This window comes from Urocampus carinirostris, chromosome 2 (assembly GCF_059441175.1).
Source record: "Urocampus carinirostris isolate Australia breed hairy pipefish chromosome 2, RoL_Ucar_1.0, whole genome shotgun sequence".
NCBI classification, from domain to species: Eukaryota; Metazoa; Chordata; class Actinopteri; order Syngnathiformes; family Syngnathidae; genus Urocampus; species Urocampus carinirostris.
In genome coordinates this window covers 41,229,756-41,373,934 of record NC_142350.1, presented here as the reverse complement: position 1 = coordinate 41,373,934, position 144,179 = coordinate 41,229,756, and the positions used below count along the sequence as shown (strand labels likewise).

Sequence of the window (144,179 nt, the reverse complement as noted above, 5' to 3'; positions counted from 1 at the left end):
CACAAGCGAGGGTAGGATATCAAGAGAGATCATCAGACAGATCGGTGCAGTATCTGCAGTCATGGGGACGGATTGATAGATAGATAGATAGATACTTTATTCATCCCCGAAGGGAAATTCACTTTTCCAGCAGCATCCCTAAGCTGAGAACAATCGAAAATAACTGAGAACAATCGAAAAATAACACGGGAGCTGCTGGAGTGGCTGCCATTCGTGACGGCGCCGGAGGGTGCAGCATCTGCAGTCATGTGGACCCTTACTGCTCTGAAAAAGGAACTGAGCGAGAGGAAAAGCTTTTGATTTACCAGTCGATCTACATCCCTACCCTCACCTACGGTCACAAACTGTGGGTTGTGACCAAAGGGACAGGATCCTGGAAAAAGCGGTTGCAGTGTATTTCCTTTGCAGAGTGGGTGGGCTCTCCCTTAGAGATAGTGTGAGAAACTCTGTCATCCCGGAAAAAACTCAGTGTAGAGCCTCTGCACTCCCGTGTTGAAACGAGCCAGCTGAGATGGCTGGGGCATTTATAAAGGATGCCTCCTGGACGCCTCCCCTGAGAGTTTTTTACGGGCATGTCTCACATTCAGGAGGTCTGGGCTTCCCTGCTGAGTCTGCTACCCCTGCGACTCAACCTTGGATAAGAAGTAGATAATAGATGAATTCATATATTACTTATTCAAATAATGAATTGACCTCAATATTCGCTCTATGATTGTGTGGTCAGCAGCCGGCTACTTCCTCAATATTTTAAGATGCCATGCAGGACAACTCTGTGCCACCACAACCCATCTATCCCTATCCCTCCTGCCCCCCTAAAAAATAATAATAATGAAAAAATATGCACGGAGATGGAATTGCTTCATCCGAGCCTCATCACAGTGGTGACAGATGACAAGTCATGGCGGATCTTTGATGGAGAATTTGAACAGATCTTATCAAGCCTTCTGTGTGTGTGTGTGTGTGTGTTTGCGATTTGTGACAGCGCTTTGAAGTGTCGTAAGGAGGCTCACGGGCGCTCGCGCAGACGCACACACCCGCATCATGTTTGCTAGCGTTCTCAAACGTGTCACAATGAAAATGCCCCCCTAGGCATTCTTCATTTACTGTCATAGCCATTAGACATGGAAGGGGAGAAAATAAGAGATTGTATCAGTAACGCATGAGCTCCAGTAATTAGCCTCCCGATGCAAGAATGCATACTTGCAGTTGTGTGTGGGGGTGCTTTTGCAAAAAAACACATCGAAGACATCTCAATATATGCATGCAATCTCATCACCTGGGCTATTTAAACAGGAATCGTCATTTCCAGGGATTAGTAGTTGATTCTTTAATGTACATTTAATTGTCAATATATTTGTGATTTGGTTAAAGAAAATGAGGCTTACTTCATTTAAACAGGCTGACTCGAGCTGAAATTGTCCCATTTCTGATTCTACTCAAAGACAAAGAGATTCACCCACTTTTCAAAATGTGTTTCACTAGCCGCAGATATTGCTGAGTTTGCTTTACACATTTACTGTCAATAAAGGATGGGACTCAAAAATCATGGCCTGGAAAGTACAAACCAAAGCAGCACATGCCAGACTTAAACCCATGCAATTGAATGAAAAATCCAACTCATGCAACCACTGGTTACTCCCTTCTCCCTCTAACCATGGGCTTTCACTGCAAAACTAGAAAGCAAAATCCAGGCAATGGAGATGCGAGGCTACAGGAAACTTCTAGGCATCCGCTACGAAGACCATGTAGAGAAAGAAACAGTGCACAACACCATAATAGAGTGCATTGGACCCTACGAACAGTGTACAGACTAAACCTGCAGTGGTATGGTCACGTCACAAGATCGTCAGGTCTGGCAAAGATCATTCTTTGGGAAACAGTCCGAGGGGGCAGAAAGAGAAGAAGAAAGAAAAATAACTGGGCTGACAACATGAGGGAATGGACGGGTGACAACTTTGCCATGACGCAAATTCAGGCCAGGATCTGTCATTATTTAAGAGAGATGCCCAGAGTTGGACACCATGGAAAAGCCATTAGCTGCTAAATCTCAAACAACACATCCAAGTACACCCCAGAGTACATTTCCCTAACACTATCAGAGTTCCAGATTTGTTCAATGTATGTATCGAATAATTGACCTGTTCCTCCAAGTGCCAGAGCTCATCTATCATATTTGTTCTCAAATGGGGATCATTTACCCATGGGGGAACGTAAAGCCATATATGTAAGGCCAATAACGGAATTGTTCTTGATTCCCACACCCTTTAGCAAATCTGCTTTTTGTAACCTAGATTCAGGAAATAGGGCTCAGGGGAGAACTTTTAGAACAGATTGGAATTTCCTTATCTGAGGCGTGTTTGTACAGTCCTTTCTTGTTTTCCTTGCAAGTTCAAAATTTATTGAAGCATTCGCTCTTCATTTTGAGCGTCTACTTCTACTACATTATAAACTTGGCAGAGGTTTTCGTCACTGCTGACGTTATCACCTATAGAAGTGTAAAAAAAACAAAAAACAAAAAAAAAAAAAACTAGATATGATGCTGAGCACATCCTTTGACTATATCCTGAATGGAAGTTGTCTTTTTGAGACATTGTATTATGTAAACATTTAGTGATATTTCAAAAGTCAATTTAGTGAAACACGAACACTTATGCAGTGTTCATTTTACCTCTGAAAAGGGTCCCGGGGACTCGCATGCTCAAAAATCTATGGGTCCCAACAAAGATTTATGGGTCCCCAAAATTTTGTGTTATCAGGGTTGAAATTGTAAATCGGCGACAAATATATAAATAAATATATAAACCTATATATTCATTCAGTTTTAATCATCACAGTTATTTGGTAATACAAAGCAGTTATCACTACAGATTTTTTAGTTCACAAAAATATTGTACATTATACAAAATAATATTGCTTAAATATTAGTCTGTATATTCATGCAGTTTTAATCACTTCAGATTTTTCAGTTCATATATTCTTCGTGGTTTGCAGTCCCGCCACAGTTGTAATGCCTTCTCAAGGTCCAAGTGCAGCAACGGAATTTCCATAGCTAATTGTCGTTGTGCCGATCCAATATGCTTTTCTGAAAGTTTGTATGATTTATGCAAACCGTTTTTTTTGTCACGCTGGGTGCACGCATCACAAAACATGTAGCCTCCATTATCATCCTCCTCATAGCGTAACCAGGAATATAATTGAGTCCATTTTGGCAGAAAAGTCTTTTTTTTTGCTAGGAGTATTCTTTTGTTTATTATCGTTCGTCGAATCGTTCGCTTCAAAACATGGGTTTCCCTTGCCTCCGCGGTCTTCTGAAGAATTTCTCCGCCGTTTTTTCGTGCCGGAATTATTGTCGTTGTTACCACTTTCTGTATTATGTTTCGACTTACTCCTGACACTGGAGAAATTAACAATTTTTTGTTGATTTGCACCTAATACCAACTGTTTTCACTCGACCACCAAAACAATGACGTCATCTCGAAGCAACGAGATCTCGTTTGCCGAGATCGGTGCGAGACCAAAACAACAATGGCGGATCTGCCTGATGAAAAGTTTGGAGTGCGGTAAATCTTTGTTAAAAAAAAAGTAATCAGGTAATAATGACAATTTTGTGTCAAAAAAGTTGATTTGACATAAAGCAAAAATGATGTGTCTCGGACACTGCTTATGTAAAAATATAGATTCTACAAGCATATCAGTCTTGATTTTAGCACCAGGCACTGAAATCAATTACATTTAAAACCAAAATACCTAGTTTTCTAATAGAAATGCGGTATTAAAAAGTCAACAGAGTCCCAAATTAGATAACAACATGTAAATTCAATGTGGTCTATGAATTGAAAAAACGTTTGTTATATTTACTTAGACTGAAATGAAATATCTTGTCAAATGTGATTTGCAGCAAAGAAAAGCATGCCCTTTTAAATGTCAACTCACTTTTCAAAAAAAAAAAAAAATCTCTGGAGCAAGTGAATGTCTTCATTAAAAATAGCTTAGCAGAGTGAAAACACGTGAAGGGCTGTAGTAAATTAGTGAATGGGGACAGTTTGATATTTGCATTAAAAAGAAGCCTTTTGAGTCCTGTTGAGGTGTACGAACTAGAGGGATTAGTGTTCCAATCTCATGATCAAAAAACATCATGCATCTCTGTGTTTCACTTAAAACTGAATCTTAAAATAAAATAAAAGTTCTCATCTGTCAAATGACGTTACTGTGGAGGGCTGTAACAAAAAACAGCATTTGAAGAAGATAAACAGTTTTCTTAACTTCAAATCAAGCACGTACGGTAGGTTGTAAGGGTGGTCGGCTCGATCCAAATATTATCGATATTATCGATTCCAAGCAAGTGCTTCGATTGGATTGATACTATTGTGCTTGTATCTATACTTCGCTACCCTACCGATTCCCTCAAACCGCCGATTTTCTGCGCAGAATTGTATTGTTTACATTCATTGCTCTTTCAAAATATTGTTCAATGGAAGATATAATTTTCATGTTGACATTGTTATATTTGAATTTCGTTACATTGCTCCTTTTTTTAGGGTTCAACTCTCATCGCTTTTGTTCTGAAACCGTTGTGCATTTTGATACTATTTTTCATTTGACATGTTATAAAAATGTTAATCCCTATTCTACTTAAAATATATATGTTTTTTATACTGTTAAATGGGCAATGGGTATAAGTTAGTCCTATTAGTGGTAAAAAAAGACAATAAGTTCAAGAAATCTTATTTAATATATAACCACATATATCCACAACAAATAACCCAATTTTTCGAATTGTGCTAAACAAATTTGTTTTTTGGTTTAGATATTTATATGCGATAAACAATCCCAATGTACATGTGATGTAAAATACACATGAATGGACATTGTGTATCATTTAGCGCCTCAGATGGTAAAAGAACAATGTGGATTTGGTTTATAAAGAAAAAAATGCATGAACTATAATAGAAAGGCGCATTTTTCAAAATTCTCGTATGTTGAGAAATAATAATTTATTTTACATAACATGAGCCTTACCTTAAAGGGAGCTGACATCATTGTCTGCCATCTTGCAAGGACACGTACCCCCAAAATTAGATGTATACATGTGCAATTTGGTCACTTTGGGTCTCCGTAGTTTGTATTCTTTCTTGCCCTTTTCGATACTTGTTTTTAACGGCACTGCACAGGACGGCAACATCTTGTGGTCAAATATTACACACTGTGCCTTTTGAAGTTCGCTTTGTATATGTAGCGAATATGGGTGTTGAATAAATGATTCTAACAATTTATTGACCAATTCAATTAAAGAGCCCAGTTTATTCTTTTCAAAACTCGTCTTGCCCTTTTGGAGCACATGGAGCATATGTTTTTAGATCATTATGTCAGGAAAACGGATGAAAAACCTTGTTTAGTTAATCTAAAGGGTGGCTACACACACTTTAGGAGAATTCTTTTTACAGTTTTTGATAGTTTAATATACTTAAATAAAGACACACACACACACTCTTAGATTTATGGACTTTTCTTTTTACTAATCAGCTACTGAAGAAGCTTGAATTAATCACAAAACAATAATAAGAAAATAAAACAAAACAAAACTAGAAGTTGAGAACTTAATCTGGCACCATTTGGAAATGACAACAACATTGGCTAGATTATTACGTAATTGTATTTTAATAGAGTTCCCCATTTTTCGTCACGCAAAAACCAATACCTAGCAACAAAGAGATGTTCTGCCAAATTCTGCTGTGATGAAGATGACGGCCCAGTCTTTATGTCCTTGGCTGTAGAGTGATGAAGAATCCTGGTAGGCTTGAGGACCACAGAATGTAGGGTGTTGAAGCAGAGGTTGACTGCTGGTGGCTTGAGGCTTCCCTGAGGTTGCTGGCGTTGTCCCACCGGTTTGGCCGCTAGCTTGACCAAGCTTGGCTGCTGACTTGGCAAGTTTCTCTGGCTGCTTGTTGAGCTTAGACTTGGTCGGGACCGGCCAGGGTTTTGGTCAAGTTCTTCCTGTTAGGATGCGCCTCTTTCCTTCTTGCTGGCCAAATTCAGACTGCCCTAGCGAGGTGAAACAAGTACCAACTCTCGGTTCCGTTCTCCTGGGAGGGGCGGAACCCTTGTGGTATAGTTGACACGGCTACCTTTTGATGGGCAAATGCAAGCTAACAGGTAAATCTCATATTCCACCAGTATCAGTCAGATAACATATTTATGTAATTGACGGAGAACACAGCGTTCACTTCACATGTTTTGACATTGTTTGATCATTTATTGACATTGCAAAATAGAATTCTGACTAAACTTTGTATACTCTACATAGGTATTCATTAAAAATAATCTCTGTGCTGTTTTGATTATAATTAAAATAAACTAACTCAAGGGAGGAGCTAAATTCTTTAATCATTACCACATTTCCAAGCAAAAAGTATCAGGATCGATCGTTTCCCCCTTGTATTTACCTGGATCGGATTAATATTGAAATTTCAAGTGTCGCCCATCCCAAGTAGATTGCCATGATCTCACTGAGTTTCTTTACCTAAAATTTTTCTTTTTTTTTTGCCTTATGCTTTTCGGTTTGTGTAGGCCCACATCTGAGTTCTGCTCAGTATCAAGCTTCACGAGATACCAACTACACAAACATAAAGCGGTCACACTGAGACCAAGTGAGCGACGGTTGTAAGGCTTTTCGCTCCTTGCTAAACGCTGCTGACACGGCAGAGAGTTTAGCCAGTCCTCGACCATGTTACCACAGAGGAGACCCTCCCCATTCATCAGCAGCAGGGACTACCCTCATCTTAGACCCACACTAAAGAGGCAAACGCCATCCTAAAATGGAGCCTTATTTCGAAGAAATTCCTCCAAAATAATGATGCCAAAAAATAACATTAGCAATGAGGAAAAAGTCATATTATTCATTTTTTATACAAAAACCGAGGCAGTATACTTTAAGTCAGTGATATTAATTTAAATATAAATAATTCCAAATTGTCTGTCAGTTTCCCTTCATTGCTCTTTGCCACTGCTCCCAGATGTGTGCTTTCATATTTTAGCATTTAAACAATCACATTTTAGCCATTGAGTTTTTCACAATCATTTCTGCAAGCCCTAAGGCATAAATAGGTGGCGAAAAAGCTGCTGGTTTAGCCAATCAGATTCCGAATTGGCGACACTATGGCCTTCTAGCACGCCTAGGGAAACGTCAGCAGTTTCATAAACTATGGTTGTCCAGGGGGCGGTATCGAAAACATCACAACGAAAATGTGACAAAAAATATCCCCCTGTCATGTGCTTCTGTCGGTGGGATGATTCCAGCCCTGAATCGAATGAAAACGTATGCAAGAAATACTACAGTACAGGCTCTTTCAGCATTAGCTTCGATAAAGATAGGAAAGAACTACACAGGTATAATCAGTACGAGAATGAAAAAGGATTTTTGGTGATTAGAAAGTGGCTTTATTCCTAATTAATATTGCAAATTGATGAGGTTATCATTGATGCTTTTTGATATGTGTCGATCTTTAACAGCAGTAAATGATTTATCGCCATAAAATAGTTATTGCGAGTTGCTTTGATTCAGACGTAGCACCACTGAAAGCTTAAGTGGGAAATGCACGGCCCGCCTTTCCTTTAAGTATACACGTAGCGTCACATACAATTTAGTATTGAAGCCGCTATCGCCGATGACATTTTTAGTCAGGCACATAATGTATGTCCCTTTCTGTCATTTTGTAAACTTCCAATATATAAGAATATATTAGCTAGAAAAAAACCCAGTCGTAATAGATTCAATTAGGTTCAAATCCCTACTTGAAATTTAATGAAAATAGTTTATCAGTCTTTATTTCAATGAGATTATCCTAGTAATTCTTTAACATGAGAAAAATGCTGTTTTAAAAGAAAAATGATCTAAATTATATATTTGATTGCAGATTGGGGTCTGATACCCGGGTTACAGCAATTAGGCCAGCAGTAAACCATCATCAAACCTGTCAATGAGAGTAAAAACAAAAACAAATCTCGCAATAAGATCTTTTGAAAAAAAAATAAAAATAAAAAAAAGGTCTGTAATGTAAAGCATCCCTAATTATTGATAGTCTTTAATATTATTAATAACAATGCAGAGAACATGTTTTCAACAAGATTAAACATGGCACTCCAGTATAAACGAAATAAACGTATAACAAAGACTGGAAAGAAAACAAATTAGATGTTTAATACAACTGGCGAGATATACATTGTTCACCTTCTTGCATGCTTTTTTAAGGTTGCTGATCACCCTGGGGATTAAATCGTCTCTGTGCATGTTCGTTCTTGTTTTAAGGGAGCCGTGTCGCCTGCAAAGTAAAGGTGGTGGCCGGGGTGAGAAGCGTTCCAAGATAGGCAACAATATTCAGGGTTTGTACACTTTTTTATGGTAAAATTCAAGCACTGTTTAAGGACATTCAAAGCCAATTTTTCATTTTTTTCAGTACCATTAAAAGAAGAATTCCGGTGTAAATTGGGTATTTTGCAGTTCTTCATTTTCACTGTACGTTTATCAAGACATATTATTTTTAGATCTCGAGTAAATCGGAAATATATGGATATATATGGATCTGAACAAAACTCTCTGTTGGGTAAAATGACGATAATATGCTATTATTATTATTATTATAATTATAATATATAGCTTACATTTTCAATTGCAGGAAGTTCTTCCCATTAAAATTCAGCTATGAGAGATATACCGTAATTTTTGTATGGCCCAAAATAAATGCCCATAATTGATATGTAATCTTTGCACTAATACACATTTTATAGAGAGACATTTATGTGTAGCTTGCACAAGTCCTATTAGGCACAACCTGTAGCTTCATAGGAAATGCCATACAAACCAATGCCAGTTAATCAGAAGGTAAGAATTGCAATGGAATATCGTAGCCACCAGACAGCAGTGTTGGCATCATTTTTAAGCTGACTTGTAATGAAACATAGCCATAATTTTAAGCATTTACAAGCCCTTTACCAAAAAGGTAGTGCTTGAAATTTGGCTTACGTTTTATTTGCAATTTCCTTTTATAACAATAATGCAATTAAAAACGTTTGAAGGCCTAACCAACTGCAATGGCTGGATGTTACAAATGCAACCAAAGATTGAACTCCATAAAAACTTTTTCCAGAAGAATGAATAAGGATTCTGCACCACCGTTGTCCACACGCTTGTATTACGACCAGTGCAAATGACTCTTCCCAAACGATCAGCACTCATATAGAATGCATTTTTTTACAGCACCTGTGCTGGCTCGCACCCATGTTGCGGATGCACACACTCTATCTTTGCAGGCTTTAATACGGACATTTTCAGCGGAGCCTCATCCTTTTGAAGAGGCATGGTGGGGACCGCATACATCAGCTCCGAGCTGAGAGGTTTACCCTAGAGAAAACCTCGCAGGCCGACAAGCAAGGCGAGCGGCTTCAGCTCAACTTTAGTGCGACGGCTTTGCATGCGCGGTCGTGTACACGGCAACGGGGGACGGGGCTAACTGCCTCGGGTTCGACTTTAGGGCCCGCATTTGCATCAGACCACATTTCTTTTCCAGTAGTGAGGTCTCGGGTGGCCTCGGCAACTGACCCGTGTTTGGGGAGACGACAATGTTTGCTCGAGAGCGTCAATCCCCGCTGCTAATATCGCTGTTTTATCCTTCTGCTGCACGGGGCACACGCATACGTTCCGCTTGCCGACACTCCTGAGAAAGAACATTTCCGTGACAAGTAGGTGAGAACATAAATACTAAGGGGACACTTTCATTACTCGTCGTAACGTTGCAGTTCTCCCTTTTCATGATTCCAAATCCGCCATATTTTAGGGGAGAAAAAGACAGCTGCATAAGTTTATGGAAAGTATTCATATTTGTGTTTACATTCAAATAGGTCGTGTAACACTTGGTCGTGTGTCATTTTTACAGCTATTCTAATCTGTTGATCTATTCCCAGGATGTATGTTTTCTTGCAATGATTCCTCCGGAATTCATTTCAAATGGTGATTTTCTGTTTTGCCAAATGATTGAAGAGGCTCAGCGGAGTATTTTGACTGCATTGCACTGAGGAAAGTGTTTACATTTTGCACCAGATTCCGTTTGAGGTGTTTTCCTGGCTCAAAAATAAATTAATTGGTATCAAACTTGGGATACCAGGTATCGGTACCAACAATGGCCTGTTGGTCATGCTCTAGCAACTTAGTTATGGTTGGGAATTAAGCAATTAAAAAAATATGAATTTGAATCAACAATCCGTTTCACAAAATTTAATTCATGATAACAATTATTTGGGGATGTGTAGGACTTTAAAGCCCTAACCTGTACTATTAAGTGACACCTATTGTTAAAATACTCATTGTAAAGTATACTCTATTTTGTCTTTGATATTGGATACCTGCAGAAAAGATTGCACATGATTCCAGTTCATTATCTTTGCTATTATTGTGCACTTGTTTTCATTGTTTTCACTATTATTAACTGTTTACATCAGCCAATCATGTTTTACACCTTCTGCTTTTTGTAACCTAGGAGATTTAATAAAAAGAAAGGGTTCAGGGGAGGACCTTTAGGACAGGTTGGTGTCTCTTATTCAAGGGTTGGTCTCTCCCTTTTCTCCTTGCATGTTTAAATTCCATTGACGTCTGCTCTTGTTATGACTGACTACTAACCTTTAAATTCATCAATAGTCATTGAAAAAGCACAGTTACATAATAAGCAAAAACACGCGTACCATCACTTGTACCATCCGCACAGCTTATCCATTGCAGTGTAGCGGAGGTGCCATCTTCAGACAGTGGGCAGAAGACATCCTGAACTGGTTGCCAGCCAGTCGCAGGGCACTCAGAGACAGACAACTCACTCGCTACCTCATATACACTTAGGGACAATTTGGACTCACTTATCAAGCTGGCATGCGTGTCTTTGGAATGTGAGAGGAAACCGGAGTGCCCGGAGGAAATCCACGCAGGCACGGGGAGAACATGCAAACTCTACATCGGGAGGCTGCAGTAGCTGGACTTGAGCCCTGAATATCTGCACTGTGGGGCTGCGCGCTAACCACCCACCCGCCGTGCCGCCTCATTTAAACAGGATTTAGTTTTCACGATTGGTTTAAGTGTAATTATATTTCTTTATTTGAGACACTCTCTGACGATGTTGGAATCTTCCTTCAACAGATTCTAAGGAAAACAAAATCAACGTCATAATACACACTGTCACTTTAAACTTTCCTTTAAAGGCAGGGGCCTCAAATTATTATACTTGACCGTGACTTTGGTGAAAATCTAGAGAACGGGGGTTTCAAACTCCTAAGGTTAATTTGAAAAAAAGTATGTACATTGTCTGTCTTACCTTTCGTGAACTCCTTTTGGTGCTATTTTTGTCCAAGATTTTTTTTAAATTACAAAACACTCTACTGGCATAAAAGTAGCTTATGAATGCACAAAAAAAACATGTTTTTCCCCAAAAGGTGGTAATGGGCTACAGGACACAAGAGTGCCGCTTCAGCTCATTAGTTTTGCACATATTTTTCAACAATCTAACTCGGAGTTGTTAGCGTCAGTGGGTAGGTGCAAGGAACATGTTTTAGGATTCTATTGAGTAGAATTCGCAGCTGGTCCTACACATGAGGAGTGACAGTGGGCGTTATTGCAGACCAACGTAGCTAATTATGTTTGTTGCGCGGCTTAGGTGACGCTCCGACAATGCTTCCAAACAAAGCAGTGTTTTTATTTCTACTGCAGGACGGTGCTTTGCGCACACCTTTATAACACCGACTGCTTAACAACTCCAACTTCTGTCGAGCGGCTCACTCCAACAGGTTCGCGCGGCACAATTAACGAACGTAATAACACGGCAATCAAAAACAAAAACAAGCATGTTTGAAGCGCCGTGTCCTGGTGAGAGCTGTAATCATGCTCGAGGCAATTAGAAAGATTTGTTGTTCTCTACAGCCATGTTAGGTACCTGTGGGATGCTGATTGACTCAACAATCTAATTAGGTTTCGTGATGTGGGCTCCACAACATGTTACAATCGGCTTGGAGGTGTGGCTGCTGTGCCGGGCAACAAGGTCACGGTCACAAGTGGTTACTCTTTACAGTAGGACGTTTTGTTGGTCTTCAGACGTCCAACATGGGGTTTTCAGAATCGCTTACTGCTTCAAGGTAGCATGCTAATTGTTTGGGTGATTTTAATGATTACTGGAGTGGCACGGGCAATTTCATGCACGTCTACCTCACAAACAAAATTCAAATCGATTTTTCAGCTTTTCTCTTTGTGCGTCTTATTTTTGATTTTTCTTTATTTGTTTCAAAAACACATTATTTTAAGGGGACATGAGTACAATCTAGGATAGGGGTAGGGGCGGTATGGCTCATGAATGAGATATAGCTCATTTCATGAGTACCTTTGACAAAAAGGGCCTAGTAATCTACTTTGTAACAATCCAATTATAATGTATGGGAACCTGAAGAAAAACAATAAGTATTTTGTTCCGTCAAAAATGTATGGGGTAGAGTTTTACCTAATGTTTGCAATGAGTGTATACGCCTCAAAGGTATCATTTATATGGAAGCTCAGTAAAAATGTATGTTCACAGAAAGTTAGTGCTGAAAGTATACACCCGAAAACCCCAGCCTAGCGCTAAGAGCAATTTGATTGGGTGAGTGATAGGGGTCGGTGGATCTCTGCACATGTGGCATACTCCACTTTATGCATCCATAGCGTTCTCTTTTGCAGTAGTTTGTGACTTTTGAACAAAAGAGCTCTGCTCACGCCTTGTTTTGAAACCATTATTAAAGACAAAACTGAGGGTCGAAATTAGTCACAATTATCTTACTTAAGATTGGCTGGCAACCAGTTCAGGGTGTCCCCTGCCCACTGCCCGGAGATGGCTGGGATGGGCTCCAGCCCCCCCTGCGACCCTAATTAGGATAAGCGGTACGGCTGATGAGATATATATATATATATATCTTACTTAACTATAACTGTGGGAGAGAGACACTTTTTAAGTGGTATATTTCTTGATATGAGACAACTGCTTTGGCATTATTATGTGAAATAAAATTTATTAAATAAAATGTGGACATTTTTATCAGCGGTTTTCTCATGGAAAACCCGGTTTGACCCAACCTCACCCAGACTCTAGCTCTGGCGGCCCGAAGCAAATTAAGTTTAAGGGTCCCTGCACTGCACAATGCAACTAGTTAGTGGCTCATTGGTAGCTAATTGCTGGGGCCTTGTGGATGTTGGCTTGGTGACTAGCTGCTGCTGCTGCTGCCTCTGTGGATGGCTTTATAACGGGTGAGCGACCCAGTCCTCGAGAGCTGCATGTCCTGCATCTTATTGGACCATCTGTTCTCCTAAAGTGTTGATTCCAATCACCAGGATCGTTATTAAGATCCCACACAGATTGCTAACGAGTTGATAATATGCATCAACTGAACTGCAGAAGCGAAACCTCCCAAACATGCAAGACATACGGCTATCGAGAGCCTTTTTGGCCACTCTGCTTTATAACATTGTTGGCTCTGCTGTAGGATCGCAAGCCAATAACGTCCTCAAAAGTCAATGATTTTCTGGGCAGTGTTGATTGCACTCTGTATGTTTTTTCTGTCCTCTGCCGTACTCCCAGCTTACCACAACGCGATGAAGTAAGAAAGAATACTCACCAATATGGTTTTGGAGAAGAACACTAGCAGTTTCATATTCCAGATTGTTCTTCCTAGGCTCACTGCGGGGCCTTCCCTACCACTTGTCAGTGTACAGTCTGGTGTTTGCAATGTGAAGAGCAGAGGGCTCAGCACACATCTTTGGTGGAAGTCAATGCTTAGCTTTACGGTGGAAGCAATATATTCTCAAAATGTGAGTAATTTTATGAAACACACAGTACTTTTCTTTCACTTGGAAATATCTTGTAAAACATTTTTTTTTAAATCCTTTCCAATAGAACACTAGCCAATTCATTCAAATTTGACACACCGCAGAATGAAACTTTATTTGATCTCAGAGTTTGGACATGAGTGATAATAGTTCGCTCGCCACATGACTGATCTGGCTCACTGTGGTTTTAACAAAGCTCACAGTCTGTTTGAATGCTCTCCCCCATTGAAAATTTGAGTGAATGTAGCCTGCATTTGTGATCTAAGAAATCAATATTCTGCAGGCAGTCTCTCAGAAATGCACCCAAAATAAATACAATAAAACTAGTGTTTGTCCTTGACGATATCATTTTTGCGAGATTATGAACTCAATGATCACTTGAAAAAGACAAAAAATGATAGTGACCTACCATGCACTTTAGGGTGGTCCTTATAACATGAATATTTCAACAATCAACGGCCTGCATACGATGTGAAGGAAAGAGAAAACACATGTTGTGAAGTTTCAGATGGATCAGGCATACTTAAGGTATCCCAAGGCCAATTCGGCCCGGTTATATAAGCAATCAGAGCTGTACTTATAAAATGATGTTTTTTTTGGAAAAATGAATTTGAAATTTGGGTTCAAAAGATTCACATGTTGTGTAAAACGTTGAAAAAAACAGGCATGCCACATTTTTGTAGAAAACCAGTTTAGTACCATATTTTATGTATTGCTAAATTTGGTCCAACTCACTTTCAGATATTATTTGAGCCAAACCAAGTATTTGGGTGAAAAATATGACGGAAACAATGAGGATCCCCCTGCCGATGATGGCAAAGCAGCTGTCTTCCTTGAGCGGAGTGCTGAGTCTGTTCTTTATCTTCCACAATAAAAAGAAAAGACAATTAAAGAAGCAGAAGGCCAAGCCGCGAAGAAGGTGTTCTGGCCGATGAGCCAGACCTCTGTCGCTTTCCCCGTTGCATTCACAGTCACCATATTTTCAACTTGAATCCTTGGCTCAGCCCAAAAACATCTAAAACTGAGTTGGACCAAAACTAGTGATAAATGAAATATGATACAAAAATACAGAGGTGGCATGGCGACTGGATGGTTAGCATGCAGCCCCACCGAGCAGACGTTCAGGGTTCTAGTCCAGCTACCGCAGCCTACCCGTGTGGAGTTTGCATGTTCTCCCTGTGTCTACGTGGGTTTCCTCCCACATTCCAAAAACATGCGTATCAGGTTTATTAGCCGGTCCAAATTGTCCCTAGGTATGAATGAGCGAGTGAGTTGTCTGTCTTTCTGTGCCCTGGTCTTCAGACGTCCAACATGGGGTTTTCAGAATCGCTTACTGCTTCAAGGTAGCATGCTAATTGTTTGGGTGATTTTAATGATTACTGGAGTGGCACGGGCAATTTCATGCACGTCTACCTCACAAACAAAATTCAAATCGATTTTTCAGCTTTTCTCTTTGTGCGTCTTATTTTTGATTTTTCTTTATTTGTTTCAAAAACACATTATTTTAAGGGGACATGAGTACAATCTAGGATAGGGGTAGGGGCGGTATGGCTCATGAATGAGATATAGCTCATTTCATGTCTGGCAACCAGTTCAGGGTGTTCCTTGCCCACTGCCCAAGGATAGCTGAGATGGGCTCCAGCACCCCTGTGACCCCACTGAGAATAAGTGGCGCGAATAATGGATGGATGGACTAAAATACAGTTTACCACCCAAATGTGACATGCATGTTTTTTTTTAATGTTTTACACCCTGTGTGAATCTTTTAAACCCAAATTTCAAATGCACTCTGCTCTGAATTCTGATTTTACTGTACCAAATTGGTCTTGGTACACCTCTTAACTATGTCCTATCATTATGAAACTCCACAACATGTATTTTCTCTTGTTTTCACACCATAATCAGGCCTTCACTTTTTTCCACTAATAAGTTCCACCCTACTGGACTACTGCACCAAAATGGGACCTTTTAGATATTTGTGATCGATGTGAGACTTCACAGGAACTATTTTCTCATAGTTTCAAACCATTTTATGGCCTTTGTTAATGAAAAATCACAAGCTTGAAAATAAGGACCACCCTAATGCACTTGATAAAACAAAAGCACTGCCCATGATGGAGAGTCACAGATGTTTCTGGGGGCAGGGAGGTAGACAATGACGGTGTCACACGTTATCCATGAAAATGAATAAAGCGAGAAGAAGTGAGGATCAACGCAGTCAGGGCAAAGTCTCCGTAGACTAATTATTACTGTGACAAAGTGGCGAGTGTGCCACTGCTGTCCCACCCAATCACACATGCCGTGTTCATCTGAGAAATACTGTGAAAGCCATATTTTTTTGGCTTTAACTAAGGTGAAAAGAGAGGGGAAGCTCTGATTAAAGTTCTGCACAGTGAGGAGAATCCACTGTGTCGCCCACCTTTGGGACCGTCCTTAAGTGGCTTTAAATAAGATAATAAGGGTGATGTACAGAGAAAAAGAGAACTGTGTCTTGTGGCTTTAGTGCAACGGCTATGTTAGTGGGGATATATTTTTTGGGGGGGTCTGCCAGTAATGAGACAGGGCTGGCTTCCCTCGCCGGCCTAATTAATCCTATATTTTCCTAACATAAGCCAGAGAAGTGAGATGTCAGCCGAGTCGCTCGCTGCTAGTTCGTCGCCGGCCGGGCGCCCCTTTCCTTCTTTCCTTCCGCAATTTATTACACTGGTACCCGGAGTGAAGTGAAACCTCCCAGTACGGAGCTATCTGTCATCTCTACATTATCAGGAAAACACACTGCCTTCCATATTGTGCTACAAGGGGCTCCAGCAAATTACTATTTTTTATGGGGCATGATAAAGGAAATGCTGCCTTATGTTCAAATGTTTTATTGTCTTCGAGCAAAAGGGAAGGACTGAGTGGTGTAGATTGCGAGGTGTGTTTTGATGTGCAAGCACACAAAGTGTGTGTGTGTGTGTGTGTTTGTGTGTGTGTGTGTGTGAGTTTGTATATCGTCTACTCTGTTGCTTTTGACAGATAGTGTGATGATTGGTTTGAGCCACATAAAAGTGTGTTTCTAAGGGGTTAAAATGCAATAAACAAGTAATAGACTGCCACATGATATAATAACTCTGAGCAAGATGGGGAGACAAAGAGCAAGCCTACTTAATTGCAACCCCGCGGCGAAATCCAACTTCCCTTCCAACTTCCTTTCTCTTTGTTTATTGCAGTCACGGATATGCACATGTACGGACAACCGAATGAAATGACAAAATTGATGATTTATACTGTATAATCTAAGGAAAACTTGAGCTACATACAGTGTGCCCCAAAAATGTATACACACTTGAACATTTCATTGGTACACCCTGTATATATGGGCAGGTTTATATTCCAGCTAATCAGTCACAATGTTTGAGCTGTTTTACAAGATTGTGTCAGGATGCAGAATTCAGAAATCAGAAAACCCTGATACTGTATATGGGAGGTCAAGACCAGCGTGGTAGTGGGGCACTCGAGGCAGTATCCCCCTGACTCAAAGAGTGGCTGTATTTTATTTACTATATATTCTCACACAATTGTTCTGTTTGGTCATCCCCAACTTAATCAAAATTGTAAATTGAGACTACTTGGCAATAACGGTTAGGTATTAATTCAATGTTAGATATGAAATGCAGTTTTCTATGTCAATCCATTCACATAGGAAATTCGATTTGCAAATAAAATGTTTCGTTCTAGAGGGGGATGGGCGTCGCTAGGCTGTGATCATTCACAAGATATTCAAATAAGTGTTGACAAACCAGAAAGTAAAAATACATTCTGACCTTTCATCATAGAATGATTACCAGGAAACATTCCTGTACACAATAAATTCAAAACATTGTGTTAGTTATTTTGTATTAGCATTATTACATGGTTTATATTACAACTAATCAACTTGACTCTGTACAGGTATATTGCCGGCACCCAGAGGTAAGACAGTGAATGGCTTCGAAGCAAAGGAAGGATCTATGTGCCCAACCGGGCTTCTCTCTCGTTGCCTTTTGAAAAAAAATAATGATACACCAGTCATCGTTCTTCTTTGTCTCTCTGCCTCTCTCTCTTATAGGCAAGTTGCACTTTGAGGCGTACTGCTGCTATGATTTATGGCCCAATTATCAACCTGTTAAAATGACAGATGGCCCTAAAATGTTTCCGTCAACTCCTAAAATAATCTGTCAATAATGGAAAATTGTTGGCTAATGTAACCTCTGCAGACACAGAAATATAAAAAATGTTTATGTCTATAGAGTCTGTTTTAAGTTAGATTTTGTTATAAAAGACAGGCCTTAGTTTGTTAGCAATTATCACCTCCCCTCGCCCGAATCTTAACAAATAACGTATAGAATTCCATGTTTGCTCCGGGCTCGGTCCTGCAAAACAAGTTAATTGGTGAGGCCCGGGCTTGAATACCCATGCGTCTGGGTCGTGCTAGAAATGCTAGGCCTGACTTACCTTTGCCCCAAAGTCCATTGGGCGGCAGTAGCTCAGGAGGTAGAGTGCTCGTCTTGGGAGCAAGAGATCGCAGTTCAAATCCTGGCTCCTCTGTGTTACATGTCGAAGTGTCCTTGGATTAGACACTGAACCCCTAATGCCCCCAATAAGCAGGTTTGCGCCTTACATGGCTGCACGGCCGCTATTGGGAAATGTGAAGCGCATTGTAAAGCGCTTTGGGAAGTCTTCATTGACTTGAAAAGCGCTTTATAAATGCAGATCATTTCATTTCATCCCTTGCACCCAGACGCCAATTGTTCTTGTGAAGACGCCAGCTCGGACAAAGCGACCGCAGAAGCATCCCTGACGAGTGAAAAGTCACATTATGACACGTCTTGTGATCTGCGGGCTTAAAAGTGAGGCCTGCGGGGCCTTGAGGGTGACATCCCCCATATACCAAAACGCCACTACGTGCATCAGAGGATGAAGGCGGTGGAGAGATGCACAGAGCTCCCATGCAATAGAAAGATGAAGCAGGTAAATAAGAACACGTTACGTCAACTAAAGGCGTCCTTTCCCGTCTCTGCGAAAAAGCTCCACTTCTCTTTTCCTATCTCCCCCACTCGATTGCTGTCACTGCGAGACAGATAGCCCACCTCAAAGTGACAAGCCCTCAAACGACTCGGCGAGGAAACCAAGCATTAATTAAGTCATTGCCGGACTGTAATTTCCTTGAGAAGTGAAAAAAATGCACGAGAAAAGGTTACTGAGACCTTTTCTGTGTCAAAATTACCATTTGTCATGAATATTAATGCACCTAATGAAGACAACCTTTGCTTCATCAAGAATGTTCTGGAGCAGGGTGCCACACTGATAGACTCTCTGGCTGTTTTTCTCCTTCAGTCAGAAGGAGAAAGTGGCACACACACACACACATACTACAGATACACAAATATATACACGTTCAGGCACATTTGAGTAACGCACGCACTTTGTTTTTCTACAGTATTCAGCGTAGCCTTCAAATGTAAAGCTGCATTTGATCAAAAAGGCCAGGGAAACTGAAATCCTGTGCACTAGCAAAACGTTAACAGACATTTGAATACATTATATAAGCAATACACTCACCGAATTATTTATCTGTAATGGGCAAAACAGGAATCTCTCGCTGTATTGCGATTTGCTTTTTGTGGTTTATCTGCTTCACTGATTTTCATCGGACATCGTATTCTGCATTCTGATTGGCTAAAAAGTCACATCGCCCCTTTTGTGCCTGTGTCTGCCTGTGTTTTAATAACATTATCTTCTAAATTAATATATGACAATATATTCAAGACGTTTGTACACAAAATAAATGTGTTCAGAAGGTTTCACTATACAAACTGTTGAGTCGGAATAAATTTGAGTTGACTTGACTGTGTATGTAACTTGAGTAAGTAAACGACCCTTTTTGAATCAGCAGTGGTACTTCCGCTTACAAATTGAATTCATTCCGAGAGTAGCTTCGTAAACTGAAAACTTTGGGAGTAGAGACTGATTTGTTTGTAAATGCGCTAATCCGGTCCAGGCCCTGAAAAGTATAATACAGTATGATTTTTTTAAAGAAACCATAAGAGAGCATCAAAACGTGAAACAAATCCAAGTTAACATTGCCGCCCAATCAACATAAAACAAGAAGCACATGATGTAAAAAACAAAGAATAAAATAAAAAATAAAACATATTAATTTATCCTTTTTGCCTCGTGTTTCTTTGAAAAACGGATCCAGTGACGTCTGCCTTTGACAGCTTTTGACAATTCGTCAGAAATGCGATGCAATAGCCTGACTTGTCCACACTTTTTACAGGTGACTCCTTCCATGAATCCTGAGACTTCATGGAATATGTCTTTTATTTGGGCTGCGTCCTCCTCCCCGCCATCTTGGCAGAACCCCTCCTCCTCGTTGTGGCTGAACTCTGAACAGCGACGGTGACACGGAGAGCATGCTGGGTTTCAAGGCAGATTTTAAGTGATATCCAGATTGGTTACGTTCAGGAAACTGCTGGAGTAGCTTTAAGCTACGTGTACTGTATTTTTGAGTTCGTATCCTGAAACACCTTTGTAACTAAAGGCAATATTTTCTCATTCAGATACTAATAACCTAAAACTTTCGTAAATAGAGGTACCACCATACTTGTTTTAATTTGTCAAATATTTAAGTCATTTTAAACAAAATAGCAATAAAAAGATGTGTCGCTGTGTTTATTATAACAAAATGTGCCAAATTTTGTTTAAACTGAAAACGTTGGGGTTTTGTTTATATGGGTCAACCACATGGAGCTGGCGCGCATTAAGTAAACTCACCAGAGATGGGTTATTGTGATTTTCCATGAACAATGAAATGGTTAATATAGTGTTCAGTGTAATTGTTATATGTTTTCTAACTGCCATAACATGATCTGTGTCTTTATACATATTATTAATTATAAATGTTACCTCTGAATACATCATACGTTGAACTACTCAAATTTGTTCTATTTGTGATCGCTCAATGCAATTTTCAATGCAGATTTTAGTCCAACTCCCAATAATTACAATCTTGTAGTAACCTCATAATAACATAGAGGCAATATACAATATAGGAACTGTGATAGTGTGAAAATTAAATCATTCATAGATGCATTTAAACTTCTACTTTTCATTCTTTTTACAGGAACTGATTCTCAATTTTCAGCATTGTTTGGTCAATTCTTTGTTTTTTTGCACGCTTGTGACTAAACCCTGCATTTGAAACACACGTTTCAAACTCATGGCCTGCTGACCAAATGTGGCCAGCCACATCATTTCATGTGGCCCGCTAAAGCTTAAACTGGTCAAAAGAGTGCAATGACCTCATACTATATTATCTACGATGCCTGTCAACTACGATTTCAGAGCGACTGCTCAACGCCACTAGAAGCCAGTATTTCATATTGATGCCAAGGAGTGGGATTGAGAAATAAATTACTCTAAAAATTTCGAATTGTTTAAACTACTTTTTCATAAAGTGATGCCTCTACATACAAGATTAATTTATTCCCGGATCACGCTCGTATCTGGAATTGCTCTTATCTCGAGTTAATGCTCCCAATCCGAAATAACTGGAAACCAATTAATTGGGTTTCGGCCATCTGGAAGCATTCAGGTTTAACCTAAATAGCTATAAAACATATCTTCTTGTTCACTAAAACACAATTACATAGCAATTGAACATAAAAATACAATAATAAGATGATAATCAGATGACTTCAATGCCCCAATCTCAAGTGGTAATGTTTGGAAATTCTCGTAACTTGGATTTTCTCTTGTGCATTACGCAAAATCTTTGCCCAAAAGGCCTCTTGAATCTAAAATTTCTTAGAGCTCGAGATTCTCCTATGGAAATGTAGCACTGTATTTAATGTTTAACATATTATGTATGTGTAGTGACATGTTTTCAATGCAACTGTAATGTATGTGACCTAGATGAAAAAATAGAATGACTTTATATAATAATAATAATAATAATAATTTCCTTGTATTGTCATTCTGTGTAACAATGTACACAGAACGAAATGTCGATTGCATCTGACCCGATGCAGCCGCAGCCAAGAGAGGGCGCCGCCGACCACTTTTTAAGTCTTAGGAATGACTCGGCCGGGGCGCGAACCCGAACCTCCCAGTCTCAAAGCGGGCGCCTTACCATCTAGGCTACTGAGCTGGTATGAAGGACCAGTTACATTTATTTTACATACAGATTACATTTAGTTACACGTATAGGTAACATAAGGCCCTTTGAGGACAGCCATTATGTGAATGTGGCCCTCTGGGAAAATAAGTTTGACACCCCCTGATCTAGAAGCTTGTTTCCAGTGTATATAATAAAAAAAAAAACTTCACTAGGACAAACTATTTTGTGTTGATTACTGACACAAAACTGATATTTCAACTGTATTATACAGTCAATTTGTACTATATATCTGATTGTGCCGGAGCAAGTTTTTCTTTTTCTGTTAACACTTTGTGACTGATTTATGTACCACAGATCTGCTATAACATGGAAAAGAATGTAGTACCTTGTTACCCTGATGAATCGACGGTGGTAAAACTCCTCTTTAATAGCAATGATGTTTTTTTCACGCCTTTTTTTGCCATATTAATATTCATATAGGCCGGTTTCTTCTTAATCTTACACAGTTTCATTAATTTATTATCGTAAGGAAGATTTTAAGTATTTTAAGGTGAGATACCAGAACTGGCTAAAATCCAAAATAATTCGTACGCACTGAAGAATGTCTTCATTTATTATCAAGACGGGACAGTTGTTTCCCCGGAGCATCGTTTCTCAAATGGTATCGTAATTCTATTTGTGATTGATCATGTACTCCTTTCTGATAGGTTGAGAATGGTAGGATTTTTCATGCTCAGAATAATAGTCCTCAAAACAATTGCCCCACCCCTTCCATCATACATTTGAATTAAATCCCTTTCTTGTTCAAATTTCGTTCAAAGTTTGATTCAATGCCTTCAATTTTTATAAAGACAAGTTTGAGTCTACCTACTGTTTGACTAAAGAATTTCATTTAATATTTGCATCCTAGCAAGTTCTCAAATTTGAACGCAGATGGAAAAACAGATTTAAGCCGCTATCACCCACTTACCAGCATCACCACAAGGCCGTAAGTGCAATTATCAACTCAATTTATAACTTGAAGGTACATTATAACACTCCGAAAGTGTGAAAGTGGGAGTTTTAGCAACACACAACAAAATACCAAACATTATGTGTGATATTTCTTTCGAAGTGTTGTCAATGCTCTGGTCATTATGCATCTTATTGCCTTAAATCTTTTTAAGCCACAAACTTAAGTCTTCAAGCACTTTGTTGATTACTCTTGCACAAACCTGCATCAGTAAACCTTTAAATAAAACTTCCAGTAAATGTCACACTTGTCCAATCAGATGAAATTAATCGGCCACAAGACCCTTAAAAAAATCCAAATGACATCTCTGCTAGCCAGATATTTGGTATTTCTCCTAAATGGGTTAAATCAGCAGATGTAATGATCAAAAATACCATACCTGTTGGTAAGCCATATGTTCAAAACAATGAAAGCTAAGGCAAATTCATTGAGACGCCTTTAGTTGTGGACCTTTTGTGTTATTTTGTGGGATTTTAAAAGTTAGAATCCAGCTCCAATAGGATTATTTGGTTTCCCTTGAGTAAAGAAAATTAGATTTTCCCCAAAAAAATGTTGCAGCAAGAAATCCCTTTACTAGTGTGATCCTGCTAAGACCAACAAAAAAGTGAAGTCAAATATCAAACTCTGGCTTTATACTTACCATTCTGTCCATTCTGATGTGCTGTAAGAAAAAAAAAATAATTGGTCATTTCGAGGTGCCAAAAAAAGAAAAATTCTTTGTTGTGAATCTGCATATGAGTCCCTGCCATACATTATCATGAATAATGCATCCATATCTCATTCATAGCCACGGGTGGTGGGGATTAGATCAAGGTCCATAAATAAGCTTCAAAGCTCTCTGTATGCCGTTTTGTTACACCTCACCGTGGCGGCTTTGCTTAAATCAGAAACTTTAACTGCTGCGGCCTTTTTGTTGTGATTGCTGGTGTCGCCATTAGTGCCGGGTGCCACCGACTGTACACACCGTCATTTACCCAATTAACACGGGACTCACACTGGGAGTCCATAGAGAACAAAGCTCGAGGAAGAAAAGCTAGATTCCTTCTAATGCATGCCCTCAGAATGACTGAACAAACGTAAAGACAGTAGCTTTGGGCTTTGCTAGTTATTATATGCATGTATTTTTAAACAGATTTTACTTTGTATATTATCACTCCCGTTAAAAAAACCTGTAAGAAATACATTATTAAAACGATGTTTTGACATTTATCTTATTCAATGCCATTACGTATGTATATTTCGTCAAAAGCCCTACGTTTCAAAAAGTTAAACTTTTTTTGTTTATTTTATATTTTAAAAGATTTGGGGCAGTGCCTCGATTATATTTCAGTCTCTGCGAAGAACGAAATACATGTGACAACTTTACGTAATCCCCAAAAAATGTAATTGTATTTCGTTACAGTTACAAAAAAAGGCTTAATCAAATTACAGGTTTGTGAAGAATAAAGATGACATTTTTATGTTGCACATTACAGATGCTACCCTACTTACGACCATTCGACTTACATAAAACGGTAGATATGAACATTGTTTTAAGTTAGATTTTGTATTGTGTGCACCTTTTTTCGAGTAAAGGACAGTGCTGCAGTGCTTCTTTCTTCCGCTACCGGTGTGTGCCGCTGTGAGAGGTCAGCCAGCATCCACTCCGAAGAAGAAATCCGCTTCCTCTTCCTAGTTCGTGTGTAAACTTTTTATTCTGTATCTCCAGCACGCTAAAACTTTGACATTTTTATTGTTTATTATCTTGTGCATCCATTCAATATGGCCGGTGTAAAGAAGACACAACCCGATTCTTTTGAAACGAAAGTGGAATAAGAAAGCTTGATGCGGTTGAGAAAATGGTCGAAACGCTTTTTTTCTGCCACTTTTTACCACGTAGGAGGAACTCTTATAGCGCATCTTCCAAAAGTAAGTTAGACTTAACTTTATTTGTCTTTATAGAACATATTATTTTATGTAATGTTTATTTTTTAGTACAAAACAATACAGGTTACTCACACAAGCCTTAAACATACTTAAATAAACCTTAAACACACAGAATATAGCACCGGATCAACTGACGAACAATTTCAACTCACGAACGATCGTCCGGAACCTATCCCGTTCGTAAGTTGGGCAGCGCCTGTTTGAACTCTTTTCATCCTTTTCCTCATTCGCATTAGCTTTATTTATATTCACCATGTCCGGTCACAACGCTCTCCCTCTGCCGTCTCATTCGTTACACGCACACTCAGTTTGTATATGACAGAGGAGTCATGGGAGAAAGTTTTGAGTCAGATGACACCAAAATAAAACTTTTTGGTCATAATTCCACTCAGCATGTCTGGAGGAAGAAGAATGAAGAGTACAATCCGAAGAACACCATCCCTACAGTAATGTGTGGGGGTGGTAGCACCATGCTTTGGGGTTGTTTTTCTGCACAAAGTACAGGACAAGTGCACTACATGAAAGAGAGGATGACTGGGGCCGTGTATTGTGAGATTTGGGGGAACAACCTCCTTCCCTCACGCATTTAAGATGGGTCATGGCTGGGTCTTCCAACACAACAACGAGCCGAAGCACACAGCCAGGAAAACCAAGGAGTGGCTCCGTAAGAAGCATATCATGGTTCTCGCATGGCCCAGCCAGTCCCCAGACCTGAACCCAATCGAAAATCTTCAGAGGGAGCTCAAACTCTGTGTTTCTCAGCGACAGCCGAGAAACCTGACTGATCTAGAAAAGATCGGTGTGGAGGAGTGGGCCAAGATCCCTCCTGCAGTGTGTGCAAACCTGGTGAAAGACTACAAGAAACGTTTGATCTCTGTTTTAGCAAACAAATGCTATTGTACCAAATTTTAACATCATTATTTGCCGTTATATCACACAAATAAATCGTTATAAAAATCATGCATTGTGATTTCTGGATTTTTCTTTTTAGTTTATCTCTCCCACAGCAAACATGCACCCACGATGAAAATTTCAGACCCCTCCGTGATTTCTAAGTGGGAGAAATAGCAGAAGAGCAGGGTGTTCAAATACTATTTTTGGTTACTGTATGTTTATAACATTTATGATGGACTAAAATCTACTGATATTGGCTACATTATTTCTTTTTAAAAGTCACGTTGATCATTTATCTTAAACATAACTTTTTTTGATTTAGGCTTTTTTTTCTTCTTTTATTGGCATATTTGGTATTGGAGTAATCGAAACGTATTCGCATTACACTACTACATCTGACAGTGAGCGCTCTACCATTTGAGCTAATACCCCTGACCAAGTTAGCAAAAATCATTTTAGATAACTTACACATATAACATCCTCGCGTAAAGAATGGAGAATGTGGTCATCAACCATACTATCTTTCACTTATTCACCAAAAAGAAAAAAGAAACCGAAACACATCCACTCATGAAAACACTAAGTAAAAATGAAATGGAAAATAGAGGCTTTGATCACTTTACATCTCTTAAGCGAAGCAAGTGCTCTACCATTTGAGCTAATTCCCCTGACCAATTTAGCAAAAATCATGTGAAATAACCAGGGTTGGGTAGGGTTACTTTAACTGGATTACTTTCAATTACTTTTGGATTACTCCAATACCAAATATGCTAAGAAAAGACAAGAGAAACTAGGAGATCAATTGTATGCCAACAAAGCGCTGTGCCACGTTGACTAATTCCTCTACCATGTGAACAAAATGAACACCAAAAAAGAAAAAACTTACACACTTACATTAATGAAAAACAAAAAACACTACAACGGAATGGTTTAATGCTTATCGACCCCACTGCCTGTCACATGTTAAGCAAGTGTTTTACCACTTGAGCTAAGTGAACACTCTACCAAATATGTTCAACCACATATTTGAATAAAGTTTTTACTTTCTGTATCCTTTTGTTTGTCTGTATCCTTTCATATGAGAACTTTCCCCACAACGGTTTTCTGATGAGTCGTCCCTTATCATACATCCTTCAAAATACAGCTGCGACCAGTTCTAACAAAGGGCATTTGAATAAGATGTGAGTTCCTTTCTTTGCATGTTCCATTTTGCAAAACCACACCCCCTTTTCTAATTAAACTGCGGCAGACAAATTTTGTGGCCTTTCTTGGAAGACTCGCCTCCATCGATTGGGTGCAATCTGATTTTGTCTTTATTTGAAACTTTGTGATACTAGTCCTCAACTACAACGCCTTTCTCCATCTTTTTTTTTCTGGTCCACAAAAAGAACCCGCGGCGAGACATGGGAACGTCCCTTTGCCTTCAACCTATAACATTGCCACTGAAGTTTCACTATTACTTTCTGTATCTCATCACTGTATCTTTATATTAAATACACGTTAAAAAAACCCGTTTACGAACACTGTTGATATATGATCCAAAAAAAATAGCTCTAGTTGATGTTTGTATTTACTTGGTATCTGATTAAATGTATCTGGCTCCATGGATTAACAGGGCACCTACATTATTTTCTTCAACCCTGGACTGGTTTAGTTAAGAGGCAATTTGTCAGTCCATATGTGTCCACGTACAGATCCTTTCATGCGAACGTTAACACATTTGTTGTGTGTTGATACCTTCACGATTTGTCCCGGGAGGAAGAAAAAGATGTATTTGAACCCCTCCATTAAAACAATCTTTGTTTTTGATACACAGAAGGAGAAAAAAAATGAGCTATGCTGACAGAGCGCGGGCTGGATGTCAATCTAAGAGAGTTGTTTTGTTGTTTGATTTTGAGTTTCTTGAATTTGGTTTCTCATTACTGAGCTAGGCATCACAGGGAGTGAGTAAATGGAAGCGGAGCAACTGTGTCTTAGCCCAGGGACCCCTGGGAACCACAGGGGTCTCTACTTTGATGGAGGCCTGAACATCATTAGAAAACATAGTGTGAAGGGGTCCAAAAATATGTCAACCCCAAGCAACTAAAGTTTCATGCAGCTTTTATTTTTACTGATGTAGAAAATATTCCTAACTTTTTTTTAAAGTCGTGTGTGCATTGTCTGAAAAGGCAAAATTATGGATTAACAAGAATCGTGGTCCACCATTAGAGCATTAACCGCGTTGAGACGCCAAATGATTTTTGGGAGGCTTATTCACCTCTGGAGTGACCTACCTAATTGCTTGTAAAAGATTAACCTCAAGCCAAATTTGTTTTGGCCTGAGAGAGTAGAATGTCTTTCTGGGAAAGCTGCAGAGTCAGCAAAACAAAGGTCAGCTTTTTCATCGGCAGTTTTCACATTTGGTGTTACCTATTCGACTGCCTGTAAAATACGGGGTTTACATTAAATGTCGTTCTGGCCTGGGAGAGCGGAATATTGTTTTAACAGTCAGCAAAACAAATAGTTCTGAGTCAACTTGTTTTTCACATATAGCTCAACCCTGCAACCTGTCTGCAAGACATTGTGTTGAAATTGAATGTTGTTTTGGCCTGGAGAAGGGGAATGTCTTTCTAGGATAAACTGGTGAGTCAGCATAACCAAAAGTTTTTGGGGCTTTTTAACCTTATAGAGTGACTTTACCAATTCATTTTGAAATATTGTGATCCGGGCAAATTTGTTCTGGTCTGTGAGAGTAGAATATCTTTCTGGGAAATGCTGATGAGTCAGAAAAACTAGAAATGATGAGTCAGTGTTTTGGGGCATTTTTCATATCTCAGGTAACCTACCTGATGGTATGTAAAATATGGTGTTGGTATTCATTGTCGTTTTTTTCCTGGGAGAGTGGCATGACTTTCTGGGAAAAAATGCTGGGTCAACAAAACTAAAAGTGAAGAGCCAGCATTTTTGCATTTTTTGCATAGAGGCTAACCTACCAGACTGCCTGTAAAATATGGTGTTGATATTCAACGTTGTTTTTCTCCTGGGAGAGTGGCATGACTTTCTGGGAAAGAAATGCTTGGTCAATAAAACCAAAAGTGAAGAGTTAGCTTTTTTTTTTTTCATTTTTTGCATCTAGGGTAACTTACCTGACTGTCTGTAAAATATGGTGTTGATTTTCAACGTTGTTGTCTAGAGGGAGAGTGGATAGTCTTTCTGGGAAAAAATATCCTTGGTAAACAAAACCAAAAATATTAAGTCAATTTTTTTAGGCTCATTTTTTGACATCTAGGGTGACTTAGCTGACTGCCTGTTAAAGATGGTGCTGGTATCCAAACACCTTCCCCCTTTCATTGGGTGGACAGAACACTTTCAAACGAACAGATATACAGTGAAGAAAATACGTTTTTGAACACCCTGCTATTTTGCTATTTTTCCCACAGCTGTATCACACAAATAAATTGTTAAACAATAAGGCATTGGGTTTTCTGGATTTTTCTTTTTAGTTTATCTCTCTCACAGTGAACATGGACTTGCGATGAAAATTTCAGACCCCTCCATAATTTCTAAGTGGGAAAATAGCAACTCAGCAGGGTGTTTAAATACTTATTTTCTTCACTGGATATCAATTTTTTATATACTTTTAAAGTTTGCAATACATTTACCAAACAGTTTGGTGTGCCGTTTGAAGTGTCCTTAAAAATTTGAAAGTATATTTTTCTCCATTACATCCCAAAAGAAAACCATTATCACCACTCTTGCTTTGCTCCCTTGTGATCATTAGAAAAATGACGAATATGTAAAATAATGTTAAAAAGGAAGGGAATAATAATGTCAAACTGTTTATCTTTTTGTGCCGATTGAACTTGAGTTAGTATTGACTTACAGCACCTCTTTTAACCTCAATCAATAAATGAATAGCATTTCAATTTTGCCTGGAAAATTTTAAGGAGACTGGCATATGTTAATGATTCGAAAAGAAGCAGCTGTCCAAACAGCAAAGACAATGAACAATTGCATTAAAACTATCCCTTAAAGGTCAGCTATATATTTTTCGAGTATTAGTGTGCCGGCTAACACTAAAACTGTCCTCAAAAAATAGAGCCTTCCAATAAGAACGTGCAGGTGATAAAAATGTAATCATTGCCTTATTTTATGTAAGTGGGTTGATCATAAATTATTTCGATTTTTATTTAATGTATGTTTCATAGTATAGGTTAATCTATTGTCAAAATAGCCCTATAGCTGTGTAAAATAATAACGGATTTTTACCTTCCAGGTATAGTTTGTATCAAATGCAGTGTAGAGTCTTTGACGACTTCTACCTACAAATATTAAATGCCTAAATGAAGATTTAAGTTTTACGTTGATCAGTTTTAATTTTACATGTGGCCAATTATTTATTTATTTTCCTTTGCTGCAACTTAAAATATGGGATATGATCACTTTCGGGCAGCTCAGCGGCACCGTGGTTAGCGCATGTGCGGCAACAGTTCTGAGGTTATGAGATCGAACCTCCTGTGTGGAGTTTGCATGTTCTCCCCGTGCTTGCGTGGGTTTCCTCCCACATTCCAGAAAACATGCATGTTAGGTGAATCGGCCAGTGCAAATTGTCCTTAGGTGTGAATGAGTGTATTGTCTGTCTCTTTTTGCACTGTGATTGGCTGGCAACCACTGCCCGGAGATAGCTGGGATAGGCTCCAGCACCCCTGCGACCCTACTGAGGATAAGCGGTGCAGATAATGGATGGATGGATGATTACTTTCAACAAACAGCCGGAATTATAGCCTTTACCAGACAAAGAGTCTTTATATGTCACAAAAACAATGGACGTAACAGCATTGGCAATACGTTTGTTTTTAAACAAAAATTACCAACACCACAAGTGTTGCAATGCGTATTTTACTCTGTGAATATGAACAAAACAGGCTTACTCAAAATTTTGGAAACAGAATGTAGCGTTGCATCTCTGAAAAGCGAGAGGACGCTTTACACCAACAACAACAGCTACCAAATGATGAAGGTGCCGTACCTGAGCCGGATCAGTGGATGGGGTGGAGCAAACCCCTAACACAAAAAACGACCTGGAGAGGGATGGGCGCCGCCGGGCAGTACTTGCCCAGGACAAACCCGCAAAGTGGTGCCCCGACCACCCAGGTGAAAAAGGGATCTGTGACTGTGAACTGCTTATAAAGTTAGAAGATGGCACAGGGGGTTAATTTGTCAGGTTGCACCGTAACTAAACGGGGCTTGGCAAAACTTGGTCAGATATAGTCATATCATCGCAGGTTTTTTAACATTTTGACCGCTAACAGACGTGATCATGATTAAGATCAATATCTGACTTCTGAAAAGCGTGCTGATCGAATGAACCAGGTACATTGGTAAAAGGAAACGTCAAAAAGCTGCACGACTATTCCCCTCTGAGGACCAAAACTGACAAACTTGCTCTAGGTGGAATACAGAAAAAAAATCTATGTATTTGCATGTATGATTATGATTATATTACATTCACAACAATATAAAACATAGTACTTATTATTCCAACTGAGGTGAGTGACACCAACACATAATGGCCAGGATGACTCATCTCCACAAACAAATGCAGAAACCTCTGGTATGAACAGGAAATGGTTACATCCAATTACTGTAAAATTGAGACTTAGCTGCAGCTTTTTTTCTAAGCTTTCAAACCTGCGGCTTATACTATGATGTGTCTATCTTATGCATTTTCTCTAACAGCCGCCAGGGGCGCCTCAGCAGTAAAGGTAAACGTAAGACAGGTGGAATGTACAGTGGCTTGTGAAACTATTTGGCCCCCTTGAACTTTGTGACCTTTTGCCACATTTCAAACATAAAGACATAAACTGTGATTTCTCGTGAAGCATCAACAATAAGTGGGACACAATCATGAAGTGGATCACACTTTATTGTATATATTAAATATTTTTTACAAATAAAAAACGAAAAAGTGGGTGTGCAAAATTATTCAGCCCCATTAAGCTAATACGTTGTAGCGCCACCTTATACTGCGATTACAACTGCAATTCGGAGACTTTATCAGTTTTGCACATCGATAAACTGATATTTTTGCCCATTCTTCTTTGTTCCTGTATATTCTGTAAATTATAACCGTATCTTTTTTGTTCCTTTATCATCTTTGTTTTCTTTTATCCTCACTGTTAAATGTGAAACTGGAGTGACACGTCCAATTTAGATGTCACGATATGTTCAACCCATTTTGTAACAATGACAATAAAGGTATATTTTATTCTATTCTATTCTATTCTATTCTATTCTATTCTATTCTATTCTATTCTATTCTATTCCTCCTTGCAAACCAGCTCGAGCTTAGTAGGTTGGATGGAAAGCGTTTGTGAACAGCAGTTTTCAGTTCTTTCCACAGATTCGCAATTGGATTGAGGTCTGGACTTTGACCTGGCCATTCTAACACCTTGATATGTTAAACATTTTGCAGTGAAACAAATCATACAATTTGTTTCAGACTGATGGTGATTTTTCATTGATGAGTTTATTTTGATCATCATGTCTTGAATCCCAAGAGTTTAAGCTTTCCAATGATATGTTGCATGACGTATTTCGATGATTGGTGACATCGGGAAGACACAACTTTGTTTATAAATAAGGGCTTAAACACTCTGTCCCCTTGGCTATGTGCTGGTTCAATGTCATCTATGTCACGTCCTAAGTACTCTTGTGTCAGCCTCTTGTTATACCAGTGTGCCGAACCCTTTCCTACCCATCCGCCTTTGTGGGCTCCCTACCTGACTTACCAAGTACTGAACCCTGTCTGAATAAAAAAACAAACAAACACAGTTTGCTGTACTAATCAGTGTTCTACATTTTGCTACCGCGCTTCCCCGAGTTCCTGTTACAGTATATCCAAGTCCTCATACCAGAAAGCTTTCCTAAACTTTTTACTTAATCTTAAGGGCTATTTTGAGGATAACAGGCTCTAAAGATGAATCCTATTCCTGATTTCAACTGCTTGAAACTTTTTAAGTAAACCTTTGGTTGTAATCTCTTTGCTGTGTGTGTCGTTTTCCTTTTCAATGGTTGTTCTTGTCAGGGATGAGTCTCTGTCTCTGACACGATCCTGCTCTGTTAAGGTCAAGCTCTACAGAATGTCAAGGATGATGACACGCGCTGAAAGGCTTCATCTAATCCTCACAATCATCCGTATCCTCCCGAACAGACTCGCCCTCATACCTTCTCCTTTGCGCTCACTCACAATACACACACATTGAAGTTTTCATCTTCGCATCAAGACTCGTTTATGGTTGTTTGTATCCTGTGTGTAAAGACTGTCAAGGCGGGACATCCCACCGGCGAGGCTAAATGGGTCAGTTTTCTATCATCAGATTGTAGCCCAATACATTTGGGCTAGTGCAGTGGTTAGCACATACGCCTAATATGCGGAAGGTCTCCAGTTAAAGACTGGCTGGAAATACATATCGGGAATGGGCGCCACCCGGCTGTACCTGCCCAAGACACATTACAGGAAATGGTGCCCCTACGACCCTAGTGGTTATGGGATCGAACCAACCAAAGAAAATTTTAAGGCAGGAATGGGCAGACCGCATTTGGTTGAAAAATTGGCAATGTGTTGGAGTCATTCCTAAGACTTAAAAAGTGGTCGGCGGCGCCCTCTGTTGGCTGCGGCAATCGACATTTCGTTCTGTGTACATTGTTACACAGAATGACAATACAAGGAAATTATTATTATTATTATTATTATCTACCAATACTGTCTCGAATCCTATGCAATATCTGGTGGTCAAATATTACACACTGTCCCTTGAAATACATTCAGTAATGTCACACGCCGCTGCCCGTCACTGCCTAGGTCTGTCTAATACCTGAAGACCAGGATGGCGCTTTACACAAAAAAACAACACCCACCAGATGATAAAAGTTCTGAATCTGAGTCAAATCAGGAGGCTACTGGTAACAATGGAAACAAGTATCATCTGTTTTAAATTGGGGAGAAAAGCCTATTCCAAAGAAACGGCCTGGAAAGAGATGAGTGCCGTCAGGCTGTACTTGCCCAAAACACACCACAGGAAGTGGTGGCCGGACAAACTAGCAGTTAGGAGATCTGTGAACTCAAATATGTGTATATGTATATGTATACATATATATATATATATATATATATATATTAATATATATATATATATATATATATATATATATATATATATATATATATATATATATATATATATATATATATATATATATATATATATATATATATATATATATATATATATATATATATATATATATATATATATATATATATATTTGGCCACTAGATGTCACTGTTTAGTGTTTGTGCAACAGAAAACAAATAATACAAAGCAGAAGCAGGGACTATAAACTATGGAGACTCAATGTGACCAAATAGCAAAATTCATCTTTTCATTTTTAGCTGGCCTTACCCAATCTTATGGGGGGTTTTGAGGTTACCGGTAGCAGCAAGATGGCAAACAATCATATCAGCTCCCTCGAGCTGAACCTCAAGTTAAATAAATACACATTTCTCGACCTAGCAGTAGAAAAATGTCCCGTTTGTACAATAGTTAATGTTTTTTTTCGTATTATGAAGTCAATATTGATTTCTTTAACCAATTATAATTATTTTACCACTAACCTTTAAAGGTGACACTGTGTAATATCTGGCCACTAGATGTCACTGTGTTGTGTTTGTGCAACTGAAAACAAGTAATACAAAGCAAAAGCGAGGACTACAAACTATGGAGACTCAAAGTGACCAAATCGCAAAATTCCTCTTTCCATTTTTTGCCTGCCTTTCCCAAGGTTTTGAGGTTTTTTGGGGGTACCGGTAGCAGCAAGATAGCAGACGAGCAACCTTTAGGTGAGCCTCATGGTATATTAAATAAATACGTATGTCTAGATCTTCGATATTTAAAAAAAATGCTCATATGTATTGTAGTTTATATATTTTTGCCTTTTTTCTCAAATCAATATTGTTTTTTTAAAGAGTCGGTGTGTAATATTTACTGCCCCTTAGTGGTACAAAACTTTAATTCAGTAAAAAAAAAAATATTGATTTGAACACTAGGCAAAAAACTATTAACTATTATACCAATGTTAATTCTTATTTAAAATCATAAATTGAGAAATTCTCAATTCTTTTACATGGTAGAACCCCTTTCTCAAAGTCGCTGCAGTGTTTGTCTGGCTTCTTTCTGCGACCCTCTGCTCTTGGCACTGGTTTTAGGTGTTAAATAATACACACTGTCCCTTTAAGCTCCTAAACACCTACCTCAAACATCTCCACTGTCTACAGTCTGCTATTTTAAAAAAGGAGAAAAAGCATGTTTCTTTTGTTGATTCCTTGCATCGCCATATCTAAGTGTAATGTTGACATCGGAGCTGACGGGTGTCTGTGGTTTGGTGGAGGAGGAGGAGATGCTGAGAAAACAATCTTTGACTGCCTGTGGGTGAAGGCAGACTCCTCCAGGCAAGGCGGCCTTCAGCGTTTAGCTGGGGGCGCAGTATCAAAATCACAGCCACCGCTGTACCCCTAAGGCACTAATCTCAACCAGTTACCGTCAAGTGCTGCTGCTTCTTCATATAATCCTTCATTCCCCCCTCCTTCCCTCCGCTCTTCCCATCTCCAGCAGCCTTCCACTGTTCAAGACCCAATCCACAGAGGTGAGAAGATAGATGACAACTTCCACAAGTGCAAAGGATGCCTGACATCTTGAAGCCGCTAGCGGTGTTTCCTTACTTTGACCAGAGTACAAAACAACAGCAAGCTGCTGAAGCAAAGCACGGTTGGACTCAAGTAGAGCACTGATATTTGAGACTGTAGTGTCGACATCTTTCAGTTGACAAGGTAAATTTCGGTAGATTTTTTTTTTTTGGGCCGTGGCTAATTAGCAACTGTCACCAAAGCGAGGGTGGTGAACAATGTTCCCTCTAAGCTGCGCGCGTGCGCAATCGCGCACTGCCCGCACATTCTCAGCGCACAAGAAAATCTAAATTGCGCACTGCCCAGAGCTTTTCCACGCACAAGAAAATCTAGCCAGCTCACAAAAATCAGGGCTCAAAATTGCTAATTAAGAAGCGAATTAAGTCAAAGTTATGGTGCATGAAGGTAAAAATACAAGGGTTCCCCTGACGTTGTGTTCTAAATGCGGTATTTGGAAGTCAAGTTCGAAGTAGAACGAAGTTGTGTAAAGTCAGTAGAGTTTTCCGAGAACCGGCTTCTTCGGCTCGGCTCACTAAAAGGAACCGGCTTTTTCGGGACCTAAACGGCTCTTCAGGTTGTTTTTGCTTCTTTCATCCCTATATGACCAAATATTATGTAAAATTATGCACAAAATGACTTAAAGGAAGGAGGAATACAATAAAAAGAAAAAAATACCAAAATGAAAAAGTAGTGAAAAGCTGAGAAAAAAAGAAAGACAAAAAGGAAGGAAAAATTCAGAAAAAGCCAGAAAAAAATAAAAGAAAGAAACAAAGAAAAAAAGGAAATAGAGAACAAAAAAAAGTAACAACTAGGAAAAAATAAATACAATGAGATTTTTTTAAAGAAATTTTAAAAAACTAGAAAAAAAAAGGGAAAAAGAAGAAAAAGTTTGTGTTGCATTCAAATAATTTCAAATTATATCAAGTCAATCTTGTTGCCAACATTGTACTTTCACTAAAAAATGTGATTAAATACAGTTTTTTATCGTACTACTAATGACTTGGTTACCACACTTGGGATTGCTGTTGCTCACTGTTGTTTCAAGCATTGCTCACCGACTTTGAGAGAACGCTCAGACCCGAGGAAAATTAGAGGGAATATTGGTGGTGAATATGTTTTTGTCTTTGATGCTTTTTTGATATGTGTCATAGCTGTAGCTGCAGGAGAGGTTTTATAGCCATGAAACAGTTATTAAGGGTTGGATTGATGGAGCCTACTGAAGGCCTAGGTGTGAAACACAGGGCCCATCACTGATATTGACACATTTTGATATTGAGTGTACTATTTTTAAATGTTTTTTGCTATTTGATTGAAATAATGAATATATTCTTCATCATCATTTGAAAATATATATGAAATGTTTTTTTGTTTTAGTATTTTACAAGTGATGATGGGGCGGCATTAGCTCAGGAGGTAGAGCGCTCGTCTTGGGAGGTTCGATTTCCGGCTCTCCGTGTTATTTATATATATATATATATATATATATATATATATATATATATATATATATATATACATATATATATATATATATATATATATATATATATATATATATATATATATATATATATATATATATATATATATATATACACATTGCTGGTTTGCTAGTTTAAGATCAGGTAATTGTGTAATTTTGTAACTGTAATCCTGTGCAGTCCTTTGAGACATTTTTGTGATTAAGGGCTATATAAATAAATTTGACTTGACTTGACTTGACTATATAAGTGTCCTTGGGCAAGACACTGAATCCCTAATGCGCCTTGCATGGCTTCATGACTGCTATTGGTGTTTGAATGTGTGTGAATGGGTAAGCGTAAAGCACATTGTAAAGCGCTTTGGGAGGTCTTCATTGACTTGAAAAAGCACTGTATAAATGCAGACCATTTACCATTTGAAGTCCCAGTATTTTTTATTACTGAATGCAGTACGGACAGTATGGCCCCAGTAAAGTACGGTAGTAATGAATATGTCTGTCGTTTGGTTGGCAGATAACTACATACATTACACATACACTGTAGTATAAGCATAATTCAAGAACTTCTGTCCGAAATGTGAAACTCTATTACTCTCTGCCGCCATCTCCTGGCTTAAAGTCATGATTACAGCCTCAGTCAGCTTATTCATCAAGTACGTGCATTTCTCAGACTCTTCTATTTTCATATTTTATAGGGTTTGGATTAGCGTTTGGACTGTATTTAAAACAGGCTTTTTTTACCATTTTCATTCTACTCAATCAAAAAATGTGATGACACACCTTCCTCCCCCTCTTTCCGTCTATCTAATTTGTTGCGCGTACTGGAAAAACATTGCCAAAAGGAAGATAAAAGCTGAAAGGCCCTGTTAAAAAAATATGAGGGCTATTCGAACCCACTTGGACATTGTTAACACATCTATATTACTATAAATCCTCATTTTTGTCTGTGTGTGTTTGTATGTGACTAATGGGCTCTGAAACGAAAGAAATAATATTCGTGTAAATTTACACAGTTGTTCTTTGGGCCTCTGCGATTGTATAAGTCTTGGTTTTCTGCCAAGGCACCCCCAATAAATACCAACAAAATCGATAAACAATTGCTTATGTGTGGTCTGCTTTGGGTCTCTCATGCCCTCTGGTGGCTCCCAACCACTGACCACTCCAAGCAGCCAAATCCAATCTTTTACTAGCCCGGCAATGTTGGGCCACATTTTCTTGTAAGCACAATTTTAAGAATACGTTTTCTCATCATACATAATGTTTTCTATTTAAGTTATGTTATACATTAAAATGTTATACACCTTCCCTAGCAGAAATAAACTGACTTTTGTGGAGTGAGGTGAAGACCCTTTAAAGTCACAGTATATCACAGTTTAAAAGCCGAGGCCACCTTGAGCAAAGACAACAAGGCTAACTGAAAGAAACAATTAAACGATCCCGCTGGTCAAATCCTCCTCACGGATTCGCGTCTCGACGTGACATCGGCAACCTCGCCAGGCGGTGTTGTAGCAGCCAATGGGGGGCAGAGGACACATGTGAGAGGAATGGTCGTTATGTGTCATCGTCCTCTCTTTTTCTCCCTTTTAATTCCTTTTGTTTGTTTGTTGGTTTGTTTGTTTGTCGACCTTGCGGTGTCAGCTCACCTTCCTCCATCCAAGGCCATAAAAGAGGAGGGGGCACATTGACATTCCTACACAAAGAAAAAAAAAGGCATATAGAGTCCACCAGCCCCCTCCCCTTTTGATAGCTTTCCTCTAAAATATGTGTTGTATGTGGGGAGCGGTCCCGATGCCAAAGAAGTGTCACAGTACTGTGAAAACTTCGGCGTCTACAGCGGCAATGGGTGACCCACGGCCGACAGAGCGGGTGGGAGGGGTTGCGCTGAATCCCCCGCCCTAGCCAGATCCTGACAGATGTCATCTACCTCCTCCGTGGGCACCTTCTGTTTCCTGTTCACCTTTCTCCATCCTGCAGCGTTAGGGCTCCTGTCGCTTCCTTGTCAAAGCACGCACGAAAACACACAAAGACAAAAGAGGGACGTTATTTTTAAGCCACCGTACGCTTTGAGTCTGCAGTGTGTCATACCTGTCAACATCAGCCAATTATTTCCTTTATTAATGATTGCAATTACCCTTATTAACTCATTAATTGCCACAATGTATAAATGCATTTCCAGAAGTGTTGCACCAACAGTAAGTGCAAAAACATAAAATTATTATTTTTTTAAAACTATTCTAGGGCTTTACCACTGCAGATCGGAAAGTATCAAGCCTCATGGAATGATTTCAAAATGTTAAATCACCACTTAATGGCAGGAATGGATTTGATCAGATCGTTTTTCACACATTGAGGACCCCACACTTCCTCATGTTGCTTTTTCTATTTAGCAATTGAGAGTGTGTGAGCGGCCCTCGATTGAACAAAATCATGTTATCGCGTTACCGGGCACTGAAAAGGTTTTGTAAAGTTCATGCATGGTTCACTCATAAGTTTAGTGTTGCAATAAAATGTCATTTTGCAAGCAAAATGCCTTTGTGTTTAGAAAGTATTGTTTAGATATTCTAGAAATTACAAAAGAAGGAGAAAAAAATAGCACCGAAGTGTATATATATATATATATATATATCTCATCTCATCTCATTATCTGCACCGCTTATCCTCAGTTGGGTCGCGGGGGTGCTGGAGCCCATCCCAGCAATCATCGGGCAGTGGGCAGGGGACACCCTGAACTGATTGCCAGCCAATCACAGGGCACACAGGGACAGACAACTCGCTCGCTCATTCACACCTAGGGACAATTTGGACCGGCCAATCCACCTGAAATGCATGTCTTTGGAATGTGGGAGGAAACCGGAGTGCCCGGAAGAAACCCACGCAAACACGGGGAGAACATACAAACTCCGCACAGTAAGTCCGGTAGCTGGATTTGAACCCACACAGGAGGCTCCCCAGACCTTAGAACTGTGCTGCACATGCGCTAACCACTGCACCGCCGTGCTGCCCTATATATATACAGTATATATATATATATATATATATATATATATATATATATATATATATATATATATATATATATATATATATATATATATATATATATATATATATATATATATATATAATATATAAGGTGAGCATTTTGTTTTAAAAATGTCACAAATTACTGCAAACGGGAATACCTACATATATTTACCTTCAGTGCAGACGGCACTGAGTGCAGAGGAGAAAGAGTGTGCTCACCCATTCAAATTGTGTGATTTGACTAGGTGATTTTCCAGGGCTTCTGGGAGTTTAACATTTGTTCTTCTTGTTTTCATAATAACATCATAATATCATGTCTCAACATGGATTTCCATTCGAAGGATTATTTGGCGATTTCCAGCCAAAATGGGGTCTGTTGGCTTGACACCTTGAGTATTGTTCGAATGCTATTTTCACTCACGCATGCAATGTAAAATGCTTTTTTATGCTTTGATTTTAGCTATTAACGCTTATGTTTGCAAGGAAGAATGCTTAATCTTGCAGTATCATATTTCGATTTTTGGTTATTGAACCGGGCTTGGGAACGGTCACAATAAAGATATTTCCATACCATGCGTTGATTAGTTGATGTATTTGTTTCTGTGACATAAAAGAGATAGCTTATTTATTGTTTTTCCTTATCACTTCTTTACTTCTGTTACATAAAAAGGGGAATGATAGGTGAATCATTCATTCTGTTTTATTATATGAAGTATCCCAAAAGGTTTGCTAAGGATGCCAAGGTTGTTTGTAATTTTTGTATATTACAGGCATGTCAAACATGAGGCCCACAGGCCAGATCCATCCTGTTGGATGATTTAATTTGGCTTGCCTTAAATTTCTGAGTTAGTGAAAAAAGAAACAATTCTCTATGTAATTGGTTTTTTTTGTGATTTTTTTTTTTCCAATGATTGCTCTCTCTGGCCGTTAAAAGGCAGTGTTGAGTTTGTAGAGCGTGGTGAGTTGGTTTAGCTCTAAAACCTCTTTCACTCAACTGTTAAAATTAACTAGGTAAAACTTTCAATGCCAAACATGAAAATATACAACCTTTAGGGGCGGCATTAGCTCAGGAGGCAGAGCGATTATCTTGGGATCAAGAGGTCGCAGGTTTGATTCCCAGCTCCTTCGTGTTATATGTCGAAGTGTCCTTGGGCAAGACACTGAATCCCTAATGCCCCCGATAGCAGGTAGTTGCCTTGCATGGCCGACGCTGCTATTGGTTGGTTAGTGTGTAAAAGGGAAAAGTGTGAAGCACATTGTAAAGTGCTTTGGGAGGGCTTCATTGACTTGAAAAGCACTATATAAATGCAGACCATTTACATTGTAACCTACGACAGTTTTTTTCAACTACTGTCCTGCTGCACAGCAATTAATTGTACTCTGCTATGGGAAATCATCCATTTTGTGTGCCTGTGCGGTCTAGTGAAAGCTCTCTTTCATTTCGATTTACTTTTACCGAAGATGCAATGGCACCAACTGGTGGTGTACCGCGGGATATTTTCAAAGAAAGAAATGTGCCTTGGCTCAAAAAAGGTTGAAAAACACTGTCCTGGGGAATTTGATAAAAATAAGGTCTTAGGAGGAACCTTTAGAAAAGGTTGACATTTCTTGTCTGATGTCTGAACTTTCCTGTTCACCTTGCATGTTCAAAATCAATTGATGTCTCCTCTTCTTATCTTGAGTGTCTTATTTATAAACCTACCAATAACATGGTTTAATTATTTTATTTAGCTCATCGGTTTGCACCGAATGGTATTTATTTATGTCTTTAAATTTTGGTTTTAATAGATACGTCTGTGCTCTCTGGCATTCATAGCTCCTTTTCAAGGGTCATTTACTGTTATTTACAGAAGGATTTTTTACGGAGTCTTCGCACACCCCACTCAAAACCTGTTTGAACAGATTTCGCTATCATCTTTTAGACCACTTAGACAGAAACACATCACAAATATGAGATTGCACCCGGTTTTATTGTCTTATATCAAACACGTCGTCTGCCCACTCTTTGAATACCAAAATTGCAAAAAACAAGAAGCTCATATTAAATTTCCATTAGGCTTCTTCGAAGACATTGTGCATCATCCTCTCCAAACGATCTCATGGATGGAAATGTGCAGACTAAATCAGATCATGGCGCTAGATAATGTTCACTTTGCACTTGAAAACAGTGACACAAGTACGAGGTAAAGGGGATCTTTTGACTAAGCCATCAGTCATGCTGACGTTTGGCACGAGTGATGGATATTGTAATTTTCATTTTCTATGCAGGTACGATGGATGGATGACAATTGCTGGTCGGCAAGGTTATTTTTACTAAACAAAGGAAGTGGCCTCCACCGTAATTTAGGGGCGGGCGGTACTGGGAGTTTTGGTATAGATCCAATCCAAGTGTATACTGGGTGGTATTGATCAAACATATCCGATACTTTTACTCTTCGAAATGCCATGATCATTGAATAATTTAACCGATTTTCTATTGAAGGTGGAGTTCGTAAATTAAAATTTTGTTACTCTATGCCGCTACTCTATTTCCTGGCTTAAAGTCATGATTGCACTTCAGTCCATATTAGAAACAGGCCTTTCTTACTTTTACCATTTTCAGGCTACACTAACAAAAAAACAGGAGCATGAAATCACGCTCCAATTTTTACTGCTTCCTAAGTGTTTCAAGCGGTGCTGAAAGTAAGATAAAAGCAAATGGGCACGGTGAGAAAAAACATAAAAATCTTCTTAGAACTCAGTGGGGCAGTGTTCACACAGACGGAGAAAAATATTATACTTTCAACTTTTTAAGGACACCTCAGACGACGCACACAACCTTTTGGTAACTACAAACTTTAAAAGTACATAAAAATACATGTATTTCTATTACAACTGTGTCAGAACAAAAGCTAATAGTCACACACACAAAGCAATGTAACAAAAATTCCAATACTGTTTAATAGAAGTCAGGAACCTTTTTGAACCAAATAGCCAAAGAAACAAAAATATTTGGATTTGTCTTTTTGAGAGAGCTACGCCATATATTGTAAGACAAAATGCAACAAAACCACCAAACCTGCTCTCCAGACAAAAGCTAATTCCTTATCACCTATATATAAAAACATTTCTATCTATCTATCTATCTATCTATCTATCTATCTATCTATCTATCTATCTATCTATCTATCTATCTATCTATCTATCTATCTATCTATCTATCTATCTATCTATCTATCTATCTATCTATCTATCTATCTATCTATCTATCTATCTATCTATCTATCTATCTATCTATCTATCTATCTATCTATCTATCTATCTATCTATCTATCTATCTATCTATCTATCTATCTATCTATCTATCTATCTATCTATCTATCCTGGTCATATCCCTTGAGAGGGGTGACCGACAGCAAGACAAACACATACACAAAAACAAAGAAAAGAAAAAAAAAAAGGAAATAAGTGGAAAAAAACAAAAAAAAAATTGCCATGGCCAAACAAGTTAAGCACCTTGGCACCCATGTTGGTCATGCTTTCGTCCCTCCGGATGAAACGGGACACAAGAAAGCGGCCATGTCACTCGGTTCAGGAATAAATGGCAGTTTGGTGTTGCTTCCCTTTGCCTGTATGAAAATCGAACGACATATACTTGACTACAATTATGCAGTTGTCATGTTTTACCTAAAAGTTATATCTACTCATGAAAAGAGCCACATATGGCTCGCGAGCCATAGGTTCCCGACCCCTGCTGCATACGAATGTCAACGAGAGGACTAAAATACCTTCCTTTGCACAGTATTATGAAGTCAATCATGTTCAGAGTGTCTATTGTCCCTCATTGTCTCTGTGCCGTATTCACTCGAGACAACGGATTTGCAGGTTTTATTTCAGGAACAGTAACATGTTTATATTTTTGATTGAGGTTCATTGCTCTCTGCTGGGTAACCCTTTTTCAGGTGTTTTATGTCAATTTGAGGTGTTGCCACAATAGCAGACCACTTTACCAAACAAATGACACCTGGCGTTCTCCTTTTCTGTTGTGAAAAACAAGTCCACACTGGGTAGTGGTTCATATCTGTATCTGTCATTTTGACCTGGTAGGGGTATTTGCATAGATTTCGCCATCTCTTAAGCCTGGAAGGCAGGGTGCGGCAACAGGCCAGGGAGGAAGGATTGCTCAAAGTTTGCCTGTCGGTCACTACTCAGGAATAAAAAGAGAGTGGCTGAGGGCACTGGGTAAAGGAGAGAAAAAAAACAGCCTATATACGTACAAAAGCGGTGCTTTGGGGAAATTGGCGGAGGAACGAAGTATCGATTACGGTACAACAGTATAGATCGATCCATGCACTAACTTAGTATGGATGATATCGATATGCCCATTCCTTGACAATGATGCCTCATATTGTGGATTTGAATCAAGATAAATAAGCAGCTGTGAAGTAAACATCAGCAGTCTGCCTAGGTGTTGCTAACACAACAACTGCTTTGGTTCCTGGGGGACTTGTGACAGGTCCTACAATCACATCTATGACGGGTCCTGACACTTTCACCTCATTTTCACACAACCTGTTTCACACAGTTTGTCATTGTCGGCACCTCCGTAATTATTTTTTTTTACTTTGTCTGCGCTTCAACCTGCACGGAGCACAATTTATTTACGACGGCATCCTTCTTGGGCCAACTTCTAACGGTTATCAGTCAAACTCTTTCAAAGACCGAGTTGTGCCGTTGATGTGTTTGATGAAATCTTCTGACATATCAGTGCTTTAGGCTTGTTTCGCTCTCCACAAGTTTGAACTTTTTCTTTTTCGCTGGTTGGTGATCTTACCTCATACAAGCAGTCTCGAAACGTAAGCCTTTTGAGGAGGAAGCAAAAAGAAAGGTTTTCTATCACAGTGAATGGTTGAATGTATCACAGTAAAAAATATCTATCATGGGTGTGGACCAGAACACTTATTTACCCAGAAACAGTGCTAGGCAAATGAAAAAGTATTTCAGCTACCCACCCCAGATCACTGACACAAAAAAATAGTAAAAAGTATTATTATTATTTATTCTGAAAGTAACTATCTAGTTACAAATTACCGTATATATTCGCACAGAAACTGCTTTAAAATTGCCGCATCTTCTTTCTCCTTGTCTTATCCCTTAATCAGGGGTCGGCTCCCGTGCACTCATGTACGACTGTTCACGGTAAATGATGCAAGGATGGTTCTCCCCGACCAATGTGTTGTAACACCTGTCTTTAGAAGTCACTTTGAGACCAACCTTACCCATTTCCAACCCCTAATTCCAAGCAGGGAGGCAATGGGTACCCATATTGTAAATCTTAGGTATGACTCAACTGAGGCTCAAACCACCAACCTCCCAATCTTGGGGCAGGCGCCCTACCCTAAGGCTATCGTGCTGGTTCTTGAAATAACCACATAATAAAATAAACTGAAAAAAACCTGTGCACCAACCCGTAAAGGCGATAACACCTTCCTGTTTCTTGGCCTGGGCAATCTTGAGAGGTTGAAAATAATTACACTCCATATCCATTTAGTCTCTTTGCTTCAAATACTCAAAGATCTCCTTCTCCGTATCTGGGTACCGAGAGCTCAAACGACATGAAGCTTAAATGTAATTTGCCATGTTTCTGCCTTTGAAACCTTGATGCTTCTCAACCTCACTCTGATACTAGTTCCTGCACCGCCGCGAGCCCCCTAAGTAAATCCATTTTGAGACCCCGGCACTATTGCACTCTATTAACATATGTTGATCTCAACTTTTCATGGTAGTTTGAATCCAGCTACAATATTGGATAGGGGTTCTTTGTTGTGACCTAATAAAGTGTGTCACCAGTTCATTTTTAACAGCAAAACGGGTTTGTTATGTTTTATGGTATATTGACTACTTTAAATTCAGGACTATGAGCTGTTTTTTTTTTTGCTTTTTTGCTATATTCATAACTCTGTGGCTTGAAATGCAGTGTGGCCAATTCATTTTCTTGTTTTCTCGTGGCGGTATGGGGAACAATAGCGAGCTGCTCTTTTCCACAAGGCATGTTCTCTAAATACAAAACACCAGTGATGTCTGGAATTGTTTATGACACCTTTTGAGAAAATTGAGTCCATGTTTTTAACAACATTATTCATATGATACATAACAGGAGCAAAACGGGAGTCTTGAGAGTAGAGTACTTTATTCAATATTTTCAACTATACGATATTTCAACTTTTTCACCCACAAATCAAATACTCGATTTATATATCCGAATTGAACAGCAGTGAAGGTTCTATTAAATACACTACACTTCTCATTTCGTATCATCAGCTTCAATGTTAGGTTGCTGAAGTTTCTTCGAAAAACAGACAAATGCAATTTGGTCCGTCATCGCTGAAACCACCAATGACAACAGCACAAAAACACATCTAGAATTCAATCTGGCACTATTCTCCATAGTATAATTTCCCTGTCCCTGTCATCCTCATTTGAGTTTTCTTTTGGCGCAGTGTTCTCATCTTTGTAACCGCCAACACGAGACACAAACAACTCAGAATAGAATCAAAAACCACCCGGCTAAAAATGACGTCCGGTAATCAGGGAACGCCGCTTTTGGTGTTCAGTAGCCAAAGGTGCCAGGTGTGTGCCGAGCTTAGAATGTAAGAAATGGACCTGAATTAGTTCATTTTTATGGCTCGTACCAAGACAAAATTGAGTTTTGTTTTTTTATTTTTGTATGCTTTTTTAATCAGATGTACTCTATTGTCCGGAATATACAGTAATGCCTTCTATCAGCAATTGTCTATTTTACTGTTCAACCAAAGCAATTCTTTTGTGGTTTTCAGTCCATCCTCTTACAGATAACACCCGACAAGAGGATTTATAAGGCACCATGCACTTGAGACTTTTTATAAGACTGAGATCTCTCTTCCACCACTGTCCTTCTGCTTTGCTCTCACTATCACATTTTATCTCTCATTCTCCATCCATGGCCCCCCTCCTGTGTCCAGAGCTGTCCACCCAGCCATCTGTCATGTAATGTTTATGAGGCCTTTTGCTTTTGTGTCTTGATGACCACTGTCACAGAAAGCTAGCCATTACGGATGCAGCCTGATGAACGATGTTACCCAAACGCGTAGCTGACACCTTCGTGTCCTTGGCCACAGAGAACGCTGTCTGGCTCGCCTTCTCGGCCAGTAAAGAATGAGGACGACGGGACCTAAGGGAACAACGGAGAACCGGTCCGTTATCCTGTCGACTGGATGCTCATATTTCTCTCTTCCAAGCACTGTCTCTCATTTCCTCTTTATCCGGCCAGTGGGCTGGTCAGCAAGGCAACTGGGATGATGCGGCCATTAATAGTTAAAGTGTGAAGATTATTAAACAGAAAAATGACATTGAAAATGCAATGAATTATATTCCATGTACAGCAAAAAAAACTATCAAAAATGGGAATCAATTTTTCGGAAATTTGACAGCAAATGTATTTTCTGGGTTGAATCTTCAAATTTGATAAACACTCCCAATTTCCCAAAGATATATACTAAGGAATCTACCCCTTGTATTGAATTAAACAAGTCACAATTATTATTTTTCTTCTAACTTATTCATCTTATTTATTTACTCTCTTTTTCTCTGTGTTTTACATAATTCTATGTCGCCTTGAACTTGACGGCTTGTATTGTTTGGCTGTTTCATGCCGATTTTTTGGAGAATGATGCAATATTCAATAATGGAAGAAAACAACTGTGAAAAGTGCCCCTAACTTTCACCTTATTACATATCTGCATCTCCACAGATGCACTTGTGAAACTAGAGTCTTTCCAGAGGCTTCCCAAAGGGTTAAAAAAGGGCTAATATAGGTGTGAAAATGATGAATGGTGGTCTGTGATTCCATTTGTCCAATGAAATTGTTTATTTGCTTGTATCTTTTTAGAGGCTACACAGATCCTCAAGGTTTTTATCACAGTGTCATATGATACATCTACCGTGTAGAAGTACATTATTAACACCTTGTTGCAAAAATGATATTGCACCTGACCATGAGGACCGTTAAATTATTTCTTATAAGATTAGAATGTTCGGATGAAAATTTGTATAGTTAGCTATCATAATTAAATTGGTAAAAACAAATTAAACTCAATACGGAAATGGTGTATTTTTCTTAGAAAAAAATGGTTAAATATTTGCCCGATAAATATGTATTTTTTTATAAATAAACCATAGTTCTATGTCTGCCGAATTTAATACCTTCTATTGCATTATAGTTGCAAATTATTTTGACGGATAACTGATATGTGTATAGGTCAGGGTTAGGGCATACTGCAGCCCTATAGGCCTTTTAATTTGGTCCGGCAAACGATAATGGTGAAAAAAAATAACGGCAACACATAAAATGGTAAATAAAGTTGTATTATTTATATATGTACATGTACGGGAGCCATATCCTCTAGTGGGAGGTGGCTAGAGTCAAGAACACATACACGTTTTTGACTCATTCTGGGCGAGATTTGATAGAGAGGATGGGATTCCCAGCCCCCTCGCTCAACCCAACTAATGTGTTGCAACATCTCGTTGGGAGTCATTAGGTGACCAGACCCCCCAAATCCAACCCCTAATGCCGAGCGCCAAGCAGGGAGGCATTGGCTACTAATGTTGTAAGTCTTAGGCTCGAACCAGCATCCTCCCAATCTCGGGATGGGCGCCCTACCCCCAGGGCCATGATGAGGAAGTAGTACTAATATTTGTTTTTGTTGTTTTATTGCCACTCTTGTCCCCGGTGTCCCTTACATAGGTATCGGATTGGCCAATTCGTTTTTGAAAGAAATCAATCATTCTGCTATTTTCTTAACCCAATGCGGCCTGCCACTCAAAAAATGTCCTCATCCTTGGTATAGTTATATCCATAAACTATGGAAATCTGGTCTCAGAGAACAAGTGTATTAATTGTCTTACCTGTATACTGTAGCTGATTTCCTTGTTTTTGTGTTGTTTTTCCCCCCACTTTGCCCTTTATTGAAGTCAGACTGTAATTATCAAAAGTTTTGTTCTCAATGTATTTTAACTGACAAAAAAAATGCTCATTTTTTTAATTAAAAATATAAATTTTTAGCAGTTGAATGTTTTTGAGCTGTTGTGCATATGCTGCAAGGTATTGCCTAAGCAATATTTTATTTATTTGCAGCATATCCCTTCGAACTGAGAGGTAACCTTCAAAATAATTAATGTTTGTTCTGTTGTTGGCTAATTATGCTTCTTTAATAGTTTTCATTTTATGGAAAATTATTTTACCCATTTTATATTGTTTTTCCTTCGCATGACAGCAACTGGGCCCACACGCCTTGCAACAACAATCTAACATAGCTTCTTTCAATCTGACAACCCAATTATAGACAAACTCTACAGCACTTGAGGGGACACTGTAATATTTGACCATTAATGTCACTGTGCTGTGTTGTGCAACTGAAATTGAGTGCTAGAAAGGAAAAGGAAGATTACAAATTACAGAAACTCAAAGCGACCAAACCATACTGTTTTCGTCTCATTATCCTGCACAGATGTGGACACGTTCTTGTTTTATTTGTTTTTGGGCATTCTTTAGTCCTGTGCACACCTGGCACAATACCACTGGCGAATGACATTTTGCATATGGTGTCAGGTGTGCGGGGCCACTTTTCGGTGGAAAATGACACGTCGTCAATGGTCTCAAATATCAAACATATTTAATAATATTTTTGCTCGTTCGACAAATTCTGAGTAAAACGGCAGGCTGCCTTTTTCACGCAACGCATGCGCTCTAAATACAAAATACCGCGGTGACTTCTGAAAATATTCGTGACGCCCATCTAGAAGATAAATTAATGGATTTTTTTGCAGCGTCCTCGTTCGCCAGCTTCCCTGCGTCCTAGACGCATCATTTTTGCTGGGGACGCAGTGTCAAGTCAACGTGCGTCCCCGGGACGCAACTTATTTGACACAAAATTGTCATTATTACCCGATTAGTTTTTTTTTTTTAACAAAGATTTACCGCACTCCAAACTTTTCGTCAGGCAGATTGTTGTTTTGGTCTCGCGGTTGGAGTTTTTGTCTGCGTGCTGATTTCGGCAAACGAGATCTCGTTGCTTCGAGATTACGTCATTGTTGTGGTGCTTGTCATGAGTGAAGGTGAAAATCAACACTAAATTGGAATTTTCTTCGGTGTCAGTAATAAGACGAAAGTGATAACAACGGCGATAATTCCGGCACGAAAAAATGGCGGACAAATTCTTCGGAAGACCGCGAAGGCAAGGAAAACACGTGTGTTGAAGTGAACAATTCGACAAAAGAAAATAAACGAATACTCCGAGCAAGAAAAGGACTTTTCTGCCAAAATGGACTACCGTATTTTTCGCACTATAAGGCGCACCTAAAAGTCTTAATTTTTTTCAAAAGCTGACCATGCGCCTTATAACACAGTGCGCCTTATATATGGCTCAATATTAAATTCGCAAGGTCTCGCAACTTACTCAACAGCCGCCGACTCGATTTTACCCCGAACGTGGAGTAGTCCGCGGTGTATGCTGGGATTTATATACCGGCGTTTCATTGGCTAACCAATGTGTCAATCATCATTTGAATCGATCACTATTGGCTGAAGTTATTCGGAGCCTTGGATTGGCAAGATGGCCAAAACAAACCCTGCAATCGGCCGAGTTTAGCAATGGCGTAGCAAGTCCGCGGTGTATGCTGGGATTTATATACCGGCGTTTCATTGGCTAACCAATGTGTCAATCATCCATTAAATCGATCACTATTGGCTGAAGTTATTCGGAGCCTCGGATTGGCTAGATGGCCAAAACAAACCCTGCAATCGGCCGAGTTTAGCAATGGCGTGGCAAGTCCGCGGTGTATGCTGGGATTTATTTACCGGCGTTTCATTGGCTAACCAATGTGTCAATCATCCATTAAATCGATCGCTATTGGCTGAAGTTATTCGGAGCCTCGGATTGGCTAGAGGGCCAAAACAAACCCTGCAATTGGCCGAAAAAGATGTGTCAATCATCCGTTAAATCGATCGCTATTGGCTGAAGTTATTCGGAGCCTCGGATTGGCGAGATGGCCAAAACAAACCCTGCAATCGGCCGAGTTTAGCAATGGCGTAGCAAGCTTGCTAAAGTATGCCATAAAGAAACATGTTTCATTAGTTTGTATTTGTAAATATTCTACTCTCCTGGATTTACTTCACTCACGGTTTTAAGAAGACCATGATTGCGTATCATTATTGAACGTGAGAACTTAGGGGAGTTATGCGGCTTAATATTTTATATACTTTATATATCTTATATATCTTGATGTTGCTGTGATGAGTTGAGTGAATAAAACTCAATTCCAAGTGTTTATTGTCTTATACACTGTAAAGTTGTGAGCGAAAATAGAAACACAGAAATGTTTGGCATTTCTTGAATCCCAAGACTTCAACCTTCCGAATGATATTTGAAATGACGCATTTAAGTGACATCGTACGGACACCGCATCCGCACGTGTCTACGACACGTATTTGCTTCTTTGCAAGCTTTGGGAATGTTAAGGGGGTAATCAGTTGGACTGAATCATCTGACTGTTTTGTCGACGTTCCCATTGTAGCGCCTTATAATCCGGTGCGCCTTATCTATGGAAGATACAGGACCAAAAACTATTTTTTTGGGGGTGCGCCCTATAACCCGGTGCGCCCTATAGTGCGGAAAATACGGTAAATTATATTCCTGGTTACGCTATGAGGAGGATGATAATGGATTGGACTTTGAGAAGGCATTACAACTGTGGCGGGACAGCAAACCACGAAGAATATATGAACTGAAAAATCTGAAGTGATAACTTGCTTCGTATTACCAATTAACTGTGATGAGTAAAACTGCATGGAAATATAGACTAATGTAATTATTTCAGCAATATTGGGGACCCCTAGATCTCTGTTGGGACCCATAGATTTTTGAGCATGGGAGTCCCCTGGACCCATCACTTTTGAGAGGTAAAATGAACAGTTTTTGCCAACATTATTTATATAACATAAAAGACTCAGCAGTACTTTATTCAATATCGAGTACGTACTCACGTCATTTCAACTTCTTCACCCAGAAATCAAGTCCTCATTTGAATTAATTAAACATCAGTGGAAGTTATCAAAAGCGCCACAGTTCTCTTCCAGTATAATCAGAGTCACTGTCAAGTTAGTGGAGTTTCCTTTGATCCTCCAGGAACGATGACAAGCAAATGCAATGTGGTCCGCTACCACGAAAACCACCAATGATGACAACACAAAATGACACCTTATAACGTGTTGCAATCTGGCATTATTTTCTACATTATAGTTGCCTTAGCACTCTCTAGAAATATTGGGCTTGTATTTGACTCAGCCCTGATTTGAGTTTTTGTAACAACCATCTTGAATGGTCAAATGATCCGAAATCAAGTGACAAAACCACTCAAAGCAAAACTGAAAACAACAGAGCTAAACACGACGTCAACTGTACATGTGTTTCAATGGTAGACAGAGGAACAGACGTAACTCCATTTGTTCCCTGACATCCAGACGTGTGTGTGTAAGAGTGTGTACATATCGAGTATATACACTAGGCCTGTCAAACATACTACCCTCGAGATGGATCAGCCCCACAATAACTATCTGAGTATGTCAGAAAAAAGAGTCTCTCTGTCAATTCTATCAAAAGATGGGATTTTTCTAAAAATTAAATGCAAACCTAATAATCTTCTGGTAGTGTTGAGTTTGTATAGCTCGGTGAATTGGTTCAGGTGTAAAACTGCATTCACTCAACTGTTGAAATAACATGAAAATCTTTTTTTCACGATTTTTGTGAATAAATCGGTTGTGTTTCGAAAAAGATCCCTTTTCATCCGTGATTATAAATTGTAGAGTAGGTTACTAATTTAGGGCTGAATGATAAAGCATACTACTGAATAACAAAGTTTAACATTTGGAGTTGACATTCAGCCCAAGAACATTAAATCTGGATCCCGCCCAAGAGCCAGACTGACTTTGACATTCCCGATATACACTGTACATTCCCAATCATTCCATCATGCACGACTCAAAACCTTTTGCAGGGTTTGATAAATGCTTTTAATTGTCTGCATAGATGCGTACGTGGAAATAGTCTGGGATAAATTCATTACATCTCATTTTGTCTCTGACACACATGCTCACAGATACAGGCACACTTTTGAATGAAGCCATCTCTTTACCTTTACTCACAGTTCTTGGGTCTGCTGTGGCTAATTAGTTGAGTGGGGTTTTAGGTTTGGTAATTAGACTGAGGCAGGAGCGATGGAGGCTGTGGGATTTGGGGAGTTCAGGGTGTCTGACTGTCTTGAGAGGAAAGAAACTGGACTGTCTGGCAGCACCAACAGCCAGCCGGCCTCCCTTAGGCATCTTGCGGGCTTCAGAACGGTGATGATGTCTTTGTTTCGTGCCACATGTTACAGTCGGGAGAAACCTGTGTGGGAAAAAAAGAACAGACAGAAAAAGTAATGAGAACGTCCTGTTTTTAGACTGGGCAATATCATCTGGAATAGTAAAATACAATTACAATTAGTTATAGCTTTTGTTTAAGACGATGAATACTTATCAAATATTTTCAAATTGTCTGTCACGTTCCTTTTATTGCTTTCGCCCTGGTTGTGATGCTTCCAGATGTGTGCTTTTATATTGAGGCATTTAACTATTACTTGGTTTCAGGGTTAGATACGGAGGTCTTCACATTAAGTTCTGCAGGCACTGAATACAATTATTGTTGATAAAGCTGTTGGTTTAGCCAATCAGATTTTGAGTTGGTGGACCCATGGCCTTCTACCTAGCTTAAGGAAAATGCAGTAGTTTCACAAATTATAATTGGCAAGGAGGCGATAACAGAAGTATCACACCAAAAATGTGAAGAAGAATATCTCTGTCCACTGCTTCTGTCAAACTGACTTTTACAGCCCTAAATCAAATAAAAATGTATTAAAAAATTGACGACAGGACAGGTTCGACTTTCAGAATTAGCTTCGACTGCGATCGCAAACTGAACTGAAAAGAACAGATAATCTGTGCGACACAGTAACTGAAATCTTATTGAAGAAAAAAAAGAGGATGGATTTTGCTCACTAATAAAATCTTTTTGGGTGAGTAAAATGGGGGTATATCCTTATATATTAATATTATTTATTTTCTGAAATTATTCTTGATGTCTTTTTTTTTACATGTGTCGCAGCTATGGCTGCAGTCAATGTATTATAGCCATAGAATAGTTATTGAGGGTTGGATTGTTAGAGGTGTAATCAGGGTAGGGTTACTTTAACTGGATTACTTTCAATTACTTTTGGATTACTCCAATACCAAATATGCTGATAAAAGACAAAAGAAACTAAATATGAATAAAATGACTAAATTTTGTGCAGGCTTGGGGAGTAACGGAATACATGGAACGGCAAAAATGATGTTGGCAAGCTGTTTGGATTTATTTTTATTTTGTTTCTGTCGCATTTTATGTTAGTTTTGCCGGAGATCAAAGAGATCAAAGCCAGGAGAGGAAGCTTACCACGTGTTGTGAGTCATCATTTTATTCATATTTAGTTTCTTTTGTCTTTTATTAGCATATTTGGCATTGGAGTAATCCAAAAGTAATTGAAAGTAATCCAGTTAAAGTAACCCTACCCAACCCTGGATGTAATACTACTAAAAGGCCTCGGTGTAAAAGAACAGCTCGCCACTGAGTTTTAGTCATGTCATTACTTCTTTTTACATAATAAAGCTGGCATGAACTGTCCCTTTAAATATGATGGACTACAAAATACAAAATGTATACAATTCTGTGAACCGATATCAATAAACACACTACGAGTCTTTCACAAAAAAACCCTCTGAAAGACTTTTGCAGTCTTTAAGTCTTGTTTGCTCCCGACTGTTCCGGCTTGCTTCCCGACATAGCAGGTAAAGAGCCTCTGTCTGCAACACAATCCAATTAAATAAAGAGTGTTCTCTCTCCAGGTTGTTGTGTTCTTTAATTGGGGCTGTGACTGCTCACTAATCAGCTAAGGTACAGGTGGGCCCTGGAGGACACACAGACAAGACTTCGCCTGTTAATTGAAGAGATGCTAAACCTGGCCTACTCATTGCCATGCAACATAGATGCAAACAGTAGTCAAGTATGCTAAATTTATCTAAACATCCATGTGCATCAGCTCCTCTCTCACCTTATGCGGCACATTTTTTTTTTGTTTTTACAAGGCAGACACAACAGGTGTGTTGGAGAGGTGACTGTGATAATTGAAAATACACCTTTTTTTTGTTTTTCGTCAACTTATACAGTTGCATTTCTGCCTTATGAATAGCTTTTGTTTGATGAATTGATAGTGATGTGAAAATTTTGTGATGGGAATTCAGTCTCTTTCCCTAGAAAGAGCATTTTTCGGCTCCCAAGTGGCTCTACGGATTGTTTTTGTTGTTTTAATCCATATATTACCAGTTATTATGTAACATTAAGCACAAACTGACTCAAAGAGGGGGTGGCACGGCAGCCCCACGGAGCGGATGTCCAGGGTTCAATTCCAGCTGCCGCAGCCTCCTCTTGTGGAGTTTGCATAATCTCCCTGTGCCTGTGTGGGTTACCTCCGGGCACTCCGGTTTCCACCCACATTCCAAAAACATGCATGTCAAATTAATTGGCCAATTCAAATTGTACCTAGGTGTGACTAATCAAGTGACTTGTCTGTTTCTGTGTGCCCTGCGACTGGCTGGTAACCAGTTCAGGGTGTCCCCTACCCACTGCCTGAAGATGCCTGGGATGGGCTCCAGCACCCCTGCCACTCTACTGAGGATAAGCAGTGCAGATAATGGATGGATGATTCAAAGAGGGGGTAACATAAAGAAATAAAGACAAAGAAAAAAAGGGTAAAAGAAAAAAAATTCAAAGAAAGACCAAAGTAAAAAGCTAGGAAAAAATGAACAAAAGAAGAAAATAAATCAATGGAAAATGAATAAAAAATAGTTTAAAGTATAGCAAAAGTAGTAAAAAAAAGTGAAAAGCATAGAAAGGATACTAAAATGAAGTGCCACAACTTGTTAAAATACAGAAAATCTCATGAAAAGTAGTAAAAAGTGATAGCTCATAGAGCCATTTCCTTTGCAAACTAGTAACAATATCCAAAACTTATGCTATAATAACCATCACAAACTACCTCACAATACGTTGACTTTTGTGGGTAGAGTTGGAAAACCTAAACAGGTCACTGCATATCTAGTGATAATCATATTTTGTTTTCTGGGGACCTACTGTTTGATTATTTTAATCATCACATTATTTTTTTTAATTGTAATATTAATTCTTGGTGAGTTCGAAGTGAGATCTAATGTGCTATAAAGGACTTGTCTTGTATCTTGTCAATGAACCGATTTGGGCGGTTTCCACTAACAAAGTTTTAGATAGATAGATAGATAGATAGATAGATACTTTATTCATCCCCGAAGGGAAATTCACATTTCCAGCAGCATCCCTGAGCTGAGAACAGTACAATAATAAAGCCAAAAGAATACAATATACAAATACCCAGTGTGATGTGCAAATGCCCACTGTAGCGTGTTATATAGAGTAACTAAATAGTGCTACACAGAATACATATTGCAGTAAGATTCGGTAATATCCAATGTAGGTGGTGTGGTTTAATGTGGGCCATTGCTCTGCCGGGTGGAGTTAAAGAGCCTCAGTGCTCGTCTCTCAGCTACTGTTGTTAGGCTGTCCAGCTCTTTGCCTACAACAGAGCTCGCTTTCCTAGCCAGTTTATTGAGACGAGAGGCATCCTTCTTCTTGACGCTGCCTCCCCAACACGCTGCCGCATAGAAGAGGGCGCTTGCCACTACTGTCTCATAGAATATTTTCAGGAGTGCCCGTCTCTCAGCTACTGTTGTTAGGCTGTCCAGCTCTTTGCCTACAACAGAGCTCGCTTTCCTAGCCAGTTTATTGAGACGAGAGGTATCCTTCTTCTTGACGCTGCCTCCCCAACACGCTGCCGCATAGAAGAGGGCGCTTGCCACTACTGTCTCATAGAATATTTTCAGGAGCTTTTTGCAGATGTTGAAGGAGGCCAGCCTTCTGAGGAAGTAAAGTCGGCTTTGCCCTTTCCTACATAGAGCTTCTGTGTTTGCAGTCCAGTCCAGTTTGTTGTCCAGCTGCACACCCAGGTATTTGTAGGTCTGGACAAATTCTACACATTCTCCCTTGATGGTTACAGGAACCGGGTGAGTTCTGGTTCTCCTGAAGTCCACCACCATCTCTCTGGTCTTGGTGGTGTTTAGGTGCAGGTGGTTTGCGTCGCTCCATCGGACAAAGTCCTGAATCAATGTCCTGTACTCCTCCTCCTGCCCGTTTCTGATACATCCCACGATCGCAGTGTCGTCGGCAAACTTTTGCACATGGCAGGACCCAGAGTTGTACTTAAAGTCCGATGTATATAGAGTGAATAGGAACGGAGAGAGAACTGTCCCCTGCGGAGATCCTGTGCTGCTAACCACAGTGTCCGATGTACAGCCCCCCTGTTTCACATACTGGGGTCTGCCTGTCAGGTAGTCAGTAATCCATTCTACAAGGTGTGAGCTAACTCCCATCTCTGTCAGTTTCCTACTCAGTAGCAGAGGCTGTATGGTATTGAAGGCACTGGAGAAGTCCAAAAATGTAATCCTCACAGCCCCCTTCGCCCTATCCAGGTGAGAGAGGGATCGGTGTAACATGTATACTACAGCATCCTCCACTCCCACCTTCTCCTGGTAAGCAAAATGCAGTGGGTCGATGGCGTGACGGACCTTGTCATGTGCGCCCCTTTCTTAGGTTTCGTTATTCTCATAGCTAGCCTCTCTTTCTGGTATATAAATTATGGTCAGCCATGTAATTGCGCACACATAGCTAGTTTGGCATTTTACAAGGCGTAGTATATTGTGTGAGATAAAGAAGAAAAAAACCTCTACAAAGCCTTTCTGCTCTAGCTTAGCTCAAAGTTTTGCAAACCCAGATGTTTATTTGAGGATGTGAAGGAGAGAAACCTAACACCCTTTAGTAGCTTTATATTTATTCTATCTATCTATCTATCTATCTATCTATCTATCTATCTATCTATCTATCTATCTATCTATCTATCTATCTATCTATCTACCCTGGTCATATCCCTCGAGAGGGGTGACTGACAGCAAGACAAACACAAAAACAAAATAAAAAAGGGGAAAAGTAGCAAAAAAAAAAAACACGTACATTTTTTATTTATTTATTTATTTATTTATTTGGACCAAGGCCAACCCAAATGCCCAAACAACCAACCTAAGTTAAGCACCTCGGCACTTAAGTTGGTTATCCTTTTGTCCCTCCAGATGAAACGGGACACAAGAAAGCGGCCATGTCACTCGGGTCAACAGCAGGGCCCAACAGCTTTCCTTGGTTTACCCCTGCCGTATCATACGAGTGCCCTTCCCATCCCTTAGAACGCGCCAAAACATCCCACTATCCTTCCACAACACCTCTCCACTCATTCCTATCACCAACAAGAGCTCTAGCTTCCCCTACATTTAGACCTCTTTCCTCCAGTGCACTCATGACACCATCCATCCACGTCAATCGCGGCCTTCCTCGTGGTCTCCTTCCATTTACTTCTCTGTAGATTGTAAAGTAAGCTACCGTATTTTCCGCACTATAAGGCGCACCTAAAAGTCTTATTTTTTTTCAAAAGCTGACCATGCGCCTTATAACACAGTGCGCCTTATATATGGCTCAATATTAAATTCGCAAGGTCTCGCAACTACGAGAAACAGCCGCCGACTCCATTTTTCGCGCTGTGCATACTGGGAAATATTAAACGATTGGTAGTTGCCGGGGCTCGTGTTGTATTTGTTTACTAAGTGGCAAAATGGCTACCCCATTAAACTGCTTAATTCATATTCAACAAATACAGTATTTGTCTGAATCCAGGGTTATGACTGGTGAAGATGTAAAGCACAATTTACCTTAAACAAACGCAGAATTATTCAGAATGTCACGTTTGAGAGAGAGAGAGAGCGAGAGAGAGAGAGAGAGCGAGATTCTCTTTCATACGTGCATTTGTATAAGAAAATGGCTCCTGTTAAGAGACACGCGTACAACGCCGAGTTTAAACTCAAAGCGATCAGTCACGCAGCACAACACGGCAATAGAGCGGCAGCGAGAGAGTTAAACTTAAATGAATCGATGGTACGGAAGTGGAGAAAGGATGAAGATAAGCTCTGCCAAGTAAGGAAAACTCAACAAAGTTTCCGTGGCAATAAAGCAAGATGGCCAGAGTTAGAGGAGACACTTGAACAGTGGGTTGTTCAACAAAGAGCGACAAGCAGAAGTGTCAGTACGATAACTATACGTATGAAGGCAACAGCGCTGGCACAAAAACACCGGACGTGTTGGATGGCCCATTCACTGAGATATGGTCAATTCGAACACAGCAGAAGAAGAATTCGAGGGATTCGTCGATGAGGAGCTTATAGAGTGATCTTTGTTTTTCTTTTGTGTGTTTACGTTTTACATTTTACAGTTATTATGTTATTGCTTTGCACTCGTTGTTTTTGCACATTACGAGTGTCACTTTATTGCGATTGCACTAACGTTTCATTTAAAATAACAGTATCAGACGTTTTTTTCTTTGCGTGTTGACTAAATGGACAAAAAATAAAATGTTATGCCGATGTTGTTCAAAGATGTTAAAGATGTGTCACGAAAATGCTTTACCTCAGAGAAAATAATAAAACGGCTGTTTATTTATTTTGGGAGTGAATGGAGTTGTGGAAAGCTTGTTTGTTAATAAAGTTTGACCTTTTTGAATGCTTTGTTGACATTCCCTTGAGCGTGGCAACATCTAGAGGTTGCATAAAGTAACTACATTCTCTACTGTAGTCAAGTCGTCACATTTATTTACCGTAAATAGCCCTTAATCCCAAAAATGTCTCGAAGGACTGCACAGGATTACAATTACAAAATTGCACAATTACCTGATCTTAAACCAGCATGCACTTATAGCGCCTTATAATGGGGTGCGTCTTATGTATGGCATAAGTTTTAAAATATATCATTCATTGAAGGTGCGCCTTATAACATGGTGCGCCATATAGTGCGGAAAATACGGTATTTTTAGTTATTGTGTATTTCTCAGACTCCTATGTTACAAATTAACTTGCTATGAAATTAAATTGTTTAACCTATTTTTCTATCTTAATACACAAGTAATCATTCGCACACACACACATATATATAGCATCACTGAAAGATCCATGCATTTCAGTATTTTTCCATTGTATGTAATGCAAATGCGTGACTCCACAATAAATGCGCTACTGACCCGGAAGATCCGGACAGCCAAAAGTACCACGTTGCATCTCGCTGACGAATCCTTCTACTGCAGTAGTCTTTTCAAACTTTATTTCCTGCGTTTGCCTGTTTTCTTTGGTCAGCCGAATTTTATTTTGGACCCGACAAGATCCTCGTCAACATCCGCTCCTCATGCATCCTCTCCATGTGTTCAAACCAACCGAGTTTTATCCACACGCTTACTCAGTTCCGCTACTACTCCAGTTCTGTCTCTCACAATTTAATTTCTCAATCTTTCCAATCTTGTCACTCCTAACATACTCCTCAAACACTTCATCTCAAAAACATTTAACTTCCTTCTCAAATCTGCGTTCAGGCTCCAAGTCTCTGCACCATAAGACACAGTCGGCACAATCAAACTCTAATACACACATTACAATTATAATTGTGTTAAAAAAAATGCATGGTTAAAACATTGGGTTTGACCACAAATGCTGTGAAAAAAATAGACTTGTTCATGAGGTACTGCCAAGGTTTATACTCTTTGTACTGTAGTTCACAATGTTTAGCTTAACCAAGCTAAAAATCCATTTTTTGATTCAAAATGTATTTAAACTATGCTAATAAACTAGCCACCTCTGCCTGGTAGTACTCCACATATGGAATAAAAACACGACTAGTTCACAGGTTTGCGGCTTCTAATTTTGAACGATATATTGTAGGAATTTTAATATTGAAATATCACAATAATGCCATTACTTTAACATCCCTAATAATTGTCCATATACAGTAGAACCTTGGTTTTCGAACACCTCTCAGTTCGAATAAATCGGAGTTCGACCAAAAATTTTGAGAAATTCTTGCTTTGCTGTTTGGTCAAAAATTCAGAGTTCGAACGCCAGTAATGCGTGAGTGCGTACGCTAGAGTGCGAGGCTGAGCGGCGTACGGGTGTAGATCGCTCCCACCCCTCGTGACCTACTGTTATCACGTGCGCACTTGACTCTTTTTGCTTTCGCTTTTAATATCGTGAACGGAGTGTTTTAGCCCTAACTATGCCTCCGAAGAAGTTCGGTGCAAGCAGGACAGGTGAAAAAAGAAAAGTTGTTCGTACAACTATTGCCTTTAAGAAAGACATAGTAGCTAAATATGAAAGAGGTGTGCGAGTGTCCGATCTTGCTAGGGAATACAGCATGCGCCTTCTGCTCACCACCACAAAGGTAAGAAATCCTATTCATAATTATTTTCTTTATCTTTTTTTTTTTTTAAACGTTCGTGTTAGCGTAATCTTTCGTATGGAAGATTACGATAACGCAAACGTACGATTAGCCTGGGTTAGCTTTATGATTCGAGGTAAACATTCAGGGTGTTGGAACTGAGCCCAAAATTCATGGTGTTGGAACGGAGCCCCCCTTCCAATGAAGCGCTAGCCACTTGTGGTGCTAAATGACTTGTAAACGACCTGATTTTTTTATTTTTACACGTTCATGTTAGCGTAACCTCTCGTACGGAAGATTACGATGCGAACGTACAATTTGCCTGGGTTGGCTTCATGTTTACGTTAAAGATTCATGGTAAACATTCAGGGTGTTGGAACGGATTAAAACGATTTACATTCTTTTTAATGGGAAAAATGATTTCGGTGATTGAACAAATCGGTTCTCGAACAGGGTTCTGGAAGGGATTATGGTCGAGAACCGAGGTTCCACTGTACTTTAAATGCATTTAAAAGGAAGAGCATTAGCAAAGTCACGTTTAATTTGAATTAGAGGTAAGGTCTTGGGCCCGGACCTGAAATTTCAGACAAGTGTCAATCAAGTTGGGCAGGGCTATTCCCTTGATTTTTATTTTCTTTCTTCGTGAAGGATCAGTACAGAACGTCGGGTTTACCTCAGCCTTGATCCCTCAAATCAAGTTAATCGTTCGGGCTTCGGCTGGTTTGGGTTTTTATACCAGCGGGTCGGGTCAGGTTGTATTTTTTTAGCCTCGATCTTACCTTTAATTTGAATTGACCTGTTGCTCGACAACGCTGAAGCACATTTGGCTGCATTTGTGTGCGATTTGATGACCCATCAGGTGCAGATAGCCACATTGCTTGCTGCTCCTTGCCTGTAAAGTACATCACACTAACCTTTTGTGAGCCACCCTCTTGATAAGGAAACACCCTGGCAGTGATGTTTTAAGACCGCAGCATCTATGTCAGTAAAAGTGGAAATTGAAGGATTTCAAATACATTCCAGGTGCAACTTATTGAAAAATGAAGCCTTCTTGCTGAATATCGATAGCGGAAAAGACAAGGACAATTAAAACACAATTTTTATTGCTCACCACAAACAACAATGTTCAGTCTGACATAGAATTGACTAGACCCACATTTAGTATGTGGAGCTTAGGGCCATGAGAAGGCAAAGATTGATTGTTTGGATAGTGTTTCTGCCAGCAGTAAACTATCAGGCACACCTGGAGCAGTATTCACTTCAGACATATCCACGTAAGCCCCTAAAAGACAAACAATGGAGTCTGTAAAACATTTACGGTAGATGAAGTGCCGGTGAGAGCTGAAAGCTAGCGTAGTGAAGCATCTGGTCCCGAAATTGTTGAATTGTCTATTGTCATTGACAACAACAGAGTGAATATTGTAAATCAAACACGTTACTCCAGGATGAGCATGTAATAAAATACTTAAAAGAGAAAAACAAGATGAAAAAGAATGACTTTTAGGTAAATATTAGTTAGTGCTTTGAGACTTGCTTACGTTGGAGATGCATCAGGACAATGGTGCCATGAAAAATATTGAAATAACATAAAGTAGCAACATATTTCCCAAAGAAGAGTCGAGAAATAACTGTACATATTTTCATATACATAGGTAAGATATATACATGTATATATTTTCAGTCTTGTGTGCTTGTTCAGAGTAAATGGCATTGAGGACGAAACTGTCTCTAAGCCTGCTAGTCCTCGTTTTAAGGGGCCTGTACCACCCAATCAATTTCTGTGTCGTGTTGATAACTAAGGTTTTTCTGTCTGCAGTCATGCTACTAACATACCACACTATGATGCCGTATACCAAATGCTCTCCTCAATAGGACACCAGCTGCTTCTGTTGCAGGTTGTTTTTTTCTGAGAACGCTCAGGAAGTGGAGTCGCTGCTAGACCTTCCCTGCCACAAATGGTGTTGGCAGACCAGGAGAGGTCATTGGAGATGTCCACGGCCAGGAGTTTGATTGAATGAACTCTTCCTGCAGTTTCCTTTGATGATGAGCAGAGCTGGGTCTTCTGGAGTATGAATTCCTTAGATATGATGGTGTTCAATATGAGTTAATATCTCAAACATTACATTGTCAGTTTCTCCACCTCCTCCCTATCCTGAGAAAAAATACCTTAAACTCCAGACGATAAGCCGCAACTTTTGTCACAAGCTTTCAACCATGCGGCTTATGCAATGATGCATCACTATTAGGTAAGGTAAGCAGTGAAGGTAAAAGTGAGACAGGTGGAATATATGTTTCAGGTAACATCACACTTTGTGCATGAATAAAATTAGCATGAACCGACCCTCATCATGGAAAATGGGAGAGCTAACCATATTGGAAATAATTTTACGAGTCTGTTTATTTGCAAATGGAAATAATGTAACGAAACTAACTGATTACAAGAAGCAACGTCCAACGAAGCAATAATGTTTTAGGCGGATTTATTTTATCTGTTGGCATTTTCGTGTGTGTTTGGAAAAATTATTTTATATCGTTGGATTCGATGCATTGTTCTTGATGAAACAAGCTCATGTTCGAGAATATTCAAAGTTAAAGGCGGCCAGGGGTCATAATGGTGAGTTAAGCTTTATAGTTTTCGGGTGTCTTGTTTGAGACTGATCGTGAAATTTTTCTAATGAGTATACTTTGAAATAAGGATATCTTGAATCCAAAGAGTTTAAGCTTTTTAATATGTGGCATGACATACTTTAGTGTCTGGAGATGTCGCTCAGACATGGATTTGTTTTAAAAAAAATGTAGCTACCTGGCGGCAGGTGCAGCTTATGTATGTCAAATGTTTTTTTTTCTTTTAAAAATGTACTGCGTGCGTCCGGAATTTACGGTAGTAGACCATGTAGGCTAAAGTAAGCACTGTCCATTTCTTACTCAATTTTCAGCTAAGAGCCATACCTGAACATTAAAGGGATTCATTGAACATGCCATCTACTAACGAAAGAGTTCATTACACTTTGCTGCACAAATTATAATTTTATTATATAAATAATTTTCATCAAAGTGAAGGATTTAAAACAAATGACATAAAACATGGTGAAGGCAATAGTGACAAACATTCTTTGTTTATTTTTCAGCAACTAAAACAAGGTCCTTTTTTTCCAATTATCTTTTCACAAAATAACTGCAGGTACTTGTTCAAATTACACAAAAGTAAACGAGTAAAAAGTAAAACAAATGCAATGATTTGATTCCATAACAGAATTTGTTGCTGGTTTATTTATTTTTTACTTTCAGACCAGTACAGTATTCCCTCGATTTTTGCAGTTAACAAGTTCCATAACCACCTGTGTTAATTTCCATTAAAAACCACCAACCCGTGGGCAACATACTGGCACTTAAAAAATGTCCCTGTAATTCCACAATGTACGTATTTATCAACAGAACGTATTACGAGAAAAATTTGACGACACGATAGTTGAACCGCGAAATGGCGAGCAAACACTGTATTGTGATTTGGCAAAGTAAATAACAATCCTGAGAATAATCTTATTCAGTTAGTAAAATAGCTATTCCACATTTATTCAACAATCTATTTTTGAATTATTGTGGATTTTATAGTGCAAATATAATTTCTTTGGCATATATTATTTACAGTTGACTACTCGTACTTGAAGGGGGTGCTACCTCGACTACAATCTTGCCGAGGTTCTTCCCTGCATACATATAGTCCACAGCTCGGAAGACCGACTCCAGACCAACAAACCTTCCTTCCTGTGCCAAATCCCCATAATCCACCTCGCAAACAAGCTTGCCCATTGTAAACAATTCAGTCATTCGAATCAAAGCGTCCCTGTAGTCGCTGATGAAGTGAGGAAGAAAGAAACCCCGAACGCTTGCCGACTTTTGCAGCAGCTTTACCGGTAAAGTTGCCCCTCTGAACTGCGGGATTCCCGACGCAGACTGGTAACCTGAGATGAATCCGATAACTATCAACCGGCCTTTTTGAGCCAAACAGTTAATTGCCAGTTCTAAAGTGTTGCCCCCTACTGATTCATAAACCACATCAATGCCTTTTGGGTATTCTGTCTGTAAGGTTTTGGCCAAATCCTCCGTTTTGTAATTAATCGGCCTGTCACAGCCGATAGACTTGAGAAAACCTGCTTTCTCATTGGATGAACAGGTCCCGATCACGTGACAGCCTGCCTGTTTGGCAAACTGAACAGCAAACTGTCCTGTTCCTCCCGCGGCCGCAGTGACTAAAACAGTCTCGCCTTTGACCAGGTCACCGAGACGCTTCAAGGCAATGTAGGCGGTAGCGCCACTGACCAGCAAGGTGAGAAACTCGGGCTTGGCCGAAGGAACAGGCACACTTTCCTTGGCAGGAACCACGGTGTACTCTGCAAAGGCGCCTTGGGGGCCAAAATAGGCCACAGCGTCCCCGACAGTGAAGCGGGAGCTTGCAGTGAGACCGAGGCCGACAACTTCACCGATACCCTCAAATCCAGCGTCGAATGGAGGCTTCTTGGACGGGTCGTAGCGCCCTGCTGAATAATTTATATCAGAGGCGTTGATCCCCACAAAACTGAAAAACAGGGAAAAAAAAGTCATTAGGGCAGGGGTCACCAAACAACGCCCGCAGGCCTCATCAGGCCCGCCTACGGATGTAATCCGGCCCATGAGACAATGCTGAGGAATAAGGAAAAAAATGAGATGCTTCTCGTCAAACAATGACCTGCAGTTTTGAATATGTCCACTCGATGTCGCCAAAGCCATACGCCATTCTAAAACACCAACTGTCGCTGCGTATGCCATTTTTTAAATTTTATTTGAAAAAGAAGTTATTGTTTGAGGCAATACAATGGCACTCACCTGGATTTCCTAGCCTCTGTCCATTTTATACCCCCATAGAAACTTTAAATTTTATTGCGCTCAAATAGCTTGGTATTTTTCTATATACACTAATAGTTAAAAGTTTGGGTTTGCTCAGAAATGTCTATTTTTATGACAAAAGCAACATTTGAAGGACATTTCTTTTTCCAAATAAAAATAATTATTTCTAGCCTTCTCAATGTCTCAATTATACTTTCCATTTATTTCTCTTGATAATTTTTTGTAAAAAAAGTGACTTATAATTGAAAACACTATGTCAGGGTTCCCCCAAACATTTGATTGGTAGTGTTTTCTTTTGAAATACATTTTATTGGTCAAGATTTTCAATTTCATGCAATAAAATACTTCTGAAGTCGACGCTACTTTTTAATGCAAATCATCAAATTTAGTGCTTTAAAAGGGGCACATTACTCTTAAAGTTTTTATTTGTAAATTGTGCATACCAGTTGAATGTAATTGTCCCTTTAGACGATTAATAAACTTGTGCAGGTAAATGTGAATGAGAAAAAATGGATCATGTTCTCCATTTTCCTCATGTATTTAGATTTAAGACTATCAGCACATACAGACAATTAAATACATAAATCAGCTTTTTTTTTTTTGGCCTCTGTGTAAATTGTATCAAACCAATGCCGTCCGCGACACAAAAACTTTGCTGACCCTGCATTAGATGTTATAATGTGTGAAAAAAAGGTTAGAACAATAAATTTAAATTGATATGCACCTGCACTTTAATTTGTAATGGATTTTTTTTTTTCTCTTCTGAAATCACTGCAAACTCCACTAGTAGGGAATAATTGCATGACATGAAGCAATGGACAATGTTATGAATCACTGCCTACAGATGCCTGACAGAGATTGCACTTTGAAAACCATACATAGTGTAGTTGCTTCGACACAAGGATGACTCTTTTGATCTGCGGCATGATTGATTGAACAAACATGTGAGATGGAAGAAGTGAATAAACTGACTTTATTAATAGTCTTTTTGATCAGCATTTGAGTTTTATGACTTGCTGATAATTTATCTGAAGGGCCAAACAAATTTAATATATTAATGGAGAAAAACATATTCAAAACAGTGACACAGATTAAAAAAAAGGTTTGACATCACTATTTAAAAAGACAGGTCATTGTCAGCTTTAATCATGTTATCGTGGATAATAATATTTTAAAACCACTTACAATAAACTAACATACAGATATAGTAAAACCATATGAGTTGATCACATCTATAAAGAGGTTGGCATTACAGTAAAGTGATAAATTGCCTTGTGGGTTACACTACAATTTGTTATCTAGTGCCGAATTGTGCGAGGTAACTCTGACAGAAGAGGGAATATTAAAAAAGAGGAGGTGGGTAACACTTACATCATTATGTTGATTGCTCTCATGCATGTTTTCTTTTATGTGTGATGTATTTGTTTGTTTTGGATTTTGATTTGTAAACAATCTGATAATATTTAACATTTCTAAATAGGCCATGTGTTTAATACCCATTGCACTTTATATTGAAATTAAAACATTTCAAAAACAACTATGAAATTGCCGGGACCAACCACCATTGAGAAATACCTGATAGTAAAAGGTTTTCATTGACAATCAAATGACCACAATCCTGTTGGTTATAAGTTGAACTTCACCGAGACTTGTACAACACTGTATTTTATTGGGGAATAAATGCTAACATATAATCTTTAAGTCGACTGTGAAATATAAAACCTTAAGTGAAGCATTGGTATTTTGCAAAATTGCAGGTTAAAATACCTTTCACTGGGATGTATTACTTAAAACTGTCCGCAAGCAATTTGTAATGGTTTCATGAGGAACTAAATTTAAAAATGCCTTTAGGCACAGTGACCCTCCTTTTGCCTTCGAAGTGATGACAAGACGGTTACAATCTGATCCAAACTGAGTCTTTTGCAAAACTACATTTTATTGGGGAATAAATGCCATAATATAATCATTAAGCAGACTGTGAAAGCTGTATATAATATAAAACCTGCGATAAAGCATGTATACTTTGCAGGCAAAAGTAGTTTTCACTGAAATGTATAACTTAAAACTGTCATTTTATCTGCAAGCACACCGGGTTATGCGGAAATGCATTTAAAATGACAGTGACTGTCGTTTTGCTCCGTTAGAGGGGTGACAAGAAAGTGCACTGTCTCCAGCATCATCACATCCAATGCAAAGGTTAGATCGGCCCCCAAAAAAATCCCGCCCAACCTGACCAGACCCAGGCCTGCGGGTATTAAATCCCTACCCTGCCTGAGCCCGACCAATTAATTCCATTTGCAGGACTGACCCTAAAGCAAAACCACAATTTCATATTTTATTTGTGTGGACTCGGGGTGAGGTTATCTATGATAACAAATTAAAGCTATCTTTTGAATTAAATTGTATTTGTGAAACGTTAAATACAACGAGATTAGACATGGCACTCCAGGGTAAACATGTAATACAAACTATAAATAGAAAACTAAGATAAAAGATTGTTGGGATAAAAGGGCAAAGAAATTGAGAAAGTGGTGCTTAAAAACTGGCCTAAATTATAATAGTGCAATGAAATAATAGTGCATTCCAGCTGTAGTGCAATGAGAAGTAGTTTAATAACAATTGGTGGCAACACAGATAAAAAAAATCCAAACTAAGTTGCAAGATATACACTTTCACAGTTATGCGCATTACTTTAGGGTGGTGATGGCCTTGGGGTAAAAACAATCTCTGAGTCTGTTTGTAACAAGACTGTGAAAACATTTACATCCTTCATATTTCTGTACCTGCAGAGGCTATATTAACAATTTTCTGATCAGTTGGTAACAGTGTCAAACACTACCCCACCCTCCAATAATTTGGTTATTGCAGGTTGGTGACGTGCACATGCATGAACACAGAGGGGGAGAGAGGGGGAGAGATTGAGTGATGGATTGATAGACAAATGCAGAGAGGGCGGAACTTGGAATTACAGTGCAGTTCTTATTCTTCGCTTATTTTGGCATCTTATGATGTGGCCGATTGCTGCGCCTGGTGGACATGGCTGAAACAAGCAAGGCAAGTACGGCTACACCGAATTGTTTCATTTGGAACTTGTTAACGTCTCAAAAGAATTAACACGTAGTTAGAGAACAGCCCGAGGTTGGGTTGTTTTGGGAACGTGCAGAAATATCAACCTACCGATTTCTGATGAGCAAGTCCGCATCAGTAGGGGTCGGAACCGGAACAGTTTGGACCGAAGCGGCTTCTCTAAAATTCGGGCTCAGCTTGTTTACGACCACCTTTTTCATGCTGCTCGCTATGGAGGATCCTTTAAAGTCGATGAAGTGAGCAGAGTAGGACATATCGATGATGGGGCGCTTCTGAACCGGAATAAGTCCACGAAGTGAGTGGGTACCTCTTCGTCTCGAAAACAAAAAAGCTTTCCGAGCATTTAACACTAAAAGCGAAGCGGTCATTGCCCCCGAAATGTGACAAAGTTCATTAGCAACTTAAGGTGACGCTAGCCTGCTCACATCTCATACAGGCCCCGGGATTCGTCCAACCTAGTTTGGAACCGAATCTGGGCTTTTCGGTAAAGCGAATTTGGAGCCGAATCTCCCTAACGTGGAATATTTAACACTCAACGTTCGGTTGTAGCAAAGTCTCGGAGAGAAGCGCTGCAGCGATCCCACATGAAGCTACTCGACGGCGGAGTCCCTCCCCTTTCCGCTTCTTCCCGGACGCGACACTCACTTCCTAGTACGGTGAAGCAAATTAAACCTCCATCCCAAACACATCAACAAAATAACTACAAGATGAACGGATTTTTCATCAAGCAGTCGAATAATAAAAAATGTAAGCGGAGCGTTTAATGGAGTCGTCATAAGATGTGCGTTGCCTTCGCGGTAACGTATTAATGACTTGTCGTTCACGAACGAAACGGCTTTATGAGGCGACTCTTTGAAGTGATCGACGAGAGCCGAAAAGCGCCCGACATCCCCCCCCCCCACACACATTTATCTCTCCCAATTCTATCTCTTTCTTTATATTGGTCCCTCTCTATTTCTCACTCAGTGTTTCTTTAGCTCTCTTTCCCATTGTCCTCTCTTCCTTCCACATTTTCCCCTCTTTCTTCATCTTTCTTGCTCTCACTCCCCCTCCCCTCTGTCAATCTCTCTTTCTCTATTTTTTTCTATGTCTTTCTTCCTTTATTTTTCTCTTTTGCTCTCTTTTCTCTATTTTTTCTCTCTATCTGTATCCCTTTCTCTTTCTCTTTAATTTTCTCACTCTCTATCCCCTTCTCTCTCTCGCACTCTCACACTCTCTCATTCTTTGACAATCTCCTTTTTTTCTGTGTCTTCCTCGTTTTTCTCTCCCATTCTCTGTATTTCTCTGTCTCTCTCTTTCTCTCCCCTACCCGCTTTCTTTTTGTGATTCTTTTAAAGAATCTCACGCTTGGTCAATATGAGTGTCGCCATCTCTGTTGTTTGCTTAAATAAAATGAAACAATATAAAAGTTTAAATAAGGAACATTTTCACTGTAGATTGAAAACATTAAATATAATATAGTGGTATACTACGTTTTGTTTTTTTTTAAAGATAATTGTTTGATGGAGGATATATCATATACCAGCTCAGTAGCCTAGATGGTAAGGCGCCCGCTTTGAGACTGGGAGGTCGGTGGTTCGCGCCCCGGCCGAGTCATTCCTAAGACTTAAAAAGTGGTCGGCGGCGCCCTCTGTTGGCTGCGGCTGCATCGGCTCGCTACAACGGGTCAAGTGCAATCGACATTTCGTTCTGTGTACATTGTTACACAGAATGACAATACAAGGAAATTATTATTATTATTATTATTATTTAAAAATCGGAACAGCCATTTGGGAGTCGAAAGAGTCGGCTCTTTTTGGTGAGCCGAGTCGAAAGAGCCGGTTCTCGATAAAGAAAAAAAAAAGAGCTGCGTTGCATTTGTGGTCACGCGTACACCTGTAACCTCAGCTTGTAGCGCTAATTGAATAAACACGTGCAAGCTTTTTCGTTTTTGTGTGTATTTGAATCACGTTTTGTGACAGTTGTGTAATATTATATTTCCCGTATCAACATTCCAACCACGTCTATGTCGCTCACTTGCTTTTATCTCCTAAACGTATGACGTAGTGATAATATTTCAATCTGCCTCAAGGTTCTTGTTTGTGTGGTTTTAATGGCTACATGATGGGCAGCAATTGTCGGGTTTCTTTTTACGGTAAAAGCGGGGGAGAGATAGAGGGAGGGGAGGAGAGAAAGAGCGAGAAGGGGTAGTTGGTTGGGTAAAAGGACAAGACAATTAAAAAGATTGACAGGTAGCCTCCTCTGTCAGGAGTGACGCTTGTGGAGAAGGGGAGGAGTAAAAAAATGTAGCAGGAAAAGCCACTCGATGCGTCTGTCTATCAGTTGAGACTGTCTGAAACAGCTTCTGGATCCGCCGTGTTTCAATTTTTACTTTTTTTAAGGAGGGGGAAAAAAGAGCTCGATCGGATCTGTCCCCCTTCTCCCCTCCCTCGTTTGTCCCCTCGTTCTTTTAAGAGACAAACGTGTTTTGTAGTCCATGTCGATCTGATGCGTTGTCTCTGGATGCGTCTTGTGACCGTTTTCCTCCGCACGGCATCAAACAAACAGACGTCCCTCACCAACAACATGCGACGAGATGCAATGAGATAATCGTTTGCAGAGCGTAGGTAAGAAAACAGGACAATCGCTGTGTTTTTTATATTACTACGCCGGAGAAAGTGGTTTGAACGAGAGGGAGGGAAAGTCTCCGGCGGGCTCGCGAGGCTGGACCCGGACGGGCTGATGTGGCGAAGAATTGACATTTAACCATCTAATGTCTGTTTTTTCTTTCCCTCTCTCTCTTTCAGGTTTTTGGCTCGTAAAGAAACTAAAGGAAGTCGTTGGTTAACCCGAAGCGTGCGTGACGATCGCGGCGGACTTATTTGTTTTGTTTATCTCTAGTTTTACTTTTGCCGTGCGTGAAAAAAGCGCTGCAAACTATCGCTCCATTCAAAGACTTCAAGATTGGATTTTGGTCAACTCTAAACTTTGGAGCTTCTCTCTTCCACTCAGCCATGGAGAAGACGAAGGAAGATGATATTTGATGGACACGAAGGTCTCCCGAGCTGCTCCGTAATTTTTGAGCTCCACGTCGCTGGACCCGATCTGCCTATTAAGTCTACAAACATCAACAAGCGCGAAAACAAGACTCACGTTTGCAGAACCGAGACCAAAACGCTCCCCCACCTTAAGGGATGATTCTTTGCCACTGACAGTTTTGAGTTCCTTGTAATTTCTGCATGAGAAGCGCCGTGAAAGCTGACGGTCACTATGCCAAGGAGAAAACAGCAAGAGCCGCGCCGATCATCAGGTATCTAATGCACCTCCTCCAACACCGTTTCTCAATCTCTTGCCATATATTAAATTCTTCATGATTTAGGATGTCATGTTGCAAATTAGTATCACATAATTTGCATTTGAATTTGAATTATTTTGCAGAACTCCACCCCACTGACAAAACATGTTCGTATTGACGAATTTAGGTTGCAATTTATTGTTAAAGACTGTTAGGGATGCCAAACTTTATTGATGTTTTTTTTTCCGGAGAGGGTGAGTAGGGATGAGTGGGAATGAAAGAGGGAAAAACTGTCGAGAGGGGATCCTTTTTTGTTATGTTATTAAAGGCTTGCCATTCTTGATTTCACTGGTGATTGATCGCCTGTCACATAGTTCTCTCTGATCCGTTCATTCCCGATAAACTTCAATAAATCCCGCTGTAAAGGCTAGTATGCTTTGACAGGTACAACGGTGAAACACTCTGTTGTAACGGAGAAAGTTTGGAATAGCAACTTTAAAAATGATAATGCTTGGAGCGATTTTTATATTTTGAATCTTCTGGTTTGTTGTTTTTTCAATTAGTTGCAACAAACATCACATCCCAAAACTCATGTAAAGGAAAAATGGATGACAGGCTGAAGCCAAAGATTCATTAGAGACCTGTCCCCCGAAAAACTTTGTACACTTCTATCAATTAAACAAATGATCATATCTTACGTCTATATCACAATCATTTGTATGTCCATTTAAAACGATCGCATTGTTTGAATCACGCTATATATTTTACAGTTTAAGTTTTATTTCTTATTTTATCATTCCCCTCCTTACTCTCCAACAATATAATCTGTAAAACCTGAGACAAAAAAAGCATTTTTTGGGGTAACAATTTAAAATTGGATTGAGCGTTAGCCATTAGTGAGTTACAAGGGCCTGACAAGACCAAACGAAATCATGTGCCCTAATAAAATTAAAGAAAGGGCAGTGTCCATATCACATGTTGAATTGCATAAAATACTCTTTTACATCCGTCACACAAGATTTTAGACATTATGCTCACAAAGAAATGTTGAGTTTTCAATTTTCTATCCCGTCCAAATTCAACTTGCATCTTCTCCAAGAGTCAGTGTAGTATTAGAATCAATATCCAGAGCAGGAGGGGAGTCTAATATTTACTGTGTGGCCAGCTGATAAACCCAGGTGTTGGCAGAGGGCTGACACCATTGAGTTCTAGTGGTTTGGATCTGGACTCCTCTTTCCCCCCTCTCGTCTCCCCGAAGCCTTTAAACAAATGTAAATGAGTGACAGGGGTTTCTACCTCTGTGCTAATGAGGCCGACTCTTTGAAGTTAGGCATTAACAACTCGTGTGAACAAAAGACAGTTACAGAATTTTAAAGAGATTTTGAAATATGAGGTGCAAAGCGGGTCAAAGAGGAGGGCCAGCTGCGGAAGACTTTGAACTCGGCGGGTTTTATCTTTTTAAGTAGAGCTGCTCCTGGTGATGTTGAGGAGGATGTTGATGGTGTGGAGGAGTAAAAAATGTGCAACCGGTGCTCGTAGTCGACTTATTTCTGTCAGCCTTTCTTGCAAAGCCGCGTTCATGTGAATTCCGGGTCGGACTCTGAGATAAAGCCGCAGATTTAGACGTTCAGGCAGGCTTTGCTATCCTGAGTGTGTGTGTTTGTGTGTGTGTATGTTTGTGTGTGTGTGTGTGTGTATTGGGAGTTTGGTTATTTCAAAAGAATACCCCCCCTGGAAAAGGTCACCCTAGTTGGAATCAGAGTGACTCTCATTAGCCTACTGCATGAAAACATGACATCTCTTTGACCCTTCCACTCCCCACTCCTTTCCCATATCACACACCCCATTGATCCATCACATTGTCCACCGAGTGCTATCATCTGTTGTTATGGTCCATCACAATTTGGCGTTCAGGATGTTTTCTAATAACCCATCACCACTATTGTCATACATAATATTCACCCTCCCACTCTGCCGTGATCCAAATCGCACACAATTACGAACACACACACACACACACTCCTGCTCCCTCGCTCTCATACATGCACAAATCCACAATAGACTAATATGAAGCTCCAACAGGCGCAAATACTGACCTTTGTCGGCCCTTAATGAATCAATTACAGTGTTTAAGTTCATTCATACATGAAAGCAGAATAAGTTTCAAACTAAAATTTGCATCCAACTGTAATTTCTTGAAAATTAACATTTTTAAGTTTTCAGTGTTTTTATTACTTTTGTTTGTACATTACATTGTAACGTGATGAGATGCTGCTGGTCAGGTCAATACTGAAAATTTTAATTAAATTGTCTTTGTTATAAATCATTGTAAGTAAGGAGATTAGACTTGGCACTCCAGGGTAAACATGGAGTAAAGATTTTAAAGGGAAAAAAAGAGAAAAGACTATCACTATAAAAGGCAGATAATTTTTTTTGCAACACAATGCTTAAAATCTCGCCTAAGTTATAATAATAGTGCAATGAAAGGGAATAGTGCATCATTACAATAGTGCAATGAAAGGGAACAGTGCATCATTACAATAGTGCAATGAAAAGAAGTGCAATAACATTTAGCAGCAACACAAATCCCCAAATAAGTTGCAAGGCATATCTTTTTTCAGTTTTGTGTAATGACATTTAGCAGCAACAAAAAAAATGCCGTATCGTGTACACCTTTTTTACGTACATATTTTTGGCTCCTTTTGTAAGAAAGGTTTTGAAATCATTTTCGTAAAATTTCGGAATAGTGTGTATGTATACATATATATATATATATATATAAAATATAAATTTAAACAATGCATCTTTTTCTAAATCAATTACAATGGCAGTAAATAGGTGATACTACATGCTCATGATTACTTGTTTTAGATTTAATTCAACTAAATCTACTTAGTTTAGATTGCACTTCAATCTAATGTTCACTGCAGATAAATCGTGGACAAGTATCAACGTATGATAAAAAAACAAAACAGCTAATCAACCTAAAGCTTTTAAAATATACCAGACGGTAAGTTAATGATTAACAAAAAACAAAAATGAGTGTGTGTTTTAAATGTGTACCTATTTATCGCCTGTTTGCGCTAGTTTCAATTTATAGACTTGGATCATTAAATGCTTTTATTGTTAAAAAAGGCAAGTCGAATTAAAATCCAAGGTTGATGTCGACTTTTACTGAGCGTGATGTTAAGTTTAACAGGAGGAATATTTCTTGGAGGGACAATTTTTTCCCTCCTTTTTTCCCCATGATAGTAATTAGGTGTGTTTTGTCAGTACGTGTATGCGTGCCTGTGTGTGTATATTCAGAGAAGGGAGCAAAAGGGGTTAGGGTTCCATACCCGTCGGCTTCATTAGAGAGAGCTCGTAATTATCTGTGCAGTTGATGGATTTGTGACAGGCCTTAACGATTAATGCTGACAAATTCAGTAAGGTGTCAAGTCCGCAGCTGCCTTGATGTAATCAAGCTGATATTATACAGTCCCCATAGCCCCCAGTGCACCACCAACTCAATTTGCCTGTGCAGGTGACAAATGGACTTTGCTACCTGACTAATCACGTCAGGAGACAATGCCAGTTAATGACCTCTAGTAAGCTTTCGCCAACCCCACCGCCGCCCCTCTTGTATCCTCGTCATAAGCAAGTCAAAGCTTCTAAAGCACATAGTCTTTGTATTTTTCAGGTCAAATAATTTCATATAATGAATTTTTTAAAGTAAAAGTTGAGTAGCGATTTCCTCTACAAAAAGTAAGAAGGTCCGACTCCTGGCTTGATGTATAAACCTTCTGTAATCAAGTAAAATTCGGAGTTATGTTAACTGTTTTGGATTTAAACTGCAAGTATTTATTTGAAAAACAAATCACAGCCACACCATGACATTTTGGCCGTGTGAAAATAAAAATTAAATTGTGTGGCACCCCAATCCATTCCCCGATATGCTGAAGGCCTTCACTTTATTCAAAGCTGGAGGTTTGCTGTGCCAAGGAATTAATGATTTTGCATGCTCAGGAAGCTAAGATTACCCAGCGACCTTTGTCCTCTTACTTGATGATACTGTTATGTGATATTCTCCCTCTGAAATCAACAGTACCTTCAGAATTATGTTCCCCCGCCCATCTTTTTGTCCGCAACACTGTCCTGAAAAATGTTGTGCATTCTGGCCTTTTTTACTTAGTTGAATTTACAAGTGGTTTTTGCAATGATCAATTAGTAGAATCGCGAAATCTGAAAGATGTTTATGAGTGTGTGCGCAATTGGAGTATGGATAGAAATGTGTTTATTATGGATGTACAGTCACTGTTATTTCCTCTGCTAACAGTTAATGTCTTACTTCTAACGACCTGAAGTGATAGCAGATAATATGTGTGTATTATGTGCTATACATAGACTGCAAATAAGCTTAACCGATTTGGAGATAGTTTGGCTAATTTGTTTTTTAACCTGAAATTTACGAAGTAATAGGTTTGTTGAAATTTAATGTAGATATTTTTTGGTGTGAGTGAAAGAGAAGGCAACAAATTAATTCCAAAAGTGTTTCATTGTTGAAGAGAGTATGTGTTAACATGGTCTGGGTGTTAGTTTTCTTGGAATGAATAACTTGAACGGCTGTAATGATAACCACACACTGTTAGTCATCCTCTGCAGGATGAGCTGTTTAAGGTGAGCAAACTCCCCTCGTAACCCAAACACACACAGATGCATGGACACTACCTCTTCTTTTTTCATACCCCCGGTACAACACAAACACAACTTCAGAAGAGCAGCTCCCCATACTCATTACCTCCGACTGGCAGATCTGTTCACTCCTCACAATCAAAAGGGGAGCTGGAAAACACATTGATCCACAAAAAGCAGTTTTTTCCCCCTGCTTTCGTTGTACCGCGTGTCTTCTCGGCATTCCCTCGTGGTCAGTCGATGTGAAGCGTGTGTGGCTTTCGGACACGGCTGGAGTTTCTCCAGTTGAAAGTGGATTTCTATTAGCTGGTGGCATTGATTGGCCACATTGATAATCATTTGTCCTCTTTGGCCACATTACAAACAAATTGGTAGATTTGCCCGCGGGATTTGTACTACGGTGTCTTTGCAGAAGTTTAAAGATGCCTAAGCTCCTTGCCATAATTAGATACAAACTCCAACAGCAAAGTTACCATATTCAGGTATAGATTTTCATTTAAAAAAAAAAAAAAGCAGAATCACTTATAATTCACTAAACCAATCATTTATATTAGTGTTTGTGTTCTATTTTTGTCATTTTCCAGTCTGCATGAGTTTCTCAGAAGAGCAGCTCCACATATTTATCATCTCTGACTGTCAGATCTGTTCACTCCCCGCAATCAAAAAAAGGAGCTGGAAAACGCATTGTTCCACATCAAACAGTTTTATTTCCCTGCTTTCGTTGTACCGCGTGTGTTCTCGGCAATCCCTGGTGGTCAGTCCGTGTGGAGCGCTTGTGGCATTCAGACTTAGTTATGGTTTCTACAGTAGCCGGATTTCTATTAGCTGGTGGCATCGATTGGCCTCATTGATAATCATTTGTCCTCCTTGGCCACTTCACAAACAAATTGTTAGATATGCAGGCAGGATTCGGGCCAGTTAAAGGTTAAACAGTTCGTTATCCTCATTTGTCGGCCGTTGGCTTGCATGTGGTCGGCCCTTGCAACTGTGTGTCGCTAGAAGAGAAGTGTTCTGGAAAACTGTGGCAGTGGTATTGATGACGAGCTGACTACGGACTAAAAGGAAAGATCAGTGAGTTTAAACATCATGTTTTACAGCAATAAGAACATGTAATGCATGTATGCATAACCCCTGCCATTTTTCCTGTTTCTGGGCGTTTTTAGCCAGACATGCCTCCAGGCCACTCTGCCGTAAGCGCCTGTGTTGTCCTGGCTGCCTTTTGCGCACACAGAAAAGAATACACCAGAGGACCTTTTAGTGGTTAATTTTGAGCCGGGAATAAAATAATAGAGGTGACTTATGAGTTCCCATCATACTATCGTTAAAGTAGCCAGATGTTTTTTGTTGCCTGTCTTAGAGCGCAATAAAACAGAAACAAGCCACAGAATCCTAAAAAAAAAAGTGAGTTAGATTCAAGTTTATAAGTGATAGTAAGCTGGCTCTGGGCCTGGGTATCTTTATTCTTGATTTCCTTAAAGGAAATCCCCCTGAAAATAGCTTAATTTTACAGCAGAAGCAAATACTTGTTTGCCTTTTAAATTGTGTTTGGTTCAAAATCGCTAAATGGTACAAGTTTGCCAATATCAGCGCACTGTTAAGACTGAATTATTTACAATTTATTTTAATAGATAAAATGTCAGATTTAAAGGAAAATGTATGCGAACACTCTGGCGCATATTTAAAAAAAACAAGATGAAGATAAGAGGGGAATTCGTTCGAGAGTAGTCATGCAAGATTTAAAGGGTAAAAAATGATATCTAAAATTTTCTTAACTAAAATAGTACAGTTTTTCAGCGAGGCTACATTGGCTCTCTTGATCAGTGCCTTGGCCCCTCAAGAGGCTCCACAAGAGTGTTGGAGTCAAATTTAACATGTTGCTTCATCAATAAAAGATGAGCAATTACGGAATATTTTGTCTAATAAGTATTTGAGTTCCTCAGTGCAAGAAAAAAAAAACAACAACACGTAGCTTACCCACTCATTACATCAGTAGGCAGGGGGAGTGAGAGGCAGAGCTTTGAAGCCAACAAACAAACAAACAAGACAAACAAGATGAGCCCACATCACGAGAGTCCTATCCAGGGACACCCAAACCTTGCATGCTGCTCCGTCTCTGCATCATCTAATGCCTCTCGCTCTCTCGCTCTCTCTCATTACCGCTTTTACCCCCAATCTCATCTCTCCTTTTACCCCGGCACTTCCCACTTTTTTTTAAAATTCCTCACGCTTTACACTCTCCTGCATGTTTATCCCTTCTCATTATGTTTGATAAATACTGTTTTTTTAAGACATAAAAATTTTGCATACACAGGGTGTTTTTGTGTTTATGAATTGTTTATGAAGTGTAATACTTTGATAATATTTTATTTAGACCCTCCCTTGGGCTTACCACCTGTGGGAGTGGCCAAAGGGGTCAGGTGCTTAGCGATCCGGGTTGCAGCTAAAGGAGGGGACAAAAGTCACAACGAGCTGAAGTAAATCAAGAACGGGTTCATTAGCAGCAGTAGAACAGTAATTAAAAACAAATATTATGTGCATTTTGTAAAGCAGTCGACTGAAAAGTCTGTAACCAAAGTACTTAACGATTGTCAACGGTTTGAAATCAAATGGTTTTATCAACTGCCGTCGGGCACTGTCTGGCATTACGCCAAGTTTTCTTTATATGGTGAATTGTACACATGTAATTTGTACAATAACTTCATCAAATCATGTCATATTGAGCATGCGCAACACTGCAGAAATTATATTCTTGTAGGAATGCTTTTCTTTGTTTTGAAAACGTGTCCAGCGACAAAAGTTGCCAATGAAATTCGCTGTCAACTATTTCAAATATCAATTTTTGTTGACAACATCAACTAACCGTTGCAGACCTACTCAGGTGTGTTCCATGCTGAGAGGTGCCGGGCAGGTGTCCAAATATTAGTTTTCCTCATCAAGGCAATGATCTACCCAGAGTTTATTAGGCTGTGGATGTTGTTGGGGTGCCATATTTGAGGTAGATATCAGGTACATTACCTCTGGATTGACTGGGGTGGTGGTCCTCCCTTTTAAGAAGTGTGACAGGAGACTGTGTTCCAACTACAGGCACTCACACTTCCCAGCCTCCCTTTTAAGGTCTCATCGGGGTACTGGAGAGGAAGGTCCGTCAGGAAGTCAAATCTCGGATTCAGGTGGACGATTGTAGTTTTGTCTGGGCAACAAAACCGTGCACTAGTTCTACACCCTTTGAGGGTGCACGTGAGTTTGCCCCTCAGGTCTATATGTGGATTGTTGACTCGTAAAAGGCATTCAACTGAGTCCCGTTGGGAGCCATTCAGGGGGTGCTTAGGGAATATGGGGTACCAGACATTTCAGAGCATTTTGCTTATTATTGAGTGATGTGCTCTAGTGATCTGGAAACAAAAAAGAGTAAAATACCATAAAAAGGGAAAAATGGTACTTGAAATTAACAAAATTATATCCCAATAGGGTAAGATTATTTGCAGTGTATAGCATGCAGTACACATATATGATGTCTGTAATCTTTTCAGGTCTTCAGAAGCAGAATGTTCTTGGTTAAAGGTATCTATGAATACAATAGTGATCGCACATCCCCAAGACAATAAGGCAATTGCACACCCACTGATACATATAAAGCAATCTTTTGTATTTCACTTTTCAACTAATTGATAATTAGTCCCGTTTTGCATTATCATTTATTGAGTGTTTCATAGCATGAAATACTGTATTGTATCGAAACACAATATGGTTGTTTCCTCCACAGTTTTTAAGTCTTTTATATTTATGGGGATGTAGGTAAGCATCATAAATAAGCATTAAGTCAGGCTCTTTTGGGTCGGTGAGCAGGGAAAAGGGTGGAAGTGCAGCTTTTAGGATGAGTATTAGAGCTGACAGATGAATGAGACGATGGGCAAATTCTCCCCCAACAGCTGTGACCGCCGCCATTATCCTGACAGGTGTCAATTAAGAATTATTGCAGGCCAAATGCCCTGTTTTCCCCACTCCGCGACACACAGACATGCACATATAGTTCTATTCAACCCTGCTGCTGCTCAAATGCACTCGCTTATATACACAGAAATGCACACACACACTCTCAATGTCCAGCTGTCAACATAGGTGCAAAAACAGTAACATTCTACCCTTGTCAGTCTTGTCAGATACCCGTAGCCTCTCTTCTGTTGATCTTTGAGGCTGCAGATGACGTTTGCTGATCAATAACTGTATGCTTGTCATCATGAAGAACCGTGTCAAGTTTTGCGATGTGTTTGGGTAGCTTTTTTTGAACCGCCTGCCCTCCCGGGTTTGGTAAAAATCAGTATGTATGTATATACCTCAGAGACAAAAACACACTTATTGACTATGTATAGGAGATTGATAAAGAGGAAGGGATTCCCAGCCTCCTCGCTCATCCCGAACGACGTGTCGCAACACCTGTCGTGACTAAACACCCCAATTCCAACCCAATGCTCAGGTGACCTCACAGTCTCGGGCTGGGTGCCCTAACCGCCGTACCCGCCCTAACCCCAAGGCCACGAAGCTACCAATATTAATCCACCAGAGTAACAATACCTAAAAGAAAATGGCATAATACAAACCAGCTTTAACAGAGATGAGACGGTTGTTTATTCCTTCTTTGTTTGAGTAAAACATTGAACGGATGATATGTTTGTAGTTAGCAGTGGATGTAGAACTGCACTGAGTCATACTGAAAACTTCATTTCCATCAGTTGTAGTACCGTTGTCATGTTCAGTATGTTAAGTAGTTCTGAATTGCACTTTCAGAATAAGTGGGATGTCAGTAGCCTCTATCTGGTTACACACCCTGTGGGTTTAACACATGGCTGCCAATATTATACATTCTCCATATGCCACTACATTTTCTAACTTTATTTCTGCTGTGGCAGAGAGTTTTATGATGTTATGCTTCATCAAAGTGCAGTGAATAAAAGACCGACAGACGGTCGGCCATGGAAGTTTTAGGCTATGTGTGCTCGCGTGTGTGTGTGCGCTCAGTCACAAAATCGTCCATTGATGTAACCTTTCATGAAAAACTCCAAATTTCTTATTATAGAGCATATCACATGTGCTTGGTGTCTTTTAAATTTTTATTGACCTTTTGGTTCACTGTTGGGTTCTGTGATTAATTTGCAGTTTCATGACAGAAGAAACATGAGAAGCACGAAGCAAAAATGGCAGTGTGGAAAACCCATGAGTGCACAGAATTTTCTCCTGATACACACATGGATTTGTATGTTGTCGTTGTGAGATTTGGATTCACCCCCAAGTAATGTCTTTAACACACAAGATAAGATTGCTTTTTTTGCCGCTCCATCTCTAATTTCATATTGTGTTTTATAATAAGAAAAAAAGCCCCCTCTTGGAAAAATCCAGGCTGTCTTTAAAGTTGTATTATTATGCATCATTTTTTTCCCATTCCAATGCATAGCAAACTCATTGTTTTTCTTTCGGGCTATATTATCTTTTCCGTCAAAATCTGGCAATTGCCTGTTTTGAGTTATTATCAGACCTGAAATATTCCCATACCCATTCAAATCACTTATCATACATCAGGGTTCATATGGGTACTTGAGCTCCTTGAAAATGATTAAACTTTAAGCTTGTGTTTTCAAGGATCTAAAATAATTTAATTTTGGGGGAAGTGCTTGTAAAAGTTTAAAATTGTTACCATGTTTCTGGAAAAAGTCTGCTTAAACATGACTCTTACATTGCTCTCTGTTTCTTTGCTTTGCCATTGCATTTTTTCTTCCCTTGTGATTAACGTTAGCTAATTGTGAGGAATCAGGAGGCGGGTGATTTTGGCCGACTCCAGTCATTAAAAAGGTGTATAAACTAGGGCTGCACGATGAATCGAAATCTAATCGACATTGCGATGTGAGGTAGTGATTGTGTAATCGTATGACACCTTGGTTTTTCCAAGGATTTATAGACAGTAACCGTAACAGAGCTTCCCAGAAGAGGGCGCTGTTTACTTAGGAATATTCCCTTTACTATCTTGTAAAATTCATATAAATTCGCAATCCAAGACCTATCCAAAGTAAATTGATTGCAGTTGTTTAGCCGTTTGGAGATCCTGGTCTATTTTGAAAAGGAACACTCAGGTTTTGTCCCCAGCTGAACTAATCACTGCACGTGCCACTAACATTTAGTAATTTAAGTTAGAACACAAAAAGGAATAGTAGGTTATTATCCGCGGCTGGATGTTTTTTTTTTTTTTTTTTTTTTTGCAATCACATGCAAAATGGCATGGATAGAAATTAGCTGGGACAATAGCATGAAGCCTTACCTAGTCCTTGGTCAAAATTGGCCACCATCTGAAAAACTAAACATAATTTTTTTCTATATTTTCTAAGGGTATGTCTAGAGGTGACTGGTGACATCAGGCAGACACGTCTTTGCTTCTCAAAAACCTGATGGTATTAACTAGTATTAACCCTTGGATGCAAGAGTGGGGTAAAAAATAACCCCATGGGTTGTAATTCTTTAAAATCTTTCAAAATAGAAACAGTTGTCATATTGTCATATTCCGGGCATAGAATATTGAAATGACATGATGCTTTTAGTATTTTATTTTTATCCCCTGCTAATTACCGACCTCACTCATGGAAAAGTGTATGTACTGGTAGATCATGCATCCAAGGGTTAAGTACTCAGAAAAAAATAAATAAATAAATAACTTGCACAGAGAATGCACCTTTCTTTTAAAATTGAAAATAGCATCGACATTCTAATACTGGTCTGAAAAATGGCAATTAGGTTATTTCAGCCCTAGTATGAACCCTGATACATACTCTCTTATCATTTCCGTTTTGCCCCCTACTTACCCTGAACATTTGTGTGTAATCAAAGTAAACGGCAGCTAAAGCTAAAAGGGAAATGCTCTTTGTGGAGATGGATGAAGGGATTAAATATTAACCGGATGGGGTTGATTTAAGGCAAGTGTTTTACATAGCTGCTCCTGCCGCAGATGCCGCACATTGATTCCATCGCCCTGGCGCCTTAACCCATTTGGTGGCATGCTGTTAATTTTTCACTATCACGGTTCTGGTTAGGCCTTTAGAAAAAGAAAGGGAGCCCAATGAGCGGCTCACTCATCCACCTCGAACACCTCTTCTCATTCTGTAGGGGCAGGTGAGATGGATGATAGCAATTTGAAATTTTGTTTGTGCCTGTGATCATCAAGATTGTTTTTTGGCATTACCCCAGTGTAACGATTGCAGTGATTAATTGAGGCTCATGTGCGCAACTGGGAGTGTAGTAAAGGGGGAGATTCGATGTAGCGAATTCTGCGCCTTCGCGCCATTTTGCTTGTGAACGTGTTGTTTATCGGCCGACCTTGAGGTCCAACACGAGTGCCTTTGGCCTCGCAAACAACTGCATGCTGCCCTTCTTGTCAACTCATTTTTCTCATTTGCTTATGGTTTATTCTGTTTTAGTACAGCTCTGTGAGACAAACGCAACCACACAAAGTATGCTCTTTGTAACAGTTACCATTAGAGGTGGGCTTCGTCGGGTATTTGATACGTATATAGTTTGGTAGACATTCAAAATAATGAGAGGACACATCAATGCTTTAAAACTTGCATGGAGAATAGGGAAGAGCCAAAACTTCAGATTAAAAAAAAAAATCAAATATTTTTCAAACGCCCTCCCGGGCATTTTCTTCCTAAGTCTCTTAGGTTACAATAGTATATCTGCCCTGAAGGGTGTGGTTATCAAAGGACAGCAACATGATTGGCCGATAGGCATAATGATGTAAACCATATGTGTGAAACTCATGGTCCACTAGCCAAATGTGGATTGTTACATTTCATGTGGCCTCCGGGACTTAAACTGTCTGAGCAGTAAATACATTTTTCAAGAACCAATAACTACATTTCCCAGAATCCCTGTCGACTACGATACCCGCAGCATGTCGCCTCAACACCACTAAACTACATTGTTTCCATATCAATGCCAATAAGTAGCACAATTGAGAAATCATCTCAAATGTTCAAGTAGATTTTGTTATATATAGTTAATATTATATTATATATAAGTAGCTTTATCCCTTCAATGTGACTATGTTTATGATTTTAATAAGTAATAACGTTATTTTACATGGTAAGTTATTTATAAGTTACATCAGGCGCTTTGAGGACAGCCGTTATGATATGGCCCTCAGTGATAAAAAGTTTGACACCCCTGATGTAAACAGTTTATAATCTAAACAATAAACAACAATGCACAATACTAGTCAAAATAATGAACTGACGTCCTATTCAATCTTATTTGCAGGTGTCCAATATTAAAAACCATGTAAACTTATCAGTTTCTCATGATTCGAATAATATTATGATTTAAACGGTACAATCCTGATTATTAAACAATTATTGAAGCATTACGATTGACTTATTTGTAGTTTTTTTTTTAAGAACTGCATTTGCAACAAATCACAACAAGTATCCAAATTATTTTCCACTACAGTTAGTGCATACTACAAACCTTTCACTGAGTTTTTTAATTCCACCTTTAAGTGTCACGTATATCAGAGAATGAAGCAAAAGCATGTTCAGACATCTGCAAAAACACCATGGTATTATTATTTTTTTCATTTAAGTGCAAATCTTTTGATTAAGGTAAATGAATAAATGTCATAAAGGCCATTCCTTAATTGATTCAATAACTGACTCAAGTGTGATGTACATGCACCATATCCATCCAGTTGAGTGTGATTATAGTCTCTTTATCAGCGCAGTGCATCCATTACCTCTATCTGAAATAAAACAGTGCCAGTTGGTGTTGCCTACCTCACTTTCTGCAAGGTTTCTAGCTGATTAATGGTACCAGTCCGGCCAGCTGTCCCCCGAACGTCTACACGGTATTTTTAATATTCATATTGTAGCGCGACACAGCTGGCATATAACGTCGCTTTTACAGTATGTCGTTGTGTTGAGCAGTTGACATTGCAGAAGGCTAACTGCTTCGACACATCTGGGTTTGAATGAAAAGCTTTTTGTTAACGCCATACAAAATACAAATGATTGTCTATTAGGATGTATGATGATGACTATGCTTCTGCCTCACCTACTGTGTACTTGTAAAGGTTCGATGGGAGTTCAATTCACCTTAATTTGAGTTGTACTTTCGGTAGTCCACTCTTGTCCTACATTCCAAAAGGATGCACTGATTTGGCTAGTAAAATATAAATAGTATGAATTTTAATAGTTATCTGTCTGTGTGTGCCATGTGATTTGCTGGTGAATCATCTAGAACAGGCCCAGGGAGCCGCGGAATAACTGTTGCGCAAGTGATCTAAAGTCAAATTTATTAAGAGCACTGAAGGTAGGATAATCAGTTAACACATAAATAGATTTTGAGTGACCACATTGAAAGAAAACTGAAGTCAAGTTCAGTTTGTACCATTTCAAACGGTTTAATAGAATTTTAAGTACAGAAGATTCAAAATGATCAGTTGATCAACTCAAATAGTCTAGTGATTTTCTCCCCTTTTTGGAGTAATACTTATTTTTTGTTTTGCATTTTGACAATGTTAACCCCCCCTAAAAAAATAATAATTCAAAGATTGGACTGTGGCCACCTCAAGGTCATGACCTGCTCACAACCCAATATGATGTCTTTACTGGCTTGGTTATGGATTTTGTACATGTGGGGTAGGTGTAGAGATGGGAAAACAAGGCATCATTAGGACTGAGTGATGAGTGGTGCCAATGTCAGACCACTGCAGGGTAAAGCAGTACCAACACTGCATCCATACATGCCAGAAGGCCCTGACAATACTGTCGACAGTATGTTCATGTTTTGTTGAGAGGAGGAGTTCACACCCACTAGTATCCACCCCCTGTTAACGAGCTGCCTCTGTGATCCACAAGTCATAAAGGACTAAACAAAATGTTTGAATAGTGTATGGTTACTAAGGGTTGGAGGTATTTCTGATTCTTGGATGCATCGCGATTTTGACATGAAAAATATCTGACTTAATAAAGGTTTAATTCAACTATTAAATTATATCAAATGAATATAAACGAGGACACCGAATTTCTTATCATGGAGATATTCCCCATATCGTAAATATTCATATCCTAGCTGAATATACAACTATAAAATAAAATACTGAAATCATTGAGTCGGCTTATATGCGCATATTTGGTGTCACGAGTAGCGAATGGTCGGCAGCACTTGGGGAGAAGGGTGTGGCTTAAAGAGGACCAACAAACCAACGGGAAATCAATGGGGCAAACGTGAGCACATAATTTGCAGTAAAAATGTGCTGAAATTTGGTCTTTTGATTTGTAAAAAATATTTTTTGTCTGGAGAGAAAAAAACATCTCAAACAGTACCTAGAGATGGAGCAGATCTTCAAGTGAGACAAAATGGATATGGAGTGTGTCAGCTAAGAAGACACAGAGAGTCTTAGTGCTAAGCTAAGAGACTCCTAGTGACCAAAATGCACCAATTTCCCTTTTTTTTTTTTTTTGCTCAACCTTTTTATGACGTTTGGAAACCCTTAGCAGCAAGATGTGTTTAGACCATGATGTCAGTTACCTTTTAGGTGCGGCTCATGCCATGCAAAATAAGACATTTTTGACCTACATATTAAAAAAAAATACTCGTTTATATGATAGTTTATGTATATTTTGCTAATTATTTCAATCAATATTGTCTTTTTTTCTGTTGTTAAAGTCAACAATACGAATCCCAGTTCGGCCGTCAGGAGAAATCGTGTTTGACTGTGTGATTGTGTGTGTCAGACCAAAGGGAGGGGTTGATGAGAGAATGAATTAAAAAGAAGAAACAAAAAATGTTTTTACTTTTGGCCACCCATTGTGTGAAAAGTGCGTGCAGAAGAGGGGTTAGTTGGATGCTGTGATAGGTTGTACGCCAGAAAGGCAGCCAAGGTTTGGTTTGCCGGGATCTGCTCAATGGCTGCATCCTTTTGCCCTTAAAATAACATTGCTACATCATAAGATTGATGTTGCAGCCTTCTTACTCTTTTTAAATGCTTATGTTTATACTTTCATTCATGTGTGTGTATGTTTCTGTGCGTGGCTTACTCTCTAAAGTTCATTCCCAGTTCCTGTGGGACTGTGTGTCTGTTTGTGTGTGTGTGTGTACAGTTAAGCCGCATGTGTTCATCCTCCAGTCAAACACATGGATGACAGATGATCCAGTGGGATACACAAGTCATCATGCCTAACTGGAATTTTGTCTTTCAACCCATCCTTTTCTCCTTTCCTTTTTGCCTCTTTGCTGAAAATGAAACTCTATACTTTGTTTACTTTATTGTTAGTCATAAATCCTAGGTTAGACTCCAAAGGAGTGTTGCTCCTTTCCTGAAGTTCCAGCTGTTGACATGATGATAATATGTGTGCCCGTAAGCAGTCTTGGGCGCGTTACTTTAAAAAAGTAATTCATCACCGTAATTAGTTACTTCATTTAAAACGTATTTGCGTTACCCACCAGATTACTGTTACATAAATGTAGCGCCTTACTCTGAAAGTAACTAGTTACAAATCACTGTGTATACTTGTTTTGAAGCCCATCCCCTAAAACTGCTTAAAAATAGACACATAATAAAACAAATGGAAGAAAGTGTGCACGCAAACTTGTGGAAGTGATACACCTTTCATATTTCTTGGCTTGTGCATTTTTAAGAAATTACAAACCAACACTGCCGAAACACTCAAATCCATTCTGTATTTTGTCTTTAAACCATTGAGGATTTTCTTTTCCATTTCTGCATGATGTCCAAGAGGTTTTCTTTTTTTCCTAAGCATGGTGTATTGCAAAATAATTGTACAAATAATAAGAACAAAATTCAGCACTTTTACCTCATCCCACATGCTGCATACCGTTCACTTTTTCTGACACATAACTAAATATGTTTATACAAATGGAACCCTTGATTTCAGTATTTTATTTTAAAGTTTTAACGACGGCTTCGATGTGAGTATGAACAGTAGGTAGAATATCATAATATAAGTAGGTAGAAATAACACACCCTTTTAAATCTGTGCTTAAGATGCCCCCACTGTAACTGTAATCAGTTTTATTTTGTAGGTACATATAAACCTACCCACACTTTGTAGGTGATGTAATCAGAGTTGTGTTGCTAGTGGAATGAGGGTAGTACAGGGTGTTCCAAGAGTCCTGGGCAAATTTGAAGTCCCGTATCTCCTTAACTATGAATGGTAGTAAGGTAAAAGTTGTGCCATTTTCAAGCTTACTGATTTTTTTGTAATACTATTGATTTTTATATTTATTTCATGACCCATTATTGGTGTTCACTCAACTACAAAATTCGTTTTGTGTTCTTAAATTTGCAAAAAACGAATCATATACTGTTGTTCAACGTGGATTTCACGGAAAATTCAGAGAGGAAGTCTTTGGTAAGGTGACATGGTAAAGTCATAACGGCTTGAGTTAGACAGTTTCTGAGCACAACACTGCCAGACAGATAGATTGGATGGTCTGTGCAGAATGATCACGATCACATGTCTCCAGATCCCACACCATGTGATTTCTTTTTGTGGGGATTTGTGAAAGGATTGATCTCTTCTATCTAAAAGACATGAATGAGCTGAGGGCAAATATAACAGAAGTTGTTGCAATCATTGACAATGCAATTTGTTTGGGCTTGATGCGTGTTCTGTGACCAAAGGTGCTCACATTGAACATCTTTGAACATTCCATATAAAAGTAGAGGGAACAAGCTTTCAAAATTTACCAGATGCGTTGGTATATCATTAACAGTTTCTGAAATATTCAATGTCAAAATGCGGCCAAGCCTTTTGGAACACCCTGGTTATAATGCTTGGTGAGGGAGGAACCGTCAAAGGGAAGACATGAGAGTTCTATGTGCTTTTAAAAAGTAATTGAGTAACACACCATATTGTAGCTGCAGCTGTGTTTTAAAATTGTTAGTAACGCGTTACTCTTCCGTGAAAAATAATTGAGTTGCAGGAACACGTTCCCTAGTAACACATTACTCTCAACCTAACCTAACCTCAACCTGGCCGCGTGCATGTCCCCCCCTTGCTCTAGAGAGAGGAGGTGGGAGCTCACTAGGACAGGGGAAACCTAAATCCTCATATAAAAAGGCCATGCACTCAGCCGGGATGGGGGGGAGGAGGGAGAGAGCAGACGCATGAGGGACAAGAGAGGCAGACAAACATTGGAAGGAGAGAGAGGGGGGGAAAAAAGTTGATTTCCTTTTTCAGCAGAGCCATACATCACAGGGCCTCCCAGCTGCAGTGTCACAAGCTGACAGAATGACATGTGTCATTTATCAAAGAGGCCAGGCGGGGGCCTTGGGAAACGTGTACCACAAAGCCTGAGAGAGTTCATTCCAACACTCAACCCTCCCTCTCTCCCTTGTTCCCTTCCTCCCGCATCCCTACACCCTTAGCCCGCCCTCGCCGATCACTCTGCTCATTTTCTCTTTGCTTTGAACCCCCCAAACCCACCTTACCGACGATTACCTCGGCCCTCTGCTCACTTTGCCCGGTGCCAAAAAATAGGCCCGTTTCAGAATTTTCTGTCGTGCCAACAACTGTGAGGTACATGTTTCAGCCCACAATTCTAAAACTTGTCAGTCCAAATTAAAGAGTATTGAAAATACACCTTACTTTGCAAATGTATTTATTTGTGTACAACGCACACTTTTCTGCATACCAAAAACAACTCAAAGTTATCCAATAATTTCTTGATTTTTGTGGGGGTTACGTTACCAAAAGGTCCCACGTTAGTCAAAACCCGAGGAGTAGAATCTTTTATTTAGTCATTAGATATCAGTATCATATACTATATACAACTGATAGTATTTACGGTGTATTGCTGTGTGTTTTATCTGCTGCAGAACACAATACACGCTAAACATCCGCTAAGAATCGGAACTGCAAAACGTAAACAGCGAGACAGCTAGGGGTTACTGTATGTAAGATTTTGCGGTAGTACATTGCTGTATTTGAGCACTGATTGATCAGTCGGAAAAAAATGCTGACTACTTTCTCTCAACATCTGATGCAACTAGATCAGAACCTAAATCGCGGCGGGGAGAGGGCCGATTTTTAACCACCACTTAGGTTATAGATGAAGTAGGAAAAAAAAACTTTAGCATTTATCTCATCAACATAATATTTTTGCTCATTGTACCATGTGTTTGAATACGTGAGTCAGGATTGAAATAATTGACAACATAAACTATAAACATAATACCAAAATAAAATAAATACATGTATTTATTTATGTCTTTCAACGTCTGATTTAGTGTCAATAAATGATTCTGCATCATGGTTCCGTGAGTACAAATAGTATGACGATGAGATAAAATCGAATGCCATTTCCTAAATTGGTGGTGTAGAAATTGTGCTCTCACCACCACGGTTTGCATCCAAATCCTGTTGAATCAAACAATGCATTTTGGATCAGTGGTATATTTACTGTTTTAGTGGTTAAGAATCAGGGCTCCTACCGCAGAGGATTCAAATCTTGTCGCACTAATTCCTGACACGTTTGTGACCTACAATGCTGAATAAAAGTAAAACAAAAGTTTAAAACAATTTTTCGTCAAAAATGATAGGGTGCACATTATATCAGGCAATCACTGTATTTTTTTATTTTTATAAAACAATTTGATCATTAACTTTTAATGAACCATAACAGTTTATTGTTGGCGTTAAATAAGTGTGTATGCCATATTTTTTTAGGTTGCCCTTTGCTTCCACTCTTCCCAAAAGATATTTTACCCTGCATTGACATTATAAAGGTATATTCTATTCAATTCTATGTATACCTGCTACAAAAGTGTCTTTCAACAAGGAGATTACTACTTTTCTGGCTGCTCGGGCCTTTGCTGGGGTCTGAAGGGGCCTGTAACATTTAACCCGATGGCCCATGAAAAAATCGTATTTTGCAGAATATATTTTTTCAAGGAACGATGCACCCAAAGGATGCTTTCTCCAACTTTTCGAATGTCTCCGCACTTTACTTTTGCATATCTTTTAGTTTTCTCTCATCCATCACCTGCTCACCTTTTTATCTACACCCTTCATCAATCTATGTTGTCTCCCAGCCAGTTCTAGATTCAGAAAAAGATCTCACCTGAATGCCCTTACTTTCTTGACTTTATACTCTACTAAACTGGAACGCTTCATGTTTCCATCAATGGAGAAAAGTATAGATTCTTTCTGAATGGGCTGTTCGATATTTTACTAATAGTTCATAATGAAATGCAAATTTCTTGAATTAAATGATCCCAAGTATCATTTTTTTCTAACACCCACAATAAGTGAACCTTGGATTTGAAAAAACCTACATTATACATATTCTGTAGCTTCAGGTCAAACCTACTCAATCAGGAAAGATAAATTGGAATATGGACCATTTTCTTGTAAACCTGATTTATGTTTTTTCATTTTCTTGAGGTAGGTAACTAATTTAAATCTCTATTATGGTTGAGGTCCAGATTTTGAATAAGTGTCTCCGAAATACCATAAATTCCAGACTATAGAGCGCACCAAGTATATTTTTAAAAACAAAAAACATTTTCTACATACAAACACGGCACCTGCCGCACGTGAGATATTTACAAAAAAGACGGGACCCAGTAAAAATATACAGTACATTAACCCCTTAACGCGCCGACGTCCTGCCGGCGGGCCGCAGGACTTTTGATAAACAAATACGTGTTTCTACGATGTCACCTATCACTAAAATACGTCATGCCACATATCATTATACAGCTTAAACTCTTGTGATTCAAGATATGGTAAAAATTTCAAAATGTACCCATCACAGTAATATTCCAAACAGTCTGAAACAAGATTACTGACACTATACAGCTGACGTAACTCACTATTACGTTCCCTGGCCATCTTCAACTTGTTTGAATGTCAGAAAAAATGGCTTCGTTACAGCAAGGACGATCTATAGAATCCAACCATGTAGAATATTTACTCCAAAACAAATTATAATGCCTGAAATCTGCCTGAAACATTTCTGCTTCATTGGACGTTGCTTCTGCTAATCTGTTTGTTTCGCCACATTATTTCAGTTTACAAATGAACAGACTCATAAAATTATTCCCAATATGGTAGTTAGCTCTCCCCTTTGGATTGATACATTCTTCATGATGAATGTTTGCGCATGCTTGTTTTATTAATGCACAAAGCGCAAAGTTACATTAAACTTCAGTCTTCCTCGACACATATATTCAACCTGTCTCACTCTTACCCTCACTGCTCGGGCGCCCCTGGCGGCCGTTGGAAAAAAAAAAGCATAAATTAGCCACATCAATGCATAAGCTGCAGGTCTCAAAGCTTGTTACAAAAGTCGCGGCTTATAGTTCGAATTTTACGGTATGTATTTGCCCGCACTAACATAGTCTTGTTGTTTTGTTTTTTATTAATTTGCCATGGGGTGTTTTTTTTTTTTTTTGCATCATCCACCCCTTTTTTTAAGTTTATTTGTCAGACAGACAACATCCCGCCAAATATCTTGATAAACGTAAAGTCATGTTTTTTTTTTTTTGTTAACTTTACCAATTTATTCAAAATTTTGAGAAATAAGGAATTGCTCTTTCATGGTGTCTTTGCCACCAAACTTAATTAGGAGGAAAGTAGTTGTGTTTAGGGATTGTTTTTCCCCATAAAGTTATTGTTTTTTTTTTCTGCATGCAGCTGGACAACATTCCGCATATGTTCTGACTTATTCATTCTTTAGTTTATGTTTGATAGATATTTTGCACTTTTGTATAATTTTGTACGTTTTTGGAAATCGTATAACATATTCTAATATTTTCAAATCAAGTGACATTTTAACATTTTTAATTGTAAAAAAAAAAGATAATGTAGGTATTGTAATTATGTGCCAGCACGGCGGATGAGTAGTTAGCGCGTCCGCGGCACACTTCTGAGGTCATGGGATCAAATCCAGCTACCAGCCTTTCTGTATGGAGTTTTTATGATTAACATCTCTTTGACAAATGTCAACGTATACATTTTGAATAGTTGATAAGTTTACAGTTTAATAGACAAGAAGGGAAGGCATTCATGGCTTTTAAACTTCCTGGGAGAACAGGGGATACTATATTGCAACCTGATCTTAAAGCCCTCCCGAGTCTTTTTTTTTTTTTTTTTTTTTTTTTTTTTTTTTTAATCTTGTAGGTTACAAACGCAGATCCGCCTTAAAGGGTGTGGAAAGAAAATCAACATGATTGGCCACTAGTGATGATGATGCAAACCTTGCCTAAAACTTAAACCAACAAACATCAGTGAGGTGTAATAGTCAAAATAACAAACTGGCATCCTATGCACTCGCCTTGCAGGTGTCTGTCCAACATTAAAAACAGAATAAACTCATCAAAAGTAAAATTAATTTCATATGAAATGGAGAATTGTATTCCTCCAAAACCTGATTAAATCACATTAAAACGTCTAGCTGCGAAATATACTGATTTTAATCAAATTGTAACCTGCATATAAATATATAATTTGAAGTTGCCTCACTCCTCATGCAACATTACATTATAAATACAACATACTGCATTACACATGTATTTATCTTACAGTCGTGTAGTTTCTACCTGAAAATAGTTTTTTCAATTTAAACTTTGTACTCCTTTATGTCTTTATTTATTCAGTTATTTTTCTAAGAAAGTGGGTCAGTAGTTGTGAAACTACAGTAAGTTTGTATCACAATTAAAGATTCTACATAGGAAACACTTCTACAAATACAACATTCAACATGTGACTGGCGGGACGGAAGGTCTTCAGGGCTTCTAACCAGACTCTAACCGCGGGCAACATAGCCTCAAATGTACCATTTTTAGGGTAAGTTAGAACTCAAAAAGGAGAAAACACGAGAGAAGCTTTCTGACTGTATACATTTTTCCCTTCTTTATCTCCAGGGGTTAAAAGGCGTTATATGTCACCGAGGCGAATATTCAGCGGTAGTATCGTAGAGTGGCGACCCTTGCTAGAGGTCACAAATAGTTCAACGCTTTAAACTCTGCCGTCTCAGTCTACTAAATCCTTCCCGCCCCCTCTGTACACACAGCCCAAGGTAGTGTGGCGTGTGGGAGTTCCAATGCTGAGCATTTCAGACGTACAATGAATGGCCAAGAAAAGCGTTTTTGGTCCAGGGCTGAGTGTTGTATTCCTTAGTTGTGCCAAAACCACTATTAAGCGCTCCATAATTATTGTAAGCAAGTCTTGTCAACAATCCAGTCAAGAACTCGGCCAATATTGTAAAAATGTTAACCAATACAAACTCATAATTCCTCCGCTCGATTTCAGGGTTTATAATTATGTTTTAACTGTCAATTCTTTTTTTTTAAACAAAAATGATTTTCTCTAAAGATATTTCTCATCAGATTTTCAGGTGTAACGTTTGGGTTTTTGAAAACATTATTGTTAGTCGTCTTTACTCGTTTCATTCTTGTAAGCAAATGTGAGCTAGCAGCGGTGTTACCAAAAAACAATAATTAGTGACAGTTACTAGTTATTTTACTCGTTTAATAATGACACAACATTTAGAATAAAATTAAGTTGTCCCCCAGATTACTGACACCAAAAAAGTGTGACTCTAGTTACAAATCTCTTTATATACTGGCATAGAAACTACTTTTATGTCGACACATAATAAAATAAATGGGAGGAAACGTATACATACATCTTTGGAGGCAGCAAGTCCTTCATATGTCTTGGCTTGTGCAATCTTGGGAGCTTGCAAATAAACACTTAGTCGAGACACTCCATATCAATTTTGTATTTGGGCCTTAAACCACTCTTAATACCTCCTCCATTTTTAGGTTCTGTCTATTGCGTTTTGTTTTTTTCTCCAGATTTTGTGTCGTGCAAAATCAATTTAATTAATTAAAAGAGCAAAGTTTTGCAATTTTTTTGCTCATGTTTGCACAATTGATTTTCCGTTGTTCCTGTATAAGCCGCACCCCCCATCCCCACATGATGCCTACCATTCATTACTGGTGATACACAAGCAAATATGCATATGAGCTGACCCCCTTTTTTCAAAATTTTATTTTATAGCTGCAAATTGGCTTTCATTGAGGGTGAGGACAATATCTGAATGAGGAGAAATTCATCAATCTCGTACTTTGTGTTAAAATGGCGCTACAGTAACTGTATTAATTTGTACATTGTAGCGAAATATAAACATGCCCACTCTTTAGAAGAGTTGTTGGTGGATCAAGTGAATGTATGTGACAACATGTATAATGTGGTTATAGTTTAATGTGTGTCTGTTTAAAATGGAGCAGAGAATTAGACCCTTAGTAACGACAGTAGAGTGGCAACATTTTATTAATACATGTTACAGTACTCGTTACAGAGTAAAGTAATTGCACTTTCCTCTGTAACGTGTTGGTCCCAACATTTCCTAGCAGTCCCATATGACCTACATCGGGGGTGTCAAAACTTTTTGGAAAGCGGGCCAGATTTGGTGTTCCTAAAACTGTGTGAGGGCCGACTATGCAGCCTGTCATTCTTTGTACAGTCTCTCATAAATTCACCCTCCGTGAACACTTTCTAAAGCTTTGTAATATTTTCATTTGACTCGCGGGGTCTCGTAAAAGAGTGCTGTTGTGCTGTTGAAACAGCTTCCAGTTGCTTCACCTTTTCTCAGTGTACGTTTCCAGTGAGCTTTTTGTCGTCAGCATGTTTCGTCTGGCAGTACCTCTTGATATTATGCAAATTAATTTTATACTATGGTCTGCATTACTGGTGGGCCACATATCAATTTTATGACAGAGGCCAAGGGCCAGTAAACATTTGATCATGGGCCATAACTGGCCCCCGGATCGAACCTTGGGCAAGCCTGACCTACAGTAAAAGACGCACAAACACATTCTACCCTACCACAGTAACATATGAGCAGCAGTGTTTTCCTCCGCCCTTTCTTCTTCTAACCCTTCACCCCACCATCAGCATTTAGGACAATGGATGTGTCTCTAGAGCAGAGATTGATTGTACCCGTCAGAGTTATGGCACCACACATCGCCGCCAATGTGATTCGGATGAGCTGGATAGGACAAAAAAGGGTAGACTCCTCAACCCCCAAGTTGTTCCTTGTGGGACAGTATGGACACTGTTTAATAGCTCTGAAATGACGGCGTTCGCTTCGGTCTACCTGCGTTTATGCACAAATGCTCGCTTGTATGTCCATAAGTCGGCCTCGTTTGGGAATTCTAGCATGTGTTTGCGTCTGGCTGGTTCTCATCTTAATTCGGCTGTGCATGTGTTTGTGTGTGCGTGGCTGTCTGCATTGATCTCAAGTGATGTGATCTCCCTTCAGAGTGTGTTCTCATCGGACTCCGATTTACGGCTTCATTAGGATCCTTGCACTACTGCCCCTACTTTTTGTCTGCCTTCTTTCGGCAGACACACACAAAAACCTGCCACTGAAGGGCATTTTGTGTAGTTTGTTTCTGTTCTGTTTGTCATCTTTATGAGTAATCTCTTATTATTCAGAAAGGCTTAGCACCTCATTGTGACGCAAGTTAAAGCGCTCTGGCAGTTTTGGAGGTGCATCCCTACCCCCAGGCAGCCCCACTCGACTGAAAAGAGCCTTCATTGTGTGTGTCTTCTTTTATGGTGCTGTCTGAAAGAGAGGGATGCACTTCAGTCCACATTCAAATACACGTGGTAAAGCAGCCAGCAGAGCAGGACAAACACCACAGGTTGTAAATGCTCTGAAAAGGTGTGTGTGTTTTTGTGTGTGTGACACACAGATGTATGTTTTGTGTAGCAAAGTGTGTGTGGAGACTTCAGAGGGTTTACAGTTTTGGTTCATATGCAGCCAATTTATTCCCTTTCCCTCCACCTACCTGTTTTATAGTTGCCTGGAATGACTTTCTTTCCACCTTTCACTAAAGGATGAAGTTTTGCTTCTTCTTTTTTTTTTTAAACTACACCATTATCAGAAGTCAAGTCATGCAGAAATGTAAAAGAAGGTAATCGCACTGTGTGGTAGTGCTTTTTGTCGTCAGTCCGTGATGGAAATGGGTCTAAATATGAGATTAGAACCTGCCGGTGACTGATGCTATTAAGCAGATATGCCATAGACTTTACTATCTTCCATGAAGGATTAGTGCAAATTATACCTGGAGACAGGCCTGATTTCTCCTCTGCTTTTTTAAATGTGGGCATTTGAGGCACTCTAAGTTGACAGCGTCTGTCTCTGCTTAGTTTTCCGAGAAAGGTTTAGTGACAGCTGATGCCAAGCCAGGGTTTAAAAAGTGTGCAAATGTGGGTGTCTGTTTGTGTGTTTGGGTTGTGTGCGGGAGCCCACTGGCGTGCAAGTCCGTGCTCATATGTGTGGCCATGAGAGTTATCAAATGACAAGAAAGTGTATTGGAATGCAATTGTGAATGATTGACTTTTGTCATGGCTGGTTCTCTTCAAAAACGCTGACAATCGTGGACGGCTAATTTTTAGCAAGATAGCTTCCTCTTTGATTCTACACACTCTAATCAAGTCATGTCATGTTAATTTGTATAGCCCTTAATCTGGCATTATTTTAACTTATTAAAGCACATGTAATACTGTCCAATACTGCAATATTTATCTAATTTTGAAGAGAAAGAAAGCTCACAAGGTACTGCATTTTAACAGTAAATTAATTAGTGGGTTTGCATAGAAATATTTGTTTCCATATTTATTTGTATTTTTGCTCAATTAAAGCCCCTTTAGATGTAATCTTATTGTCATGGGGTCCTTACCTAATTATTTGCATATATTCTTTTATTTTTTTGTATTATTCATTAGGTGACCATACCTATCGCTTCCAACCCTTAATGCTGAGTGCAGTGGGCCATTAGGGCCTGCAAGTTGTGGGTCATTTTTTGGCACAACAGACAAGCATACAAGAGTGCAGATTCAAACATACAGCGGTAGCAAATATGAATTTGCCTTGGTTTATTATATATTTATTACAAAGTAAAACACACGGATAAAAAGAGTTTGTTTTCAGCTTTATCGAACTTGCGAACCTCCGATTCATTCATCTTCAGTTCTCTCGCAAGGAATGCTCGGTTTTCATGTTCTTCCGCGTGGCGTAGAAATCAAAATGCCACAGCAAACAAAACACCGAAAGCATTTGGATTTAATTCATATCTGGTTGGACAACTCTCTTCAGCCTCTGGTAGCACATGAGCTCTTCCTAGCGTGTGACGTCATGTGTCTTCCGCACAAGCTGGATATGATGACAATCAAGCAAGAGATGCTTAAAGTCACAGGAGATGCATAGAAGTCACATTTAGTTCGAAATATGACGATATGACATAAACATGGGATTTCACCACAAAATGTTGTACGGCTTGACTCAGCCAAGGCTCAGACCTGTGACCTCCCATTGTCTGGAGAGGGCACCCTCCGCTGCTCTGCATGAGAGACAGTGGGCACCGCCCGATAAGTCTCGCCCAACAATTTGAAGAAAATCAGAGACGTTTATGTGCATCTTATTGGCGTGAAAATAGGGTAAGCATTTAACCCATCCTATTTCAGCCATTACTTGTTGCCTGGGTCAGAAATCTTCACAATTACCTCCGCAGGCCCTGAGGCATAAAATAATTGACAATAAAGCTTTTGGTTTAGCCAATCATATTTTGAGCCTTCTAATGTGCCTCACTAAACGTCAGCAATTTCGCAAAAAGGTTTCAGCATTGGCTTCGATGGTAATCGAAAGGAACTTCTTGATGCAACTGAAACGTATGAAGAATCTGTACGATAGAATAATTCAAATCTTCCTTTGGAAAGAAAAGATGCATTTTGGGCACAAATAAAAAAAGATTTTCCACGCTATTTTCCTAAATGATGTTGCAATTTTATGAGGTGTAAGTATTGATGCTATGTTGTCACTGGAGTAAATGTTTTATAGCCTTAAAGTCTTCGTTGAGGGTTGGATTGATTCATCCTACTGAAGGCCCGCCACTGCATTTATGTAAGTCTTTTCTATGACCCAGCCACTGATCTATCCCCAAACTCCGAGTTTCGGGGCAGAAACTCTACCTCAAGGGCCACCGAGCTTGCAAAACTGATCTAAATTCCTATTTGACTTTATAAAAGCTATGTATGACTATGAGCCCGCAACATCCATCATGTTGAGCGTATCAACATTCTTCATCAAATGGAAGTGGATGAACTACTTTGTTGATATAACAGCTTACTTTGGTCAGCCTCCAGGAATGTTTGAGAAAACATGCAAATGATTCCATTTGGGCCGTGGTGTCTCTCCTTGCCTGCCGATTTAGAAGGGTGACATGCCCTTTGGTGTTGGTTATAAACCAGAGAGCTGGAGTTACAGCAATTTAGACAGCCTTCAAGATGTATCAATGTTACAGTCATAAGTTAGCTTTTTTATCTGTGGATGAAGCAAACTTAAATACAGAGTAGCAACTATAAGTAAAAACCGCTCACTAAAATTGTCTTCTCTACCCACCGTGCATGTTTTTTGGGTGAGTTATGACTGTCAAAAGGCCTGAAACGGGTTAGTGGTAGGAGGGGCTTTACCCGAGACAACATTTAATTATGTAAAACTGCACATTTGATTGAGATCCTATTGGAAGAGCTTAATGTAAACATTAAGATACATTATACAGCTGCTCCCTTACTTACGAACATTCGACTTACGCAAAACGGTAGATATGAAATTTTTTTAGGGATGTCAAAAAATATCCGGACATTTCTGTAAGTTAGATTTTGTATTGTGAGCACCTTTTTTCTGAGTAGAGGACAGTACTGTAGTGCTTCTTTCTGCCGCGTGGCGCCGTGAGAGGTCACCCAGCATCAACCACGAAGAAGAAATCCGGCTTGTACTTCCTAGTTCATGTGTAATGCAAACATACTGCACTGTATCTCTGGCACGCTAAGAACTCTGACATTTTTATCGTTTAATATCTCGTGAATCGATTTGATATGGTTGGTGTAAAGCTTAAAGAAGAGTGGAGCCGTTTCTTTTGAAAGGAAAGTGGAATAAGAAAGCTTGATGCGGTTGAGAAAATGGTTGGATTTCTTTTTTTCGTCCACTTTTTACCACGGGGGTGGAAGTCGCCTAACTCTTTAAAAAGTAAGTTAGACTTAACTTTATTTATCTTTATAGTCAAGTCATGTTTATTTGTATAGCCCTTAATCACAAGGAGTCTCAAAGGGCTTCACAGACCACAGAATGTCAACGCCTAATGTGTAGCTTTGTTTTCCAGTACTATGTGTTATCATTTAGCCTGCTTTGTAATGTCAAAGAGCATATTATTTTATTAAATGTTTCATTCCATACAAAATATAGCACTGGAGCATCTTACAAACAAATTCAACTTACGAACGATCTCGTTCGTAAGTAGGGCAGCGTCTGTAAATAACAATACTTTGATTCAAATTGTAAAAAGTTGTTGACACAGTACAGCTTTTCCACTGCAGATTACATGCAATAATAACCATTGTAAAGTTTTTTGAAGGCATTTTAAGTGTCTTAGATTGTTATTATACGGCTTTATCATGTATTTATATGAAATAACAGAAAGCACCATGCAGTATATATCATGAATGGGCACTACATGCATATTTTATTCTACAGGGAGGATCACAATGGACAACACTCTGCCTAACTAGATTGTTGCTTGTCCGTGTCATTCCAAATATGCAAAAAAGAAAATTGTCTTAAATTCTACAGTTTCTTTTTTTTCTGGAGCCTGCCCTCTATTTTCACAACAGTTTTAAAACCATTACCCTAAAAACTCAGGGGGGGGGGGGATTTTTTAAGGGTTATTGTTCTATCTTCTTTATTCATTATCCATTATCCGTTATCGGTCAGTTCATAATACGCTACAAAGCCTAAGAGCTGGGACTCTTACTCTCAGCCAAATGGCCAAGCTAAGGTGTTAGAGTAGTCCCTAATAACTCAGGGACCACTCCAACACCTGTTTTACAGAATACCGGTTAAGCACCGCACCCCATCACACCGCTAGGTTGGCGACAGTGTCCCACACCCTGCTCTGTATTCCCTTGTAATAAAGGCGCCCAATAGGAAGTGTCAAGTCAAATGTAAAGTGCCATTTATTTGTAAAGCCGTTATTCAGAGTCTCAAAGGGCGACACAGCTTCCCATTATGGTAGTTACAATATTTCCTTATCTCAGACCTACATTAAGGAAAGGGGTGAAAGAAACTAGCGTAAAGAAAAATGATCATGAAGGGAAAAAAAACAACAACTCAAAAACCAAAAACAGCCAGCCACCCATTCAAACACCAACTTATACAAAAACGACTTTCCCCGCTCAACTAGTGCCCCGCTTGGCACTAAGGACACAGCCACATCAGGAATGGTTTTAAATTGGAACCTATTGGCCCCCAAAAATAATGGAAAAAGGCAAAATCATATTGCTAGATTGGACAACTTGCGTTGTCAATAAGAAGGTGGTTGTTGGGGTTGCCCCCAATTGGCCCCGCCCGTTTTGCGCCAGCTGCGACTCGTTGACTGATTGGCTTCCCTACTATTTAAGCTCAGTGCTCTCTCTCACCCTTTGTCAGTCCGTCAAGGAACCTCTGTACCCGCAAAACGTGTGTTTTGACTCTGTCCAGTATCCTGCTTGTGTATCCTGTCCGGTATCGATCCCGTCTATTTCGCCCTGTTTGATATCTGACTCCAGTCTCCAGTGTTTGGTATCGATCCTGTCTGTCTCGTCCTGTCTGACACCTTGCTACAATCTCCAGTATCTGGTATTGTTCCCGTCTATCTCGTCTGATATCAATCCTGTCTGTCCCATCCTGTCTAGTGTCAACCCCATCTGTCCGGTATCTGCTCGTGTAACTGGTATCGATCTCATCGGCCTTTGGCTTCCTGTTGTTCCAAGCCAGACTTCTTCTGCCTTACTTGTTCCGCCTAGCGATCGCCGAATCACTGGCGTTAGTGTTAATGTGCATGACTGCCCCATTACCGTAAAATAAAGCTTGTGTGAGAAACGTAACGCATCTCCTCCTGTTTTGGTTCTGACTGTGGTAGGCCTGTCTGTGAACATGAGCCGTGAAATAGTATGTTCTGGTTCCCTTTTTGTGGCTCCAAACATATTTTTCTGATCCAATATAACTTCTTTTAACACTTTTGGTTGCCAACTCCAGGTATAGACTGTACTGACTGTATGAAAATACTGATAATAATAATTTTAGTAATATTGAGTCACATTTGTGACCTCAGTTGCACTTTGTAAGTTTATGGATTAGGTAAAAGATGGTCTCTTGGCTTCTATATTGAGATGGACTATGACTTTTTATATCTTCTATAATTTTAGTCTTTTATACATTGTTTTTCTCCTTACTGAAAATGGTTAACGCTTTTGACATTGGATGCTACAATTCAGTCCCATTGTCTCCTTGAAACAGTCTGAATGAATCAGTCGGAGTCCTACTTTTCTCACTGCCTTGGGATTCACTGTTCATATATCTATTTCTACCTGCACTGTTCTTCTTTTCCCTTCATATAAAGACCGTCCATGTCTGAGAGTGTCATTGTGTGATGGATTGCATAGTTCGTTTTGCTCAGGAAGAGAAAGGGCAGATGGTGAAAGGGAGGAAAAGATGGGTAAGTAGAGGGAGAATTCAGTAAGTGAGGGAAAAGAAAGAAAAGTGGCGCAGTGAAGGACATGACAGCTTAGCACTGGCCAAAAAGACTGTGATGAACACCTGCTCCTGTCTCCATCGCCCCTTCGAGCTCCTCATTACATGTCAATCTATCACAAGGCAGCCAGATCAAATGTCTGCTCGCGAAGGGAAGGGTAAAAAAGGAGGAAACGTGATGAAAGATCGAGGACATCGATGCGAACAAAACTCATTATGTCCATATACCGTAAATTTCTGACTACAGAGGGCACCTGATTATGCTCAAATTTAAAAATGAAACAACATTTTGTCTTTCCACGGACCTCACTGGATTTAGAGTTGTGGCAGCAGTAGCTCAGGAGGTAAAGCACCCATCTTGGGATCAAGGGGTCGTATGTTCGATTCCCGGCGTCTCTGTGTTATATGTCGAAGTGTCCTTGGGCTAGACACTACTGCTATCTGTGTGTGAGTGTGTGTGAATGGGTAAGTGTAAAGCGCTTTGGGAGGTCTTCATTGACTTCAAAAGCACTATATAAATGCAGACGATTTACATTTAAAATAACTAATTAATTCCTCCATTTCATACCTTTTAAGCCCAGCGCTTACCTGGCACCAACCGCGTGGAAAATTTGGCATCGAGGCCATTGGTTGTGAAACGCCAATTGCGCCACACCTGATGCTGTTTTACATCTTTGTGGTTTTTCAGTTGTTTAGGTCACATATTTTCAGATCACTAGGCCATTCAGGAAGGCGGTTACAAAGACATATTTACTACGTAATTGAGGTCTCTGTTACCTAAAATGTGAACCTTATATTTCTAGACGACAGAGCCATGGTAACCATACTGTGCAGACTAGTGCCAGAATGTAACACAGACGTGGAAGACTTCCTTGTAATGACATTGGAGGTTGCAGGGGTACCAGACAAAATTCACTTGTTATCGTTCCTTAAGGTTTAAGGAAACTTCTGCAACTTTTGCGCAAATGTTATGGAAAACTAACTTTTTTAAAGGACAACTAACACTGCTCTCTCATTCGTTATATAAATTGAGGACTTGGTTCATGGGTGAAAAAGTTGAACTATCGTATGTTGTAAATATAAAACAATGTACTGTTAAACCTCCCGCTTTGCTCCTGTTATTTATTAAATAAAATATGTGCGCAAAAACATTGACTAATTTATCCTCTAAAAGTGTGTCATAAATGTTTTAAATGTCGCTGCGGTGTTTTGTTTTTGCAGCGCATGCATTGTGGAAAAGAGCAGCTGGCTGTTTTTCTCGGTGCCGCCGCGGAGAAAAAAAAAAGAATTGGTTGCATCATTTGTTGTCATGAATTTACAGGATATATTTTTTATTTTTTTAATTTTGACCTAATTTCTCTTCAAGTCAGAAGTGAGGATACAATAAAGAAGAAACATTTTTTTTTTTCTAGACCTTCTTCAAATCCGTGGTCGGCAACCACCGAGCCCAGAACCGGTACCAAGCTGTGGGTTGTTTGGAACAGAAAATAAAAAAGACCTTATTCATAGCTCATACTGTATTTATGCGTGTATACACACATTTTTTTTCTCATAAAAATACATAGAATTTTATCTTATCATCACACTATTTTTACTCACTGGGACACGTTTTAGTAGAGCATTATTGGAAAAAAAAGTGTTATAATGAGATAAAATATAATATTTTTTCCTTTGTAATAGTGGTTTAGTGATTACACAGTGGATTTGGGCTTTTTTATCTTCTTGTATTTTTTCTTATTTTTCTTTTGATTTTATTGTTATCCTTCTTCTTCTTCACTATCAGTATTATCACTTATCTTCTTATTAGGCCAGGCCACGAGAATATCGTGAGACATTGAACCAGTTTGTTGAACATTGCGCACCACTGCTTTTAATGATATAACCGCCAAGCTAATTTGTTTATTATTATTGGTATTATTCTATATATCAATTCAGCTATTTTGCCTGTCCTCATATTGTAGCTCCAACCACTCTCTGTCTTTTGTTTGGAACCTGCTTATGAAAAAGCTGAATCGTTTGACTGTGTTCCTGTAGAAGGCGTTGCCTACCATTACAGATTACAGTGATAATACACCCAGTGTAGCTGCAGGTGGACCATATTTCCTTTCCGTTTTAAACACTGACAAAATAGACCCGTTCAGAAGTAGTTATACAGGGATTTTTTTGGGGTGCCCCTTTGCTGGACTGTGTGCTAATACTGTATATGGGAGAGTGCATTTGCACACTAAAGACAGAATGAAAGTGTGCTTCAAAAGGCAAATGAATTTAAGCTATTCAAGGTGCATTAGTGCACACATGACCGGCTCAGGCCCACTATTTCTGATTTCCCTTTGCTCCTTTGCTCTTCCCCCCTCCCGTCTCAGTCCTTGTTTTCCATTCTTTCCCCAGCTCTCCTACCTCCAGCTCCCTGTTAGTGTGTGAGCTGTGGTGATTTACGGTAATTATCCATCGTTGGGTCATGTATCAAGCTGGCCGTTGCTAGGAGATGGAAGCAGCTGCCACTGGCTGTTGTCTTGTCATGGGTTTTGTGTGCGTGTTTTTTGCGTGTGCGTACTTAATGAATGTGTTTGCACCATGAGATTTGGGTGTATTTGTTGTCGCTCTGTGTAATCTGGTGATGCGGGATTTTAAAAGGTGCAGGTGGTTGTGAACAAAGGCGTGCATGGAGAATTTGTGACATTATCTATAGGTTATAATGGAGGTCAAAGGTGGGAAGGGGAAATGTCAGTACAGTAATCCCTTGTTTATTTTAACAGGGGTTGCGTTCTAAATATGTCTCACGATAGTCAAAACGCGCAAAGTAGAAACATTTATGTATTCATTAGATATCAGTGACATAATATATACCACTGTATCTAATGAAAACTATAGATCTACAAATAAAAACTCAGAATTGTAGTTGAATGAATGGTCTTCATGTCGTTATAGAGTAGTACATTGAGATTGGGCGGCTTCTCCTTTGAGTGTTTCGTGGGCAATGGATCCGATGCTAGTGAGATACAGGCTCGGCAGGTGTGGCTTAAGAGATTTGTTACGTAGCGGCAGAAGTTGGCCGGACCTGCCGCAGCGCTATTGCTTTCTCTTCCGATGTGCCTTATTCTCTTCCTGGCCCCAATACCAATCCACAAAGCACCCCATGGTGATTAGTATTTCTTTGCCCTCTTCTGACTTTTCTCAGAGTACAATTTAGTTGATGGATTTATTTTCAATGTAATTAGCCTTTAAAGTAGTAGCTGTCGCCTTGCTTTGCCATATGTTTTGGAGAACATGTTGACTTGTGCGCCCTCCTGACTGTTTAACTGACAGCATACACCAGCCTATTACAGTCAGATAAAGCATTTGCTCTGGTTGCATTTGCTTTGTTCTGTGTGGCGCAGAACACAATGCCTGATACGTTGATATCAATGACAATAAAGGCAATCCAATTCAAAATTAGAACCACAAAAATTGAGCGGTGATACAGCAAGAGGTTACTGTATTTGTATTTAGCCCTAGCAGTTTAAACTACACTAGTGTGTATTAGTGCGTGTGCATTTTTTTATTTTTTACTAAGAAACAGTAATGGAAATCAATCAAAAATAATTTTGCTGCCTTTTATTTTATTATCGTATTTATTTTATAACTATTTTTATGTTCAATTCTTATTTAGTTGTGTTCTTAGTGATTGGGAAGATGTGTTTTCTACCTATTTAGGGTCAACTTGGATGCTTTTAGGAGGCCAGCAAATGATCAATTGGTTTTCAATTATTCTGTATTGGGATAATTTGTTCGAGACACAAGAAATTCTAGATAAGAGCCTGATCCAGTAACGAATTACAGTAATCCCTAGTTTGAGTTTCAAAATTGCCCCGCAGTAGTGAAAACACGTGAAGTAGAAACCTTTATTTATTTATTAAATCCTCGATTATACATTGAAACTAAAAAACAAACCCCATTAACAGGCTCAAGCATTTCTTAAACAAATGAAATGACTTTTTTTACAAATAACCGTAGACTAAATTATAATAAAAAAACATGTAGTTGCTGTACTGTATTGCACTATTGATTGCGGTGGAAATGATTTCAAGACACTACCTTTTTATTGTTTTACTTTAGATTATATCTTGTTGCCATCGTGTGGGTGTTATTGGAAAACCAAAATGTGGTGTAAAAATGCTCTTCCCTTCCTTTAGCATGTGAAGAAGTCCAACTTTGTAAGCAATAGAAAGCGTCCTTCTCCTTGTGAGTCCAGAGCGTTCAGTTGACATAATAGCTTTTAGAAAAAATTGAAAGAGGTCCGTGCATATGTAACATAGTTTTTCTCAAGCCGTTTTGCATACGTGTAAAACTTAGACTGCGACGTTATTGATGCACAGGGACAATAGGAGCAGGGCGACTGTTTTACAAATCAGAATGCCACACAAAATGCACAATGAAAATCCACGAAGTAGCGAAACAGTAAGGTTCTATTTCATTTTGTTTACTTCTATAAAGCCAAAATAGTTTGTATGTTAGCTTGATTCAAGTCTCTGTGTAAATGCTAGATGTATGAATGTAAAACACATCAACACAATCTTTTTTTCCATTACAGAAGATACCAACACCCACATTCAAGTCACTATATCAGGGGTCGGGAACCTTTTTGACTCAAAGAGCCATAAAAGCAAAAAATATTAATTTTATTTTGGGAAAGAGCCACACCATATATTATGAGACAAATTTACAAAATTGCTAAACCCGCACCCCAGACAAAAGCTTAGCCTTCAGCACATTTATTTTTGATGATTTGATAAAAAATATGAAAAGAGAATAATGCCAGAGCCCCTGTCCCAAAATCAACAAACATACCACTTTAAACTTGTCTCTTTCTTGCAATTACTCAAGATCGGTTTAACTCCTTTTGACCCTTTTTTTTCATACATATTGGTTTCAAAACCAGATGCAAGCAGTTATTGTGTAAAAACGTCACAACATTCTGCAAATAGGGAGCCTGATGAGCTCACTTTTGGCGCAGATGGCGTAGGGCGAGAGATGGGAGGGAGTGCTTGCGCTTTTTGCATGGCTCCACCCATCCCTCCCACTCACCCAATCAAAAGACTAAGTTCTCTTCCGGTGTTTTGGTGTATTTACAGTGTGTTCTGTGGATTCATCATAAGGTCTCTGAACACTGAACACAGATTATATAGTGAACTTTTATATAAAGGATTCTTTAGCGTTGTACAGCCAAAACGAGTTTTTTCCCCCCCTTTTTTTGTGTGACACCTTGACTGTAAATTGTAGTGAAAAACGTGCCCTATATATACTGCGAAGTAACATTTGATACATAGCTTTGGATTGGATTTGCGTGTACCTGAATAGGATGAAGAACTCAAATTTCGAACAAGAAGGAGAAATTTTGCATGCAATCAAATTTGTCTCTGAGCCATAGATATTCATAGAAAGAGCCATATATGGCTCGCGAGCCATAGGTTCCCGACCCCTGCACTATATTGTCTATTATGTTTGTGATTTAAAAAAAATAAAAAAGCAAGAGTGTAAGATTTAGGGATAAAGCAGTTTTTATTTCTTACTGGCAGCCGAGACACAGCTGGGTGCTGGATCAGGTCCCTTGAGGGACCTATTGCTCCATTTGCTGCGTTAATCCGCCATTGCTCATTGTGTTCAAGTTGCTTCATGTTTCATGACCTATCCAAGGAAGCAGACATGAACTCAAGCTTACAGGCCACGAAAAGGTCACAGGCAAACATACTCCAGTGCTAATCCTTAGTCAGCAAAGAGGTTTGTATGGTTTAGTCATTCCTTTATTTCCAAATAGAATTCTACAAAAAGTAGCATTTTAAATTATTAAGATACAGTATATGCCACATAAATTAAACTGTAACTGAGATATTTTTTTTTATATATTTTGAGAAATCTGCAGTCTTTGAAATCTTTTTATTGTAAAAAATTGGCCTTGATAAAGAAAAAAAAAACAAAGTTGAGAAATACTCATTAACCTCATGCAAAAATGGCACTACTGATTTTTTGGTTTGTTTTATACATGGAAGGTAGGAAAACCCTCTCAGTTATTCATATTTTCATTAAGTTTTTGAAATTCATCCTATGTTGGTCTGGCTATTATCGCATGATAAATCTGCTTCCTATAAAGCCACTATCGCACTGAAAAATATCTTAGTCAATTATTCGCTAATGTGCTATTGTTTCGGCAAACTCACTATGTGGTTTCAATACTAAAAGGTTGGGCACGGAATCTAACTATTTGACCTTGAGTACAATAAAATTACTTCATTATTTATATATATATATATATATATATGTATATATATATATATATTGGGGGGATACGAAAGACGAAACAGGCACAATTCAATTCTTTTTGAATAGTAGTACTTTATTTGTACCATTTTAATTATAATTTACTGTATTTTTTTTGCACTACAAGGTGCACCAAATTACTAGGCGCACCCCCCAAAAAATTGCTGTCAGTCATATAGTTTAAAATTGTAAAACAACAAGGGGCACAGAAGCTGGGTTCAACTCCAGCTCCCGCAGCCCAGCTGTGTGGAGTTTGCTTGTTCTCCCCGTGCTTGCATGGTTTCCTCCAGGCACTCAGGTTTCCTCCCACATTTCAGAAACATGCATTCGAGTTCAATTGGCTGCTCCTAATTGTCCTAGGTGTGAATGAGTGAGTGAATGGTTGTATGTCTATGTGTGCCTTGAACTGGCTGGCAACCTGTTCAGGGTTCCCTCTGCTCAATGCCCAAAGTCAGCTGGGATGGGCACCAGCTCCCCTGTGACCCTAGTGACGATAATTGGCGCAGAAAATGTATAGATGGATGGATGTTTACGAGAATCGAACATTTATCATGGCAGTGAGCGTGCCAACTATACAGATGACGTATATAAATGTATTAGATTCGATCTCATCACACTATTTTTACAGTGCTGGAGATACTGATTTGCATATTGCATTTTGATCACCTTCGCATCAATAACATCTGCGTTAATTATGTATGCGTACGTCCTATGTAGTATTTTGTCGAAAGACTTTCTGTTTTCTGTTTCTGTCTTTCGCTACGTTATTGATGCTGTAGTCAAAGCTACAGGTTGAATGAACCATCCCAACTGTAAATACAACATCCACTCTTCCATACTGACCTAATTAGCACCAGTTAGCATTTGTCATTGTGTTTAGGAGCGAGATTAGGAACACCTCTCAATTAATCTGCAATCAGTCTGTTTGTTAATTAGCTAACCTGTTCTAAGTGGCCTTCGGGGCTCTTGTGTAATTAGCTGAGTTGCTGGGAATCGGGCCTGCATGTTGACATTGACCTGAAATGTGTGTGTGTCTGCATGCACACAACCACAGTCACTCATGCAGCAGTGCACGTCCATCTATTCACGCACTGTCCACTAACTGTATAACCTTTAAGGGGACAGTGTGTAATGTTTGCCAACTTGTTGTATTGTGTAGTGAAGATGTCAAAGCTGTGGGTCCGGATTCAGTCTTTCTATTTTCAGGCAGGCCGGATCAATAAAATAATGTCAACTGCATTGTTTGAACCTTGTTTTTCATTATTATACTGTATGAGTCCCCAAGATGGCAGACAATCATGTCAGCTCCTTCTAGGTGAGGTTCATGTTATGTACAGGGTTTATACGAGTGCTTGAAATCCTTCAAAATGGTTGAATTTAAATCTTGTGTGTTCAAGGATTGAAAACCGCTTTAATTTTGGTTGAACTGATTGCAAATGCTTGAAATTGTTACCGTGCTTTTCAACAAGCTGATTAAAATTGACGCCGTCACTGCTCTCTGTTGACTACGCTTTGCCATTGCATTTATTTTATTGCTCTTGATTAACGGCAGTTGACATTAGTTTTTATGGCATTCTCATCACCCCCTTCAGGTTTCGCCCAAGAGGACAGGTGCATGCTACACCTAAACACGGCACTATGTAATGTGTATTAGTGCAAAGATTACGTATCAATCATGGACATTTATTACTGGCTATGAAAAAAAAAATGGGTGAAGTTTTCCCAGTCGAAAATTTTCATGGGAACAACTTCCTGCAACTGAAAATGTAAGCTACATACTGTTATCTTTACCCAACACCTATATAAGGAGAGATATGTCTTAAAAATAATTATATTTGGGATTTACTCAAGATCTAAAAATTATATGTCCTGATAAATGCACAATCATAACTAAAAATCACAGATAAATTCGTGGCTCTGAAAAATACATAAATCACACCCTATTTGTTTATTTTGAAGGCACTGGAGGAATTGGAACACAGGCTTTGAAAATCTTTAAAGTGTGCTTGAATATCACATTGTAAATTATATATAAACTCTGTCAGACAGCGTATTTTAAAAAGTGAAAATGTATATGAAAGTTTATGTATTTTGTTTCCTCGTTATTTTACCCAAAAACAAATTACCACTAGGTAGTGTTAAATAATACACACTGTCCCTTTAAGAGAAATAAATGCTTGCACACACATTGAAACATTCTCCTACCCATTTCATGCAGATTTGTATGTTCTCACTGATAAGCTTACGCTGATTATTCCTCTTTTCACATGGCTTGAAAGCTGCATTACTCATAACCTCCCTTGAAAAAGGAAGGAGGACATACGTATAATATTCCTTTTAAAAATATACTCATTTCTTTCAATTCAAGCGCAACAAAAAAAGCCCACCATATCGAATCTCTCCATTGCTCTGTCAGTTTTTTTTCCCTTCCTTCATGTCAAAGACATTTGTTTACTGAGCTGCTTCCTGACATTGTCTGTGGTAATTAAAACCGCAGCCTTAAATTTATGGTTTAATTATACAAGCCTTACTATGCAGAGAAGACCAGGATGGGCAGATATGCTCAATAAATATAAATCCCTCACGGCTTTTTTGAACTCCTCCTCGAATAGAGACTGGTTTCAGATATTCAGGTGTGTGTTACGCCGTTTCGATTGAAATGTGTGTGTCTTTGTGTTTATTTATGTATTGTACTGTCTTGGTTCTGTACATGGTGATGGTAAGTGAGAATGAGCGTGTAAAAAAAAAAAGCCAGATGAATTACTATCGATCGCTGCTGGTTCACAATATTGATCCTCGGCATGTTAAACCCTCCTCTAATCTGTAAAGAACATTCAGTCAGTGTGCGCTTTTAAAGAAAGAGAGAGAAAAAAAGCTTCTTGCTCAGCTGACATACATTTGTGTACATTGTCATAGTGCTGTGAGTTGTTACTGTATTCTTGACCTGCTTACAGTATCACTTGTGTTTTGTATTTGCATTACAATTTTAAGGTTGAAGTTAATGTGCAATTCTGGATTTAAATATCCTGTTAGCTGTTGCTTTTATTGCTGGACTGTAGGGGTGTGCGGTTGGGCTGCACAATTTTGGAGAAAAAAAAAACTAATTGCGGATACTTAGACTAGTATTTCCATGTGATTTTCAATTTTAAAGAAAAATGCATTTTCTGTGCTAGTTTTGTTAATTTGTGAGTACTTAACTCACTCTTGGATGCATGACCTACCAGTACAGTGCACTCTTCTATGAGTGGGGTGGGAAATTAGTGGGGAAAAAATAAGAATACTAACGGCATCATGTCATACACATGTTTTATGAGGAATACCTGGAATATGACAGTATTATAACTATAATTTTTTTTTTAAAGCTTTTGAAGAATAACACGCCATTGGGTCATTTTTGATCCCACTTATGCATCCAAGGGTTTATACTGATAACATGCTTTAAACTTAAGAAAACAGCGCCCTCTTTTTTCTGTCTGCTCATATGTTGCCTCGCCTTTATTGGCCAGTGCCGTTCCAACTTCCCTTTCATTGGCTGTCGCGGTTAGAACCCAAACTGTGACAATTCTGGTTGGCCAAATACTCCATCACTCAAATAACAAAGGAGAACTCTGTATTCTTTAAAAAAAAAACGCAGTGTCTTGCAATTACGCAATCGCACTACGTCACTTCGCAATTGTTTAATTGTGAGGTCCTAGTGTGCGACACTGAGGTTTTTGGTATCGATCCGATCTCAGTGAATGCTGGGTAGTATCGATCGATATCAATCCAACACCAGTACTTTTTGCTTGAATATATTAGAATCAATAAATAATTGAATTCTTCCTCATTGAGTTTGTGTATAATTATGATAACATCTATATATTTTTATTAAATAACTACAATGCAACTTAATCGGGATTACACGAGAAATTCTGACATATGTGCCTTGGAAGATTTCCCTAATATAATCGCCTCTTTATTTTGAATAATAGTACCGATTGTGACGATGTGCTCTCCTCATATTTCTTGATGATTGCACATTTAATTTCCATGATTAGTGTAATTTTATTCTTCCTTTAGTATTATTGCAAGCCTTGGATCCAAAGCGGACGAATACAGTACAAAAACATGGTAATGGATTGCTGACTCGCAAAGTCTTTTCGAAGCACATGGGATGTCGTCGACCCATAGGAGAAAGTCATCTTGGAGACATAACTTCTCATATGCACAAGTTTTTGGACATGCAAACAGGGGTTTTTAAAATGGCCCCCCGAACATAAATGGTAAATATATAGAATATGTATATTATACATAAATAGTGACCAAAATAGTACGGTAAATTTCAGACTACGGACCGCACTTATTTTAAAAGCTTCATGGCAATTTCAAGAACGAAAATAAATTCATTAATGCAGCAGGTTTAAACATTTTATATATTTATAATATATATATATATATATATATATATATATATATATATATATATATATATATATATATATATATATATATATTAGTTTAATAAAGTACTACAAATAAAAATGTGTTGTTGTTTTGCTGCCTTATCCTCAGTGACCCTTCGCGTGGCCCCATAAACACTAGATCTTTCGTTACGCTCCTGGCCAACTTTCAAATAGCTGGCTACATTTTTCTGTGCTAGCTATTTATTTTCATCAATTATTAATTTCATATATAAAGTGGGGTAGGATCAAATGAGCATATGATTCTTCCTAATCCTTTTCGGTTTGTTACATTCACATTGTTTTTTGACGTGTTGTGTTTTATTTTTGTTTTCTCATGTTCAAAATAGTTTCATTCATTCAAGATATGTGATCAATTACATGCAATTGAAAAAACACTTTGAACAAGCCTGATTCGATTTTGTGTTTTTTTTAGCCCAAAGTATCAAGTGTAGTGCTTGCTAAGTTTAAACTTGGGTAGACACTTCATATAAGAAGAGAATAAATCAATAGTTTTTGGAACTTGAAAGGACGACAAGAAAATAAGTTTTCCTTTATAAAGGTCCAACCTATTCTAAAACCCCTCCCCTAAACCCTTTCTTTTTATTAAATCTCCGAGGTTACAAAAGCACATCCCAACCTGAAGGATGTGGAATTCAAAGTACAACAACACCGTGATAATGATGTATTATTTAAAAGAACAAGCATGCAGTAATAGTCAAAATAACAAACTGGCATCCTATGGATTTATACATTATGTATTTTTATACATTATTATAATTAAACATTATACATTTATTCATAATTTCTGTGTGTTTCAAAACCTAACGATCCCTTCACAGACAAATACACAATGAAATATAAATTGTGCATGGAAATATAAAAGGGGAAAAAATTGGATAGCCTTACGCTATCTTTCTTCCTCATGTATTGCCAAGTTATTGGATTTAAGATTCCGTATCGGCATATGCTAACAATTAAACACATCAATCAGACATTTTTTTTTCGTCCTTGCCTGTCCCCTATGCAAATGTGTTTAACTTAATCCGGCCCGTGACTCAAAAAGTTTGCCCACCCCTTAGAGTTGATGACAAACAAATCTTTCGTCAATAAACTCCCTGCTTGCATGCCACCTGTGTATGTTTGTGCGCGTGCAAATATGTTGTGTGTGCACGTCAGCTGTAATTGAGAGTGATCTTGGCTATGGCCCACAGGCTGCTTTTTTTGAACTGATCTTTGAGTTGGGTATAAATAGTGCTTACTCCATAAATAAAACAGAGCTACCCATCACACTTCCTTTCTCATGACTATCTCTCTCCATTCCACGCCAACAAACGCATGCTAACTTGAATATACACACAAGTACCGTCTACTGTACAAAGAAAGCGCTTGGGTTAATCCATAGCTGACTTTTTAGAGGTCAGCTGGAAGGATGGATGTCTGTGGGACATATTGATGTATTTACATGAGAGCTCGCCCTTTACAAGCTTAGCACTGACTACCTGTCTGACCCTCGACCCCTTCTGCTTGACCTACAGTCATGTATTCCCAAACATTAAGCCCCAATGGATACTTTTAGGCATGATGCTTTTATTCAAGGTGAGCAAGTGGCTGACAGAGGACTTTCATGTACAGTGATCCCTCGTTTTCAGCGGAGGTTGCACTCCAAAAAGTACCTTTATGTATTTATTTAGTAGATATGCTATTTTGGAATATATTCTTTTCGATTTTTCCCGATTTTTATTAGTCTTTAGGCAGTGGGTACCAATGTTGAAAGTATTTGGTATGATTCAGCCCAAGCTCAAACGTGTGACCTTCCAGTGTCGGGTCGGGATCTCAACCCTAAGGCCGCGGAGTTTGGGGAAATTTTTGACATTGAATATTTTAGGAACTACTATTGATAAAAAGGACATCTGGCAAATTCATAAAACTTGTCATCTCAATTTTAAATCGGACGATCAGATTCAGATCTACTTTATTGTCATTCTAGTATACGTGTATACAGAACGAAATGTCGATACATCTGACCCGCACAGTTTCCTTGAATGTACAGATATAAATATGGATAAAATGTTGTATTGAGTTGGAGTATTGAGTTCTAATAATATACTAAATAATTATGGCTATGTATAGTATTTTACAGTAGTGCAAAGATCAGTCAAGCTTCTTCAGTTATTGATGGTTGCAACAGCTTTCGTTACTTGTGCCTTCAACTCATCCCTGTCTTTTGGAAATGGGGGGGGCACATAGACCATATCTTTCAAAAATCCCCACAAAAAGAAATTGCCATTTTGGTGAAAAGCCACATCACTAAAAACAGGCCACAATGTAAAGGTCACGACAAGCTTGTTTATCATTGTCCTTCAACTGTTGGACAAACTGTAGCTTGCAAGGGTTCCTGTGTCTACTTAAGGCACGCCAAACAGTTGTAGGACACTGAAGTTCTTCTGATTGGTTTACAAGGACCCCTCGGAAAGCAGTTTGAACTTGTTTATCACATCTTCTGAGGTTGAGTGGGGTCCTGTTCTTTTAGCTGGGTATAAGCACCCTTCCGCTATAAATTTACCAGGCCATCAACTATGGACTTCCTCTCCGGTGACTGCTCCCTGAATTTTCTGAGACCGGGACATATGGCAGGAGGTAGAGATAGAGATAGAGAGAGAGAGGCTTGGCTGTATCTGAGCCTAAATAACCCAGTTTTAAATATATTCAATAGGCCCGTTGAATAAATAAAATGCTGCTAATGACTTCCGTCAAATTTAAAATTGATGTCAGTAACGGCCCCACATGAGAATTGGTCGACCTCTGGTATTGTTTACAATCCGAGGGCTTTGCGATTTTAAAATGTAAAAAGAATGTGCCTTGATTTAAAAAAAAAAAAAAAAAAAAGGTTGAGAAATGTTGTTTTGTGTGACGCTGATGATTAAACTTTTGAAACACCCTGCACTTTGAAACTAAAGAAAAAAAAACAGGCCAAGACTCACCAAATGAACCCTAAGACCCTGGCGGTTAAGGGACTCCTGAATCCGAATTAATAAACATTTTATTTTATTTGTATTTTTTTAAAAACGTTTTTACTCTCAGGATCTGGCACGCCAGAGAGTGCCAACCGGGTGTGGAGCAAGACACACCTGAGCTAAATCCCATTTATCCTAAGACTTTATATTGACTTTTCGGTTTGGTCTTTGTTTCTGGTTTTGATATTGTCAGTTTGGATTTTTTGGGACGTGTTTTTTTTTTTTTTTGTGACCCCTTGTTTGTTTTTTACTTTGTTCCTTCCATATCCATTTCCAGTTTGATCTTTTTTTCTGGTTTGGATATTGTCATGTTTGATTTTGTTTGGACATGTTATTTGTTTTCTGACCCTGTGTTTTAAAGTTCATTTGTTCCTGATTTTGTAATTAAATACAAATTTTGATTTTAGAAACGTTTCTGCTATACTGTATTGCACTATTGCTTGCAGAAAGAAGTGGAATTGATTTCAGGATGCTCCGTTTTTACTTCAGATGATATTTTGTTAGCCCTCGGATGTTGAACTCAGTTTGGCTCTGGGGCCACATCCAGACTTTCTTTTCTCAGGCGGGCAGGACCAGTAAAATAATGTCAAATCTTTTAGCTTTTTTTTTCAGTAATATGCTTTATCATTAAGCCTACATTAGTCATCTACTCTACATATAATACTCACGAATGACAAGGGATCTTTTCTTGACAAAACACATTTACATACCTACCAATACCACCATTTTTTCCGTTATAGTACTGCTTTTCGCCACTTAAAAACGCTTACCGCTTTCTCAAATTTAAACAACAGAAAACAATCTTGACTGAAGACGAGTATTTTAGTGTATGTCTGCTTTATCAAGTCTTTATGCATGAATAAAATGCTCCAACGATCGCATCACATTTCCGTTTTGGTAAAAATTTGCTACTCTGGTTTATCACAAGGACATTTTTTTTTTCATTTTTTTAGATATTCCGGAGATGCATTGTGTTTCGCGCGTAAAAATAGAGTAGGCAATAAAATATACTTGTTTCTAATGTTAAACATTTGCTTTGTATGCATGAATTCACAACCGGGGAGAAAAAAAAATCTTGTTTGGCATTGAATGTGTTAATTGGTTTATTTTAACAGTTGAGTGAATGCCGTTTTAGACCAGAACCAACTCACCACGTTATACAAGCTAAACACTTTTCTCTAGTGGGCAAAGGGAGGGGAAAAAAAAAACATTACTTTTGATAGAAAAGAACTCGAGACTCTCTTCTTTTTTGACATACTGAGTAATGAATAGCGGGCCAGGTTTAATCATCCAACAAGCTGGTTTCAGCCCACGGCCCGTATGGTTCACATGATTGGTTTAGCCATTCAGAATGCTCGATGAAAATCCGCCAAGTGGCGTAACAGCGAAAAATAAACCGCGATACGTCGAGGGCTTACTGCAACACTATAACAGCAGGTGGTTAAGTCATTGAACACGAGCCACCCTGGGAGTTTTTTTTTCTGCTATTATTTATGCTCGACTTTGCGTTCTAAGACCCGACTTTCCACAGTTGTATTAGAAAACAGTTGTTACCAGTGCTTGACTAGATATCTGCAAGTAATGCAGAATTTCAAGAGTAATCCTATTTGCACAGTGCTTATTCACATTCACACACCTCTCTCTTTCTGCTTAGGTCCATTATGCAGCTCTATGTATCTGCAGAATAACATGTTCCATCTGCCGCTATCTGCTGAGCTCAACTCGGGCTAGAGGTGTTTTGAAATGGGCTGTAGAAAAGGGCTGAGAGATAAATTGCTACATCCAGTTGGAATGCCGCAGCAGTTATTTAAGGCCCTGTAGGTGCTGCCTAGGCCATATGCTCCCATTATTTCTCTTGGGGGGAGGTACATGAGGGTATTTGAGAATGTCTGGGAAGCAGGAGAGGTTGATGGTATTAAACCAGAAAGGAGGAAATGTTTGGAGTCAAAAGAGAAATGTACCAAAGGTGTTGCTTGAAGGTGAAGCCCCCTCTGGGACACCGGAGGGATTTAAAGAAAACACGGTACTACGTGTGCTAAACTCGGCCCAGGGATGAATTGTAAAATAATGGGTGTTTTGGATAGTTACCTTTAGCAGTTCTGTTCCACATCAATTACAATGTAAAATAAATGAAGTTATTAGGTTTTCAATACTTAAAGTCAAAGAAATACTAACTTATGTCAAGTCGGCTCAACTTGGCCTTCTAATTTATGATTTGATTTGTATATAACACGGATTTACAACTCAGTTTGGATCTTGGGCCAAATGCAGACTTTTTGTTATCAAACAGGCCAGATCAGTAATAGAATGTCAACTCCAAATGTTTAGCTTTGTTTTCTATATTATGCTTTATCATTCAGTCTAATTTAGTAGCCTTACCCTAAATGTTGACAAGGGATATTTTCTAAATACAACACAATAATTCATAAACGATTGGGAAACAATATTTTCATGTTTGTCATTGAATGTGTTCACTCTTTTATTTTAACATGATGAGTGAATGCAGTTTTACTCGTGAACCAACTTACCACGCTATACAAACTCAACACTACCCTCTATTAGCCAGAGAGAGCATTGGTTTGCTTTTATTAAAAAAAAAAATAAAACCAGTTGACCTAGTGACTCTCTTCTTTTTTTGACACACTCAGAAATGTATGGCAGGCTGGATTGAATGATTATTTTTGACAAACTTGTTTTTATAGAAGAAGAATATAGGGTATACGCATGTTCGATTGGGCCAAAAGTACAGTGGTACCTCTTCATACGAGCACCTTATATACACACATGAGTTGTTATTTTTTTGTTTTTGTTTTTTTTAACAAATATTTTGCTCGCAATATAAAGAAACATACAGTTCACAAGCAGTCGCAGATGCTACAACTTTTATCATTATCCACCCGTAATTTTTTTTGTTTTTTTGTCTCCCTGCCTCTCTCACTCTCTCTTATAGTGTGCCGGGTTAGCTTCTTAAAAATTTACTGTTGTTGTGGTTTATGGCCCAATTTTCAACCCATCAAAGTGACAGACGGCCTTAACATTTTTCTGTCTATTTTGAAAAAGTCATCACTGATAGAAAATTGTCACTTAGGGGTAAGCTGTTCAGAAACAGAAATATAAAAATGTAAATGTTTATACAGTCTTGTTTAACGTGGATTTCGTTATAAAAGACAGGCTCTATTTTGTCATAACTCACCTGTTCTCACATATCAACTAAACTGTATTTCAAATCTGCGGGCATGGGCCGGATTGTGCTGGAGTTTTTTAGGCTCTATCTTACCTCTAGTTCTGATTGACTGTGATTGTAGGGTGGTGTGTGATTGGTTATTTGTCTGTCAAATATTTTCTAAAACAACCCTCCCCAACACCAGGTGTCTGTCTTTTTTTTTACTTAGGAATTTAATGTTTTCCGTTTTGTGTTATGATTTTTCTTTAACCATTAATTTATGCGAAATAATATGCACTGTCCTTTTAAATGTATTCCTAAAATATTAAACATGCAAAACGTGTGGAAATAGTACATGGTTTCTGCATAAAATCTATATATATATATATATATATATATATATATATATATATATATATATATATATATTGCATTGGTCATGTTTCAATTCTTTATTCTCATTCATTTGCCAACCAGGAGCAAACAAAACAGGAAAGCCATTGGCAGCCCCAACGCTAATGGGGATCTAGCTGGACAATATTATACCAACTGCGTAACATCTGGCAAAAATCACAAACAGATCACCTTCCCCCAAGCAGAAATAAGCAGTATTCAATTGTCAAGTGAAGTCATGTTTATTTGTATAGCCCTTAATCACAAGGAGTCTCAAAGGGCTGCACAGACCATAAACTATTGCAAACCACAGACTATTATTATTACACCATGCCCTGAACCTAAAATCTAAAATTGCTGTTCACTAGAACCGCTGTCTGGTTCGGAGTTGGCCTCACCTGTTGTGTTAATGGGATTCACCCTTTTCAAAGTGTTCCTTCAATGACGATGGGTCAACTTTGAGACTGAATTTCTTGAGTCACCCGGTTGTGGAATATTTTCCAACATATTTGTGGGGAGTAGCAATAAGCGTTCTGTGTCTAATTTGAAAATATAACTCTATTCAGGAATACCTTCAAGGGTGCAATGGTCAATTCGGGATTAGTTCCTGGTCCCCTTGTCTTTCTGTCCTCTGCTTTCTCTTTACCGTCTCCTGTCAAAATTGGGCCTGCGTTCCTCAGCAGGCCACAGCTCTCATGTTAGCCGCTTCACAGGAAGCGCATCCCAACATTCCCTCTGACACGCCGGCAGCGGCATTACCATAATTGGCTTTTCTACATGACGGGACAGAGGAAATAATAATGTCATTTTATTTACAGCCCTCCTGTCCCGGTCCGAGAGCAATCACCCCTCCCCTCCAACTCTCCTCACTGCTTCACTCCCTCTTCTATCTGCCATATAAAACTCCTCCTCCTGTTTTTTTTTTTCCTCATCCTAGTTTCACCATCCCCCCGATTCTCTCAGTGTTTGTCTCATTCTGCCACAGCGTGTAGGTCAAGCGATGGCTTTTTGATCAGCTCCTGTCCAAAGACATCAGTGTTGAGAGGCACGAAATGGAGAGCAGGGTGACAAACAGAATCTGGGGAAGGAATAAGACTGCCAGTTTCCTATTAGGAGGCAACTTAAACGGACCCCAGCCTGCAGTAGGGGGGCCGCTACATCCCGCAACACAACGATCACCTCCACCAGCTTTCTTCCGCACCAAGCCACTCTTGCACTGCCTAAATCACATGAGTGAAGGGGCCTGCGATTGAACATTAGTGCTGCAAATGACTGCCGTGATTGTCCCCCTCTTCCCAAACACACATCAAATAAATAAAGAAATGTGCACAAATAAAGACGGGAGCGTTTGAGGAAAGGGGCTGGTGAGAAGCGGCTGACTGGTTTAATCTTTCTTTTCACTCTTGTTTCATCGCCTTTCTGCCTTTCTTATCTGGTTTGTTTGGCTTTGACAACGGCCAAATGGTGAAGCTCTGTGAGCCTGACAGAGAGTGTTATTGATTTAACAACCAAGCAGACTCTCTGCAAAAAAGGAAACATGCAGGAAAAGGAGAAAAAATATATGTGCGGGAAAGAGATTGCAAAGTTTTGAAACAGAGTGATATGTTGCTGCTTTACTCAGTTGCCCCCGTGAAGATGTTCACTGTAGTTCAATGTGAAATCATTTACTGCATGGCTCTCTAAGTCTTTTTTAAGCTTAAAGCATTTTTTTTGTAACTAATTGTTGCGAAGGGCTACAGGTTTGATATGCAAATTCTTAAATAACATGTTATTACTGGTTATTACTCTACTTTGTCATTATTAGAGGTTAAAATAGGCTCATTTAACTACAAAACATCACGCCAGTTAGAAATCACATTTCCTAGAAAATCGCAATGACCCTTGATATATTTTCAGAACCAGTGTGCAAGCTACCCAGGTGGTCAGAGGGCACTGTGGGCACTACATTTGAGACCCCTGGTTTAAACAAAAAGTTGCTGTGTACACGGCTATTAACTTTATGGTTTAGTAGGGATTCAAACTAAGGAGAGAATACACCAATGCACAACACAGTACATTGACATCTCAAATAATACACACTGTCCCTTTAAATAGTTTGGCTAGGAAAAATGTATGCGATCATCAATTTAAGTAATTTCAATTAAATCAATTTTAAAGTCAAACATACACTAAGTTTTTTCCCCATAATTTATATTTGCCTTCAATCAAGTGATTTTAAATAAGCTTCAACTAACAGCTGATCCTCATCTGATCAATTATATGCTAGAGGTGTAAAGGCTACATAAAATATTTATGTCGTGCCGCATACAAGCCATATGCTTTAATGCAGGGGTTTCAAACACACGGCCCTGAGGGCAATTGCGGCCCGTTGTATGAATGTCTAAAGGTATAGTGTGTTTTTTATCTACTCCACTCCGCTAAGGCATCAGTGTAGCTCCTGTACCGAACAGAAAGGCAGTATGCCAGTAGGCTATCAATGGATGAGCGGTAGAAGGCCAGCAGCAGCTTCCTGTCCAGGTTGTTCCTCAGGTAGACTCTTAAGGAGTGAAGACGCTGCACGGCCTTTTTTGTGATGGCTGTGGTGTTGGCTGTGCAGGAGATGTCATTGGTGTTTGCCGCCAGGTTGTTTTCAGCACCTTTCTGTAAGCTGCCATTTCGCCTTGAGTGATCAACCCAATCTCTATGGTCAGTGAACTTAATGATGAGGACCGTACTGCAGTCGCAGGTGTCTAGAGGCAGTACACGAGGGGTTTTGCCGGTCTCACAGTCTCCTGTCTGTTGGTCAAAACTCCTTGTTTCATCTGCGAGTCAAGGGGGCCCTAGGGTGTCCGGTTTTTGAATAATTATATCTGGGATGATGGTATTAAGGGCCAAACTGTGATCCACAAAGAGCATTCTGACATAAGTAGCTCTGCTGTCTTTCCAGGCTGCTCAGCACTGTGCAGTGTTATGGCAATAGCGTTCTCTGTGGATCTGTTCGACCGGTATGCCTACTGGTGGGGCGGGGGGAGAGACAGTCCTTTATGTGCTGAAGGACCAGTCTCTCGTAGCACCTGAGGATGAACTTTAAAAAAATAAAAAATAATTCTTACATCAGTGATGACTGAATACGATACAAACAGCTGATTCCCATCATATGCTATAGGTGGATAGGGTACATCAAATATTTATGTCTGACTACGTATACGCCATATGCATAAAAGCCTGCAGATGAGCCGAAAAAAAAGGCTAGATGCTCTCGTGTTGCCGTTGTGGCGAGAGCGGCTGGTGTTGGAGCTTGATCGCTGCAGTTTGTGACAGTGAGTCGTAGCACTCTCCTGGCCACGCTGCCGCCTGTCTCCTTGATGGCGGCACGTTCCCAAGCAAAAGTGACAAGCGCTTAGGTGCCGGTGCAGATGGCCCTGCTCACAGCCATCAACCTCTCTGCTACCCAAACCGCCAGGGATGCCATCCGCAGCCCACCCGCAGACCGCCCCTTCCCATTGTCGTGACATTGCACGCGGGCGTCCAGGGCATAGCGTTGGCATGTGGAGGGAGGGGTAATTTTACTTCAATTCACATTCGCACATTTTCAAGTAGGTCTGAAACGATCAGTCGACGTCGTCAACAAAAAACGAAAATAAAAATAGTCAACAATGGAATTCACTGTCGACCATTGTCGCCAGACATGTTTTTCTAAGTGACGCATCTCTATATTAATACAATCCCCGCTGAGAATCGCAAGTGCAATAGTGTCTCTGTCTGGAGCGGTAACATAGACACAGAAAAGGCGGTGCCAACATTAACAGGGTTTATACGGATACTTAAAATCATAGAAAATGCTTGATTATTTTCTGTTGTGTTTTCAAGGATTGAAAAGTGCTTCAGTTTGGAATGAAGCGTTTGTAAAAGCTCAAAATGGTTGCCATGTTCACAACAAGTCTGCTTAAAAATTATTCCGACACTGCTCTCTGGTGTCTTCGCTTTGCCATTGTATTTCTTCCCACGTGATTGGCGGCAGCTGATTTAGTTTGTATGGCATTTTCCTATAAAGCGCCATCGCCCCCTATGAGTCGTGTCCAAAAGCACAGGTACATGCTACACCTAAAAAGGGCACTATAAAATGTGCCTTTTTGCAAGGATTACGGAACAATTATACATAATTATATATATATATATATATATATATATATATATATAAAATCATTATGGGCCATCCTGAAAGTTAAGGTAACGTTCCCCTGTGGGATATGGAATAGGAAAAATTTCCTGCAACTGAAATTGTAAGCCACATTTTACCTTTGTAGGGAGAAATTTGAGTATGTTCAATAAAATATGTATTTTGCATTGTACCCATTTTTCTTGTTTTATCATTTTCCAGACCACGAAATTAACTTCATGTTTTATTGAAGGAAAAATGAATAATTATGCAATTCTTTGACTAAACAGTCGGTTACTAGTTGACTATTAAAACAGTTATTAGCTGGAACCCCTATCTACAAGTAGACGTGATTGAAGCCGCATGTTTGATGTTTAGCTCTTAGTATTTGCGCCTCATTGCCAATTCAAATTTCAGCGTTCCGTCAGACGAGCGTTTATTTCAAAGGCGAGGCAGAGATAATTTATTTCCGGATAACTTTAACACGCGTTTCATCGCTAATGTACATTTACGGTTTGCAAAACAATCTGGATGGCGTCTATGATTTTTACAGACGTCTCTCTCTCGCTGCCACTCTTTTGTCTCGCTGCTTTTGATAGCTCCCTCTTTGTTGTTTCCATGACAACATGGCAGGACATAAATTGATTGACAGGGATCGTCAAAGGCTTTCTTGGCGAAGCGTTCATCGTTGGAAGCCCCTCCTTGTTGCATTCTGTGTTTTGTCACTCAGCCACATATTCTTTCTCTTTCCTGCGATGTGAATTCTATTTTTCCCATTCTTGGGTTTTCATATATTTTGGAACTGAATGACTCAGCCAGGTTATTCCCACTGTACAATAGAGTGAAGTATTATGTGGGATGCATTGTACCATGTTTTCTAGACTGTTAGCTGCACCTAAAACCCCCAATTTAGCCAGAAATTGGAATGTGTGCCTTATTACCCCGTGCGCCTTATAAAAAAGGGTGGACAGATCGATCAATATTATCGATACTAAACAAATACTTGGATTGATGCGTCGCTCCTCCACACGTTTCCTAAAAGCACCACTTCTCTATTTAGATAGCTCAGCCCTTCTCTCTGTCACATAGTGCCCTTGGCCACTCTAAGTTTATTAAGTCTGTGACTGATAGGCACCTCTCCCTACCTGACCTGCTGCTGCATCCTGTCTGCCAGGTAGAAGACAAGCTCAAATCTATGTGCCAAACCCTACTATAAGCTTAAAATGACAAAGGCAAATAGGAAACGCAGCACAGAGTGGATCTTTTCCCAACTACAGAAAAGAACAATGCCATTTGTCATTTGGGTGTTACATTGGTTTGGTACTGTGATAACGCTACAAATTGACATGAACACGTGGAAAAAGCCCACCCTGCAGAGAGCAGTGAGCTGCAACCAAAAACGCAAACACATTGCGGTTGCTGAACAACAAAACTCTAAGTTCATTATCACTATGGCAACAGTGCCAGTGAGAGACAATTGATAGTTTTTTGGCATACTGACATTATTATTCGTTAGATTGCTGCTTTTTGGGTTTTGACTCTCTTGGCTTGTCTTCTGAAACGGTTGAAATAAAAAATATTTTAATTTTTTACACTTTTTCGTTGCAGTTATTCAAAACGAAGCTTTTTAGTGCTTAAAATCGGTACGCTGTGTTTAAGTATAAGCTAACTTAATAGGTGCATGGGTTTATTCAACGATCATGCCGTTTCTCAGCAAAAATTATCAGATCGGTATAGATAGATACTACTTGGAGCGGAGCTATTACAAAATTCCCTGTATCGCCCACCCCTATTATATATCGCAGAATAAGGGGAATAAGATGGCTGACACATACAGGAATTAAAGGTATGCGTTACCATATGAGGCTCAACCGTATACTTCCATATGTTTGCAATAACTGTGCAATGATTGATCAATAGCAATTGCTGAACAAAGTCACATAAAAAATGACTGCAATTGGAGTCAAACCCAAGTAGTGGTGGTCAGTGCACCAACTTTTTACAACTAGACCAGCAGTGGTACAGGTGACATACAATTAGGCCTTAGACCTAATCTCATCATCACACTATTTTAACTTGGTGCCAAAAATACAAATTTGCATAGTGCATTCTGATTTGTTAAACTCTCCCCACTTCTTCAACAACAAATGTAAGAGAAAAGAGAAAACAGTATTTCGATTAAATACCATACAAGCTCTTTAACGTATATGGACATATCAAACCGCAACGTGATTGACGCACAGGTAAAGAAGTGGAGCGACAGTTTAACCCATCAGTATGCAAAACAAAATGCACAATGCAAATCAGTGTTTCAGGCAACACAAGTAAAATATTGTAATCATGGGATAAGGTCTAATTACTTATTGTATGTCATCAGTACCACTGTATTTCTAGTGGTAAAGTGTCAGCACTCTTACCGCCGCTACTCGGGTTCGTTTCCCGCTGCATACAATGTTTTGCGATTTTGGTCAGCACCCAAAAGTTATACGCTAATACACACAGTAGCTCTTACAGTAGTCTCAATTTCATGCGCCTTATAGTTCGGTGCGCGTTGTATTAGCCGAAATGTCTGTTGATCATTGATTGTTATTCTGGTTTTATCTATGGGGTGCACGTGTTAATTATAAAGGTAGCAAGGCTGGTGTTGTTTGCCATGTGTCAGACCTGGAAGGGCAAAGGGTTTTGACCACTATGTTAACGTGGAAGCTGGCTTGTTTTTGGCCTTTTGGCCTGTCTGTCTTTTGTAAACGGCATACTCTAACAGATTAGGTAAAATATAGAGGATCGTTTCAGTTAACCTGATGACCCTTCTAAGACTTGTTAATTTAGATCACATTAAATCAACTTAACAAGTAGCTTCAGTCACTTCTGGTAACAACTAGCACATTTGCCTTGCTCCATCTGACGTCAGGACACCTCAGTAGTTGAGTACTGGACAGAACTCATTTAACACGCCCTAGGTATAAGAACTTTGTAACAAAAGGCTTTTTTTTGGGGGGGGGTATAATACAGCAGGAGTTATAGCATCGGAAGTAGGTTGGTGCAGGGAAGGCACCTTAACAGACGATACTCTGCAGATGTGTTGTAGAGCGTACATCACATAATGCTAATCTGCTGTGTTAGGGATTTTCAAGAGTTTTAGAAACTGTCTCGGTCTCAGCCTGTCAGTGGGATTGAAGCACAGCCAGGTTCTCCTGTCGTGCTCTCATTTCACTGAAATCCTGTCAGGCATTGAGGAAAAAGGTGGGGGTAGGTAAGTTGCTCATTTAGAGAACGGTATATCAGCAGCATGCAGAACAGTCCAGATATTATAGACAATATTACGGCCCGAGTCTGGTTCGTACCTTAAAAGCAGCTAAGTAAGTGATGCATTGTTAAGGTGAGCGCGCAAGCTAACGTGCATGGGCGAAGCGATGCGCTCAAATGCACATCATCACATCGTCACAGCGCATGGTGCAGCTGCTCACATCCCCCACCCTTCTCCTCTCAGGCAGCAGTAAATGGTGCCAGTGTATATATATCAGGTATTATGTCCACTTAGATTATGATATGACAGGTTAGCGTGCCGTTTGAAGCTGACAGCACATCTGTTTCATCAGGAAAGATTGATACTGGCATCTAGGACACACATCTCACCATGCAGGAAGGAGATAAAGGAAGAAGCTAGGAGGCTGTCTTTCCTGTCTCTCTGCCACTCTCACCCTCTTTCTTTTTTCCTTTCCCTCGTTTCTACTCGCTTCCCTATTCCCGCCTGGAAAGCCCAACACCTTAATGCCTACGTGCTCTTCGTTCCCCGTGTCAAGCTTTTATCCAGTGTTGAGGGTGTTACTGCAAAACACTAATCCTGTTACTCCCCTGATAAGTGCCACCAAACATAGCATATTACTGTGAAAAAACTATTTAGTTACAAATTACCGTATACTCTCGCATAAAAGTCAACCCGTTTAAACTAGTGATGGTAAAATGAAGCCCCATAACGCAGTGACAACAGGGAAATGCTTCACACACACACACACACACACAGGGCCTTCAAAAATATTTATTTCTTTGACTACGCCATCATGTGGACGGAAATATATAGAACATGCTTGATGCTTGCAATAAAATGGTCTGCTGTAAATCACTCTCTAGAATATAAATATGTACATGTTTGAAGAGTGTTTTAACATGAGTTGTTCTGTGTTATTTCGTCTATGTGTGTGCTTGTGCAACAAGTGAAAATGTGAAATGTATCTGAATACCAAAGCCATTTTCCCCTTGGACGGAAAATAAAGTGCTTATTCATTTTTATTCAACTTATTCAATGTTTTTTCTAAATATTTTGGAAATAGGCAAGGTGAATCCATAGCGTTTCTTTGCTGTTTTTAGATGGATAGATAGATACTTTATTCATCCCCGCAGGGAAATTCACATTTCCAGCAGCATCCCTGCACTGAGAACAATACAATAATAAAGCAAAAAGAATACAATATACAAATACCCAATGTGACGTGCTAATACCCACTGTAGCGTGTTATATAGAGTATCTAGATAGTGCTACACAGAATACACATTGCAATAAAATACGGTAATATGCAATGTAGGGGGTGTGGTTTAATGTGGGCCTTTACTCCGCCAGGTGGAGTTAAAGAGCCTCATGGCATGAGGAAGAAAAGATCTCTTCAGTCTGTCCGTGGTACAAGACAGTGACAGCAGTCTGTCGCTGAAGCTGCTCTTCTGTCTGGATATAATCCTGTGTAGTGGATGTGATGAATTGTCCATGATCATTTTATTTCGAACTACACTCAAACTCAGCAGATTGTTTCCTGAATCACTCACCTGGTACACTTGGTACGCACGGCTTCAAATGTCACTGCATCAACACACGCGACAATTCGCGGTCCATGAACCACTCATCTAAGTTACTTGGCACACACTTCAGGGATTCGACCTAAGAACCATATAACTACCTCAAACAGCCACATGATAAAAGAAATAGAAGAAAACATGTACACTTACTTGTGGAAGCAGTGAACCCTACATATTTCTTGGCTTGTGCAATCTTCAGAGCTTTCAAATAAACATTTCGCCGAAGCATTTCATATCCGTGTTGTCCCTGAGATTCAATTACTTGAATATATCCTCCTGGGTACTGTCCAAGACATTATTTTTTTCTAAAAGCATGGTCCGTCACAAAAATAATTTTACAAATAGAAATAGCTTAATCTAGCAAAATTTTATCGCAAATTAAGTGCTCACATTTGCCCCATTCATTTCCAGTTGGCTTGCTGTTCCTGTAGAAAACCACCTACCCTCCCAACACTCTGCATACACCAAATATGTGCACATAAGATGACTTGATTTTAGTATTTCATTTTATAGTTATAATTTGGTTTTAGATACGATTATATATGGTTGAGAGAGTATCTCCATGAGGAGAAATTTGGTGTTCTCATACTCTGTGCTTGACTCGGTGCCACCATAACTGTGTTCAGTTGTACTGTGTAGGTAAATATAGACAAGCCCACCCTTCAGATTTCACTGATAGCGGAATCGAGGAATGGTGTGACAACGTGAATGATGCAGGAGTATTCTGCAATCGCATGATACTGTAGTTCATGTTCTGCATTTGATTACTAGCACAAAAATGCACCATGTAGTAAAGACTGTGGGTTTAGAAAATTGTATTAGGAGCGCGTCACTGTACTCCTTACTGAGAAAAGCAATTATTCCTTTTTAACGCTTTAGACCAAACACTCTTCAGGATTAACAAAAACCACATCCTTTTGTGCTTATTGTGTTAGTATTTCCTCTAGTCCACAAACTTACTCACACACAAAGACACACACACACTCTTGCCCCTTCCCATGAGATTACAGTATGTTCTTGAAGATTTGTCCATTTTTAAAATAAACTGCCCGTCTTAACCTATAGTCTTCCTAACAATCACTAGCAGCAGCCTGATTCAAAATAATATATATTTTTTTTTTTTGAGTTTCTGCACTTATTATCCCAAATGGGAGTGACCTTTAGCTTGGTTGCTTGTGTTAGGAAAAGCGACAATACCTTCCAATTAATGTTTTCCCCACATCAGTTGCGTAATCTTAACATTTGAGGAGTTGAACTTCACAGACTGGATGATTGAGAGGCAATAAAGCTTAAAGAATAGAAAAACAAAGACTAAAAAAGGGAGTTGGACATGCAAGCATGCAGCTGACTAACAAGGCCAAACAGCCAGTCATTTCCCGGGAAACATGAGGCATGTGTGAAGGAATAGGGAGTCGGGTTGGAAAAGGACAACTGTCAAAAACCTAGTGATTTATATTTTGCTCTGAGGCGTTTTTCACCGCACGCTTTTAGAACCACATATGTGTAAAATACAAAGCCATGCATGCGTGCATGGAGACACAGATGTGCAATTAGAGTGTTTCACAATAAGAGGATGTTGATTTCTGACTCAATTTCAAGTTTTATATACCACATTGTCCACACTAAACGGATTATAAGGCGCACCCCCTAAAAATGGACATTTGTGATACTTTTTGTGTGTATAGGGCACACCTGACTATAAGACGCATAGAATTAAAACTACGGTGAGGGTTATGGTTGCACAAAAATAAAGAAAAGTACCGTATTTGTGCATTGATTGTTGAAATGGAATACATCACATGCACTTGTGTGATAAAGACCCAATGCCTTTTCATGTGTCGTGCAATGCAGTGTTTCTCAATTGGTGGTCAGGACCCAAAAGTGGGTCGCTGACCTTTAGTTTGCAGGCCTTTGCCTTTACGGAATAATGCAGAGGGGAAAAAAACGAGTATTTGCAAATATAGGTTTTTCAGGGTTTCTTTTTTTTTTAAGGTTGCACAGTCCTTCATCAACAGTTTTAATAATTGGCATTAGTTTTTCCTATCGCAAGGATTTTTCTAATGTTATTTGAATACTTGCTCTCAAAACCACTCTTGAACATTTGCTGCACTTTTCTCAGCCTGAACCAAACCATGAAGACACAATTTGCTTTCACTACATTTGGAAATGCTCTTTTGTTTGTTGTGTAGAGCTTTTCCATTACTCTTCTAACACAGCCACCACCTGTTCGAACTGTTGCCCTCCTGAAGACGCTACAGGTCCTTTAAAACATAGACTATGAATGAAATGTTCTTCCCCAGAGCCATCACCACCCTAAACCACCACGCAAAACTGAAAATATATATCTTGTGACTTATTTGGGAGTTTTTTGGGGCTGCTGCTAAATGTTAATGCACTATTTTTCATTGGACGTCTGTAACCAGGCACTATTCTTTTATTACACTACTCTTATAACTTGGGTCATAGTCTAAGCACTACTTTGTAAATATGTTTGCCTATTTATCCTGACAGTCTTTCATCATATGTTTCTATTTAAAGTCATTATTACATGTTCATCCCGGAGTGCCTTATCTCATTGCATACAATGTTTCACAATATTGATACCAATGACAATAGTATCTATTCTATTTGATTCTATTTACTAAAGAGAAAATTATGCTTCAGTATTTGTCTCAAAGATAATTTATTATAGTCAGTACAGGCTTGGATTGAATCCCAAATCTTTGAAGTTGAAAGTTGACAATTCTACTTATGTCACAATCCCTTAAACTTTGTATATGGTTGTCTAATTATTTCCTCCAATTTGTGTTTTGTTTCTGCTGCAGCGTACATGCCTGAAGATGAACTAAAGGCTCCCAATCAAGAGGAGGAAGAGCACCTCCAGGATGACGGTCTTTCATTAGACGGCCAGGACACCGAATTTTTGTGTAACGAGGAAGAGGAAGACGTAGACGGAGGTCGCGGAAGTTACAGAGACTCACCCCTCAGCAATGGCACCAACCCAGATGCCGGTTATGGGTCGCCGCTTAGTGATGCCAGTGACAGACTTACAGACTTCAAAAGTACCTCCTCTCGGGATGGTCACGAGAAGGAAGGTGCAACCTTGCCTTTCTCACCCAACAACGGCCTATCTTTTCAAGACAGCTTGGCTCAGATGAAAGCCGTCTATGCAAATCTTATTTCAGATGCCTCTTGGTCAAGCGTTACAATGGATATTATGAAATCCAAATCTGCTTCAGCTGCTACTGTAAACAGTACCAACCGCACTTCAGAAGCTACCCCTTCCGCTCCAGTTTCTACAGCAACAATGACGGCCACAAACAAGAGCAACGGTGTCAACGTAGCCACCAGTCATCACAACGGCAGGGGCTCAAGCAGTGCCGTCAGCCAGACAGGCACCGCAATTGTTAATACCAATGGCACAGCACCTACCTTTGGTAGCGCCCAGAATGCAACCAGCAGTGGCAGCAGCACCAGTGGCGGGACTAATAACGGCAGTGGCGTGGCCTATGACTGGCACCAGGCAGCGCTCGCAAAGACTCTCCAGCAGACTCCCTACCACCTTTTACCAGAGCCTAGCCTTTTCAGCACAGTGCAGCTCTACCGACAAAATAATAAGCTATATGGTTCTGTTTTCACTGGTGCGAGTAAATTTCGCTGTAAAGATTGCAGCGCTGCCTATGACACATTGGTTGGTTTGACAGTTCATATGAACGAGACCGGCCACTATCGAGATGACAACAAGGACAAAGAAGAAGAACAAGGAAAGCGGTGGTCCAAACCTCGGAAGCGCTCACTGATGGAGATGGAGGGTAAAGAGGATGCTCAGAAGGTGCTAAAATGCATGTACTGTGGGCACTCATTTGAATCGCTACAGGATCTCAGTGTCCATATGATCAAGACCAAGCATTACCAGAAAGTGCCTCTCAAAGAACCAGTGCCAGCTTTGGCCACTAAACTGGTGTCCTCTGCCACTAAAAAACGATCAATGCAAGATTCTGTAATTTCCCCTTGTTCTCCGGAGTCTGTCCATACTGGTGGAGGTGGAGGCAACTTATTACTTGGTGATATTAGCAAAGATGCAAAATCTGCAGCGAATCCCTACGTTACAGCAAATAACCGCTATGGTTACCAAAATGGTGCTAGCTACACGTGGCAGTTTGAGGCACGGAAAGCTCAGATCCTAAAATGCATGGAGTGTGGTAGCTCTCACGATACGCTGCAGCAGCTTACTGCTCACATGATGGTCACAGGTCACTTTCTAAAGGTCACAAATTCAGCGTCCAAAAAGGGCAAACAGCTAGTGTTTGAGCCTGTTGTAGAAGAGAAGATTCAATCCATCCCACTGCCGCCTACTACCACTAGGCTTCCTGTACCCGGTAGTATCAAGTCTCAGCCGGTGTCCCCTGCCCTCTCTTCGGGCTCAGAGGACAAGAGGGAAGTGAGTGAGGATGAGAAAGTGGAAGATGGGGAGCCAGTTGAGAAGAAAATCAAGGAGGAGAAAGATGACTCAGGTGAGAAAATCGAGACTGACACCACGTCATATAAATATCTTAGAGAAGAAGATCTAGAGGAAACTCCTAAAGGAGGTCTAGATATTCTTAAATCCCTCGAAAACACAGTGTCAAGTGCCATTAGCAAGGCTCAGACAGGTACTCCTACTTGGGGTGGTTATCCAAGCATTCATGCCGCTTATCAGCTACAAGGCGCTCTAAAGAGCTCTACTACTGTTTTGCCTCCTACTGTCCAGAGTGTCCAGATGCAGCCAATGTTCAACAGCGGGCATAGAGGGCTTGCGAGTGACCCCAATTCAGTCATCCACTCTCCACGGAGCCCTTCTTCTCCTACTCCCCTCAGGAGCAATGTCACAGCTATGGAGGAGCTGGTAGAGAAAGTGACTGGAAAGGCTGCCTCTGTAAAGAAGGAAAAGGAGGAGAACATGGTGAGCACGGAGCGAGCCCGACCGCCTTCTTCTGTCAAGTCGCCCTCTCCTCTACTGAGGGAGCAGAGAGAGCACTTGGCTTCGCCATATGACCCCCTTCCGGATAAAGTGTCTGGTATGAGAAGCACCAGCCCGGGCAGCATAGAATCCAAGCTCATTTGCAAGATGGAGCCAAAAGAAAGTCTCTTGGATGCTTTTAACAACAATTCAAAGAACGGGCCCGAAGTGTGCCGATCACCGATTACTAACGGAAACAGTCTGGGCATCATTACTGATCACTCACCAGAAAGTCCTTTTATCAGTCCTCTCAGTGCACTCCAGTCAATCATGAACACACACCTGGGCAAGGCCTCCAAGGCAACCAGCCCTGCAGCAGACCCACTGTCTATGCTTTACAAAATCAGTAACAGCATGATGGAAAAGCCAGCATTTAACCCAAAACCTCAGGGCAAAACCACTGAGTCCACCAGTCACTTTCCTTTTTATGAAAACAACGACCAACCCATAGACCTAAGTAAAAATAAATCTAGCACTAACAGCAACGGTAATGCGCACAATATCATCAGCAGTAATGTGGTAAACAATATTGTCAACGGCAACAAACCAATTATTAGCATGCCTGAGACGGTTTCCTCTCCTTTGAGAGAGAACGCTCTAATGGACATCTCAGATATGGTGAAGAACCTCACTGGGAGATTGACTCCCAAATCATCAACGCCCTCCTCTATCTCGGAGAAATCAGATGCTGACGGCAGCGCTTTTGAAGACACGCTCGAAGATCTTTCCCCGGTGCAAAAGAGGAAAGGGCGGCAATCCAACTGGAATCCCCAGCATCTTCTCATCCTTCAGGCCCAGTTTGCCTCCAGCTTGCGGGAGACACCAGAAGGCCGCTACGCTATGACCGACCTGGGTCCACAGGAAAGGGTCCATATCTGTAAGTTCACCGGCCTCTCCATGACCACCATCTCCCACTGGTTAGCTAATGTCAAGTACCAGCTGAGACGGACTGGGGGCACCAAGTTTCTCAAAAACATGGACTCGTGTCAGCCCGTGTTCCTCTGTGGTGACTGCGCTTCCCAGTTCAGGACTCCCTCCTCCTATATCAACCATCTGGAGACTCACCTGGGATTCAGCTTGAAAGACCTGTCCAAACTGTCAGCCGAACACATACGGGAGCAGCAGGCTGTCTCGAAGGTGATCACGGACAAAATGACATTCGGCGGGTCCCTGTCATCCTTGACTACGCCAGAGGACGACATGGGGTCCGTGTACCAGTGCAGGCTTTGCAATCGGACATTTGTCAGCAAACACGCGATCAAGTTGCACCTCAGTAAAACTCACGGCAAGTCTCCCGAGGACCACCTGGTTTTTGTTACGGCTTTGGAGAAACTAGAGAAACTGGACAAAATGGAGTCCGTTTAAGGGGGTGTCAATGAAAAGAGACATTGACAACTGACTAGAATTGCATTGCACTAAAACAACATTGTTCAAATGTACTGCACTGGGCCGAACTGAGCCAAGAGAGAAAGAAAAAAAAGTCTTATTTTCTGTTGAAATGAATGCCTGACTGGACCACGTTGATTTCTTTTGTTTTGCCAAACGTTTTTTTACTTTTATTTCGGGAGATATTTATATGCTGTTTGTCTTATTCGTGCATGTACTTTAGTGACTCAAGGTTGAACAAAAAAACTGATTTTATTATTCTCATGGCTGAAACACGACTACTGTGTCAATGGTAAAAATAAATGCTGAAAATTCCGGACTACAAAAGGCTTCTTTTTTGCCACATATTCAAACACTCTGGCATATTGTACTTGTATTTTTTTCGTGGCAACACGGAGAAAAACGACAAGCTGCTCTTTCCCAAAGGCATGCGCTCTAAATGAAAAATACTGCGGCGACGTTTGAAATCAAGACGCCCTTTGAGAGAAACGTTTCTACTCATTCATGTACAAGACCCTTTTTTTATCTTAAAAAAGGAGTACACTATACACGAGGGTTTATGGTTTTAACGTATTAAACAGTCCGAAGAATATCGGTGACCATTGTTGCAAAATCGAACCCAAGTCACATTGTTGAGAGCGTCTGATCCTAACCACCAGACCACTAGTTGTATAGATGACATGCAAAAAGGCATTCAATTTCATCTCATCATCACACTATTTTCAGTCACTGTATCAGAGTCGAATGCTAGAAAATGCTGAAAACAGAACGTGGTCCCGAAAGATCAAAATAAACTTAAAGGAAGCTCGACGAGTGAATCAACTCTTTACATTACATAAATACATTTTAAAATTTTATGTTGATATTGTGTTCGTAGTTTACGTTGTCAATAAATTATTTCAAACAAGGTCGCAAGTATTTAACGTTTGTCACTTACAATGCTTGGAGAAAATTTTTTATACCAATTTCAAATTAAAAAAAATTGGCATTGCTCGCTATTCATGAGTGCATGCTATACGAGAATAAATACGGTGTCCATGTTTTTACCAACATTATTCATATAATATATAACAGGAGCAAAACCAGAGGTTTGATAGTACTTTTTAAAAAATTTAAAGCAATCTCTGGATGTTTTAACTTTCTCACCCACAAATCAAGGACTTAATTTATAAATTGAACAGCAGTGGAAGCCGTTCATCAAAAACACTTATGTTCTCTTTCCCTATCATCCGAGTTTTTATCAGGTTTCTCAAGTTTCCTTTAATCCTTGAGAAACGATAACAAACAAATGTAATTTGGTCCATTTCCGCAACCACTCATGAAAACAATGCAAAAATAAAAAAAAACGGCTGTGTTGCAGTTCTACACTATTCCCCACAGTATGGTTTCAATGGAGCTGTTGTCTAGAAATATAGGGCTCACATTTTATGCGACTCAGCCCTCTTTCATGTTTCCTTTCGGCGCAGTAGTAAATATGTGCTTGTCTTTATAATCCCCATCTTGAATAATCAAATGATCCGAAAACACGTGGCATAAACAACTTGGAGCAGGAAACGCCGTCTGGTGAACAAAATCGTGTTCCATTCTTGAATCTGACCATGCAGCTCATAATCAGGCAGGTAGTCCGGAATTTACGGTAACCAAAAAAAAAGGAAATATTTGTGCGCTATACTTCCAAGAAAATAAAATGTATACGCCAAAATAATTAAAAAATACCCCGAAAGAATTAAGTAGCACCTTAGACTTTTGAATTTTGCATTTGTAAAATAACGATGGGGCTCTTGTCATTGAAATGAACATGAAGTGAGGCCTGCTTTCAATCTATTTATAAACATTCGGAATAACTGAAATGCTGCTTTCAAGGCCATTTTATGCAAGTTTGTTGAAAAAAAATAAAGTTTCCTTGACGTGAAATATCACCTATTGTTAAATTGAATTCTGATTGTATTTTTCCCCAACATATTTTGTTTGTATTTTATTTTATTTTGACTGATGTTGCGTTCAGCTGTAACAGTTGTAAATGATTACAAGTGAAATGTTATTCCTCCCACAGGACATATCTCATTATATGAAATGACTCTGCAGTCTTTGTATTTTAAGGTGTGTGCATTCTCAAATTTTTCTATCGTCATTTTATATACTAAAATGATTCAAAAGACAAAAGGGAAAAAAAACAGATTGTGTATATAAATATATGCTGTAGAGTTACAAAGTGTCTTTTTTTTAAAAAAAAAAGCAAAGTTCAGCTTCTTCTGGCTTGGTTTACAGAAATTATTTTAATTCTACTTGCATCCGATTTGATGCATGAAATGTTGTGGAAAATAGATAAGCGATGCACAATGACTGACAATACATTTCAATGTTTTATCAAAAATAATGTAAAGGAAAAAAAAATGTTTTTAGCGCTGGTTAGTCTTTTTTTTGTTGAATTGTAAAATAAACCCCGAAGCAGTTGTTAACAGTCATGCATTTGTGGTTGTGAATTTATTTGTCATAATGGTGCATTCAGTTGCGTATGTATATTCAAATGCTCTGTAGCATCCTCTTTGCTGCACATTAAAGCAATCACAGCCAAACCCTGACCTAGCCCCGTGTAATACATTTTTATTGGCTTTTTTTACATGTCTATTTCTTGAAATTTGATGTAAAGACAGGTTTTTTTTGGGGGGGTTTAAGTGGGGGTCTCAGATTAATTTACCAAAGGTAGGATCTGGGATATGTTGGGCCAAATCAGATTTTCCACAAGAAAACATCAGATAAAAATGTCCGCTCTTCTGAAATACAGCTGTGGACCGTGCATTTTACACCCAAGCCTTCAGTAGGTTGAATCAATCCAACCCTTAATACCTATTTTATGTCTACAAAACATTTACTGCAGCTGCGACAAATATAAGAAAGATACATTATGGCCTCATAAAATATTAAGGAACGTGGCAACATTTTACTCACCAAAAATCTTTTTTATTTGAGCACAAAATCCATCCCCCATTTTTTCCATAAGAAACTTTCAATTACTCTGTCATTTAGATTTTCTGTCCATTTCGGTTGCATCAAGAAGCTATTTTCTACCGCCATCGAAGTTAATGCTGAAAGTCCAGCCTGTCCTGTTATATTTATGACATAAGTTTGTATTTGAGTGAGGTCGGAAATAAAACAGTTCGACAGAAGCAGTGGACTCTGGGAATTTTTTTCTCCTAAGTATTCGTTGTGATACTACCGTTGCCGCCCCCTAGCCAATTATAGTTTGTGAAACTAGGCGCGGGCTCGTCAACTCGGAATCTAAATTCGCAAAACCAACAGCTTTAATGCCACTTAATGTATGTGTCAGGGCCTGCAGAGCTGATCGTGAAGGCCCCTGGGTAGAAATCTGACCTTAGCTATAACTAATAGCTGAAATACACACACCTGAAATCAGCTCAACCAGGGGAAAAGCAATGAAAGGAAGCTGACAGACGAATTGGAATTGTTCTATTAAACATTCATGAACAAAATTCGATTAACATCACATGATTCAGATATTATTGGGCCACCAGAGTAGGCTGTGCAGGCTTTGACTGACAACCTCCGAACAGACTCATTGTCATTGTTACATGTGAAATGCACGACAAAATTAACATTTGTCTCTAGTACTGTGACTAAATATAGTGTGATAATGAAATTAAACCTAATGCCTTTTCCTCTGTCATCTATATCACTGGTAGTCCAGAGGTGAGAGTTTATCCCTCAGGTTGCAATTACGTTATAACCATAAATGCGCACCCGTTGAACAAAGAATGGGTGTTAAAATGCTCTCTGGGATTGTTCAGGTGACTGAACGAAATGTAGTTTGGGGACCACTGCTTCAAACTTTCTAATTAAGGCGGGGGGCTCAAACGATGAGGTTGCAGACCACATTTGGCCTGGAGGATTCGAGATTGAGACTGATGTTTTACAGCGTTTAGGAGAAAAACAACCAAGGACCGAGTTGCCTCATACCAGCGATTGTTCAAATGATGAAGATTTGAGTAATGATAAGCTATTCAGAGTGTCAATTGTGCGCAGAAACTCATGCCGGGCTTGTGACTGGCCTTCTGAGGGTCTTATCTGAAGAACTTCTGTTGTATTTATTAATGACAGCAGTGTGTGGTGCGATCAGAAGGCTGTCTTTTTTCACTCGACACCATCAACAGATTGAGTGCTAAACAGAAAACAAATGCCTACACAAAAACTGTTTTGTGTCCATTTGTTTTAATGTGGGTTTGTCACTCATATTTTTGTTTGGGATATCAAACGACAGTTTTAGTTTAAGCAAAGTTCCACCATGGATATTTAGAGTAACTTTTGGGGTTATTTTTGAAGAGTATATCAAGCTAAAGTGTAATGTGCCTCCATGGAAATCTGTTGGTGTAAAAGTTCTAGTTTCTCTTTGGGGATACAGTACATTTACAATCAACAAATTTCAAAATCAGACTTTGGGGTTCTTATTAACCCATTTTATTTGTGGTAAACAGTTTAAATAACAATTATGAACAGTTACATAACTATAAATGTTAAAACGACAAAGTGTAGCAAAGCAAAGTAGGAAATAGACCAGGGGGAAGAAAACTTCTTGATTCAGGCTGCATCGGGTTGAAAATATTAGCAAAGGAAGACTCCAGTCACAACCGCCATTAAAACCTGTAGAAGAAGTTTAAGGTAAGGTAACACACTTTTGTTTATGGATAATATTAGCTTAAACGGAGTCTCGTGAAAGCTTTCAAGTTAAAAGCATTTGAGCTGGATGGTGAAGACCAAAACAGAGCTGCTGGTAATTACCGTAAGTATAGTATTGTCCAGATTATAAGCCGCTCCTGACTATAAGCCGCATCCAATACATTTTTTTTTAAAATAAATCCATTACAGTACACCTATCCATCCATCCATCCATTCATTATCTGCACCGCTTATCCTCAGTAGGGGTGCTGGAGCCCATCCCAGCTATCTCCGGGCAGTGGGCAGAGGACCCCGTGAGCCGGTTGCCAACCAGTCCCAGGGCACACAAGGACAGACAATTCGCTCGCTCATACACACCTAGGGACAATTTGGACCAGCAAATGAACCTGACATGCAAGTTTTTGAATGTGGGAGGAAACCGGAGTACCCGGAGGAAACCCACGCAAGCACGGGGAGAACATGCAAACTCCACACAGGAGGTTCGATCTCATGACCTCAGAACTGTGCCGCACACGCGCTAACCACTGCGCCGCCGTGCTGCCCCATTACAGTACACACAAAACAATATTCCAGACTATGCCCATGTTGAAGCATGAAATCTTTACAAAGGTTTTTTTAACAAACAGCCTTCAAGGATGTGTCCCAGTTCAGGATAACTGCTTTTGTTACACCTGAAAGCTTTTTTTGACTTTTGCTCCAGTTCTTTCTGATGCAGTTTCTAGCCTCTCACCATTGATTCATCAATGCAAAGTTTAACTGCTGCACCTTTGTTTACGTTTTTTGACCGGCTCCATTGCTTTTAACTTTATCATACGCTATTTCTTTTTGCATTACCCATGATAAGGGTCAGTTTATGCTAACTGTATTGATGTACAGTGGCTTGCGAAAATATTTGACCCCCTTGAACCTTTTGACCTTTTGCAACATTTCAGACTTCGAACATCAAGATATATAACTGTAATTTCTTGTAAAGCATCAACAATAAGTGGGACACAAACATGAAGTGGAACACACATTACTGGATATTTAAAACTTTTTTAACAAATAAAAAATGAAAAAGTGGGTGGGCACATTTTTTCAGCCCCATTGAGTTAATACTTCGTAGCGCCACCTTTTGCTGTGATTACAGCTGCAAGTCGCTTTGGGTATGTCTCTATCAGTTGTAATAATAAGTTGTTTGCAATAAGAATAGCACAGTGTGAAGTGGAGCAGACCCTCAAGGTACACTATGACAAATATAAAATATTTGACTGGGATGAGAAGACCAGCAGAGAGGCACAGAGATGAAGAGACAATGAAGAAATATGACGAAGCGTGAATACAGTTGAGGCAAAGACTGGTGTGCTATATGTGTCTAAAATGTTGGCAGCGGATAGCATGCAGCCAAATAAATTAACAATCACTTAACGACATCAAGCCTCAATCACGCTAATAAGCCACTCGAGTTTTTTCAGTTTTTTTTAACGCCCCACACAAATGTCTAGATTTTGCATAAACATAGGTGGTTTCATCACCCATTGCAAGCTATCATTGTTTTGTCGCCACCAATATTATGTGATCACTTTAAAAAAATTAAGTATATTTTATGCTTTTTTCCCCCTATCAATACCAACCCAAAACCTATGTTGCCGAATATTAGCAACGATCCTCCTGTCCTTTCTTCAGTTGACCAATAAGCGTTGTTGGCGTCAAAATGTTGTGTGAGTATTTCAAAATGTGGTCTTTGTAGCCATTAATCCGGACACCATCTTTGATTTAAAAAAAAAAAATCTGCACTCGTTATATGATGTCTTTTGGACTCTGGAGAATTGTATTCTATTTGTGTCGACGATTTAACGGATGTATTATAATCAGTTATAATTTGAATCTGTTTTTAATGTTGGACACCTGCAAAAGAGATTGAATACGATGGCAGTTTGTTGTTTTGACTATTATTCGGGATCAGATTGCCAAAGAATCCAGCTTCCGGAAATGAAACAAAAAAATCAAGTGATGCTCGACTCGAGTTCCGAAACAAAGACCAATAAACACGCAACGTTTGCAGGAAATAGCATTCCATGCAAAATCTTTATAGGTTTTATTGCACGCCAGCGAAATCTCTAATTTTACCGGTACGTCCGATAGCTGCTCCCCTTTGTTTTGTTCGACATGGGTGCAGTGTTTCCTGTGCGCATTCTATGTAAATTACATGCGATAATCGCCGCGCATTGCACAATGCGGGTTCCTGTGGTGCTAGCTGAAACGGAGAGCAGATAACGCAGACTGGGGAAGATTTGCATAGCCTTTGTGAATCGGGCACCGTGGAACGTGAGCCCTGTGGATTGTTTGGGCTTTTTCCTGGAGGTTTTGTTTAAGTAAACGGCGGCAAGCGTTCTAAGCACAGTAGACAGTGCCGGGTGGGGCAGAGGGCAGCAACAGGATAACATGTACCTTTAGTCAGATACAGTGTAGGTTATGTGACTGAATATAGTAATTTTTTACATTTCCTTTTTTTTAACAAGTAATTCAGCTACCCCCAGAGTTCACGGATCCCTTAACCACCTGGGTTTTAGGGGCACCGCCTGCCGTGGTAGTTCTTGGGAAAATACAGTGTATGCCCATCCTTCTCCAGGATGTTTTTTGGGGTACTGGTTTGCTCC

At 39.4% G+C, this 144,179-nt stretch overlaps 2 protein-coding genes across 2 annotated transcripts; one reads left to right on the top strand and one right to left on the bottom strand.

Moving 5' to 3' along the window:
• Window positions 1-64,712: 64,712 nt before the first annotated feature.
• On the bottom strand, window positions 64,713-70,395 carry LOC148371905 (prostaglandin reductase 3-like). Its single transcript, XM_088326521.1, has 2 exons — window positions 69,674-70,395; window positions 64,713-66,188 (listed from the first exon to the last, which is right to left on the bottom strand). Exons 1-2 carry the CDS (start codon window positions 69,949-69,951, stop codon window positions 65,255-65,257), a joined length of 1,212 nt encoding a protein of 403 aa, XP_088182647.1. The 5' UTR covers window positions 69,952-70,395; the 3' UTR covers window positions 64,713-65,254.
• Window positions 70,396-71,578: 1,183 nt separating this feature from the next.
• Window positions 71,579-139,430, top strand: tshz1 (teashirt zinc finger homeobox 1). Its single transcript, XM_088326520.1, has 3 exons — window positions 71,579-72,189; window positions 72,370-72,872; window positions 133,289-139,430. The coding sequence occupies exons 2-3, from the start codon at window positions 72,833-72,835 to the stop codon at window positions 136,825-136,827; spliced, it is 3,579 nt and encodes a 1,192-aa protein (XP_088182646.1). The 5' UTR covers window positions 71,579-72,189; window positions 72,370-72,832; the 3' UTR covers window positions 136,828-139,430.
• The last annotated feature ends 4,749 nt before the right edge of the window (window positions 139,431-144,179 follow it).

Bases quoted from the DNA above. Each gene is read 5' to 3' on its own strand.
- LOC148371905 (XM_088326521.1), bottom strand. From the start codon at position 69,951: ATGACCGCTTCGCTTTTAGTGTTAAATGCTCGGAAAGCTTTTTTGTTT. The intron at 66,189-69,673 runs GTAGGTTGATAT...CCTGTTTTTCAG, and splicing joins GACTTGCTCATCAGAAATCG to TTTTGTGGGGATCAACGCCT.
- tshz1 (XM_088326520.1), top strand. From the start codon at position 72,833: ATGCCAAGGAGAAAACAGCAAGAGCCGCGCCGATCATCAG. The intron at 72,873-133,288 runs GTATCTAATGCA...TTTCTGCTGCAG, and splicing joins AGAGCCGCGCCGATCATCAG to CGTACATGCCTGAAGATGAA.